General features: G+C 43.5%; 1 protein-coding gene and 1 long non-coding RNA gene across 4 annotated transcripts; one reads left to right on the forward strand and one right to left on the reverse strand.

Moving 5' to 3' along the window:
- Window positions 1-13,862: 13,862 nt before the first annotated feature.
- On the reverse strand, window positions 13,863-74,267 carry LOC132209878 (ral guanine nucleotide dissociation stimulator-like 1). The gene is made up of 23 exons (XM_059647703.1): window positions 73,516-74,267; window positions 65,614-66,292; window positions 65,296-65,381; window positions 64,463-64,521; window positions 63,030-63,103; window positions 58,994-59,193; window positions 55,502-55,564; window positions 54,011-54,091; window positions 51,597-51,674; window positions 40,890-40,967; window positions 37,500-37,577; window positions 36,589-36,669; window positions 35,449-35,535; window positions 34,714-34,791; window positions 29,394-29,587; window positions 28,640-28,767; window positions 26,281-26,496; window positions 24,198-24,301; window positions 23,332-23,410; window positions 20,791-20,877; window positions 20,197-20,229; window positions 16,409-16,468; window positions 13,863-13,925 (listed from the first exon to the last, which is right to left on the reverse strand). The coding sequence occupies exons 5-22, from the start codon at window positions 63,030-63,032 to the stop codon at window positions 16,460-16,462; spliced, it is 1,677 nt and encodes a 558-aa protein (XP_059503686.1). The 5' UTR covers window positions 63,033-63,103; window positions 64,463-64,521; window positions 65,296-65,381; window positions 65,614-66,292; window positions 73,516-74,267; the 3' UTR covers window positions 13,863-13,925; window positions 16,409-16,459.
- On the forward strand, window positions 73,856-97,167 carry LOC132209879 (uncharacterized). Of its 3 annotated transcripts, none has more exons than XR_009446018.1 (5): window positions 73,856-74,058; window positions 77,696-77,781; window positions 83,537-83,637; window positions 89,216-93,730; window positions 96,901-97,167. It is a non-coding gene; the product is annotated as an uncharacterized LOC132209879 (long non-coding RNA). The 3 variants fall into 3 exon arrangements; XR_009446016.1 differs by having other exon boundaries at window positions 77,696-77,737; XR_009446017.1 differs by lacking the exon at window positions 73,856-74,058 and having other exon boundaries at window positions 77,734-77,849.
- Window positions 97,168-144,179: the final 47,012 nt, after the last annotated feature.

Genomic DNA, 144,179 nt, shown 5'->3' on the forward strand with positions numbered 1-144,179 from the left:
AATAAACAGTGATGTCCTGAAAACAGTCCATATTACAGAGGAAGTGCCGGAGGTTTTAAAATGTATAAAGGTGGATAAGTCCCTGGGACCTATCAAGTGTAACCCAGAGCATTGTGGGAAGCTCGGGTAAATTACTGGGCCCTTTGCTGAGGTATTCATATCATCAAAAACCATGTGCGAGTTGCCAGCAGACTGGAGGTTGGCTAACGCAGTGCCATTATTTCAGACAGGTGGTAAGAAAAAGCCAGGGAACTATAGACCGGTGAGCCTGACTCCAGTGGTGGAAGTGGGTACAATGACAGTTAAAAGGAATGCGGATGGGTATATAAATAGGAAGGGTTTGGAGGGATATGGGCCAAATGCTGACAAATCGGACTAGATCAGTTTAGGATATTTGGTTGGCAGGGACAATTGGACCAGACGGTCTGTTTCTGTGCTATAGAGCTCAATGACTCCATGAGTACCAGAGACTCTTAAGTCTCAGAACAAATTCCTCCTCGCCTCAGTCTTAGGCTGAGGAGTAGGACCTGTCAACTCTGGCCATTTCTTTTCTGTTTTGTTTTCCCTATTTTGGCTTCTTTCTTCTCGGTGATGCCCTGAATGTCCAGCCTCAGTGTAGGCCCAGCAAGGTGATCCATTGGCTGACATGCCTTAGCATGGACTTCTGGCCTTGAGGTGATTCCAGAGCAGTCTCCCGGCCTCGAGAGGCTCAAAGTGAAGCCTGGCATGGTCAGGAGTTTAGGCTCAGACTGGAGGCTCGGTGCCAGCGTGAACTGAGTTAAAAGGACTGACATTCTGAACTTCTTACTGATATTTTAAAATTTATTCCTGTGAACTATCACGGTGAATTTCTTGCTTATTGTTCTCCCTTATTACTCTGATCAATAATCCTGAAACTTTTCTTTCTTTATTTTTCTAATTGTCAATCTGACCAAGAATTTGTACTTAAGAATCTTAACCTGGGTACCTCTGTACCTGAAATGGCCCGATCTGTGACATTTGAGTATATGTGACAATAAAGCTACTTCTCAGATTCAATTCTAACGTGGCACCTTTTATTTGGGGACTATACCTTCTGGACATATAGTCTCCCATGAAGGAAACATCCTTTCCACATTTACCCTGTCAGGCCTCTTAAGAATCCTGTACGATTCACTGAAATCACATCCTCATTTTTTAAAAAGTTCCGGACAGTAGAGTCCCAATCTGATTAGCCTTTGCTCATAAGGTCATCCCAACACATTGGAGATCATCTAGTGAACCTTCTTTGAGCTGCCTCCAGTAAAATGATATCTTTTAAATAAGGGAGGAAAAACTGCTGACATAGTCCAAATGTATCCCACCAGCACAACTCCCTCATTTTAAGTGGTTGGAATGTAAGACAAGGGCCAATATTCGATTCGTCTTCGTGTTTATCTGCTGCATCTGTGTGCCAACTTCCTGTGTTTTGTGCACAAGGACCTCAACTGCCTTTATTGCAGATTTCTGCTTTTTTTTCTCCATTTGAATAAAACAACTCTTTTGTTCTTCCTTCCAAAATTAACAACTTTGCATTTTCCCACATTATACTGCATTTGCTTTTTGTCTATTCAGATATCAATATTTCAATGTGAAATGTGTGTACATCTCTCACAACCCACTTTTCTACTTTTTTTTTACATTTTCTGCAAATTCGGCCCAGGTACTTACACTTCATTACCCCAAGTTATTTATATTTGTTGTAAACAGTTGCCGTCCAAGTACTGATCCCTGTGAAACTCCACTGGTCGCAGGTCACCAAGTTGGAAAAGAACCTCTAATCCCTGCTCACTGCTTCCTGGCTGTTAGCCAATTCTCCATCCATGTCAACTTATCACCTCCAACACCATGGTTTTTACTGTAAGGCTTAACCTTTTGTGAGGTACCTTGATGAACGCCTGCTCGAATTCCAAATATAACACATGTACTGGTTCCCCCCTAACTGCTCTGGTTCAGCATTCTTCAAAAAACTAATAGTCAGACATGATTTCTCTTTCATGGAGTCATGATGACTCTGTTTAATTAGATTATTGCTTTCCAAATGCACTGTTATTATTTCCTTAATGATTGATCCCAACACCTTTTCAACATTAAATGTTTGGCCTAAAGTTACCTGCCTTTTGCCTCCCTCTCTTTTTGAATAGGGGTGTCACATTGGCAGTTTTCCAGATACTTCCCCAGAATCCAAAGATGAGGAAAACTACAACAGTACAGCCACTATTCCTGGAGCTAACTCTTTTATCTGTCCCACCAATGCTTGTGCCAGCACGAGTTGCCCCACAGCGCTGATGTGACAGTCACTGCAAACACCATTATTCAACAGTCTTGCACAGAAATTCTTTGAAAGTGCATCAAGACCAATGTGGCCTTTGCACTGAGGCTTGCATTTTACAAATGGCATGGGGTCAGTGATGCAAGTGAGTAGACGGATGTCAGAGGCCATTTTTAATGGAGGCACCTTTCCCACGTATTGCAAACAAACTGTTCCAATCCTGGCAGAGCCATTATTTGTTCAACCAGTTTGTCCATCAGCTGCCCCCCCAATAGAGATTTCCTGTGTGATGCCAAGGTACCTGCCTTGCTCTCTAGGATTATGACTATCAATTGCCCCAGATACATGGTTCGTGGAGGTGAGCTCTCAACACAAATTGCTGATAGGAGGTTATATTTAGTGAAGCAGCACTAATTAGAGATGAAGTATACTCCCTCAGCCTAGAATTTGTCTTCTACTTCAAAAGAATGAAACAAAAAATTGCAATTTAAGTTTTTTAATTTAAAACAAATGTAAGAACATTGAAAACATTTACTGAACACTATTTTTAGAAACAAACTTAGACAAAGAACTCAGATGATTTTCTCTTCTACCTGTGGCTGGTATTGTTGGCATAGCCTCGACGGTGAACCATTTTAATTTTAAAGTGGTTATGTGTAAATGTCTAATTAGTGAATCCTATGTCGAGCACCAAGCGATTTACAGGAGGAGAAGGAAATAAAATACATATGACCTCTCAAAAATCAGGGCAGTGAGCTCTCTAAAGCCCTTCCTCACCAGAGCTCATTGATTCACATTGGGAAGGAGGCTCGAACATTGCCTGTGGAAGAAAGGAATGCCAGAAATGTTAAAGTGCTTGTTGTTCCTGGTGTTAATTTATACATCGTGCAAATGTGAATTTGACAGAGACTCAAATACTGTTAAAAATTCCTGATATTTTGCTACTTTGAATGGATTTTTGTTTTGGATCCATTTGAAAAGTGAATATACATAACCAACGCTGTCCTGCACGTGAGATGTGATTGCATGAAGATGAAAAGGTCAATGAATGAGTTTCAAATTGGCTGTTAACCAATGAGACCCACTTGAAACAATGACAGGTCTGAGTAATGGAACATGAGCAGATAAACTAGGAACAACAAGTGTCTTACAGTATTCATGTCTGAGGTGATCTGGTCCCCTGTACATCTTTTAAATACCTTTTATCCCCAAAATGGTTTGCACTTTACAAATATATATTCTCTTACACACGCACGCACATCTCACAATATAACCATTCAAAATAAATTCATTATAAAGCTGAGCATTAATTAAAGTCTCAAACAAGTGCAATACCACTGGCAATAATAAACAGTGCTGTTATTTCTTGCAGTTGCAGTGAGTTAAAAAACATCAATGGGTTTTTAATGCAGAATTAGTTAAAGCCTCTGGAAACAAAAGGTTGGCTGGAGACTTTAAAGGCCGAGCCAAACAAACCAGCTGAAGTACTCATCATCCCACCTAATGGTCTGGATAAATGGTTAGTTTGTTAGTTTTTTTTTCCCCTGAGATGGCTTGCACTTTACTCTCATATATCCTCTCATACACACACTCCCTCACTCTTACACTCTGACAGTTTCATTCGCAGTCTCACACTTACACACACAATTTCTCACTCAGCCTGTTATAGTCGCTCACACACACACTCAGTCAGTCTGACTCACACTTCACGCAGCCTCACTCACACTCAGTTTCACTCACAAGTATGGACTCATTCACACACATGGACTGACTCCCTTCCCTCACACTCTCAAACAGTCTCATTCACACTCAGTCTCACACAGTATCACAAGCACAATCTCAAGGGTGGCATGGTGTCTCAGTGTTTAGCACTGCAGCCTCACAGCGCCAGGGACCCGGGTTCGATTCCAGCCTCCGGTGAGTGTCTGTGTGGAGTTTGTACATTCTTCCCGTGTCTGCGTGGGTTTCCTCTGGGTGCTCCGGTTTCCTCCCACAGTCCAAAGATGTGCAGGTGAGGTGGATCGGCCACGCTAAATTGCCCGTAGTGTTTGGGAGTGTGTGGGTTGTAGGGGGATGGGTCTGGGTGGGATGCTTCAAGGGGCAGTGTGGACTTGTGGGGTCAAAGGTCCTGTTTCCACACTGTAGGGAATCCAATCTAATCTCACACGCTCTCACTCATACAGTATCACGCTGACTTTGCAGCTTCAGTCACACGCATACACAGTCTCACTCTGACTTTTTCACTCACACACATGGTCTCAGTCTCACACATACAGTCTCATTCTCACTTCACACAGTCTCACACATGTAATTTGACTCCCTCCCACACAGACACTCACATTGTGTCACATGCACAAACTCAGGCTCAATAACACACATGCCCAATTTTGACTCTCACGCACCAACTCAGTCTCACTCACACAGGCTGTCTCTGACACTCTTAGCCAGTCTCATTTGAGTGCACAGTCTCACCCACACAGAGACTCACTCACACAGAGTCTCACCTGCGCACAGTCTCACTCGCACGCAGTCTCACCCGTACATAGTCTCACACACACAGTCTCACTCATAACGCTGTCTCACTCGCATGCAGTCTCACCCGTACATAGACTCACTCGCACACAGTCTCACCCTCACACGGTCTTACTTGGAGGTTCAAACACACAGTATCACTCTGACTTCCCACGATTTCACTCTCACACACCTTGCCTCTCACACTCACACAGTCTCACTCATACACAATCTCACTCTGAGTTCACAGTCTCAATCACACATGGTCTTGTTCAAACTCACTCAATTACACATGCTCTCTCACTCATACATTCTCACACAATCTTATTCAGTCTGACTAATATTCAGTCTCACACTCAATCATACATTCTCAATTAATCTCACTGTGTCACTCAAACTCTCACTCACAGTCACACTCACATCGGATCACTCGCAGTCTCACTAACACAGTCTCACTCACACACAGTCTCTCTCAGACTCTCTCACACACACATTCTTATTCACACACATGGCCTCACTCTCACAAATGCACGGTCTCATTCACATACAAATTCCTACTCTTTCTCTCTCAGTCTCACTCTGACTCACTCACACACGGGCCCACTCACACACGGGCCCACTCACACACGGGCCCACTCAGACTCTTTCACTCACACACATGTTCTTAGTCACACACATGTTTTCACTCTCACAAATGCATGGTCTCATTCACATACAAATTCCTACTCTCTCTCTCTCAGTCTCACTCTGACTCACTGACACACAGACTCACTCACTCACCCACAGACCCACTCACACACAGTCCCACTCAGACTCTCTCACTCACACATGTTCTTAGTCACACATATGGTCTCACTCTCACAAATGCACGGTTTCATTCACATACAAATCCCTAGTCTCTCTCTCTCTCTCTCAATCTAACTCTGACTCTCTCTCTCACAGTCTCACTCGCACACATGCTCTCACTCACAGTCTCACTCTGACTTCATACAGTCCCACTCTCTCACACCCACTCACACAGAAACTCTCAGTATCACTCACACAGTCTCACACTGACTGTCATTCAGTCTCACTCACACGTACAGTCTTACTCTAACTTCACAGTCTCACTCTTACACACACTCACAGTCTCACTCACACATCGCTTACTCTGACTCTCACTCACACAGTCTCACTCATATGTCCCACTATGACACAATAATTTTATGTTAAATTGTTGTAAAATTGAACATTAAGTAAAAACAGTTAAGGTCTCAAACAAGTGCAATATGACTGGCAGTAATAAACAACTCTATTATTTCTGGTAGTTACCCTTTGTTGAAGGCATGTCAATGGCATTCTGTCCAAATTAGTTTAAACCACTGGAGAAATAAAAATATTGAAGGCAGGAATGGAGTGCTGAAGAGTTTAAAGGCCAAACCAAACACTTCAGTTGAAGTATTCATCATCCTGCCATTGGCTGAACAAATGGCTGGTTTGCTTTTTAACCAAACAACCATTGAGGAACCCAAGCAAATTCAATCACAATTGGTCAACAAGATTGATACGTAAACGATTCTTTTTCTCATCCAACCAATTGATACATGACTGTGATGTTCATAGAAGACCGGTGGCAGGGTTCAATTCTCCAGCATTCCAGAAAAAATAGCTGATGTGCAAGATGTTTGAAAAGGACAAACAAGCACTGGACTCAAAAGTTAATGTTAAGCAATTGTCTGAAGTCAAGTCACTCTCTCCAAATTGTCCAATAATTTAAAGTAGAACACTGCCAAAGTAATTTATTCATATATTGCAGGGTTTTTGGTACTGAGCAGAGATTTTAGATCCAACAGAGTCCCATGAAACATTATGTTCCTTACAGCTAAAACTTGCATAGACATGAAGATCTTCTTTCAGTGAATCTCAGGATGAAGTCATGATTCACTTTCTTGTTCATTGCATAATACAGGATGGCATCGGCCGGAAGTATGAGCACTGAAAAAGCAGAGGGAAAGCACATTATTATTCACACGTGTTTTCATCATATTAATTGTGCACAGGTCCAACTGCTTCCTGGATACGGAAATATCAATGGCTGGGAGGAACAGAACAAATGTACTGCAAGGATTCAGAACGTATTACAAAACACAAGAGAAAATCTTGGAGTTATACCAAATTAGGTAAACTCAATAACTGAAAACCATTATATCTGAGACCCATTCTCAGGATGAGCATTGTTGGTCAAGACTAAAATCCATTTCAAACCTCTCACTGTCCGATGGCACATGCCTTCTTCATGACAGTTTGTACAATTGAGTGGCTTTATTAGGCCACATATGAGGCTGTGAAGAGTCAGCATACAGTAGCCCAGGTAAAGATGTCAGATTTTCCTTACTACAGAACAACGCAAAACCCCAATTGATTCACGAATGACCCAGCAGCTACATGGTCACTTCTGCTGATACCAGCATCAAACACAAAAAGGTGCAGTGTGATCAATGCGAAAACACTGAGAAAAGCTATCCTCTCCTTCAGCATTGTGTTGGAATCATGAAACTAACACCACTGAGGGCACCTAAATCAAACACGAGTTAGTGATCCAGTGAATGGCCATTTTCTGAGGGCTATGATGGATGCAGAATAAATTCCAGCTTTGTCAGTGAGACTTACGTCCAGGGAACTGATTTTTCTTTTCTGTGAAATCTGACAGGGATAGCATGCTGCAAAGGCATTGGGACCTTTCATTTTCATAAGGCATTCTGCTTAACACAGCCTGGATGGCAAGTTTTACACCACAGCAGAATTAAACCCATGAGACCTCGTTTCTACTTTTCACCAGGAAATGGTTGGGGGAGGGTTGCGACAGATTAGCAACTTGACAGCAGTGACCCCAACCATGTTTCTGGTCTCTCAGCCACGGGCCAAAAAGAGGGGAAGAACAGATTAATTTCAGCAACAGGAAACATTTATTTTGGAATAACCAGTTAAAATAAGAATGAACAAAGCAGAACAATGTGCTAACAATGCGAATAATTCAGGATTTAATGCCACACCCAAATCCCGATGTACATCCTTCACTCAATATGGCTTTAGGTAGTTTTACAAAAGGGCTACTGGACTCTAAACACTACCCCTGACTTCTCTCTACATGTGCTGCTACTGCTGCTGTTCTTTTCCAGCAGTTTCTGATTTCCAGCATTTGTGGTTCTTTGTTCTGATTTGGCTTTAGGGCAATCTGATGAAATAATTTGCTTTTATTAGGTGCAGGTATTAGTTGTTTATTGGCTTTACATTCCTCAGAGTTGAATCCTGCTGAACATGCTTGGGTATGTTCAATGATACAAATTTAGATATCTGCAGCTTTTTGGTGAAATCAAAAGAAAATATCAATTCCCTTGCAGTGGTTATGCTGTTCAGAAATAGATTTAACTTAAATTGAAGCAATTTCCACTGCTCACCTTTATTTGATTCAATGATCTGTGCTAGATCAAATTCCTGAGGACGCTCGGGTTCAAATTTGAGCGCGGTCATGGCTTTGTTGACAACTTCAGATACACGATCTTGATTAGTCACCTAATTAAAACAACATTCACTTTTCATTAATGCATTAGACACACACACCAAATGAAATATATAATGCCTCAATTTCCAAAGGGCTTATAAATATTGCTGCTTTCACCCAGAAAACTAATTGGGACATTACACTGTAAGCTGTAAAAGTTACATTAATGAAATAATATCTGGTAGGACAGTTATTGTAAAATCTGCATTCGATGCTCCATAACACAGTTACTGTGAACAGTAAAGGTTGGAATTTGAATGGAAACAGAGCCCAGTGATCAAGTTTACCTATACACACAGTTTGAAACAAGTAACTAATGACGAAATTCATAATTTAAATAATCCACTTCCATCCCCTCCCACCCAAAACCCCCATACCATTTGACATAATGGGAACTGCAGATGCTGGAGAGTCCAAGATAACAAAATGTGGAGCTGGATGAACACAGCAGGCCAAGCAGCATCTCAGGAGCACAAAAGCTGATGTTTCGGGCACAGATCCTTCAACAGAAAAGCTTTGTTTCAAGGCTGAAGAGATTACAAGAGAGTTGCAGTGGGAGAAAGATCCACTGAGGTTTTTCCGGAGAGAGGAGGGTAACTTCTTCAGGTTAGGTATCCCTGGAAGAGGCTTCACAATGAGGTTAAAATTGTATCAGAGATAATGGGAACTGCAGATGCTGGAGAATCCAAGATAACAAAGTGTGGAGCTGGATGAACACAGCAGGTCAAGAAGCATCTTTGGAGCACAAAAGCTGATGTTTCAGGCCTAGACCCTTCATCAGAAAAGGGTCTAGGCCTGAAAGGCCAGACTGTGTGCTCCTGAGATGCTCTGCTGCTTGGCCTGCTGTGTTCATCCAGCTTCCCACTTTGTTACCCCCATACAATTTGCCTGCTTTTAACATTTATTGTCATTACAGCAAATGGCTCAATGTTGTTTGTGAAGTCTGACATTTCCTAATGTTATGCTTATTCATATAAATTATTCATAAAATTGCTTTAACAGTTTGAAACAGTTAGCAATTTGTGATTTGAAGACAGTGCAAATATTTAATCATAATGTGACTGTACAGGAATAATATTTGATAGGCAGGATATTGAGAAGACCAGTTTTTTGGGCAATTGTCTGCTTTTGTTTAATTCTCTGTTATATTTGGAGAATGCTTTTCTCAGCTCAAGTTTGAGCAATGACCTGGAAGATGAAATGCACCAGTAAATTTTCTGTTTCTTCTGGAGAACTGCAATGTTTTCTGGTTGAGTAAACTCACACTTAATTCTACTTTAATTTTGCTATAGTTCATGGCTAAAAAAACTACTTTTGCCACCCAGTCAAAAGCAAAGATCATATTAAATATATTAATGGATAGCAAATCTGAAAAATCCAAAAAATGTAGTGGAATTAAATTCCTGAGCAAGTGGCAGATGTAGACACAATTACAATGTTTAAAAGACATTTGAATAAGTACATAAATAGGAAAGGTTTGGGGGGATATTTTGTTCGGTACGTCTCGACAATTCTATAAGTGGTAGAGTCAAATATTACACAACTAGAGATTAGATGAACTACATTATCTTTCTAAGGAAGGGTCTAGGCCCGAAACGTCAGCCTTCCTGCTCCTCTGATGCTGCTTGGCTTGCTCTGTTCATCCAGCTCGACACCTTGTTATTTTACATTAACTAACATCCCCAAAAGTGATCTTTTTTGAATAACCAATACCTTTTCCACTCTGTATGCTCAGACTTTAAATGATTAATCACTAATTTTAGTGATTCATTGGTGATAAATTGGATTTTCTAAATTATGTTCGAAGAAGTGCCACACAAGTGTGCAAGCAAAATTGAAGCCTGTGGAATGAAATGGGCAGTGGCGGTATAGACTCAAAATTGGGTAAGGATTAGAACATAGAATCATGAAGAACAGTCATTTGCTCAGGCTAACTAAAGTAAATGAGGGAAACTGTTTACTGGTCCTTCTGACACTATGTACCAAGGTCAAAATCTAAGGTCATTGGTGGGGAGAAAAAGCAAAAACAAAAAAGAATCCTGCTTTTTCCAAACCGCAATGTACGAATAGGTGGTTAAAGCAGATTAAATAACTTTCTAAAGACAACTGAATAATTGCATGGAGCAAAATTTGCAGGGCAGGGCTAAAAAGGGCAATGGTGGTTGTGGTGGGGGAGGTGGGTGGCGAATTAGGCTACTTCTCACTGAGATTTAACACAGACACAATAAGTCAAGTTTTTGTTTTGCTTTGTGATAACATTCCACGATTTTCTAGTTGGCCTCTCATGACTGTATTAGTTGGCAACAATTTGTTGCACATTCAGCAGGAGACATTTTCGTCATTTTGGTTGAGAATTTTGTTTTCTGTGTTTCATAGATGTTCAATTTAAACAAGCTGTTTGCCATTTGCTTATCCAAATTCTGCCTCAGATCTTAGGCTGGTTCTGCCCCATCTCCAACTCACTGACAAGCTAACAAATGTTCTCTTCACCAGAGTAAAGAGGCGCTGTTTGTTAACAATATTTAAACACTAGAAGCAATTTCCACACATCACACTGACCTCTGTGGAGGCACAATCAGAGTACGACTGATCCTGTCAAGGAAAATGCATGATCAAACAAAACAACCTATGTGCCTTCTAATTTGGCCAATATTCCTTCGACTTCCCTGAACTAGCCAATAGGCAATTATTCTGTTTTGGATTGCACTCTTGCTATTGGAACGCTTTGCCTGCAACGGTAGTAGATTCACCAACTTTAGGTACATTTAAGTCGTCATTGGACAAGCATATGGACGTACATGGAATAGTGTAGGTTAGATTGGCTTCAGATTGGTATGACAGGTCGGCACAACATCGAAGGCCGAAGGGCCTGTACTGTGCTGTAATGTTCTATGTTCTTCTCCAACCCATTTTTGATGTGCTTTCTTCCATGCACCAGCCTTTTAAATTTCACATGAGCCAAAGCCAGGAAAGAAATATTCAATATCTCTGTTAGTATTACTCGATTGGCTTACAGATGGACCAAAGTGCCTGTGGTCAGCTAACTGAAGATCTGGTACCTCCTTGCTGATTTATTGTACAGTTAATGGTGCGTGTTAATTTGTGATATTTCCTCTTCAATAGTTATCAGCCAGTCCCCAAAATGGGGCAACAGAGCGCTGCACCTTGCCATGTACACTTAAAGGAGAAATGCAAGGAAAATGTGTTCAGGCCTAAAACCTAAACATTGCTACTGCATTACAAAACAGGATCAAAATGATGGTCAAAGCACTCTCATAGAGCAAAAAAGGCTTCAGCAATGTGGAAAATACACACTGAATATGACTGCATCGCAACAAATAATTGGGATAAAAATTCCTCTTGCGATACTGGCAGGGAGCAATGGCAATTATTTGGACCGAGCATGACGAGAGCAACCAGTCCAGGGACTTACCAAAATAGTTTTGAATTCTTGTGCTCTGTCCTCCTCTAATCGGACTCGGATGAGGCAGCTTTTCTCATTCTGGTGGTTGTCCCTCCGACGTGTTGCACACCAGCAGCTGCCCAAACCCGCACGCCTACCAGACTTGGCTTTGTCATAATTTGATTTTGCTGGTGCACCACTGTTGGATAAACCTCCACAGGAGGCAGTATCCACGGATTTTAATGACTGTGGAATAATTATTTTATTTAAGAAAACGTTTGTCAATTGTTGCATATTAGATACTTCCCCCTTTCCAGTTATATTTATTATGACACAAAATATGCTCTCCTGCTGCCCATAAAGGTGAAGGCATTCTGTGCAGGACAGCTTAATTGTAAGAACATGAAGTTGCACATGAATTCTTGGTTGTTGCTGTCTTGTGAAATATTTAACTTGCAGTTCTTTCCTCTACCAGTAAAGATCACTTCTGAGGAATTATACTCCCGCTTGTGTTTACTAGCTGTTCAGTCAACATCAACAATTCAGTACTTAGCATGCCCATAAATTACTAATTAGTTTCCCTCAGCACAATAACATTGTGGTCATTTCACTTGACCATGTAAACTGGTGCTTCAATTCTAAGTTTGTCAGATAAACCCTTTGGGGTTTCAGTTTGCACTCAGTATGTGAACATGCTTACATAAATATTTATTTGCCCACTTCACCCTGCTACGCACCAAAATCTTGAATACAACTACACTGTTTGAAGTTAAAACACACATTTATGAAGTGCGGGTGACTGCGAATGGGCCAACCAGTGCATTGTGCAGGTCAGAATGTGTGCGGCACAGCACCACTGGCAGAAAGAAAGACAGACAGCAACAGCAAACCATACAGCAGAGAACTAAAGAAACCAGAAGTGAAATCATCCAAGTCACTGCAGCTCTCAGTTTATGATTAACATACAGGGAGTCACAACACTAAACAGGAGAATCCATAAAAAGGAAGAGGGTATTTTGAAACAAAGAAATACCACTCCAAAACACCTAAATGGGACCTAATAATACTTAGCCCAATTCTTAGGGGAATACATTATGAAAATATCCCTGGGACAAGTCCTAGACATATTCTGTAAACAATAACCATAACACAACTTTGATAATCTCCCAAGATACAATGGTCTTCAGCAGAGAATGCACTAATCATCAGCTCAAAGCCCAAATATTGAAGAAAAACAAAACGTGCAGTCACGAGGACTCCATGCAGAGAGCTACATTACTTTGTTGCAATTGCTGGATCAAGACCTATCCAACATACTCCAAATACTGTTTTTGTGGGCAGTGCGCTTCAAGCTGCGACAGATGTACCCCATGCACTAAAATTTACTGTGTAGAAATTAAACATGCTGTGAATAATTAAAGACGAAATATTTTGGCTATTAGTATAAAATCATATAAAATATCTAAGCAAAACAAAGCCAACAGCACAACTCAAAAAAAAACCAAATAAAATCAGCTCTCACTTCGTGAGCGAATAATACCTTTTCTGGAATCAAATGCTTCAGTAACCAGCACAAAGGTTGAATTTTGCTGGGAATTGCACAGCTGTCTTGCCTTCGTTCTGAAAGCAAGTAACCCAACTTTGGCAAGTGGGACCTGGGATGGAAAATTGCTGGCTGCAGCCAGTTATGAAGATGCTTGGTGGAACGGCATTCACATTAAGGATTTCAGTCTGGCTGAAACATCAAAATGGCTATTCGGCTAATAGCTCTTAAAAGAAAGGCGAAGGAGATTGGCTAGGCAGCCATCTAGCTCCAGTGGCTGGGACGGTATCACTGAGTACCCTTGTATCCTCTTGACTGCCAAAGTGTAGTCAGGATAATAGACGGCAGGAAGGCAGAAGAAAGGAAGGAAAGAAAGAAGAAAAAAAGGGTCTCGACATTATTAGACAAACCAGAGTCTCCAAGAACAACATATTTTACGTGATGAGTGCCTCACTGTCTCACCTTTTCCGGCGCTTTTTGCGAAGTGCTCGGCTCTTCCATTTCCAAGTGGCTGGAATCGGATAAAATGCTGGCTGCGGTAATGCTGTCGTCTGAATCCTCATTCTGAAGGGATGCTCGCTGCTCAGAGCTTTTAGTTTGAGTGTTGTGTATTTTAACACCTCTCTTTGAAAACAGGCTGCACAAGGGAAAGGGGACACAACAAACATGAAAATGTCATTGCATTCTAGAGAAACTGTTTAAAAAAATTAAACTAGAATGAAGGTATATTGATGATGTGAGTACCAGGAGTTTGATGTTCGCCACATTTGACCTGTGAGAAGTTAATAGTGGCACACTCATACCAAGAGCTCGCATTACTAGTATTGAACACCGTTACATTGTCTAATAGTTAGGGAGTATATGAATAGGTTACAATGTTTGCATATTCCAATGGCACAAGAATCTGGGCTTTTTGCAGTGTTTGTTCAACCTACTACCAACCTCAATCTCATGAAAGGCAAAATGTGGATTTGAATACCCACAGGGTGGAAAATTTCCCCCAACCTGGCCACATGCTAATGTGTATGTAATTTCATCCTGAAAGCCGCAGTTTATTAAAAATAAAACGTAAAACAAAGTAACACCATTGATAATTGATAGAAAACTGTATACAACACTTAGTAAGGTAGGACAGTGTACTCTGAATTTGGCCTTCAGTATATTGGTACTGCAAACGTTAGGATTTCTATTCAGCAATTTGCATTTATATTGCATGATTAACATCGAAAATTTTCCAAAACTCCCAAAAGAAGTACAGCAGATGGCATGATAAAAAAATTCCCACACAGAAAATCCCGATTGTTGGTATATTAGGCATTAAATAGTACAGGGAGCAAGAGCAGATGGCTGCTGAAATGTGAGATTGCACAATAATGCCGCAATGTTGATTGCCTGCACTTCGAGAATCACAATTAAGCCACGGAAGCCTAAATCACATCCATGTAACATCCACACTCATGTAAAGAGAAGATATCCTAGGAAGTGAATAAGTGTTTCCCTTCTCTTTCTTGGTTTCTATATAACAATAGTCACATGTCACAGTCCAGATCACTGCAAGGCACAACACAGCAACAAGGCATGTTTTTGCTTCTCTGAAACTCGACATGGGGAGGTGGTGGAAAATCTGACTTTGCTGAGTTCTGGTCAGTCCTTACCTATTGAACAGAAATATAAGATAATATCCCCAACTCAGGAAAATTATCAAAAACAATAACTTTGAAGTCTTTACACATGTATGCACAACAACACAAACACATACTTTCATGTCACCTACATGGAAAGAGATTTGAGTTTTATAGACAATAGACAATAGGTGCTGGAGTAGGCCATTCAGCCCTTCGAGCCAGCACCACCATTCATTATGATCATGGCTGATCATCCACAATCAGTATCCTGTTCCTGCCTTATCCCCATAACCCTTGATTCCACTATCTTTAAGAGCTCTGTTTATCTCTTTCTTGAAAGCATCCAGAGAGTTGGCCTCCACTGCCTTCTGGGGCAGAGCATTCCATATATCCACCACTCTCTGGGTGAAGAAGTTTTTCCTCAACTCTGTTCTAAAGGGCCTTCCCCTCATTTTTAAACTGTGTCCTCTGGTCCTGGACTCACCCATCAGCGGAAACATGCTCCCTGCCTCCAGAGTGTCCAATCCCTTAATAATCTTTTACGTCTCAATCAGATCCCCTCTCATCCTTCTAAACTCAAGTCTCCAAGTCCAGTCGCTCCAATCTTTCAACATATGATGGTCCCGCCATTCTGGGAATTGACCTTGTGAACCTATGCTGCACTCCCTCAATAGCAAGAATGTCCTTCGTCAAATTGGGAGACCAAAACTGCACACAATACTCCAGGTGCGGTCTCACCAGGACCCTCTACAGCTGCAGAAGGACCTCTTTGCTCCTACACTCAATTCCTCTTGTTATGAAGGCCAGCATGCTATTAGCTTTCTTCACTACCTGCTGTACCTGCATGCTTGCTTTCATTGACTGATGTACAAGAACGCCTAGATCTCATGTGCTTTTCCTTTACCTAACTTGACTCCATTGAGATAGTAATTTTGAGGTGGAGCTTCAAATGTGAGAAGCATGGCTGATAATTTTTCAACAGAAGATATTTCTGCTGCCTGCTGACCCACAAAGTAGAACACAAATCTGATTTTTCACTCAAAATTGTTAAACATTGCTAGTTTTCATTATACAGGCCCACAAATATGCCAATTTAATTCACTGTAAGACCTTTTTTGCTTACTTGTCTCTCATAAACAAATTTATTCCGGTGAAATTTAGCCATGGTGCAGAAACTTCTCTGAATAAATGAGAATCGCTAGGCAATACCAAGCTCATCACAGGTCCACATTCTACACTCATGGTCATAGCAAAGAATCTCTATCAATCAGTCTACACTAGACACATGCACGAGGTGAGAATAACAGCACCACTCCTTGCATCATCTCAAATTACTCGAACAGTTATTAAAAAATCTCACTCCAATGAAGCAATAATGACCACACATCAAATGTCTCTATGTGTCAAGGAACAGATGTAATTACCTTTCTGTCCATTCATCCCAATAATAAAGGAAATAATGAGATATTTGCGGTGCTTAACATGGGATACTTACCAGCTGAGGTGTTTAAACACACTCTTTTTGGGCTTTGGCGGTTTCTCGAGTTCAGAGGAGCTGCAGGGTGGCAAATAAACATTTTCAGACAAGATTCATTCAAAAAGAATCAGATGCTTTTGTTCAATATTCTTATTTTTTGTGGCAAAATCAATCATTTACATAGATTTGAAATTGCAGAATGATAATTTTGTTTGCAAAAGGCACGTGTTTTCAGGCAGGAGGACACTGAACATTACTTAGAGTAATGAGCGACAAAAGTTTTCACTGTAGGCACATCGATCTTTTCTGCTTTATGAACAGCAGATCAAGACAATAAGAGTTCTGAAGAAATGTCATCAGACCCGCAAGATAACTCTGCTTTCTTTCCACAGATGCTGCCAGACCTGCTGATTGTTTACAGCAATTTCTCTTTGTGTTTTTGATTCCCAGCATCTGCAGTTCCTTTGCGTAATTTTTTACCAAGACGATAACCCCCTCAGTCTTTTTGCAGAACACGTGGAATTGAACAAAATACTTGAACTTCTACAGCAGGTACAGAAAAAATTAACGAGGACTGGGCTTGAAAAAAGTTAACTGGAAAACATGAGAATCAAACTTCCAGTGCCGAAGGTGATACAATAGGTTGTAAAGTTATACAGGAGTTTCTCTGGGCCTCATCCACACTGTCATGTGAATGTACAGACAATGTCAAGCAATGAAAGTTAGTCATGAATCAGTCACTTCCGGTGACTAAAACACCACATGCCACATCTTGGAGGTAGTAAAATTACGAGTATATCTCTTGACCAGACTTTCTGTTGCTGATATTTTCAGACAAACTGTCCGAAAATCAACCAAACTATCCGAGAGATCCAAAAGAACTTTAAATATAACTTATGATCCATGCAAAGTGAATTTCGGTAACATTTTGTAATTACTGTTATAAATAAATACCAGGTTTGAAGTTGGCCCAATACTGACTGTGCCACTGATGGAATTGACGATAATGCCAGGTGCTTGCTGCACATGGTCATCCATAGCCTGAGGATGGGCTTAATAGTGAGCTTTGATTTTCAAAGCAGGAATGTAAATTGCTACATCAGGTACATTTTAAATAATAACTTCTGCCCACCAATTTATGAAGAAGCAAACTGTTTTCAAACAATGTAATTATTACAAAGCCTGCTCTGTCAAAACTAAAAAATAGTTTCAGTGATATATAATCTGGTTCTTTAATCAACTCTGGTCCAGGAATGGCAAAGTGTTTTGTTTTTCAGTTGGAGATTATTTTTGGTTGCATTATTAAAAATATACTGTGGCTATTTCGAGATGAGGGAATGATGTTTTTAGGCAGCCATTGAAAGATACTTTAAAATGCTGACCAATTGTGTAGGGTTATTGTTTATTTTATGTTAGTAATAGGATTATGTATTTGAAAAGAAATTGGAAGGAAAAGAAACATTTCTCAAAACTGGTACAATTTACATCTGGATTTGTAGGTGCACCCAGAACAGGAGCTCTTGGACATGTTGCTAAAATTGGTCACTCATCAAGTTTTTTGCATTTTCCTGCAATCATTGGCTTAGTGGTAGTATATTCTGCACTATTATATACCTTTGAAACGCATTTTGATGCACTACAACAGAATTGATTCATTGAGCAACTGGCTTTATCCTCATAGGTCAGAATTCATTGTCAAAACTTTGAAACCAAGGAAAAGGAAGACAGTAAGTAAACTGGCAGCTCACTAGCATTAAACAGCAATTATAACTAGAGAAGATTTCACACACAACCCTTAACTGTTTTACCTGCACACTCCTACAATACCAGTTACGTACTCGCTATCCTCACTTAAGTATTGTTGCATAAAGAACAAGTCTAGAAAATTCTCGTTTGGACGAAGGGTGTAAGATGAGCAAGCAAACTGCAGGGATTTGATACTCAAAATTATTTCATATTCCTGAAAGAACACAAATAAATAATGAGCTGTTAAGGCAAGTTTAAACTGCTATAATTGCTCCTGCTAAATCCGAGTCCGTGGTATTTTGAACAGCATCGATAACTTTATTCAAAGTGCACAGTACATCATGTCACAAAAATATTTCTGCTTTGGAAATAAATGACACAAATGTGACTTTTCAAGGATAAATTTCTGTACAGATTATCCAGGATGGTTTCAGGACACTAATTCCCAAAACAGCGCTTCAAAGATGGATTATTTTTAAAAAATGATTCACTTAAGAACCATAAGCTGATTTAGGGTGAAGACAAGAAATGTTATGAAAGATCGTTCATCCAAGCAAAAGGAAGTCTGCCAAGTACAAAATAAGTGGCTGATCTATAGTAACTGATACCAAGACAGACGGTGAAAATGTTCAGTTAATTTTTCAAATTTGCACCACCATGAAATTGAATGGACCATGAGCAGCTCGAAGTTACTGGACTATTTTCTTTCAACCACAGTGGCTTCTTGGTTGAATCTTGTCACAATTTCACATGTAAAAAGGGGCAGACCTTTCTAAGTCAAACTCTGACAACATGTTACTGCCAACTTGTAAAGTGCGTGCCAGTTGTCAACAGGTCAGTGAAAAGAAACACTTCACTACATCCACATCAGCTACTACAAATGGCGGGCCATTTGACAGATTACATTCCGAGCTGGTGAATTGGAGTCACACAGCGTTGGATGCCTATTTTAACACCCAGCTGATTTTACATCACATGGCCCAGTTTGGCAAATTCAGCATCAGCTGCTTCTGATCGGAACTTATTCTATTCATAGGGACCTCAAGTTACAGCTCTGGAAGCAAAATTTCATTGTTTGCCATAAGGTCAAATTCCACTCAAATTAATATTCTCAGGTTGCCTGCTGAATGTTGCAGTACAAGGTGAAAATACAATCTGAGTGGGTTTCCTTGGGGTGCTCTGGTTTCCTCCCAAGGTCCAAAGATGTGCAAGATAGGTGGATTGCCCATGCTAAATTGCCCGTAGTGCCCAGGGATATTTTGGGGTTCAGTGATTTAGACATGGGGAATGGGTCTGGGTGGGACCCTCTTCAGAGTGGCCCTATGAACTTGTTGGGCCGCAGGGCCTGTTTCCACACTATAGGGATTTGATGACACCCTCAACAGTAGCCGTGACAACAGGGATGTTTGAGAATTTGGTATTACCAAATTCAGAAATATGGAGTAAAAAATAGTGCCCAGTCAGTGAGAATCCAAACAGTTGTACTCCCTCAATTTCTGGCATCCCATGACGAAATGATGCCTCTCATCTAAAGGAAAATACTGACTAATATGGAGAGATTGTTTACCCAGTGTCTTCAATAATGAAATAGCTTCCATGGCACTGAGATTAATTGAACAACATCCTCATTCACATAACACCTGGCATATCCTGTACGTGGCTGTGACTGCTCAAAGGCAAATTGCAGCACATTAGCAGGGCAAAAACAGGCCATTTGGCTGAACTGCTCCATGCTGATCTTTACACCTCTCCCACCTTGCTTCAAACTCTAAATATGCCGTTGTGTCCTTTCTGACATCTAACTTTCTCTCAAATACATCTGTGCTCATCCTCTCAACGAGTCCTGGTAGCAGCAGCTTCTGCAATCTGGCTGCTCTGAGCCACAAAGCATCTCCTGAATTCTTTATTGGATTTATTAGTGACCATATACATTTAGGATGCAGTTGTAGACCCCCGCTACACCCGCATCAAGCAAATAAAGCAGCACAAGATTGAAAGGCATGCTTCTCCCCTTTCATACAATTCCAAACATTTTGCACAGTGCAATTTTCAGTACTAACTTTTTGTCTCTTGTCAAAGTTGATCAAGCCATTCTGTAAGAGATAGACAAGGACAAAGAAAATTAGTTCAAATGTACAAAGGTCAAACAGTCCTACAAGATCATGAAATTTAAAAGATCAGAAGTGAAATACAAGCTCTGTAAACTTGGTTCCATTTTAGTAAATCGTCAAAGGCCAATCACAAATGATCTATCATACCACCAGGTCATATCTTGGACACTACATAGAGCCCTTTGCTCCAGTCAAGTAGATCAGTACCAAGCTGAAGACATTCTCAGCTGTTCAACTGCTCAATAGGCAGTGACATCCAGGTAACCAATTTACCTGTACAGAATAAAAATGATGTGCAATTTATCCAACCTTTTGGAAAACTAAACCCATATTCAATTAACTGCAAAGTGATTTGCATGTTCCATTGTTTACAAATTGTTTGATTCACAGTACAAAGGATCAAATTATTCTGGTTGGGATTATTAATCAAACTCATTTGTTTTTTTATTGCTTTGGTTCTCATCTACAAGCAGCTTGCAATGAAACCATAATAATAGCACTCATCAGCAAATAAGGAATCCAAATCTTGTAAGAGAGACTTACTGAATGGCAATTCGGGAAAGCCGAATCCAGCGCTGAAAATTCTGTTAAGAAAGTTCCCAGGGACGGCACAATTCCCTGAACGATATCCTAGAAAAAGAGAGTGAATTTGTTTAATCCATTGTGAACTCATTGTCCTATTTCTCAAAATTACTACTCCATGTCTTATTTATTCCCTTGATCATACAACTAAATCTATTTAGAATCAAAATTTAGGACTCAAAATTTTAGACAGTTACACAGTGGAATGCATAGTTAGATCTATAAAGGCCAGGCAAGTTCAACGTTTGATCCCTGATCTGTGAACTGGAAACCAAACTTGTGTAACCTCATCATTTGGAGATTGGAAATTTTCTACGTAATGTGCAATTTCGCTTGAAGATAAAAACAATTTACCTCACCAGATCTCCAAAACTTTGTCTCAACAAGTTTAAACGTCATTTTTTTCTAAACTCAAGAATATAATTCTTCTCAATGTCTTTTCATAGACACCTCTCTTACCCAAAGAAAAAATTTAATGGTCTCAGACGGTGGGTTGGTTAAGAACCTAACAGCCTAGGAGATCTATCGGAATTGGCAAATTGGAACCAATATTGGGTTTGTGGCAGGAAGTAAATGCGATTTTTGAGGGGCTTTTCGGCAACTTGATGCTTTCATCCAGCAGCATGCCAGAGGGTACAGTAATATTTCTTACTGTGCGTACATTAATGTTGAAGACACGAAAGCTCCAAGTATGAACAGCCGGTTCACAGATGACACAAGAATTGGACGGTTGTAAACAGCAAAAAGCCTTAGTCTCTCGGGTTACACATATGGGCTGGTTAGTAGGCTTGAACAGAGGCAAATAGAATTCAATCCAGAAAAGTGTGAGGTGAAGCATTTTGGGAGTCTAATAAGTCAGGACAATATATGTTCAATGAGATAATAAGATGTGGAGCTGGATGAACACAGCAGGCCAGGCAGCATCAGAGGAGCAGGGAAGTTGATGTTTTGGGTCTGGATGACAGAGGATCAGAAGGACCTTGGTGTGTGCATAAACATATTCTTGAAAGCAGGAGGACCTGTGGATAAGTTGATAAAACATTGGATACTTGCCTGAATATGAGAGCAAAGAAGTAATGACGGAACTGTAAATAACATTAGTTGAGCCACAGCTGGAACAATGTGTGCAGAGAAACTAAGGCATTTTGCTACTGACTACCGCTCCAATTCTTGTGTCATCTGTGAACCTGCTGTTCATAGTTGGAGCTTTTGTGTCTTGAACATTAATGTACTCACAGCAAGAACTATTGCGGTGCCCTGCACCATTGCCAAAGCACATTTGTGTAAGATGCTGCAAGATTAGCAAACCATGCACTGTCATTCACCGCATAATCTGGGAGAAAGCTTTATGGAAGTTATACAACTGTCCAATCATGAACTCACATTTTCCCCTGTATACTTACAGAATTTTGCACCACAAAAACAATCATCATGCAGAGCACACATTTTTGATTACAAAAGCAAACCTACTTTTAGATTCAATCTAGATCAGAAAAATATGTTGAAATTCTGCACAGTGCACCAATCACAACACACAATAAACAAAGTGTGACAGCAGGGCAGTAGAAATTCTGGGGCAAACATCTGGAAAGCAATGTAAAAAGATAGTTCACTGCAACTGGAACATTGAGCAGTTTGAAACATGGAGTGTCTGTCAAACTGACAACATGCGAGCATGATTACTGCATTTCTCCCTCTTCAAATACCAGCTTAAAAATGCTTCAATTCCATCTAAGAATGATTTAGAGAATAAGAAAACTTTGAATATTTTCTGAGCTGGACAACTAGTTTGGTATAGTGGCACCAAAATATTTATATCTGACCAATTATTTTGTTCTTTTATCAAATTCAGGAGCAAAATGAGTGGACAAAGAGCATGATAAAAGGAGTGAGGAGGAATGGCTAGAAACTTGTCAGTTTTCGTCCACGCTAGTAAAACTAGATAGTTGATGTCTGAAATACTGAACGAACAAAGAGATATGAATATCTCTCCATTCCTACGCAGCAAATAGTTCTTACTGCGGAGAACAATAAAAGGAAGACATGGTAATTGAGTAAAAACACTTATGAGAACCAGTTAAATCTCTTAATGTTTTGCCTTGGCTTTTATTAATTACAAGGCCCTTGAAGTGTACAAAGCAAATGAAAAAGAAATTGGCAGATATCGCACTTTAGACATTGCTTCAGTTCAAATTTCCAAGATAATGAACACAGAGAAAGATAATCTATGAAGGCTGCATCACTGCAGCATAACCACATTAGATGTTGATTAAAACGTTAACTGCAATATCATCAGCAATTGTAAGAATCATGGCAAAACAATCTTGGAAGACTTGAGCCAAGCCAGACCACCTGGACTGCAATACACATATTCCTGTTGCAGTATTGATTGACAGAATCTGTAAGCATTCAGTCACCAACTGAGTTCATTGCAGATATTTTACTGGAAACTATTGATCATGCCCTGAATATAGTCACACTGCGCCAAGTGCAACACCTTACCTCCATTAGCAGCTCTCTACTTGCTATAAAGTTATCTTCTTCATTATTTGAAAGGTCTTCAAATGTTGTCTTACTGCTCCTAGTCAAGGGAATGAGACACATTACTCTTGACAGAATAGAGTCAAGATAACAAACAGCTGATAAGGAACCTGACAAATAAGCAAGTAATACAGACAGTGAATGGCAGTGAAGCATTTTTACAATAAGTATAGTTATTTTAGCCAAATTGTTCAGAAATGTTTTGGCAATCTCTGGGGCAGGTAGAACTTGAACCCTGATTGTTTAAACCCAGGGATGGGGATACTGCCATTGTGCCGCAAAAGCTCTTGAGTGCAGTCGTTTTGGTGAATCTCATTGCAGCAAGAGAGATTTCATTCCCAAGCTGCCTACAAAAAACAACCATGATCAAATGGTCTGAGGCACACGAACATAAACTACAGGTGTGCACTTCAAAGTGTTATAGAGTGCTTTCTTGGGAGATTAAAATAATTGTTGTCTTTGTATTTTCGTATCCCACACAAACCTCCGGCTTATATCACCCCATCACAGCATATCCACAGGAAACTGTGTTACGTTCCATCCAACAGCAGATCAGTTTTTGAACACGATAGTTAAATATTTCGAGTTGCCAAACAGTTTTCTTTTTCCACTTAAACAAATTAACTCTTCGCTCCTTCGTGAAAGAATGAAAGATTCTGCCAATTAGCCAATTGTTACGATTGCACTGTAGCGCCTCTGGTAATCCTGTTAATGCACCGAGCGTGTGAAGATCACTTGGGCAAGTAAACCTGGAGGTCAAACCTGCAATTTCCTACCTCATATTTGTTAAATAAAAATTACATGGCTCTTTCTGAACAATGACTTACTTTGACACGGCTGCCCAAGTCTTCTTCAAATTGAACACACTATTCAATTGCAATGCCGTAGTAATTGCATGCACTGACGAGAAATTCTGCAAAATCCTACATTCCTGTCAGAGAAAAAAAGCCGTGAGTTCTGTGGAAAAATCAGTGACTCCCCATTACCCAACACCTCAGACTTTTTAAAAAGGTTCTATCAGAAAAATGTTAGCTGAGAAAATAACAGCATTAACAAACAAACTTTTTGAGGGAAAGAATTCCATGATTCTTGGCAACTCAAACCTTGATATTCGTTTTGTATCCCTCTGAGACAACCTCTTCAGTTGCCTTGCTGCCAGCCTGTGACTGGTTAGATATGATTACTGACAGCAAAGGAGAGCTTAAAATGAGTAGGATTGAGACAGGGACATCTGAGTGGTAGAAGTCGCGAAGGTAGGGGGGTGGAGGCGGGGTAATCATCTTTGTTATATCCATCACATTTCGCTCATAAATGAATGATAGGTTGTATTATCTGACAGAATAGGAGGGCAGGACCAGTCACGTGAGATACTCATTCGAGGGAAAACAGACAAATCAGGAAATTGGGTCTACTTTTATGAGTCACTACGTTATTGATACTGAGTTAACTAATCTTACATAGATTAGCAGCTGAATGTCCTTCATCTGTTTGCCACCACCCCCCCAACCTGTTGGAGGCAGGGAGAAAACTGGATCAAATCAAACCTCCCAAATGTGTACTTTGGGGTGTGGTGGAGACGAGGAGGAAGCCTGCAAGTGTTTGTTATCAGGTCTCAAAGCCACTTCTGCTTGGGGAGGAAGGCCAGGGAGGGGCAGGGTGATCACACCATTTGGGATTTCTTTGGAGGTGCGTCAATTGGCATAATCATAAGTGCCTTATCTGATTAAGGCCAGCAGGTAGGTTCTCAAGCCCAGAGTCTTCCGGCTTCAGGGAAATAAAGCTGCTGCAGTAAAATGGAAGTAACGGAGGGCACTTCAACATGGAAGCCACTCCTTGTCAACTATTGTAAAAACTCAAAATCAGAACTAGAAAAGTCAGCCAAGTGATCAAGTGATTCCTCTTCAGAATAGCCTTTCATCCATGTCTACGACTGGGTGTCAGCCTACATTCGGTTGAACTGCTCCATATTGTAAAACTGGAGACAGACTTTCAAATCCCCATCAAGGTCCCATTAATGCCTCAAGACTCTTAACGAGTCAAAACTGATGCAGGCAGTGTTGCCAAGACCCAAACCAGACTTCTCTAAATTAGCTGGCAACAGAATTATTGTGAACTTTCATTCCAAACCTTAGTAATCAATGAATATTTTGTTGTCACGTGTATACGGGAAAATACATTGAAAGTACAGTTTTGTTGCAAAATCCAGTGCAATTTAGGATTACAAAATCAGTAAGAATCAATTACTTCCTTTACTTAATTAGTTAATTACTCGGTTCCTATCCTGATCCTTTCCAAATGTACGAGTGGGAATGCCACATGTTGGCGACAAGTACAAACCTGGTATCAGATCTGACAGCCCATCCTCACTCTTTTACCGATTGCTGACTAACATGCTGAGACAAATTCCTTTGGCAAACACATAAGAAACAGACAACCAGGCAAGTTACTGAAGTGCCGTCATGTAGGCATACAGAATGCAGAACATTGGGAATAAAATGTACACTGTTTCGTAGACTGATTACAGCTTGGAAGGGAGGCAAATAACACTATGTAATGCCCAATAACTAACTTCATTTTTGAAGGGCCAGTAAAAATCTGAAATAAGTTTGCCTTTTTTATCCACATAAATATTTTTGATGAGAAAAAAATACATTAATACTTCAATGCAACTGTAAACTGAGGCAAGAACTATTAGCAGCCAGCACTACAGAAATTATGAATGCTAGGATTTTCCATGAAGCATTCAACTCTTATTCAGAAAAGTATTCTGCTTGCCAGTTCAAGAGGCTTTCAAACCTTGGACATATCAACACATAGTGTTAATGGCTTGCTCTCTTCCACCATGGTTGTTTCATGCACTGTGGACTTTAACATGTCACAAAGGCTAAAAACCAATAAAGAATAGTGTACCTGGGCAACATCAATCCATTTCTCAATGATTTTAGCCCTCTGCCGTGGTTTCAGCTGTTGAGGTCTTAATATGGTGCTGGTGACACATTTTGTAACATTATTGAACTGTGTAATGGTGGCCTGGACGGTTGATACCAGATGCTGTTTTTCTTCCTTCCCTCGTTGAGACCAGATGGACCCTAAACATTGGCTGGGCACAAGTTTCCGAAAAAGATCCTGATCAAAAATAAAAAGGAAACAAAGGGTAAAGGTATCAGTCGTGCCATGTTTTTAGCAATGAACGACAAACAAGATTTGTCCGTCCATGGGTACATTCGTCCTGCTAGTTTGCAATTGTACATTAAAACTGCGTGCTATATTGTCAACGACTGGCTACATAAAACTCACATTGATACACAAGCGCACATTGGCTATTCAGACAGATCAAAACCCTCGAATTTTCAGTCATCTGCTTCCTATTTGTAGGTTAGATTTAAAATCACTGGTTATCTCCACCCAACTCTGACTGGGCTCCACGCACACCATCATGCATGGCTCTGCTGGCAATAGTCACTGCTACAGATGCTCAGCCCTGGTGGCCCACAGGCTAGACAGGCTGGGCATCAGTATAGCAGCCCTGCATCATGTCTACTTCTCGCACCAAGGCAGGTTGACAGAACACAATGGCAGCCTGGCCCTCTGTTGGTTCAACAGATCTCAATGTCAACACTTCCCCACTGTTGGTTTCATGCTGAACACGAATATTGCCAAACGTCCAAGCTTGTCAACTGGCCATTCAGATTGCATAATGTCCTTCTGTCTCCCTCTTCAAGATGAGCAACTCCCATCAACAATTATGCCCCAACAGTGAAAGTTAACACAGCTGGCAAATAGTTCCTTCAGATCCCCGTAAACTCATTCAGAATGGAGAAATTTGTCAGTCTCGTCACTTTCAAAGCCAGAGTTGGCTGTGACAGGTTGGAATAGAATGGAATGCTCAGAAACCATCGAGTGGGAAACTGTTGCATGTTTATGCAAGCATGGTGGGCTCTCACTTTTAACAGTCTGATCACGTCACAATGATGTCATCGATCATTTCTGGCAAGGAATAGCTTAGGGTAACCCTGCTGCCTCGACAGCAAACTACATAATAAAACTCCTGCTGTTTAATGCTTCAGCCCCCTGGACCTGTGCGGTAAAGGAAAAAAAAAAGAACTGGCAATGAGGATCAAAAAAAACCGCTTTGAGATTCATCAGGTCAAACCACTGATTTGAAAAAAGACTCTCAGCCCTCACTGCAGATCTCTATGATTCAACAAAAGAAAAGCAGCTACATTCCTCGACAGACACCCAACGAGGTTGCTGCCCACCAAAAATGGCTGCTGTCATCATTATGTCACATGATTAGACTCTAAATGCCAGTCGGTATATACATACACATATGCAACAGAAACTGCAGTGAAAACAGACTGTTACCTTTGGAACTCTGTGCAGAAAAGCAGCTGCCCCTTAACAAACTGAGATAACAAAGTGTGGAGTTGGAGGAACACAGCAGGCCAAGCAGCATCTTAGGAGCAACTGTGCTCACCCAGCTCTGCACTTTGTTATCTCGGGTTCTTCAGCATCTGCAGTTCCCATTATCTCTTATCCCATAACCAAAACCAACTTTTGACAAAGTGGTCACTTCCAGATGAGATCGCTGCACCCCTGTTCTGAACACTAACATATGCTTGGGATTTTTGAGACCTAGAGGACTACTTACATTCTAGAGTCACACCCAATGCTGACACACAGACCACTGAACTTCCACTTCAAGCCTAAGCCTATGACCAGACTTTGACATAACTCAAATTTTGATTCAGCAACTACGAGTCTCATTTTTTAGAGGTAGACATCAAGCCACCTTGCAGACGAGACTGGAATACCCTGTGGCTGATTCCACTCCAGAAGATTCTGGGAAAACAACAAAATTGCCATCCTGGATACTTCAAACAAAATCACTGGACTCTTGAAGAAACAGTGACTGTTATGATGAAACAATTAAACTTTTACCCTGAAATACTATTCATTTTGTAAAGGTTCAACACTAAGTTACAAAGGATTTTCAGTGCTCTCTCAGGTCACTTATTTCACATGACGTTCATTCAAAACAAATGACAAGTGCTGAAGTATTAGTTGGCAGGTATTTCAAGCGAGATACTGAAGTTACACGTCAAACAACACATTTTAACATCTTGGAAGACTGCATTTTGAAGGGAATTCAGTTATAACGACTGGTGGAGCAGTAATAGCATTAAACAACACAGAGAGATTCAGATGCCTACTGCTGACTGAAATATCTTATTCAGAATGACTGGGCCCCAGATTCCTGTTTACTCACAGCATCCATAAAAGTCAGCTGCTCTGCAATGAAGCGTGATGGGTAGGACAGGAGCTTTTCGTCAACTTGTTCGATGGTTTGGTCGTGTTCTTCTCCAATATAGAATCTAACTCTTCTACGGTAGCCTTCTGTGCAAGTGAAGATAGACATTTATTTTGTGCCCAAAGTTCACACTGCTCTAAAATATCTCACAAACTTGTGAATAGAAGTCATGCATTGGTTTACAATAGTTATCTAATATTCATACTTCGAAATCTAGATTTGGTGAAATTAATATGATATTGCACTGAAATCCTCTTGTTGGGAGCATCTCAATTGCAAAAGAAATTGTATTTAATGACAGATTCCCATCCCAATTTCTAGCTTTAGGAAATCTTCCGAATCACAATCTATTGTTTCACAATAACTTGCAAACTTATTACATCAGATTATAAAATAAAATGTCATTGACGGCAACAGTTCAAAAGGAAATTGTCCAGAAAGTCGTATTACATGCTGCTGGGTCTTAGCGGACCATATTAGAGTATCAAATCTATGCAGAATTTGGTCTTGTACATCATGTAGTACAGGGGTAATCATTCAGCAATAATTTTAATTAACTTCGTTTACCCAAAAATTTGGAAGTAATTTTGAAGCTTGTCAAAGGAAACCAAAATGAACTAAATCCTGAGACAGAGGGGCAAGCCGCACACAAACTTGTAGGGAGGCACCCTGAATTAAAACCACATTTTTGCAACATAATTATAAATCTTACTGAACATCTCTTTCTCCGCTGTTTCCTCCGCCAAAAACCGACTCAGGAGTTTCTGGGCCCGATGTTCAGCATCTGACCCCGGCACTGTCTGGTTCAAGTAGCAAAGTACCTTCCGGAGACAAGAGTAAGTTGGAACTTGACGAAAGTCTTCGGCAGACTCCTCCAGCCAGATTTCAAGAATTTCAGGTATAGCACTGGAAATAAAGTCAGAGTTTATATCTGTTTATCGGGGAAGCAAAACGTGTGGGAAAAAAGCTTCTAATTCTACAAATGTAAATGCAATAGATTAAAGTTGGAATATGGGGTCATCGTGCTCACACAGGAGATATGAGCTGCCATCTTGAGCTGCTGCAGTGCACATGGCAATGGTGATCCTGCTGTGCCATCAGAGGGGGGCTGTGTGGCACTTTGACCCAATGATGAAGAAATAACTGTCCAAGTTCGAATTACGCTGGCCATGGATGGAAACTGCAAGTTGGCCATGTTTCCAAGTTTTCTTCTAGGTAGATTGCACAAGTAAGCTTAAGGCTCACGTATAAAGTGATTTCACATGTGTCTGAGGTTACTTATTACACCAGCAGGACCTCTTGGTGTTTAGAGTTTGCTAGTAAAGAGAAAGTGAGCTTTAACAAAAAATCTTCTTTATAAAAGTCAAATGGGACAAATCAGATGAACAAAGAAAAACACAAGGATAATGATGATTTGTTTGGCTTTGTTCTGGGAGTTGCATTGCCAGCAGTTGGATACCTCGGTAACATGGATAAATTGGGTCCAGCTGAGGATGAATAATGAAATACTCCAACATAGTCAGCTTTCAATTCACTTATTTTAACTGCCTGCCTGGCTAATACTGAGAGGCCACGTAGCATTATTTCACAGGTAAATCAATGGTTACTTTTTTGCAACAAGACGTCAGCGGCACAGAGAAGTCATCACACCACTGAAATCGAACCCTTTGCACAGAAAAACTCCCCAGGGCACTTCACAGCAGATTAACCATTCAAAAACTGACAAAGGAGGAGATATTCAAACAGGTGTCCAAACATTTGGTCATAGTGACTCTTCATGAGTTTCTTAAAGGCGAGAGATGGTGATGTCTAGAGGAAGAAACTATACATCTGCAGGAAGAAGCACTAACGGTGGTGGGCTGATGAAAAAAATAAGAAGTACACAGCACACTGGACGTGGCAGAACAGAAATGTACCAAGCAAAGTTTGGGACTTAAAATAATTCCAGACAAAAGCAAAATAAGAACGTGAAAGGATGTGAACACAAGAATTGAAAGTTTTTTTCGAAAAAAAATCTAAAGTTCAGACATTGGTCAACCGAGAGACAACGTGGGCCAGCATGGACTGAGTTGCAGCTATGGTCTATGATGCAATAGGCAGAAGAAACCTTTGATGTTCCAAAGACTCCAAAAAGTAAACATTTGTTTGATTGGCATCCCCAATTTACATGGAATATTTTACACTGAAAGTGCTGTTCTAGTTTTTAATTTGGAATTTCCTTATCTGCAGCCCTACACTGAAACAGATGATCACTTATTTGAGTCCGTTCATAATAGATCATTACAGCACAGAAATTATATGATGTGAAACATTACACACAGACATTGGGGCTTCACTCAGACTTTAACAGCTCCACTCCTGTTAAACAGTGGTTGGTGTAGGAAGTGCTAGGCAGCCATAGTGCCATATGCAGCAATAGCCTCTTGTTGTTTGAGAAAGATATACGACTTAGAAATAGTTTACACTGGAGGGACTATTTTGACTTCATCTGCTTTCAGGTCAGTTGGCATAGGTCGTACTCTTTTGCAATGATTCAAAAACACAGCTGGCCCACACTGCTAAGATGCTGAATGATATTAACTAGTGAACATGGCAAATTATGAAATGAAGTGACTCATTTTTGGAAATGTCAAGAGATTGTTTTTCAGTGAGGTCAGAAGAATTATGAAAAGCTTGATAAAAGGTGAAGTTTTTAATCAGCTTTTTAAAAAATGGAGAAAAGCATACTGTGCATTTCAGATTTTAGAGTCTAAACAGCTGAAGCCATGGCTGGTAACAACAGGACAAACATAATCTGGGATAGGCAAAAAAGTGAAACTGGACAGGAAAAAAGAGAAACGTCTGAAGTAGACACAAGGAAATTGCAGAGATGGAGGGACAAGGCTGTGGAAATGTTATTTGTTATGTTACCTCTCGGAAACAGTGACTAACTGAAACACACTGGAAATGTGACTTAAGGAAGTTGCCTGGGCTCATTTGGTCCTGAATCTTTCAGAAATGCTTCGATCACATTACAAACACTCGAACAGTAACCCTCCAAAAATATATAGAAAGAAAAATCAATTCAAAAGATCACAAAACCAAAAAATTCCATATCCTACTGAAAGCCTTCGTGGCTGGGAAATAGGTTGCTGAGCTAAAGAGCCCTTACCCTGCTGACAATATGGTAGAACTTAATTAGTACTGTGCAGAGTCCAAAATTTGACCCAAAACACTTTTCTGTCGTCCCACTAGAATTAAAGTCTCTGTTTCCAATAGATTCATTAACAAGTTACTACATCCCTCCTGAGTAATCTGAAGCCTCTAATCAGCTGCAGTGTACAACATCATTTCATTTAATTACTCATTATCATCCTTCCACCACCTAAAAGGATCATTTCCTAAAGCGAGCACAACATAAACTTAGATTGCAATGGCACTGGAGAGAAGTGTATTCTTAAAGTATTAGAGTCTTCCAGAATTGAAATAATTATGTACAGGTGCACTTTTGTCTTTCTTTTCAATTCTGGCCACTTGCGCATCTGAGATTAATTGTTTCATCGATGACAACTTCACTGGATATGTTCCTGCCACTTCTGCTCTCACTCAAGATGTTCCTTTAAAACCATGTTTTGACCATGCTTTTACTCAACCCCCAAAATATCTGTGTTTTCTTCAATGTCAAACTGACAGGTTGTAAGCTACTATTCTGTAGAAAACAAAAATGATATTTTTCTACATTACTCAACCCAAAAAACTTGAATTCAAAAGGAGATTAACATACCAAATAACATGCCAAACCAGCACATTACTTTCATGAGGATTACACTGTCCTCAATCGGGGATCAGGATAATTTAGGTTCCTTCATACACTTCATCCCTATATGTCTCTTGAGACATTAGTACAGGAATATTGTGAAATTAATCAGGACCAATTTGGTATCCACAATTAGCTGTGTTCATCCAGACATGAATAGCTAGGTGTTGGAGAAAAATGTCCAGATAACCACCAAGCCCTGTGGCTTAGATTTCTAAAACTTTGTTTCATTTACCCAAAAAGCCAACTGGGTGGGTTAGAGTGAATAGCAATGCACAAGGCATCCCAACTGTGTTCTGAGTTAGTAGGTACTGCTGATGCTGGAGTCTGAGATAACAAGGTGTGGAACTGGATGAACACAGCAGGCTAGCAGGCTAGGGGCTCAGGAAAGCTGGCATTTCAGGTCTGGACCATTCTTCAGAAAATTTCTGGTGGAGGGCCCAGACCCGAAACATCAGTTTTCCTGCTCCTCTGATGCTGCCTGGCCAACTGTGTCCTATTTGTTTGATTAACAAGAGGGATTTTTCCTTTGCTGCATTTTTCATAAATTGTTTGAGCTTTCTTTCAAACTTCAGTGCAGCCCAGTTGTGAACGCTTGCTATTGCATCTGAAGTAAAAATATTCCCTGAAAATCCTCACTCCCTCAAATTGACCATTTTTCTCAATGCAATACTGCAAAAATTTGCCTTTGTATTTGCTCACAAGTAATTTATCTGTGCTGGGCCCTTCAGGCATTGGCTTTCTTGATTATAAAAATGACAAACAATATCAACTCAAGAAAACAAAATAAATGAATAAACAAACCATGCACAAAAGAAAATAAATCACTGTATATATAAAGATAAGAATTTCAAACTTTAAAGTCCCCAAGTCCAGTCCAGCACTCAAATCTATTGGATAAGTGTTCTTTTGTCTTAATCAAAAAACACAGAGTTTAATCGAACGGCCAGACAAACCAGAATAATCCCATCTTTAATCCCATGCTGCCAAAGTGTCATGCAGGGCAGCATGGTGGCTCAGTGGTTAGCACTGCCACCTCACAGCTCCAGGGTCCCGGGTTTGATTCCAGCCTTGGGCGACTGTCTGTGAGGAGTTTGCACATTCTCCCCATGTCTGAGTGAGTTTCCTCCAAGTGATCCAGTTTCCTCCCACAGTCCAAAGATGTGCAGGCTGGGTGGATCAGCCGTGTGCTAAATTGCCCTTCGTGTTCGGGGAATGGGTCTGAGTGGGATGCTTCAAGGGACAGTGTGGACCTGTTGGGCCGAAGGGCCTGTTTACACACTGTAGGTAATCTAATCTTATTCAGAGCAGTAAAACAACCTCAGCAATCTGGTATAGCTCAAAAACAACTAGAATTCCAGCTAGAGATGCATTTGTGCGATGCTTTCTACAGTCAAATATCTTTGAAAGCACTTCGTTGACAAACTTCAAACATGAAAAATGATTTCACGAGATTATTTGGATTTCATAGATTCAGGAAGTATTAATTCAAGATCGATTATGTGCAAAACGTACAACAGCAGCATGGAGTCGGAGGGCTACCAAAGTCAGGACACCACAAACAAACCACTTGCCAAGTATCTGACTGCTCTAGATAGCGGTATCATTTGGTTTCAACTATTCACAGGAAGTTTGCAGGATAACTTCTAATAAAGTGGTGTGAAGAGGAAAACCATTCCTGCAATAATGCATCATTATCACAAACTAGACTAATGACAATCTGAGATAAACAACCCCAAAAGCGTGATAATGTACGACAAACAATTCCAAAAGACAAAGAATTTTGGATGATTTACACTGAAAAATATTAACAAGCCAATCTCTAGGAATAATGCAATCATTGGACATGCAAGGCAAGCAGCTTCTTTAATGCAAAAACAGAGTTAATATTTTGGGTCCAGCGACCCTCCCTCTGAACTGGAAGGGTCACACAGACCTGAAACATTAACTCCGTTCTTACCTTCACAGATGTTGCCAGAAATGCTGAGCTTTTCCAACAACTTTGTTTTTGTCCCTGAGTTGCAGTGTCCGTGATTCTTTCAGTTATTATTTAGCTTCTTGAATGTGATTGTTATGGGTTGGAGTGCCGTTTGCCATCCTGTTCTGGGTGCCTTATATCTTCATGACAAAGGCTCTACATTATTTTACAGGTCTTTCTGGCTCTCCAGCAATTCTTCTCACATTCTTAAATTTCACATTGAAAATACAATTTCACTACATGTCAAATCAAACTTACATTTTCATTAGTGTTTCCTTTTCTGCAGGACTGAAATTATATTCTTCCAGAAAGCTTGATCTGTTGAAGTCTATGCTTCTGCAATTGATCATAAACCACAAAAGAAAAAGCAAATTGAAATGGTGTTTAGGTCTACAATTGGTTGCCAGACGTAAAATAAAAAAATGAAGTCTCAAAATTCAGCATCCCAAACTGTGATCAGCTAACTTTATGAAACAAGGTCACACTCTAAATGTAAAACTGCATAAAATAGTGAATACGTTCTTTAAATTTCCTCAGGAAGTTTACCAGAAATGCCCTTGAGGGCCAAAGCAGCTCACCAGCAGTGGTGGCGGCTGGTGGTAACAGGGGAAAGGAGCAGGTGCAAGGAGTGAAGCCACTTCTTCAATAGCTTACATTTGCTACTAGTCCAGAAATTTCAGTCTGAGATAAACTCAACACCTTCACACGCAACTGCTGCTTGTGCTTTGTATTGCTTGTTCCTCAGAATTAGGGAGAGAATAGGCAAAGAACTCAGAAGCTGTTTCTTCATCAATGTGCCATGATCTGGAATGATATCCGTGTTTTTGTTTCTGTGGTATGTGTTACAGAGTCATACAGCATGGAAACATCTCTGCCTTCATGAAGAGATTTCTGATTATCCAACCTATGGCCACCAGCTCTCCAGCCATTCCCTTTATACACTACTGTATTGCAAATGAAGCATAACATGGTCACATTTTGGATCAAACTCACTTCTTGACTGTCGCTCCCTTTTCTGGTGAACTTAAATTCTGAATTTCATCAGAATTCGGACAGTGTTCAGACTCAATGCTTTCACAGCTGCAAATGAACATGAAGAACAATTTAAAACACCTCAAGCAAACCCTTTCATCTTCAGTTAAATCCAGTAAAATACCCATGAAAATTGAAGATTCAGAATTACAAGCCTCCATCAGATGGTTTTATTAAACAGGTTACACACCAGATGGTGAAGATTTCTGAGTCAGCATAAAATGTTAGCCCATATGCTCCCCAAGTATTCTTGCTTGAGACTGGGATTACAGTTCCTGTGATGCTGTCCCACCAATAAGATGAATCTAGTTGCTGGATTTATCCACACACTTTTGAACATAAACATAGTACATGTTGTAATCCTCCAGTCCTCTGATACCACCCCTGCATTCAAACAGCATTAGGTTGTTGTGCAAAGTGCCACTGCAGCCTCAAGCTATTTTTTTCTTTCTCAGTATCCTCAGTTGTCTACAATTCACTTCCTTCTGAGTTACCAACACCAGGGACAACCAGCCGTTCTAATCAAAGCAGAAATTGCTGTAAAAGCTCAGTGGTTCAAATTACTCAAAAATGTTAACTCTGCTTTCTCGCCACAGATGCTGCCAGACCTGCTTAGCTTTTCCAGCAATTTCCATTTTCGTTTCAGTTTTCCAGCATCTGCAGTTGTTTTATTTTCACATTTCTAAAATGCTGTCCAACCTCAGCTCATCCTTGTCTCAACTATTTACTTTTCATCGTGAATTGGACATCAACTTCTTCTGAATAGTATCTCAGCCAGGCCCTTACCTCTGTGAAGATTAAACAGTGGATTTATGACCATTAGCCCCACTTTTGCGACCCTTTCACTGCTCACAATGGAGGACGACATTCGGATTCCCTGTTAACATTAGCTGCCAGCATCATTTAGTTCAACACTTCCCTTCTGAACTACTTATAATTAACTCGGTACACATTGGGGTCATCAATAACCCTCATCATTTGTACCATTTGACACTATTTCCTGCTTGTGGAAACATTCTGACACTGTCACTAAACAACCTCCTTCTGTAAGACAGACTGCTGTTTCATTGCAGTTTACCCTGAACTTGTGTTCAACCTTACTTGCTGCAAACGCCTTCTTGCTCCTTTTGAAGTTGGACCTCCTCCAAATCAAAATTATTCTGGATTGTTCCTTCCTCTTTTCTGTAGCCAAAATAAATATCTTATGATATGGTGCTTCCTGAAATGATCCATGTCTGATATTTGATCGATAGTGTGTGTGTATGTGTGTGCACAATAATTATAGAAGTGGTAGTGCAGGTTGAAGATATCATCAGGATTCTGAACTTTAAAAATTGGAGCATTGTATGAAAAACAAATATGTTCTGACTAATCATTATAAAAAAAACTCCTGATATGCCCTCAACTCTGGTATTTACCAACCACACTTCAGGAAGGGATTTGAGAGAGTGCACAAAACATTCACAAAAAATATTACCAGAGATGACAAACTAGACAGCCCTGTGGAGAGGCTGAAGGAGCTTGGGCTGCTCTTGGACAAGACTAAGAAGTGATTTTAAAAGTGTTCAAAATTATAAGGGATTTGGTTGGAATGGATAAGAACAATCGGTTCCTTGTGACAGAAGGCTTAAGAAGAAAAGGACACTGATTTAAGATGATCAGCAAAAAGAACCAATGGTGACAAGGATTTTTTTTAAAAATAGCATCATTAGAAACTGGAAAGCTCTGCCTAATAGTGTGGTGGATGCAGCTTCAATTGAGGTCTTCAAAAGTGAGCTACAATTTTCGAAAGGAGAGGTTTCGCAGTATTACACAGTAAAAGGACTTAGGAGTGAACGTAGGCAAGTCCCTCTTTGAGAGCTGGTACAAACATTATCAAATCATTGTCTCTGGGCTATTACCATTTGATGGCTGTACAACATTGCACAAACTGCTAGCTCCCCAGCTATTTCCTACCGCTTTGTCATATTCTGAATAATGACTCACTTTGTCATGCATGCAGTTAAACTTACTTAGCAATTATTTCGCTGGATCCTGAAGAACCACAACTTCCATTTTCCTCACCATTTGCACTGTCAACATTTCCAAAACTGCAATTGATCAAAGAGGACAAATTAAGTCATTTAGAATAGGCAAACTCATCCAGAATTAAATCCAACTCAATTCAACACAAAAAAATCACAGTCTTGAGAGCAGGTTCTTTTGACTTCCACAGGATGCCCACAGGTCTTCATATTGAGGCAGTGCTGTGGTGGGGGTTGGAAGAGACAGAGCAGGGCAATAAGGAGAGAAAACCATTTCTTCAGTATTTCACCCTTGTTGAAAGCCGTTCCTGCGCTGTGCAAGAACTTGATACTGAAAGACAAGGAAAATTCAATCTACCATTGAAAAGCTTTGAAAGCTTTATGCTAATTCAACATTATCCCATCTCTCAAAGTAAGCCAAACATTGCAGAAGCAGTCAAGCAGTTGCTTCATGTGATTGCTATTGTCTGGATTGGTGCTCACTGCACTGCCAATTGGGGTATCTTCCTGAGGCAACCCTGACATAATCTTACAGCAAATCCCAACAGTTTCCTTTCACAGTATTAGATCCCAAATACCATACAACAGGATTAATCTGACGTCACATCAAATTTACTTGTCAATTACTCCTTCAGTTTCTGACAAACTTAGGTTTCTACCCACCACACAGTGTGACATGTCAACATTTTCACAGCTGCAACTGGTCACAAAACACCAAATAAATCATTTTACTTGTGCATATTATCATAATGTTAATTTCTGGCACTCTTATCAACACTGGGATTTTTGGCTGAGAGGGGGAATGAGTCAGTAGATGAGGTGTAAAGATGTCAAATAAAGAACCTCTGCACTGGGACAGACAATAAACATCCCAAAAGAGAGGATTTAAGTTTAACTTCCTCATCTCTGAAAAAGAAACACAAGCTCTTTACAGACTATTGACAATTCAACTCTCACAAGCACAGCTTGTAACTCAAAGTTTGATTCGGAGCACTGATGTAGGAATTTGTCATTGCTCAAATTCACTGAAGCTTAAGGTCAGATTAGTCACCAGTGGCTGTTTTGCTGAAAAAAAAATCATTTTTCTACCCTGCTCCTTTAACAGTTCTGAGTTTAGTTAAAGATCTGGACAGAATAAGCTCAGGATTAATTCCAGGTCTCTGACTTGGGAAAGTGCCTGACTCCATGAATACACATGGCAAATGGCCAAATTAGATAATTAAAAATGCAAACTATTCAATGGCAATATTGTATGGGAGAAATATCAAGGCTCGGACACGGGGAGCAGGTCACATTCTTAATCGACGACATATTTCTTCAAATGTTACGGACATTTGGAGGACACTTCAATGAACTTGGAGGAAGTTTGTGGGGAGGGTGCAGCTGAAGCAGGAAGGAGGAACACAGAGAAGTGCTGAGGTGGGGTAGAGGAGATTAACTCATTTCTTGAGCAATTTTACCAGAGCCACATTGTCCAGAAATATAACCTCAATATTGATCTGAAAACAATTTCCCATCTAAGTGTTTTGGATGCTTCAATGGTGATGCTATTATTTTAGACAACTGTCTCTGTTATAAATTTTCCAGGGAGGCAGCCCAGCAGACACTTTATTGTGAGAGAGATAATGGGAACTGCAGATGCTGGAGATTCCAAGACAACAAAATGTGAGGCTGGATGAACACAGCAGGCCAAGCAGCATCTCAGGTGCACAAAAGCTGACGTTTCGGGCCTAGACCCTTCATCAGAGAGGGGGATGGGGGGAGGGAACTGGAATAAATAGGGAGAGAGGGGGAGGCGGACCGAAGATGGAGAGTAAAGAAGATAGGTGGAGAGGGTGTAGGTGGGGAGGTAGGGAGGGGATAGGTCAGTCCAGGGAAGACGGACAGGTCAAGGAGGTGGGATGAGGTTAGTAGGTAGCTGGGGGTGCGGCTTGGGGTGGGAGGAAGGGATGGGTGAGAGGAAGAACCGGTTAGGGAGGCAGAGACAGGTTGGACTGGTTTTGGGATGCAGTGGGTGGGGGGGAAGAGCTGGGCTGGTTGTGTGGTGCAGTGGGGGGAGGGGATGAACTGGGCTGGTTTAGGGATGCAGTAGGGGAAGGGGAGATTTTGAAACTGGTGAAGTCCACATTGATACCATATGGCTGCAGGGTTCCCAGGCGGAATATGAGTTGCTGTTCCTGCAACCTTCGGGTGGCATCATTGTGGCAGTGCAGGAGGCCCATGATGGACATGTCATCAAGAGAATGGGAGGGGGAGTGGAAATGGTTTGCGACTGGGAGGTGCAGTTGTTTGTTGCGAACCTAGCGGAGGTGTTCTGCAAAGCGGTCCCCAAGCCTCCGCTTGGTTTCCCCAATGTAGAGGAAGCCGCACCGGGTACAGTGGATGCAGTATACCACATTGGCAGATGTGCAGGTGAACCTCTGCTTAATGTGGAATGTCATCTTGGGGCCTGTGATAGGGGTGAGGGAGGAGGTGTGGGGACAAGTGTAGCATTTCCTGCGGTTGCAGGGGAAGGTGCCGGGTGTGGTGGGGTTGGAGGGCAGTGTGGAGCGAACAAGGGAGTCACGGAGAGAGTGGTCTCTCCGGAAAGCAGACAGGGGAGGGGATGGAAAAATGTCTTGGGTGGTGGGGTCGGATTGTAATTTGTGACTGCTCTCGTCTGGAGTGGCACTCATCACATTGCACTAAAAATTTTGAAGAAATCAATGGTTCCCCATCATTCTCTTTTCACACTGCTGCATTCCAAATGAAGCAGAATTAAAACACATCAAAATTATTTCCGATCAACCTTGCTTCCTCATGGTTACACAGATGCCTGGCAAACTTTGATTCCCACCCACCCGACAATCTATACGGCCAAAATATCTGCAGCTGCAAGTGCTCATGAAGCACAAATTAAGAAAAGGATTTGCATCTACAACTGATTTATAAACACTGAAAATAAATTTTGAAGCCCAAAATGCTCAGTATTTCAAGTCCTCATTCGGTTAAAGTCCAGATGAATGACTACACTGGATGGTTTGCTTTCCAAATTTTCAGAGAAACTATGTCGGTCACTCCAGTTACATAGGCTGGTGCATTTGAGGGGAGGTGGGAGGTTTCGCAGTTTAGCATTGTTGCAAGTTAGACCACCAAGGTCTGGATGTTGAGGGCCAATCAAATTTTCACTGAACATTTTTGAATGTTTTCTATAGATCAAAGGCTGAAATGTGTCATTGATTTAATTACTGGCAATGGCCTCGGAGGGAATAAAGCTGTTTCTTTAATGTGATTTTTATCGTCTCGAATGGCGACATAATCTTTCAAGAGCTACTATATTCACAGCAATTTCTTTTCATGGTATGTATTACGAATGAAGCACAGAAGGAAGAAACTTACTTTGAATTTTCTGCAGTCGCTTTCGGTGAACTTGGTTCTTCAACTTTATCAGAGTTTGGGCTGTCAAAGGTTTTGGACCTGCAATTCATTAAGACCATAAGACCATCAGACATTGGAGCAGAAATTAGGCCATTCGGCCCATTGAGTCAGTTCTGCCATTCAGTCATGTGTGATAAGTTCCTCAACACCATTCTCCTGCTTTCTCCCCATAACCCTTAATCCCCTCGATAATCTGTCTCAGTTTATATGTACTCAATGACCTGGCCCCCACAGCCTTCTGTGGCAGTGACTTTCACAAATTCAACACTCTCTGGCTGAAAAAGTTTCTCCAAATCTCCATTTGAAAAGATCTCCTCTTTATTCTAAATGTGGGCCCTTGGGTCCTAGTCTCTCCTACCAATGAAAGCATCTTCCCAACATCCACTCTGTCCAGGCCATTCAGTATTCTGAAAGTTTCAATTAGATACCCCTCATCCATCTAATCTCCAATGAGTGTAGTCTCACAGTCCTCAAATGTTCCTCATATTTTAAGCTTTCCATTCCCTGGACCTTTCTCATGAACCTCCTCTGAACCCGTTCCAGGTACAGTGCATACTTCCTGAGATACGGGGCCCAAGTCTGTACACAGTACTCCAAGTATGGCCTGACCAGAGCCTCATAAAGCCTCAGAGGTACAGCCCTGCTGTTACATTCAAGTCCTTTCAAAATAAATGCCAACATTACATTTGCCTTCCTGACTATATAAGGCAAAAATTAAAGACATTGTAAACAAGCACTTGCACCCAGAAATGGCTTCCTTACAAAACGAACATTGAAAAATTTCATGTGGAATCCATAAGGCCATAAGTTTTGGGGGCAGGAATAGCTCATTCGGCCTACTGAGTCTGTTTTGCCATTTGATTCTGGCTGAGATCTTTCTCAAGCCCAATTTCCAGCCTTCTTCTCGAAACCTTGATCCTCTTATTAATCAAGAATGCTTCTCTCTCTCTATCTTAAATAGACCTAATGACTTGGCCTCCATGGCTTCCTGCAATGTTTTCCTCAGATTAGCCACTCCTTGACTGAAGAAATTCTTTCTGACCTGAGTTCTAATGGTTGGTCTCTTCACTCCACGACTGTGCCCGCATGTCCTAATCTCTCCTACTCGTGGAAGCATCTTCTCCGTTCCACGTGCAATCCTTCCAGGCCTCTCAGTATGCTGTAAGTTTCAACGAAATTCCAACCCATCCTTCTAAACTCCATCCTGTACAGAACCAAAACCCTCAACCACTCTTCAAATGAGAAGCCCTCTCAAGTTTTCAAGTACTTATCAACTGGATTTGTTAAACAGGCAACATTTCTGATGTGTATAACTACAATAGATCGTGATTTGTTTTCCCCCTCCAAGTTTTAACTGGTGGTATACAAGTGATTGTGACTGAGTCTGGAAGAGTAGCTGGGGGGAAGCTGCAAGGAAGAAGGAATTTCACCTTTCACACAAGTTTTCAGAACACCACGGTCTGTTTATTTTTGGGCAATGGGGGGAGGTGGGGCATGTAATAACACTGGAAAGCAGAGAGTTAGAGAGTCAAGTTTTTCAATACGTTTACCTGCATGGCATAGTCCAATGTTTGGAAAAGAAACATTCCATTAAAGATCGTGTGTAATGCATGCCCAATTATTCACTGGCAATTAAATTGGAAGTGAGAGGATTAGGATAATGGCAGGGAGGGGGTTTGCCACCAACACATTGCAAAGCTATATTGACATGGGCCCGTTCTCTTTGACACCTGGACTCTCCTTGACTTCTAAGGACTGCCTCCCTCATTTCCCTGATGGCGCCCACCTACACAACCTCAGTGACAATCAGCATTAACAGTTGGGCTGAGAAAGATGCTGATCTGCCATCCCTTTCTCTGGACCAGCAGCTGTCAAAACTGAGCCAAACCGTCAACTGGTGAGTAACGCCGGCAGCAATCTCTGTATTGGTTACCGTTGGAATCGGCCAAGGCCTCCAGGTTTCAGATCCAGCAGAAGGCCTGCAGCATGAACCACAAGCTTCCATCTAAAATTTCTTTTTACAACACTAGGAACAGAGCAAATATTAGAACAACAGCCAACTGTTTCTTTAATGTAAAAGAACAAACTACGGACGCAGACAATCTGAAAGAAAGGCAGACGTTGCTGGAGAAACTCTACAGGTTTTGCAGCATCTGCAGACAGAAAACAGAGTTCAAGTTGAGCCAAGCGACACTTCTTCAGAGATGCAAAGTTCTGAACAGGGGAACCTCAACTCAAAGCGCCCACTCTGCTTTCTCTCCACAGATGCTGCTCAGTTTCGGGAGATAGCCTCTACGTAATGTTCCTGAAAATGCCAGACCTCCAGCAGTTGCCCTTCACATAGTTGTATTCTGATTAAAGCATCATTTCCTCACACATTGGATCAATACTTACTTTCTGATCTCAGCAACTGTCTCTGGAGGAATTGGATTTTCAACCTCCTCACAGCTCGGAATGTTAGCATTGTTCCCGCTGCTGAAATTAGTTGTGAAGAATGTCATTTTAAATAAATCCTTGTACCCAGTAATTCTCAGCTCATCGGCAGTTTCCTTTGTATTCCTTGTACTCTGAATAAAGCAAAACCTTAACCACTTTTTGTATTCAAATTTACTCTTTCATGACAGATTTTAGAGTGCACGGTCTCCCATCTACCTTGTAGTTTGCACTGTCAGGTGATCTGCAAATGGTCCTAAAAGTGTTATCAAGTAAATTTGAGCAAACATCCACATCAACAAGAAAATTATCTTCATACACCTGAAAGACATTGAGTCGGCATTTCGTGCCATTGACAGCTAATTTTCTAACAACGGGTCAAGACGCAACTACAGAATATGGTGATTGGTCTCCCCAAAACCCTCAACGATAGTTTGCAGGATAAGACCGTGAGACTGGAGTGTGGAAGTAAAGGGAGAGAGAGAGAGAGAAGGATGCAACAAATCCATTTCTTCAACATTTTATATTTGTTGCAAAGTCTACAAATATCTCAAACAAAGAGCTCCAGGCCCAAATATAGAAAGGCAACCAACTTTCCAGTGAAGAACTTCAGACAGCGTCTCTACATACAGGGCTTAATGTCCCAAGTCAACTGGCCTTGGCCTGAGACATGACATTCTTGGCAAAGTGGAGGGGAATTCAGGAGGAAAACTGAACTCTCTTTTGCACCATTATACTGTATTGTCAGCGGTGGGCAAAGTAGCTGGTTTAATGACTCACTGGGCATGAATCACGTCACCAGCTGACAGCCACTTGTGTCTGTCTGTCTCTCTGGTAAATATTAGAGTTCCTCAGCTCCTGCAGTGGACATTGGCCTGCAAATCTCTTTTGTATAAGCTCGGCAATGCCAACTGTAATGACAGCAAAGAAAAGATTGCAGCTCTGCCTCTATTTCATCCTTTTGTCAACTGTTTTTATGAAAAAGATCACCCTCCAGGTTTAGTGTGTTCATGGACAGCAGTAGGTTTTTCTTCAAAACCTTCACAGGAGATTTGAAAGACAGCACAGGCAGACTGAGGGGAGGGGAGGAGGTCGGAACCTCAATTCTTCGACGTGTTGTATCCTTAATTTAGAGTTCAGCTATCTAAATGTTTGGCGACAAATGGAGATCTGAATAGTGAATGGATAAGCAATTTTTCACTGAACACTTCTGGATCTTTTCTGTTGATACAACTTTTCTTTTTAAACAAACAAAATCTGTGTAGATTTTTGATACAATCAAACAACTTTGTTCATGTGACTGCTGCTGTCTAGTGTTTGCTGCATTGCTGTGGGAGGAAGGCCCTCCACAGATCTTACAGGAAGTGCCAGCAGGTTTTTTAACATTGTTGTATTTTGGATGAAACTTAATTAAGTCACACATTAGACTAAAGCTTACTTTGTGCTCACTGAATCGATTACTGGAATCTCTTCTGCCTCTGAGGTGTCAAAGCTTCCATATCTGCAATTGGTCAGACAGCACAAACTAAGTGATTTTAAACAAGCTTGAATCTGCAATTTGCATTCAGCCACTGAAAAACATCTGAACGTTCAGGGTTTCGGCATTTGAAGCCTTGATTACCAAGTTTGTTAAAACTTTGCATTGAAACTCCAATTTGGCATTTTACAGCATACCTGCCTCATCCCCTGCCACAGAGAAGAGTAAAACATTCAATGTGGTTTTGTCTCATCTGATCGTAATTTCAAATCTACATTCCTGCCTCTCCTAATGACCTTTCACCCCTTCTCTCTCAACAAGTATCTGTTTATCTTTGCATTTACAATATTCCAGTGCTCTGCTTTTACCATCATTACAGGAAGAAAACTTAAAAGAATATCCACATTTTGAGATTTTTTAAAAATCACTGTTTTAATTTGACAACCACTGAATTTTAGACACTCACCCTTCATTCTAGGCTCTTCTGTAAAAGGAAACATTGTCTCCATATCTACCCTGTACAAATGCTCAGGTTTTTTTCTTTCAATCACATTGTACCTTCCTCCCTAAACATCGACTGATGCAAGACTTGCCTATGCAAATTTTCCTTGTGAGGCAAGTCACTTAGTCTCTTTATTATTCTGATAAACCTGCTCTGAACTGCCTCTCATATATTTACGTCCGTCCTTAAAAAAGACTGACCAATACAAAGAATATCATTCACGATATGGGCTCACCAGTGATCCCTACTTTAGTGCTTAAATTCCTTCATGATAACATGAAAACATTTATTTGCTTTCCTGATTACTTAATGTATCTGTACATAAGCAATTTGTGATTCATGCATGAGGATACCCAGAATCCACTCTAAATCAGAGCTATGCAATCTCCTTCAATAATAAAAACTGCTATTCTTCCTACCAAAATGGACTTCAAATTTACCCATGTACTATTGTCTTTTGTCAGATCTTTGACTACTTGCTCAACCTCTCTTTCTCTGCAGTATTCCAACCTTCTCTGAGGTTATTTTTTTAATGCATCTTTGTCTCTTCAGCAAATCTGTCAGTCATAAATTCATTCCTTCGTAAGTCATCGACTGTTCGTCAATACTTGGAAAACTTGGGCAGAAACAGATTATTAAAATTATATTGAAATTATGTGATCCAAACAATTTTGAGCTCCAGTTAATTCGCTGTCTCAAATAAACACCTCAGTAAATGAGAACACTCATGCAAAAAGGGATGAATTCCTTGGATCGAATTACAGAAAACCAAAATAACTGTAGCATTGAGTCAGCCTGTTTCTCCCTTTCACTACGGATATAGGAAAATCCTGAAATGTGGGATGTGTGTAAGGTGAATGGATACTATTAGCATCCATTGAATTATGATGATCTTTTAGCCGAATTAAAATGGTTGACTCAAACACTAATCTTAAACACAACATCTGTCCAATTGGTAAAATGGATTTGAACTTTCGAATGGCATGGAAGCCATTTTGTTCTCGACTTTTTAAAAACTCCAAGAATCTCCCTGCAGATGGAGACTTTCACCAAAAGACAATGGACAAGTTAGAGATCTAAGCAGCCAAAGTAATAAACAGCTACACTGTGAAAGGAGGAGTTAGTAAATATAACAGATGATTGTCTTAACCAGAGCTATCTCACAGTTTAATGAGAACCAACCTCCTCAAATTTCAACAAACCACATTTTGCTGAGATTCCTTGGTTTTACAAATTTTTCACTTGACCTTTAAAAGAATACCATCATCAAAGATGACTACAGGCATAGCACAAAAGCAAATAAGAAAGTAATAACCTGCAAAGAATCTTTATGCACTATTGAACCTCTGAGAGATAATGTGAGACACATGAGTGAGCTGTCATGTTTAAAATTCGAGGGCAAGTATGGGTCATCTTTTTCTTTAAAACTCAAAAGCTTATTGGTGGAATTATTCTGCTGGAACATTTATTTACTTGGGCAAAGAAAGAGAATATTTTGGCCACAGGCAAAAAGAGAAACCCAAATTCCCTTTTGAAAGGTCCAGCTGGATCGATTTCTGCAATCCACTGGGTTCATGAAAGCCAGCTCATTAGCTTACTGCTTTGAAGAAAAATCTAATCACCGCTGGTTATTTGCTGATCTTCTCAAATTTTATAAGCATAGCGCATTTGTGAAACTTTTCATCCCTGGAGTGTCCCTGTAATGTCAGAGGCACATCAATAGAAGGTCAGCAGTGGTGAGAATCGCTTTGTCCCCGAACTAAGTTTTGATCAGTTACCCCAAAAAAAATTTGTGAATTGCATAAACTGTTAAATACTCACCAACATTTAGAAAAATAATGTATTAAAAAAAACTGAGGTGACAAGAGGTGACATCACTAATGCCATTTGAAAAACATTTCACCCACTATTACAGAATTGCGGTACTCCTGCATATTTCAGTTGTAAACAGACATTCATTTGACCAACATTTCAGTTTTGCAAAAAGGCTCCTCATACTGCATTCAGCTTCCAAACTTTGATTGTTATGCCCAACACAGACTGACAGAAATTGACAGACTTTTTTCAATGACAATAACAATTTTCCATTCACTGCATGCAGTAACTTATACATCCCAAACATTGTTTCAGGAAGCTCCAAACTACATAAAAAGTATGGAAGGAAGTCAACATCACTGTTTATCTTTAATACCAAAGTCTAGTCGTCATCCTAACTCATTCACCGCATTTTTTAAACTTTGTGTTGTACTGGATCAAAATCACTTCATTATTGCGAAAAATTAATCAGAAATACGTGGCCACCGGCTTCTGCATGATGTTTTGTGAGTCTGTTTTATTCACTTCTGTCCCAAACCACTAGCGGGGTGCTTAATCATGATTTGTGCCACCATTTGGGATCAGGGATATTGGAAGGGGATAGGGGCACAAAACAGGAGAACCGAAGGATTGCTTTGCCTTGTCGTAAACAAACAAGTTCATCACAGGATGTTGTCAAGGATTCCTGCAGGAAATGGGGGGGCTCAAAATAGTTAGAAGTTCATCTTCGAGAAAATAAAATCTAATGTAAATGTCGGGGAAGCAGAATGAATGTCACACACTGGGATTTCCACAACTCTTTTTTTCATTTTGAAAATTAGAACAGTTGTGTATTGCCCGTGAAATCATTCTGACTGCATTAATATGGCACATTTTTTTGTGGGAACTTTAAATCTCTTACACATGCAAATCCACATTTAGCAAGAGATTACTGAATGCTGCAAGGCACCTGAAAATGTTTGCCAGTCTCCTTTCCTTCTACACTTCCCTTCTGAAGTACCTATATTTCACTCTGTACATATTGGGGTCATCAATAATCCTCATCATTTGTACCATTTGCTACTCTCTCCTGCTTGTGGGAACATTCTGAGACTGTCACTAAACAACCTCCTGCTGTAAGACAGACTGCTGTTTCATGTCAGTAAATGCCTGAACTTGTGTTCAAATTTACTTGCAGCAAACACCTTCTTGCTCCTTTTGAAGTTGGACCTCCTCCAAATCAAAATTATTCTGGATTGTTCCTTCCTCTCTTCTGGAGCCAAAATAAATATCTTATGATATGGTGCTTCCTGAAATGATCCATGTCTGATATTTGATCGATAGTGTGTGTATGTGTGTGCACAATAATTATAGAAGTGGTAGTGCAGGTTGAAGATATCATCAGGATTCTGAACTTTAAAAATTGGAGCATTGTATGAAAAACAAATATGTTCTGACAAATGTTTATTTAAAAATACTCCTGATTTGCCTTCAACTCTGGTATTTACCAACCACACCTCAGGAAGGGATTTGAGAGGGTGCACAAAACATTCACAAAAAATATTACCAGAGATGAAAACTAGACAGCCCTGTGGAGAGGCTGAAGAAGCTCCGGCTGCTCTTGGAGAAGACTAAAAAGTGGTTTTAAAAGTGTCCAAAATCATGACGGATTTGGTTAGAATGGATAAGAACAATCGGTTCCTTGTGACAGAAGGCTTAAGAAGAAAAGGACACTGATTTAAGATGATCAGCAAGAAGAACCAATGGTGACAAGGATTTTTTATTAAATAGCCTATTTAGGAACTGAAAAGCTCGACCTAATAGTGTGGTGGATGCAGCTTCAAATGGGGTCTTCAAAAGTGAGCTACAATTTTCGAAAGGAGATGTTTCGCAGTGTTACACAGTAAAGGGATTTAGGACTGAACATCGGCAAGTCCCTCTTTGAGAGCTGGTACAAACATTATCAAATCATTGTCTCTGGGCTATTACCATTTGATGGCTGTACAACATTGCACAAACTGCTAGCTCCCCAGCCATTTCCTACCGCTTGGTCATATTCTGAATAATGATTCACTTTGTCATGCATGCAGTTAAACTTACTTAGCAATTATTTCGCTGGATCCTAAAGAACCACAACTTCCATTTTCCTCACCATTTGCACTGTCAACATTTCCAAAACTGCAATTGATCAAAGAGGACAAATTAAGTCATTTAGAACAGGCAAACTCGTCCAGAATTAAATCCAACCCAATTCAACACAAAAAAATCACAGTCTTGAGAGATGGATTGTTTTGACTTCCACAGGATGCCCACAGGTCTTCATATTGAGGCAGTCCTGGGGTGGGGCTTGGAAGAGACAGAGCAGGGCAAAAAGGAGAGAAAGCCATTTCTTCAGTATTTCACCCTTGTTGAAAGTTGTTTCTGGGCTATGCAAGAACTAAATACTGAAAGACAAGCAAAATTCAATCTACCACTGAAAAGCTTTGAAAGCCTTATGCTAATTCAACATTATCTCACCTCCCAAAATAAGCCAAACATTGCAGAAGCAGTCAAGCAGTTGCTTCATGTGATTGCTATTGTCTGGACTGGTGCTCACTGCACTGCCAATTGGGGTATCTTCCTGAAGCAACCCTGACATAATCTTACAGCAAATCCCAACAGTTTCCTTTCACAGTATTAGATCCCAAATACTGTACAACAGGTTTAATCTGACGTCACATCAAATTTACTTGTCAATTACTCTTTCAGTTTCTGACAAACTTAGGATTCCACCCACTACACAGTGTGACATGTCAACATTTTCACAGCTGCAACTGGTCACAAAACACCAAATAAATCATTTTAATTGTGCATGTGATCACAATTTTAATTTTTGGCACTCTTATCAACATTGGGATTTTTGGCTGTGAGGGGGAGCCAGTGGGTAGATGAGATGTAAAGATGTCAAATAAAGAACCTCTGCACTGGGACAGACAATAAATATCCCAAAAGAGACGATTTAAGTTTAACTTCCTCATCTCTGACAAAGAAACTCAAGCTCTTTACAGACTATTGACAATTCAACCCTCACAAGCACAGCTTGTAACTCAAAGTTTGATTCGGAGCCCTGATGTAGGAATTTGTCATTGCTCAAATTCACTGAAGCTTAATGTCAGATTAGTCACCAGTGGCTGTTTTGCTGAAAAATTAATTTTATTCATTTTTCTTTCCTGCTCCTTTAATAGTTCTGAGTTTAGTTAAAGATTTGGACAAAATAAGGTCAGGATTATTTCCAGGTCTCTGACTTGGGAAAGTGCCTGACTTCATGGATGCACATGGCAGATGGCCAGATTAGATAATTAAAAACGCAAACTATTCAATGGCAATATTGTATGGGAGAAATACCAAGGCTCGGACACGGGGAGCAGGTCACTTCTTAATTGTAGGAATATTTATTCAAATGTCACGGAAGTTTGGAGGACACTTCAATGAACTTGGAGGAAGTTTGTAGGGAGGGTGCAGCTGAAGCAGGAAAGAGGAACAAAGAGAAGTGCTGAGGTGGGGTAGAGGAGATTAACCCATTTCTTTCATATTTTTTACCAGAGCCACATTGTCCAGAAATATAACCTCAATATTGATCTGAAAACAATTTCCCATCTCAGTGTTTTGGATGCTTCAATGGTGATGCTATCATTTAAGGCAAATGTCTCTGTTATAAATTTTCCAGGGAGGCAGTCCAGCAGCCACTTTAATGTGATTGCTATAGTCTGGAGTGGCATTCATTACATTGCAACAAAAAATTTGAAATCAATGATTCTCCATCATTCCTTTTTCACACTGCTGCATTCCAAATGAAGCAGAATTAAAACACATCAAAATTATTTCCGATCAACCTTGCTTCCTCATGGTTACACAGATGCCTGGCAAACTTTGGTTCCCACCCACCCGACAATCTATACGGCCAAAATATCTGCAGCTGCAAGTGCTCATGAAGCACAAATTAAGGAAAGGATCTGCATCTACAACTGACTTATAAACATTGAAAATAAATACTGAATCCCAAAATGCTCTGTATTTCAAGTCCCCAATTGGTCAAAGTCCAGACGAATGACTACACTAGATGGTTTGCTTTCCAAATTTTCAGAGAAAATATGTAGGTCACTCCAGTTACGTAGGCTGGTGCATTTGAGGGGAGGTGGGAGGTTTCGCAGTTTAGCATTGTTGCAAGTTAGACCACCAAGGTCTGGATGTTGAGGGCCAATCAAATTTTCACTGAACATTTTTGAATGTTTTCTATAGATCAAAGGCTGAAATGTGTCATTGATTTAATTACTGGCAATGGCCTCGGAGGGAGTAAAGCTGTTTCTTTAATGTGATTTTTATCATCTCGAATGGTGACATAATCTTTCAGGAGCTACTATATTCACAGCAATTTCTTTTCATATTATGTATTATGAATGAAGCACAGAAGGATGAAACTTACTTTGAGATTTCTGCAGTCGCTTTTGGTGAACTTGGTTCTTCATCTTTCTCAGAGTTTGGGCTGTCAAAGGTTTTGGACCTGCAATTCATTAAGACCATAAGACCATCAGACATAGGAGCAGAAATTAGGCCATTCAGCCCATTGAATCTGTTCTGCCATTCAGTCATGGGTGATAAGTTCCTCAACATCATTCTCCTGCTTTCTCCCCATAGCCCTTGATCCCCTTGATAAACAGGAACCTATCTGTCTCAGTTTTAAATGTCCTGGCCTCCACAGCCTTCTGTGGCAGTGAATTTCATAGATTCAACACTCTCTGGCTGAAGATGTTTCTCCAAATCTTCAATTGAAAAGGTCTCCTCTTTATTCTAAGACCGTCCCCTCGGGTCCTCGTCTCTCCTATCAATGGACGCATCTTCCCAACATCCACTCTGTCCAGGCCATTCAGTATTCTGAAAGTTTCAATTAGATCACCCCTCATCCTTCTAAACTCCAATGAATATAGTTCTGGATTCCTCAAACGTTCCCTATATGTTTCGCTTTCCATTCCTGGGATAACTGTCGTGAATCTCCTCTGAACCCATTCCAGGGACAGTACATCCTTCCTGAGATATAGGACACAAATCTGCACGCAGCTCTCCAAGTACGACCTGACCAGAGCCTTACAAAGCCTCAGAGATACAGCCCTGTTTTTACATTCAAAATAAATGCCAACATTGCATTTGCCTTCCTGAATATATAAGGCAAAAATTAAAGACATTGTAAATAAGCACTTGCACCCAGAAATGGCTTACTCACAAAACGAACATTGAAGTATTTAGTGTGGATCCATAAGACTATGAGATATAGGGGCAGAATTAGCTCATTCGACCTGCTGAGTCTGCGTTGCCATTCAATTCTGACTGTGATGTTTCTCAAGCCCAATTGCCAGCCTTCTTCTGGTACCCTTGATCCTCTTATTAATCAAGAACCCTTCTCTCTATATATCTTAAATAGACCGAATGACTTGGCCTCGATGGCTTTCTGCAATGTTTTCCACAGATGAGCAACTCCCTGACTGAAGAAATTCTTTCTTACCTTAGTTCTAAAGGTTGGTCTCTTCACTGTGCGACTGCGCCGGCATGTCCTAATCTCTCCTACTAGTGGAAACATCTTCTCCATTCCATGTGCAATCCTTCCAGGTCTCTCAGTATTCTGAAAGTTTCAATGACATTCCCTCCCATCCTTCTAAACTGCATCCTGAACAGAACCAAAACCCTCAACCACTCGTCAGATGACAAGCTCCCCCAAGTTTTCAAGTGCTTATCAACCGGGTTTGTTAAACAGGCAACATTTCTGATGTATGTAACTACAATAGATCGAGATTTGTTTTTCACCTCCAAGCATTAAAAGGTGGTTTGCAAGTGACAGGAGTTGAGTCTGGAAGAGAAGCTGGGGAAGTTGCAAGAAAGAAGGAATTTCAACTTTCACACGTTTTCAAAACACCACGGTCTTCTTTTTTGGGCAACGGGGGGAGGTGGGGCATGTAATAACATTGGAAATAGAGTTAGAGAGTCAAATTTTTCAATGTATTTACCAGCAGTGCACAGTCCAATGTTTGGAAAAGAAACATTCCATTAAAGATCGTGTGTAATGCATGCCCAATCATTCACTGGCAATTAAATGGGAGGCGGGAGGATTAGGAAAATGGCAGGGAGGGGGTTTGCCACCTATACATTGCAAAGCTATGTGACATGGGCCAGTTCTCTTTGACACCTGGACTCTCCTTGACTTCTAAGGACTGCCTCCCTCATTTCCCTGATGGCGCCCACCTACACAACCTCAGTGACAATCAGCATTAACAGTTGGGCTGAGAAAGATGCTGATCTGCCATCCCTTTCTCTGGACCAGCAGCTGTCAAAACTGAGCCAAACCGTCAACTGGTGAGTAACGCCGACAGCAATCTCTGTATTGGTTACCGCTGGAATCGGCCAAGGCCTCCAGGTTTCAGATCCAGCAGAAGGCCTGCAGCATGAACCACAAGCTTCCATCTAAAATTTCTTTTTACAACACTAAGAACAGAGCAAATATTAGAACAACAGCCAACTGTTTCTTTAATCTAAAAAAAAACTACGGACGCAGACAATCTGAAAGAAAAGCAGATGTTTCTGGAGAAACTCTACAGGTTTTGCAGCATCTGCAGACAGAAAACAGAGTTCAAGTTGAGCCAAGCGACACTTCTTCAGAGATGCAAAGTTCTGAACAGGGGAACCTCAACTCAAAGCGCCCACTCTGCTTTCTCTCCACAGATGCTGCTCAGTTTCAGGAGAAAGTCTCAAAATAATGTTCCTGAAAATGGTGGCCCTCCAGCAGCTGCCCTTCACATAGTTGTATTCTGATTAAAGCATTATTTCCTCACACATTGGATCAATACTTACTTTCTGATCTCTGTAACTGTCTCTGCAGGCACTGGATTTGCAAGCTCCTCACAGCTCGGAATGTTATCACTGTTTCCGCTGCTGAAATTAGTTGTGAAGAATGTCATTTTAAACAAACACTTGCAGCCAGTAATTGTTCGCACATCGGCAGTTTCCTTTGTATTCCTTGTACTCTGAATAAAGCAAAACCTTAACCGCTTGTTGTATTCAAACTTATTCCTTCATGGTAGATTTTAGAGTGCATGGTTTCCCATCTACCTTGTTGTTTGCACTGTCAGGTATTCTGCAAATGGTCATAAAAGCGCTATCAAGTAAATTTAAGCGAACATCTACATCCACAATAAAATTATCGTCATACACCTGAAAGACATTGAGTCCGTAATTTGAGCCATTGACAGCTAATTTTGTAACAACAGGTCTAGACGCAACTACAGAATATGGTGATTTGTCTCCACAAAGCCCTTGACTGCAGTTTGCAGGATAGGACCGTGAGACTGGGGTGTGGCAGTAAAGAAAGAGAGAGAGAGAGAGAGAGAGAGGGAAGGAGAGAGAGAGAGAGACGGATGTATCAGATCCATTTCTTCATCATTTTATATTTGTTGCAAAGTCGAATAATATCTTAAACAAAGAGCTCCAGGCCCAAATATAGAAAGGCAACCAACTGTCCGATGAAATACTTCAGATAGTGTCTCGACATACAGGGCTGAATGTCCCAAGTCAACTGGCCTTGGCCTGAGACATGACATTCTTGGTAAAGTGAAGGGGAGTTCATGAGGAAAGCTGAATTCTCTTCTGCACCATTATACTGTATTGTCAGCGGTGGGCAAAGTAGCTGGTTTCATGACTCACTGGGCATGAAGTAAGTCACCAGCTGAAAGCCACTTGTGCCTGTCTGTCTTGCAAATATGAGAGTTCCACAACTCCCACAGTGGACATTGGCCTGCAAATCTCTTTTGTGTAAGCTCAGCAATACCAACCTTCATAACAGCAAAGAAAAGATTGCAGCTCTGCCTCTATTTCATTCTTTGGTCAACAGTTTTTATAAAATAGATCACCCTCCAGATGTACTGGGAGTAGGTTTTTCTTCAAAACCTTCACAGGAGATTTGAAAGACAGCACAGGCAGACTGCGGGGAGGGGAGGAGGTAGGAACCTCAATTCTTCAACATGTTGTATCCTTAATTCAGAGTTCAGCTATCTAAATGTTTGGCGACAAATGGAGATCTGAATAGTGAATAGATGAGCAATTTTTCACTGAACACTTTTGGATCTTTTCTGTTGATACAACTTTTCTTTTTAAACAAACAAAATCTGTGTAGATTTTTGATACAATCAAACAACTTTGTTCATGTGACTGCTGCTGTCTAGTGTTTGCTGCATTGCTGTGGGAGGAAGGCCCTCCACAGATCTTACAGGAAGTGCCAGCAGGTTTTTTAACATTGTTGTATTTTGGATGAAATTTAATTAAGTCACACATTAGACTAAAGCTTACTTTGTGCTCACTGAATCGATAACTGGAATCTCTTCTGCCTCTGAGGTGCCAAAGCTTCCATATCTGCAATTGGTCAGACAGCACAAACTAAGTGATTTTAAACAAGCTTGAATCTACAATTTGCATTCAGCCACTGAAAAACATCTGAAGGTTCAGGATTTTGGCATTTGAAGCCTTGATTACCAAGTTTGTTAATACTTTGCATTGAAACTCCAATTTGGCACTTTACAGCATACCTGCCTCATCCCCTGCCACAGAGAAGAGTAAAGCATTCAATGTGGTTCAATGTTTTTTTAAAAAATCACTGTTTTAAATTGACAACCACTGCCCTTTAGACACTCGCCCTTCATTCTAGTCTCTTCTACAGGAGGAAACATTGTCTCCATGTCTACCCTGTCCAAATCGTCAGGTTTTTTTTGTTTCAAACACGTTGCCTCTTCCTTCCCTAAACACCAACTGATGCAAGCCTTGCCTGTGCAAATTTTCCTTGTAAGACAAGTCACTTAGTCTTGGTGTTATTCTGGTAAACCTGCTCTGAACTGCGTCTAATATATTTACTTCCATCCTTGAAATACACTGACAAATACAAAGAAAATCATTCAAGATATTGGATAACCCTAATTTTGTGCTTAAATTCCCTCATGATAAAATGAAAACATTTAATTGCTTTCCAAATTACTTAATGTGTCTGTACATGATCATTTTGTGATTCATGCACGAGGATACCCAGATTCCACTCTATCTCAGAGCAATGCAATCTCCCTCAATAAAAACAAAACTGCTATTCTTTCTGCCAAAATGGACTTCAAATTTACCCATGTACAACTCTATTTGTCATATCGTTGACTACTTGCTAAACCTATATTTCTCTGCAGTATTCCGAAGTCCTCTAAGGTTAATTTTTTAGCGCATCTTTGTCACATCACCAAATCTGTCAGTCATAAATTCATTCCTTCAGAAGTCATGGACTGGTCGTCAACACTTGGAAAACTTGGGCAGGAACAGATTTTTTAAATTATACTCATACTATACGATCCTAACCATTTTGAACTCAAGTTAATTCTCACGTATAAAAGCACACGTAAAAAGGGATGAATTCCCTGGATCTAATTACAGAACACCAAAATAACTGTAGCAACTCGTCAGACTGTTTCTCCCTTTCACCATGGATAAAGGAAAATTTTGAAATGTAGGGTGCCTGTAAGGTGAACGGATGCTATAAACATCCGTTGAATTATGATGATCTTTTAGCCGAATTAAAATGGTTGGCTCAAACACTAATCTGAAACACAAAATCTGACCAATTGGTAAAATGGGTTTGAACTTTTGAATGGCATGGAAGCCACTTTGTTGTTGACTTTTTAAAAACTCCAAGAATCTCCCTGCAGATGGAGACTTTCACCAAAAGACAATGGACAAGTTAGAGATCTAAGCAGCCAAAGTCATAAACAGTTACACTGTGAAAGGAGGAGACAGTAAATATAACAGATGATTGTCTTAACCACAGCTACCTTAGAGTTTAATGAGAACCAAACTCCTCAAATTTCAACAAACCACAGTTTGCTGAGATTCCTTGGTTTTACGAAATTTTCGCTTTACCTTTAAAAGAATATCATCATCTAAGATGACCACCGGCCTAACACAAAAGCAAATAAGAAAGTAATAACCTGCGAAGAATCGTTGTCCACTATCTCACCTCTGAGAGATAACGTGAGACACATGCGTGAGCTGTGATGTTTCAAATTCTACGGCAAGTATGGGTCATCTTTTTTTAAAAACTCAGAAGCTTCTGGTTGGAATTATTCTGCTGGAACATTTATTTACTTGGGCAAAGAAAGAGAATATTTTGGCAACAGGCAAAAAGAGAAACCCAAATTCCCTTTTGAAAGGTCCAGCTGGATCGATTTCTGCAACCTATTGGGTTCATGAAAGCCTGCTCATTAGCTTAGTGCTTTGAAGAAAAATCTAATAATCTCTGGTTATTTGCTGATTTTCTCCAATTTTTTAACCATAGCACATTTGGGAGACTTTTCCTACCCAGGGATATCCCTCTAATGTCAGAGGTACATCAATTGAAGGTCAGCAGTGGTGAGAATCGCTTTGTCCCCGAACTGAGTTTTTATAAGTTACCCCAAAGCACCATTTGTGAAGTACATAAACTGTTCAATGCTCACCCAATATGCAAAAAAACTAATGTATGAAAACTGAGGTGACAAGAGAAACCATCACTGATGTCATTTGAAAAACATTTCACCCATTATTACAGAACTGCGGTATTCCTGCATATTTCAGTTGGAAGCAGACATTCATTTGACCAACATTTCAGTTTTGCAATGAAGGTTCCTCACCCTGAACTCAGCTTCCAAACTTTGATTGTTATGCCCAACACAGACTTACAGACAATTGATCAGAGATAATGGGAACTGCAGATGCTGGAGAATCCGAGATTACAAAGTGTGGAGCTGGATGAACACAGCAGGCCAAGCAACAAGTTCGGAGCACAAAAGCTGGGTCTAGGCCTGACATGTCAGCGTGTGTGCTCCTAAGATGCTGCTTAGCCTGCTGTGTTCATCCAGCTCCACACTTTGTTATTACAGACAATTGATAGGCTTCTTTCAATTAAAATAACATTTTTCCATTCACTACATGCAGAAACTTAAACATTCCAAACATAGTTGTAGGAAGCTCCAAACTACATAAAAAGCATTGAAGGAAGTCAACGTCACTGTTTATCTTTAATACCAAGGTCCAGACATTGTCCTAATACATTCACCACACTTTTTAATCGTTGTATTGTACTGGTTCTCGATCGCTTCATTATTGCGAAAAAATAATCAAAAATACATTGGCAGCTGTCTCAGCATTATGTTTTGTGAGTATGTTTTATTCACTTCTGTCCCAAATCACTAGCCGGGTGCTTAAACATGATTTGTGCCACCATTTGGGATCAGGGATATTGGAAGGCGATGGGGGCACAAAACAGGAGAACTGAAGGACTGCTTTGCCTTGTTGTAAACAAACAAGCTCATCAGTCCCACTGCAGTCTCTCTTTATGAAGGACTTCAAGTCTAATTACTTTTAATCAAGTTATTCAAACTTATTATGACACATGACATAGGAGATAGAAGTTGAATCCGGACCTTTTAGGCAGAAGGTGGAAGATAAAACCATCTGTGTGGAGGATAAAATCCTCCAGAATACTTTAAAAAATGTGGACTTTTCTGATGAAACTGGATGAAAGTTAAAGCCCAAATTTGCAGAGCTTAATGTCCAAGGGATTGGGGTGCAGGTAAGTTTGTGTCTTCAATGAACAAAAAATAGTCTCCCTAACTGAGGGTTGGATGGAGATTCTCAGTTTACTGAGAGTTGTTTCCATATGGCTAGTTTCAGCGATTCATTGCCAGAAGGATTAATAACAAAAATTACTCGACAGAACATACTTTTCTATCATTACCATTAAACAAAGGAGATGCTCATCAGATTTATGCTCACTTGTCCAGGAGGATGTACAACACACTTTCAGCAGTGGTATATGCTTTGTATGTCGAAAAGAATGTGCGGATGTAGAAACGCTCCTTGTTCATGAGAGCGATTACAAAATTTTCGACAAGTCTTTTTGAGGTCTCAGAGTGAAGAATTTGAACGTTGGAGGTATCGACAGTGAGATGGGATGGAAGCTCATCTCCTGATGCCTACAGAGAATACAAATTTAAAAAGTAAATGTGATGCAGGAACAATGTTTATTTGTATAGATCTCTGACATGGTAGAAATATTTCAAAATGCTTCACATTTACATAATCATTTAAAAATCGCTCCAAGATTCATGAAGCTAAAACTAGGGCAGGTCACCAAAAGCTTGGTCAGAAAGATTGGTTTTGAGGACAAAGAGGAGATGTTTTGGAACAGTGTCCCAGAACTGGGTAGCTGAACACACCAATGACAAGTTAAAGAAGATCAAGCATGCAGGCAAGATCAAAGTGGCCGGAATTAGAAGTGCAAAGATATGAGCATTGAAGGGTTGGAGGGGAATACCATTGATGAGGAGATACAATATGTTCAATCCAATGATAAAGCAGCTGGTCACTTCATGTATTGCTTGAACCATTAAAAAAAACACAAAGTTAAAGTCAAAACATCACAGAAACATGGCCAGCTAGATTCATACAAAACAGAAATTTGAGCCTTAGAGTTATTTTGTATCGATCTCAAGAATATTAAACCATCATTTTAAGTAAATAAACATTTAATATTAAATCCCTTCAGCTGACTACCCACTATTTCTCAATTTCTACTTTAATCCAGTCATCAGACGGGCCAGAAATTTTCCACAACAGAGAAAATGTGGAATTATGTGCAGCAACTTCTGTCTACAGCTCGAGGCCACAGCCAGCAACAGGAAACATGACAGTCTGGCTTCAATCCTGTTTGAATTCTCTGCTAACAATATCACTGACTTCACATTTCTGAACAATATTGTTTTGAGGAATCTGATTACTCTTGAAAGCAAGCTTACATAACTGGAAGGAAAGCAGAGAGGTGTAAAATGTTTGCTGACTTGGCGGAAAATAGAAGGAGGGAGAAACTGAAGAAAAAGGAAACCTCTGTTTTTTTTTTGTTCCACAACTCGTGCCATGCAAGGTCTCTTCCAATGTGCTGCCGAAGGGTTATCATACTTGATACTGTGGAGTGTGCAAAAGAAATTAAGAACTCTCACAAAGAACTTCATAGTTCAAATCACATCAAGCACCCCTATATCAAATTCAGTTTCCTTCATGTCAGCAGATGAATATACCTTTGGGATTGGGCAGGGGTCAGGGTGGAGCATGTCAGCAAAGGAGGGAATTGGAGCACTCTTGAAGAAGCCTGATTTGAAATTTGAAATCCAATGCGAACCTCTCAACTTTGCCAGAGTAGCTGACCGGTTCTGTCAGAATTATGAATCGTCTGTATTCACAGGAAATGTATTTCCAAGACTTGTTCCAAGTAATAGAAAATTGTACAAAATGTGTTTCAATTAAATGAAGTTGCCGTTTTAAGAACTTTACCCCACACAAGTATAAAAAAGCATGACTGCAGAAAAGCATAACCTCCAAACAAAGATAACAAAGTGTGGAGCTGGATGAACACAGCAGGCCAGGCAGCATCTTTGGAGCACAAAAGCTGACGTTTCGGGCCTAGACCCTCCATCAGAAAAGGGGGAGGGGGAGAGGGTTCTGAAATAAATGGGGAGAGAGGGGGAGGCGGACCGAAGATGGGTAGAGGAGAATATAGGTGGAGAGGAGACAGACAAATTTCGAGGCAGGAATGGAGCCAGTAGAGGTGATTGTAGGTAGGGAGGTAGGGAGGGGATAGGTCAGGCTGGGGAGGTCGAATAGGTCAAGTGGGTGGGATGAGGTTAGACAGAAGGAAATGGGTGTGTTGCTTGGGGTGGGAGGAGGGGATAGGTGAGAGGAAGAACAGGTTAGGGAGGCGGGGACGAGGTGGGCTGGTATTGGGATGCGGTAGGGGAAGGGGAGATTTTGAAGCTCAATTTGTTTATGTGTCATCATATTTTGATCCAGTAAGACAAATAACATTAAAAATAAATTGATGTTTTATGACGATGATGACAATCTCAGTGAGAGAAATTATGTAATGTCCATCTTTAAACATTAAAAGAGCAAAACTATTGAATGTTTGCAATACATTACTAAAATAAAGGCTACCAGCTGCCAATACATTGCCTTCAACATTTTTAATGGTGAAATCTCTGTTCCTTTCTCTCTCACCCTACTACTCATTCCTTCCATCTGTTCTGCTGTTGTGGTAAAAGGTTATCAGCTCCCCTACTCAAATTTACTTCATAATCATTCTTCCCGCTCCTTTCCTTCCCATTCATTGCACGGTGTAACAGAAGAAAGGGCAGGATATCCATGGAAGGATGTGCCCTCCAGTGTTCTAAGTTTTCACAATTCCAGCAAAAAGGATAAAAAAATACTATCGAGCGCAGTAAATCACGGTCCCTCAACGCACAGTTTTTGCGGCGATAAATCAAAACTGGTGTGTTTTCTCAGTATATTGTTCACATGCAGTCAGTAAGCAATCAACAGGCATGGAGGAAATCTCTCAAGCAGATATTAATATGTCAATAAAAGCAGGATGGAAGAGTTGAAGTCAATTATGCAGCGGAGAGAATCAACTGAAGTGTGCACATTCAGGTTTCAAATATTAAGTAGAGTTCCGCATGAACATTGTTTTATTTCCCTCTCGTCGTCAAAATGCCACAACACACTAGCTTGCCTGACAGATGACATGTTCTTTTCTTGTTTCGAATTCAGGAACTGGTTTGCAAATCCGGTTCAAATTTGGACTTTGTTCACTGAAGGTTGCCAGGCACAGCATGTGGCAGAGCAGTGGAAAGTGGCCAGTGATTGAAACACCATCTAATGCCCACTCTTAACCCCTATTAACACACTCCAGTTTGTGGCTATAAGTTAGTTCTAGTCATGATGATTGTCAAAAATTTATGAAAAACATGAGTTATTTTCACCACCCCCACTACACGACATCAAGGGACACAATTCCTCTTCATGATTATATCGTTGCTCTATGTTCATCATGAATGTAAATTGGGTGACTCTTCTATCTCAGTCTTAAATTGAAAAGAAGAATTTGCACATGTCGCTTACTTAATTAATAACAATTAGAAAAGTTTGAACAGATCTCTATCCTAGTACACAGCATACTTTTGTTACTCCATTTGTCTTACAGTTTGCTTGCTGAATATCTCAGAACTTAAACTATATTTTTTGAATTCATAGGAATAAGGTCTCTTGAGCTTGCTCCATTGTATCACATCATGATGCATTTCTCTCTTAACTCCATTTATCCATTTACTGTGAATACACTAGCATAACATAAATGGCAGTCTTGAAGTTCTGAATGAACCCAACAGACTTCAACTTCAGAACCTCCAATGGACGACATTTTTTGGAAAAACGTCTGTCGCCAGATTTCACACCCATCGGACGTAGCTTGGATTTGAAAAGTGCAGCAATAGATATTTCCTGACATAAACAGTCAGTGATTATCACAAAAAAACCTAGCTTGTCTGTTCCAAAGTGACCCACCTTCGAAAAAAAAGTCACCATTACCACACCACATCATAGGGCTGTGCTCACATGAGTGAGAGAGAGAGAGACAGCTGGTGATTGTTTAACCAGCATGTCAGGCACGGGGAGAAGTCGATAAGGACAAACCCTCATGGTCAACACAAATGTTTATTTACTCTTTCAATATCACCTTGCTCTTCCTTAGAACAATTGAAACTTTAAAAGGCCAAGTGAGCAGATGAGAGCATCAGCCTTCAAACATTTCAGCTCCCTCAAAATGAAACGGGACAAACCTGTGACCAAATATATAAAACATCTTGCACATCGTGGAAGAATGTGCGAGTGAGAGAGTGTTGGATGGTGTATAGGAATATGAAGAATAAGTAATCAGGGGATTGGAATTTGTTGTGTGTGAAAAAGCAAGGATAGTACATACCATTTTTATTCTGAGTAGTATGACGGAAATCTGACTGCTTCGGCAAGCTGACTGACCGGAAACAACAGTCAAATCTATAAGATAAGTGAAAACATCATGAGAGACAAAGCCAAATTCAACATGTAAAGAGAAAGACTGCCATAAAAAAATTAAATACTGGACCAAAAAAGATAAAATGCTGACTTCAGTGTAGTTACATGTGTCCATGATCTGTTTGCTCTTCTGATATCATGTTGCTCTTGTTCAGAAAACACAACTTTAAAATCCTAACTGAGCCAACACGGACGTCAGGATTCAGACTTTTTAGGCCACTCAAAATAAAAATCAACAAAGCTTTCACATCAATATATGAATAAAAATCACTCTACACACCCTGGAAGCACTGTCTCAGAATCTAAAGGGAGTAACCCAGAGTCAAAGCAAGGGAGGCTGCCTTCATGCAGGATAGGTTCACCAAGAGCAGTCTCTGGCATTAATACAGGGTAATGGGCTCTGCCAGATGGACACCTGAGGCAGTCAGCTTCTCAGAATCCACACCTCTGCAGTCCAGTGAGTGGGACACAGTCAGCCCAGTGGGAGACCGAACCCGGTGTGGGGAGTGGGGAGAAAACAGCTGGGAAACTGTAGAGACATCAGTTAGATGTCGGGTCACCTATTGCTCAGTCTGTCAAGGTCGCAAAAGGGGGCTGCCACATCAGTCCTCATTGTGCTCAAAGATATTACACTGAGAACTGTCTGACTCCAGGGTCAGGCTGCTGTCATTGATGCAAGGCTGACAACTACTACTTTTCACAGGTGTCATGGACCGCTGCTGTTTTAATCTCGTCGGATACGGGAGGCACGGTGGCTCAGTGATTAGCACTGCAGCCTCACAGTGCCAGGAACCCGGGCTCGATTCCAGGCTCAGGCTGACTGTGTGGAGTTTGCATATTCTCCCCGTGTCTGCATGGGTTTCCCCTGGGTGCTCCCACAGTCCAAAGATGTGTCGGCTAGGTGGATTGGCCATGCTAATTTGCCCGTAGTGTTGAGGGGTGTGTGGGTGAAAGGAAGGTGGGTCTGGGTGGGATGCTTCAAGGGGCGGTTTGGACTTGTTGGGCTGAAGGGCCTGTTTCCACACCGTAGGGAATCTAATCTAATTTAATATGTCACAGATGAGTATGAGCAAATGGAACAAAGGAGCAGGAATATTTCCAAGATAACAAAGTGTGGGGCTGGATGAACACAGCAGGCCAAGCAGCTGCAGTTCCCTGCTGTGTTCATCCAGCTCCACACTTTGTTATCTTGGATTCTCCAGCATCTGCAGTTCCCATTGTCTCTAAAGGCAAATTTCCATGTGAGGTCTGGAATAAGTGAGTCGATGCCTGACTGAACACAGGGAGACAAGGAACTGGATTGAAGCTTGTGCTTTGTGAAAAATTAATGATAACTCATACCTTTCAGAATCAAAGTGGGTTGGAGTCTGAGGAATGAGAAAGGTGAAGTATCGTCAAACCTAAAAGACAAATGAAAACACCATAAAAGTAAAAGCCAAATTCAACATGAAAAGAGAAAGAGTACGATCACACTTACTTACTAGACCAAAAAATATGCTGACTTCAGCCTCATTACATATGTCAAATATTCATTTGCGCCTTCACTTGGTCTTCCTTCAACAATTTAACATTTTAACTTGTCAACTGAGCAGCCAGGACATCACCCTTCAGATACTTCAGTTCAAAATGAAACTCAACAAAGCTTTGCTCTAATCCAACACCTTGAACATCTGGAATGATTTCCCAAGGGGCCTTTTCCATCTAAATACTATTTTTTGGCTGCTGTAATGTAGGAAAGGCACTGGTTAATGTGCAGAAAGCACGTTTTCATGAATAACAATTGGTAATGATTAGCTTTTCCATTGAAATAACATTCACTGAGGGATAAATAGTAGATGATTTATACGGGAGAATTCCATTCTTGTTTTTTTTGCGAATTGTTGTGATAATGGGATCTTGTGGTCATCCGAGATGAACATTTTTCCTGCTAATATCACCTTCAGCAAAGACCAGAAGAAACATTTTGCTCCATCAAAGAGTGGACACAAAAATGTGGCCAGTATAATTTTGGTTTTGGCAAGTACTGGAACCATTGCGACCCACAACATACACGCATTAATTCAATCGGGTTACCCCAAATTCACATCATTTTTCCAGTTTTCCCGTCTTTGAAATTCGTACTAAAATCCAATTTCTTTACAAATAGTGTCCAGTATATATTGAATTCAAATTACCTCAAAACTCTTCTCACAACCAAGAGTGATACCACGAAGGTATTGCTCCTTTCCCTCCGCTTCAATTCGTGTTAGTTCTAATTACACTGATGAGGGAGAGAAAAGAAATAAGCGATTCGCACTTGAAACTGCAGAGCTACAAGTCTGCAATGTTCACCTCACGTTGTCTCAACATGAAGTGAAGACACACAGCAGTTATTGTTTATTCTTGTTTGTGTTTATGACATCACAGGCAAACCATTGTGACGTCACTGGGCTTATTCTTTTTTGAAAGAAAACCTTCCTGAGAAAGAACACAAAACCTGTTCGAGCAGTTACCTGCTGTTTTCCACTTCATCTCCGTGTACGCGGTTGTCATGTGGGGAGGGCTTGTTTGTAAACGTGGGCATCATGTCATGGATGCAGTTTCCCATCTTCACCATCTTCCCTGAACAGCCTTCCTGGTATATTGCCCATGGAGGTGAAGGCACCAGGAGGCCTGCCCACATGTGACCAATACATCTATTAATTTATTTGGTGGCCAGACTGGCTGGTCAGCTGTCAAGAGGATGGATGGTCTCATCTGTCCTGAAAGTCCATTAAAAACATCCCTGAGGTTAATTTAACCTTTATATTCACCTTCGAATCCTTTGCACTCCTCTCATCACAGTCACAACAACACTTCCTGTTATGTCCTGCATGTTCACCAACTCTCTATTCATGCTCATACATTACCTTCAGTTCCAGAGCCCTTCTCTTATCTATTAGCCACCAGTGTGACACCCTACAAAATGCCTCTTGGGAATCCAGGTGTTATGCAGCTGTTGGTTTCCTCTTTGCGACCTCACTTGTTTGACTATCAAAAAGGAATGAAATTGTCAAACATGCCTGGCCCCAGGGTGACCTTGAACTTACCTGCAACTGCCCTGTCTCCATCATGGAATGTCTTCTTCTGGATTGACCACGTTGATTTAATCAGATGATACGATTTTTGTTTTAAGTGCATTGCTGAAACATACTTAATGAAGAGACATTATTAAGCACTTTCCCAACTGATTGAAATCATGTTAACTGGCTTTATTCCTTATTTTTGCTCCTCCTTCTTTCTTACATAGCAGTTTTACAACTGCTAATTTCTACTGAACTCAGATTTTTCCAGAATCCAGGATGTTTTGGTAAATCAGAAACCAAAATATCTACAATGTCTGAAGCTGGGCTCCAGGCATATTCAGTTTCTTGGAAGGACTGACAAGAAGGAGGAGGTAGGTTAGCATTACTGGCTACGGAATAAAATTAATATGGTAATGACAATGGATATTAGTTCTGGTGAAATGGAGTCTGGGTACAGTTTAGAAACATCAAGGGACAGAAATTGACAGTGGTCGATGTATATACACCCCAGTTAACTCGTGTGGGAATTTTAGCAGAAGGCACTAAAAAGGAAATTGAAGACACCAGCAGAAAGGGAGAGCTCTAATTATGATAAAAGGTCACTGACTTCAAGAGTCCAGTGACTTCAGTCTGCATAAAGATTGGGCAAAGCAAATCAGTTATCATTGCATACAGGAGGAATTCCTGACGTACTTTTTAAATTCATTCACGGGATGAGGGCATCACTGGCTAGGGTAACATTTATTACACATTCCTAAATGTCCAGAGAGCAGTTAAGAGTCAACCACATTGCTGTGGGTCAGGAGTTACATGTAAGCAAGAATGCCAATTTACTTCCCTTAAAGGACAACAGATTCATGCTCATCATTAGACGCTTAATTCCAGGTTTGTATTGAATTCAAATTCCGCCGTCTGCTGCAACTGGATTCAAACACAAGTCCCCAAAGTACTATCTGGGTCTCTGGATTAACTGTCCAGTGATAACAACCTCAGGCCATTGTCTCCCCAATGAAGTGTGTGCTGTGCGGGTTTCTGGGTCAACACTTTGAGGAATCAACAAGCAAAACTGAAGTTTGAGGTGTGAAGACTGTGCTCATGCCCCCTCGGGGAAGTGAACCTCATTTTCACCCACAGAAGGAAACTAACAAGGACACCTTCCACCGAGAGTGCCAGAGGCTTTCGGAGAGAGCAACCCCCAGAAAGCAGAACTTCACTCACTTGGCTCTATTGTCCCACTCCAGACTCCAAAACTAGAACCTATTTACAGCAACAAATGGAAGTATTTGATGGATGCCCTGGGTTTGTGCTCCTCCCCCATTGCTCACCTACAGTTTTCCTGCTTCACCTTGTACTTCCAGCCAAACATCACTGATGCCAGCTGCTTCCTGCCATTCCAAATGCTCCTCCTCAAGTGGAAGGACAAACAGCAATGTGGAAATTCACACATATTTCTGGTCTGTGGAGGAAATGATACTGTTATAATTTCAGATAATTTTTAAAGGGCTCTTTTTGCCCTTTGAAGCAGGGGATGCACAAACACTATCACAGGCTCGAACTCACAACCACTTGTTTCTGAGAACAGTGCTCTGACCACTGAGCTGTGCAGCCAGGCACAAGACATGGAAAGAGGGTCTCATGTATTGGAAATAACAAAAGAATAGATAACTGGAGACTATTATATATCAAGACGTAACAAAACCGCAACAGAGCAGAGGGGCATCATGTGCAGAAGGTTGGGAGAATGCAAGGCCGAATCAGACAGTGTCCTGAGTGCCATAAACTGATCTTTCCTGCTGGTCCAGAGATTACGATTCAGTGCCTTCACTGTCGTAGCCTGTTCATGGTTATCATTTAAAGTAATAAATCTGAAATATTGACTGATCTTGAGAAGCAGAATTATGTCATTGATCAGTCAAAATCAATTCACTCCATGTTACAGTTCCACAGCAGCAATGCCAGCTGAAACTGCCTGAAGTGCAATCAGTTTAAAACAAGAATAGAGGGGAGGTCAGGAAAAGTGAAGGGCAATGGTAGTTTGTGAGAGGTGACTGGAGGCCAAGTGGAGCCAGGTTCAATGTGGGTGTTGAAGACCAGTCTTCACTGTTACCCTGGCATACAGATCACATTGGATCAATCACACAAGGATCCTCCTTTGTGTGTTGTCCTTTGCACATCACAACTCGGGTCAGTGCCTTGAGGGGCTCGGATATTTTTAATTTGGCAACTAACTCAGGTCAGTGGAACACAAACTAAGCTGTGTTGGGACACTATTTAAATGGGTCACCACTCATTGCAATGACCCAGAACTATGCAGAAAGAGGAAGAACACCAATACAAAATCTTCGCTTTGAATGGCTATCCCTGCAATTTCATCCACAGGTACTGACTAAACAGCAACACGAAGAGGACACATTATGCCCGAACACACTGGACACACTGCCACACATCAAGAACATATCAGAACTGACAACTCCTATGACCACTAGGAATTACGGTAGCACACAAGCCCAAAGCCATGCTACGACAAACATTCTCAAGGATTAAAGACACCATACCCACGACATGCAGAACTGACAGTGTTTACAAAATACTGTGCAACGATTGCCACAAACATTATATCAGACAGACAGGAAGGAAACTAGCCGTCAGTGTACATGAACATCAGCCGGCAGCAAAATGACATGACAAACTTTCCCTAATATCAGTACACCCGGATAATGAAGGCCATCAGTTTAACTGGGACAACATAACCGTAGTAGTGCAATCCAAACATAGCCACACATGGGAATTCCTAGAGGCATGGTTCTCAATCCATAATGCAGTCGGCAAACATAAAGAATTGGACCCCATATACAACCCATACAGAACAGAATGCGAAATGACAGAAGTTGCCAGAACAGACCGGGCAGGATAAATTTCAAGTGGAGGAGAACAACATCGCTTCTTCGGAAGTCTCACTCATGACGTTACCTTGCGTGGTGACGAAAAGTCTGAACGAAAACAAGCCAGCTGGGCGAGCAAGTTTCCAACTTTACTTGTTATCTTTACCGTTTAATGTGTGGCTCAGTGTCAGTCTTATACACACAGTGTTCTACCCGCTTCTCCTGCTGTACACAAGGTTTCCCAGCAAAAGGCAGCTTTGTGTGGAACACATGCAGTTTCTCCTGACAATGGGTACTGTTGCCATGAGCTGGGATATGAAATATACAATGAGCTGAAGTAGCCCCACACTCAAGTTACTCATTTACCTTTTAATTTCAATTTTCAATTTCCAAAACCCAGCAATCCATTCACTTAAGCTGCTGGGAACCTGACAAAAACAGCGTTGGCCAGACATTCCTCTTCGGGAGTGTCTGTCAATTTGCAAGGGTAGAAAAGCTGTCAACTTCACTCGAGTGAGAGAGGATACAATATTCCAAACTTCCAATTCAAAATCAGATGCCGTATCAATTACACCACTGGCTCCACACGTCTTGCTGCAGCTTTCATCCTGTCGATTGCGATGTAATCAGGGATACTGGCGGAAAAACCATTTGCAAGGTGAATATCCTGCAAAATAATCACCGTCGCTGCTGTACTTCAACGTTCTCCACTTTGTGAAGCGGTGAATGTCACTTGCAAACGAAACACATTAGCCCTCACATGCCTGGCTGTCACCTGTTTCTTTGCCACCTGTTTCTCTGCTGGAACTTGCCATTGCTTTGTTCACAGTCACTGCAAAGTTCTGCCTTGCATTTTTTTTAATTAAATTATCTCCTCCCAACTTAAAAACATTCCCTAGTCTTGAAATCTCCCATCCTTGGGAAATGACGACCACAATTCATACTATCTACATGTCTCATTATTTTATGAACTTCTAACAGGCCGCCTCTCAACCTCCTAAGCACCAGCAAGAAAAGTCAAAGTCTATCCAACCTTTCTTTATAAATCAAAGCTTCCATACCAGGCAACATCCTGGTAAACCTCTTCTTAACGCTCGCCAGCTTCATGATATGCCTCCTGTAATTGTGTGACAGAAACCGCACATTGTATTCCAGAAGAGGTCTCATCAACATCCTGTGCAACCTCAATATGACTTCCCAACTCCGAAACTGAAACAATTGAGCAATGAAGGCTGCCGTGCCAAAAGACTGTTTAACCACTGTTTAAATGGGATGGAAACTTCAAATAATCATGTACCTGGATCCCCTAAGTCCATGAGTAGGCACCTTAACAGTGAGAGAAAGTCTGTGGGAGGATGAGGAATAGTTTAGAATTTCTTTGACCTCACATCTGAAGAAATTTATTGGACACATGCAGCTGAATAAGTTCAACAATTCATACTCCGTGAAGAACTATAAATGAACCTGAAGATTTTTCAATTAAAAAGTAAAGTTAGACCCTCTCGAGTCAGAAGGAAGCCATCGCTGTTCTGTTTCTGAACTTCTCCTACCCAACAGGTTCTGCAACATGTCCATATGAAGATGGATAAGGGAGAACCAGTGGATGTAGTGTACCTGGACTTTCAGAAAGCCTTTGATAAAGTCCCACATAGGAGATTGGTGAATAAAATTAGGGCACATGGTACTGGGGGCAAAATGCTGAGTTGGATTGAAAATTGGCTGGCTGACAGGAAGCAAAATGTAGTGATAAACGGGTCCCTTTCAGAATGGCAGGCAGTGGCCAGTGGGGTACCACAAGGTTCAGTGCTGGGACCGCAGCTGTTTACGATATATATTAATGATATAGACGAAGGCATTAGAAGTAATATTAGCAAATTTGCTGATGACACAAAATTGGGTGGCAGTGTGAAATGTGAGGAGGATGTTATGAGAATACAGGGTGAGTTGGACAAGCTAGGTGAGTGGACGGATACGTGGCAGATGCAGTTTAATGTGGATAAATGTGTGGTTATACACTTTGGTGGCAAGAACAGGAAGGCAGATTACTATCTCAATGCAGTCAAGTTCGGTAAAAGGGAAGTACAACGAGATCTAGGTGTTCTTGTACATCAGTCAATGAAAGCAAGCATGCACGTACAGCAAGCAGTGAAGAAAGCTAATAGCATGCTGGCCTCATAACAAGAGGAATTGAGTACAGGAGCAAAGAGGACCTTCTGCAGCTGTACAGGGCCCTGGTGAGACCGCACCTGGAGTATTGTGTGCTGCTTTGGTCTCCAAATTTGAGGAAGGACATTCTGGCTATTCAGGGAGTGCAGCGTAGGTTCACGAGCTCAATTCCTGGAATGGCGTCCGGGACTATCATATGTTGAAAGATTGGAGCGACTGGGCTTGTATACACTTGAGTTTACAAGGATGAGAGGGGATCTGATTGAGGCGTATAAGATTATTAAGGGATTGGACACTCTGGAGGCAGGAAGCATGTTTCCGCTGATGGGTGAGTCCAGAACAGAAGACACAGTTTAAAAATAAGGGGTAGGCCATTTAGAGCAGAGTCGAGGAAAAACTTCTTCACCCAGAGAGCGATGGATATATGGAATGCACTGCCCCAGAAGGCAGTGGAGGCCAACTCTCTGGATACTTTCAAGAAAGAGATAGATAGAGCACTTAAAGATAGTGGAATCAAGGGTTATGAGAATAAGGCAGGAACAGGATACTGATTGTGGATGATCAGCCATGATCGTAATGAATGGTGGTGCTGGCTCGAAGGGTCGAACGGCCTACTCCAGCACCTATTGTCTATTCATTCACCATATCCAGATACATGAACGTTGGATCACTCTCCAAAGGTATCAGTAACTATTGCCAATCCTCAGTTACATCTGGAGAACTTGATGTTTGACCTTTCTGAACCAGTGCAGGTCATGTGGTGAAGTCGCACTTGCAATGATATTAGGTAACGAGTTCCCAAATGATCGTGAAGGATTAGTGATGTTTTCCAAAAGAACAATTTAAATGTTTTCACATTTTTGATTCAATCCAATGATCTGACATATTACACAAGGTTGTCACAAAACAATATTTGATACCAGGTACTTATTAGGACAAGTGACCCAAAACTGGCCAAAGAAGTAGGTTTCAAGGAATATCCTGAACAAACAAGGGGACTTTGAAAACCACGGATGTTTAGGGAGTAAATTCAAGAGCTTATGGCCTTAGGAACTGAAAACATGAAAAAGGTGGGAGTTAAAACCAGAAATCCACAGGAGGTTGGAAGTCAGGGAGAACAAATGTCTTGAAGGAAAAAGCAAAATGACAGTAGATGCTTGAAAGTTGTAACACAAGCAGAAATTGATGTAAAACTCAGCTTATCTGGCAGTGCTTGTGGAGAGAGAGAGCAGCATTACTGTTTTGTGTCCAGTGACCCTTCTTCAGATAAATCTCAGAGGGGTTTGCAGCTGGAGGGACTATCAAACGAAAGTGGTGTGATGCCAAAATTTCAAAATAAGGATATGAATTTCAAAACCTTGGTGCTTTGCCACTGAGAAAATGTTTATGTTAGTGAGCACAGAATGACAAAACTTGAAGATGTTAAAATCGGTGAGAATAAACACATGGGCAGCAGATTTTTGGATCAGTTCAAGATTTCAGGGAAGTAGTATTAAGAAGCCGGCCGGGAGTGTGTTTGGGGAGTTAAGTCGAGAGGTAGCAAAGGAATGGATGAGAGTTTCAGCAGCAGATGACCTGAGATGCTGTTGAGGTTGAAATTGTATGTGGTCTTTGTGATAATGAGTGTGGGGGTGAGTAATGTGGTTAGAAGCTCATCTTGGGGTGAAATATTGCACCCTGACTGTGACCAGTGTGTTACCTGCCAGTTACCTGGGGCAGGGATGGAGTCAGTGGCGAGGGAGTAGAATTTTGCTCCCAGCCTGGATTGACATTTTTCATTGTCTATTTAAATGTGATCTATACCCCTTTTCAAACAAGAACGGACTTGGCAGCAGAACTAATTGGTGAACCAACTGTCAGCTTTATTGAGACAAAGTGTGGAGTTTATCTGTTATGAAGTAAACTACAGTGACAAACTCAGACAGCTACTTAGAGTTGAATGTGGATTATACTGCTTAAGTCAATAACTAGGCAGTAGAGCAGTGAAACAACTTATTGGAGTTTCTGCAGCCACGGTCTTCAAACTTTTTCTTGTGTTGGGCTTTTATCTTCTGATTCTCGTTGCTTTCCATTGCACAGACCTTTCTTGAGAATCTCTTTTCTGCTTGTTCTTTTTTGATTAACCTCCCTCTCTGCCCAATCACAGTTCATATGAACAACACTCACCTCACTTCACCACGTGATGTTCTTCATATTCATAATTATTCCCTTTACATCTTACCTGAGGACTGCTAGACCTGTATTTATTACCCTTATTTCACCGCTATTTCTCTATTGGCTGACAGAGCGGTATCAAGAGTACCTTTAGCTTTGAGCTGCAGGAAGCCTTTTCAATCGCGACTTATTAAAAAATAACAAAAGAACTGGGATGTTGTCAATCAGGAACAAAAACAAAGTTGCTGGAAAAGCTCAGCAGGTCTGGCAGCATCTGTGAAGGTAAAAAGACAGATCCGGTTTTCAGTCTCATTCGTCTCAAAATGCAACATTGCGACGACGTTCATTTGCTTCCAACAATAACACAAAGCACTGCGCATGCTCCAGCTCACGGTGAAGTCTGGCTGATTGATGTCAGTGCGCGACCAATAGGAGCACAGGTGTGCCGTGCATGACCGGACGGATATCGCCCAATCGGAATGAAGGGAGGGCGGGATCAGTGAAAACCACGTGATCATCCACGAGTGCGGTGCAGAGTCGCTGAGATAACCGGAACTGCAGATGCTGGAGAATCCGAGATAACACGGTGTGCAGCTGGATGTGCACAGCAGGTCAAGCAGCATCAGAGGAGCAGGAAAGCTGACGTTTCGGGCCTAGATCCTTCGCTGAGACCAAGATTTGTGCAATTGAGGTAAGAGCAGGCCACAGTAAAGAAAGCAAAACGGTAGAAAGCTGGAGGGAAGTGATATTCGTATGGGTTTGGAAGTTTTACAAACAGTTAGTGCACGTCGGAAAACACACCCATTTGAAACTCCCAGACTCACGTTTGCAGAAAACAAATCAACGCCTCAGATGGCGATCGGCCCGTGTGACCGTCACCATCTTTATTGGGGGCAGTGATCCGCGGGGCGCATGCGCGACAGCTTTGAAACTTTAAAAGGGCCGGGGGTGAAGCTGGAGGAACACAACAGGACAGGCAGCATCAGAGAAACAGGAAAACTGACGTATTCGGGCCCACACCCTTCAGAAATGGGGGAGGGGAAGGGGATGCTGAAACAAACAGGGAGAGAGTGGGAGACAAGTGGAGAGGAGACAGACAAGTTAAAGAGGTGGGGATGGAGCAGGTAAAGGTGAGTGTAGGTGGGGAGGGGATGGGTCAGTCTATGGAGGACCAACAAGTCAAAGGGGTGGGATGAGGTTAGCAAGTAGGAAATGGGGGTGTGGCTTGAGATGGGAGGAGGGGATAGGTGAGAGGAAGAGTAGGTTAGGGAGGTGGGGATGAGCAATTGTTTATTGCGAACTGAGTGTAGGTGTTCTGTAAAGTGGTCCCCAAGCCTCTGCTTGGTTTCCCTGATATAGAGGAGGCCAGAACGGGTGCAGCGGTGCAGTATACCACATTAGCACCTGCATACCCCATACAGATGGCCTCAAAGCCCTACGCTATTTCCTGTCCTGCAGGTCTGACCAGTTCCCCTCCACTGACCCCATTATGTGCTTCGGTGAACTCGTCCCACTGCCTACAGACAAAGGGGGTGGCCATGGGTACCTGCATGGGCCCAAGCTTTGCCTGTCTCTTTGTTGGAACAATCCCTCTTCCGTACCTCTTCCTCCAGTACATGGATGACTGTATCGGCGCTGCCTCGTGCTCCTATGAGGAGCTCGAACAGTTTGCCCACTTCACCAACACCTTCCACCCCAACCTTAAGTTCACCTGGACCATCTCTAACCACCTCTCTCACCTTCCTGGTCCTCTATTTCCATCTTGGGGAACATTCTCAAAACCGATATATATTTCAAGCTCACTGACTCCCACAGCTACCTAGAATACACCTCCTCCCACCTGTCAAGTTTGTTTTCGGAGACCCTCACGGACGTGCTGCAATAACAAGACACTGACCTGTTTAGAAAAACACAAATCATTTTCTTACCAAGCAAGTACAAGCTGTGAAGAATCACTGTACTCAACCCGGCACACAGTGCAAAGTCTCACAAGGAGTTCTCCCCGGACAGTCCCTGCTTTTTATACTTTACAAAAGACATGATACAGAAAACGATTTCACAACCTCCAATGACATGATACATAAAACAATTACTACAACAGACAAAAACAGGATACCAAGCAATTATTACATGGACAACATAAAAGACCAGGATATAGTATCGATTGCTTGTGAAGTAGCTGCTCATGGCAGGAGGTGATTTTGAGTTGTTGTCCGGGACAGATTGTGATTTCAAGTTGCCAGTGTGTCTGGCTAGGACAAAGTCAGTGCCCTGGCCCCTTAGTCAGCGACAGAAGTTACATGCTTTAGAGGTTTCACACCTTTACAAAATTTCCCCACCTAACCCTATTTGATACAGATTGATTCTAATTTCAGTTCAGTCAGGAAACGTAAGACAGTGTCTGCATGCCGATGTGTGAGAAGATGAGTTACAAAAGCTTTACACTGAATTCCTAGCTGGGCAGGAAGCTTCAGGGCAGTGTCTGCATACCGATGTGAGTAGATAAAAGACTTTACTTCTATAAGTCAAAGTCTCTGTATAGGAATCAAATGCAGATGAAAGACTCTGATTTCTATACTTCTTTAAATTAATGGGATGTTATCACATTAACATCTCACACCCACCCACCGTCCTGCAAAAGTGCCATCTCCTATTCCCAATTGCTTCACCTCTGCCGCATCTGCTCCCAGGATTCCACTCCCGTACATCTATGATGTCCTTGTTTTTCAAGGACCGCAACTCCACTCCCCACCTCCCCACCGGAGTGGTCAAGAACACCCTTGACCGTGTCTCCTGCATTTTTCTACAACTCCTCCCTCGCACCCTATCCCTGCAATAACAACTGAAAAAGAATCCCCCTCATCCTCACATACCACTCCACCAATCTCCGGATCGAACACGTCATCCTCTGACACTTCCGCCATCAGCAATCCGACCTCACCATCAAAGACATTTTTCCCTCCCCACCCTTGCTTGCCTGCCGGAGAGACCAGTCTCTCCGTGACTCCCTTGTCCGCTCCACGCTGCCCTCCAACCCCACTACTCCCAGCACCTTCCCCTGCAACCAAAGGAAGTGCTACACTTGCCTCCACACCTCCTCCCTCTTCTCTTTTTCCCCCCCCCCATCCCAGGCCCCAAGAAGACTTTCTACATCGAGCAGATGTTCACCTGCACATCTGCCAATGTGGTATACTGCATCCCCTGTACCCGTTGTGGCCTCCTCTACATTGCGGAAACCAAGCGGAGGCTTGGGGACTGCTTTGCAGAACACCTACGCTCAGTTCGCAAGAAACAACTGCACCTCCCAGTTGCGAACCATTTCAACTCCCCATCCCATTCCTCAGATGACATGTCCATCCTGGGCCACCTGCAGTGCCACAATGATGCCACCCAAGGGTTGCAGGAATAGCAACACATATTCTGCCTGGGAACCCTGCAGCCCAATGGTGTCCATGTGGATTTCAGAAGCCTCAAAATCTCCCCTCCCCCAACTGCCTCCCAAAACTAGCCCAGCTTGTCCCTGCCTCCCTAACCTGTTCTTCCTCTCTCCTATCGCCTCCTCCCACCTCAAGCTGCACCCCTATTTCCTGCTTACTAACTTCATCCCACCCCCTTGACCTGTCTGTCCTCCCTGGACTGACCTATCACCTCCCTACCTCCCCACCTCTCCTCATCTTTACCTGCTCCATGCCCGCCTCTTTAACTTGTCTGTCTCCTCTCCAAATATCTTTTCTCTCCATCTTTGATCTGTCTCCCCCCTCTCCCTATTTCGTTCAGAATCCTCTTCCCCTCCCCCATTTCTGAAGTGGTGTCCAGGCCCAAAACGTCAGCTTTCCTGCTCCGAAGATGCTCCTTGGCCTGCTGTGTTCATCCAGCTCCACACCTTGTTATCTTGGATTCTCCAGCATCTGCAGTTCCTATTATCTCTTATCCAAGAGAAATGTTTGTTTCTTATGGATTTTTTTTCCCAGACTGTTGGATCATAGCAGCTCACACTGCTCTTGCTCACTTCTGTGCTCCCTGATCACCTTTGTCGGTGTCTAATCTCTTCAGTCTCTAATGATGGATAGATTTGATCTCTGTAGTATTTTACTGTAATTTCCTTGTACCTTTTTTGTAAATAAATTTTCCACTGCTGCCCACCCCCTGACCATGTGCTGCTCTCTTACCAGATTAATTTTTGAATGGTATCTTTCACAGTCAGGAAATATTTTCCCAGAAAGAGAGTGTATTTTTCTTCCATTTCAGACCACCAAATTCTACAGCGTTTTTATCTGTCATTCATTTTGCACTTCTGCAACATTTACTGTGTGTTTCTCCTTCCACAGATACCAGCGATCGTTGCCAAAGCCCTGTTCCCTGTGGAGAAGGTGATGTTTAACTTTCGTGTGCTGCTTCAGTTTGTATGATAAAGGTGCTCTCACAATGCTCCATTTGAGAAGTTACAGATCATTCATCTAGCGATACTGAAGAGCTAATGGTGTATGTCCAAATCAACAAACTATTTGTATTTTTATCATGTTTTATAATTTCACAAAAATATTATCAACAAACTTTTGACGTAAGGCCATATTAGGTCAGGTGACCAAAAAGTTACCATATCTACAGGTTTTCCTGACTCTCTCAAGGAAAGCAAACCTAAGAGGTTTATCAGGGGAATTCCAGATCACGTTTTCTGGCAACTGTAGAAACAGCCTCCAATAGTGAAGGGATGATTAAACACATTGTTGGAGTCTGGAACTAAATGAGTTATCGAACTCTTGAAGGTTGTGTGTGCAGGGAGATAGGGCTCGTCACAGCCAGGAATTAAATCACGGGTGAGAATTTTAAATTAGTATCAGAGATAATGGGAACTGCAGATGCTGGAGATTCCAAGATAATAAAATGTGAGGCTGGATGAACACAGCAGGCCAAGCAGCATCTCAGGAGCACAAAAGCTCACAGCAGGCCAAGCAGCATCTCAGGAGCACAAAAGCTCACAGCAGGCCAAGCAGCATCTCAGGAGCACAAAAGCTCACAGCAGGCCAAGCAGCATCTCAGGAGCACAAAAGCTCACAGCAGGCCAAGCAGCATCTCAGGAGCACAAAAGCTCACAGCAGGCCAAGCAGCATCTCAGGAGCACAAAAGCTCACAGCAGGCCAAGCAGCATCTCAGGAGCACAAAAGCTCACAGCAGGCCAAGCAGCATCTCAGGAGCACAAAAGCTCACAGCAGGCCAAGCAGCATCTCAGGAGCACAAAAGCTCACAGCAGGCCAAGCAGCATCTCAGGAGCACAAAAGCTCACAGCAGGCCAAGCAGCATCTCAGGAGCACAAAAGCTCACAGCAGGCCAAGCAGCATCTCAGGAGCACAAAAGCTCACAGCAGGCCAAGCAGCATCTCAGGAGCACAAAAGCTCACAGCAGGCCAAGCAGCATCTCAGGAGCACAAAAGCTTCACAGCAGGCCAATGTGCTCCTGAGATGCTGCTTGGCCTGCTGTGTTCATCCAGCCTCACATTTTATTATCTGAGAATTTTAAATTGTTGCTTATAAACAGGAGCCTTTGTGGGTCAGGGAGCACAGCAGTGATGGGTGAACAGGTCTTGGTACAAATGTACTTGTGTGCAGCAGAACTTTAGGTATTCTTGAGGTTACAGGGACATTGAATGTGGGAGGCCGACTGGCAGTGAGTTTGGATAGTTAAGCCTAGAGGTAACACAGGAATAGATGAGAGGTTCAGCAGATGAGCTGAAACTAAGGTGTCACTGTCAGTCATTGTCACTGAAGTGGAAGTACGTGGTTTTTGTGCAGGGCTCTGCTGTTTACCCTCACCTCACCTCAGGAATTCAGCTGTTTGTGAATTTGCGGATCAAGTCTGTAATAAGATCAGGAACTGAGTGCCCACCATGGCCCATGCTGGGTGTCACTGAGCAGGTTACTGCTGAGTAAGTGCTGTTTAATACTGCTGTTGACAACACCTTCCAGTACTTTACTGATGATAGAGAGTAGATTGCTTGAGGGGAAATTGGTCGGGTTGGATTTTCAATGTTTTTGTGCTGAACAGACCTGGGCAGTTTTCCAAATTGTTAGGAGATGCCAGCGCCGTAGCAGGACTGAAATAGTTTGGCTTGGATGCTAGCAAGCTCTAGAGCACTAGTCATCGCTACTATTGTCAGAGTGTTGCCAGGGCCCATAACCTTTGCACTGTTCATTCATTTCTTTAATATTATGTGAAATGAATCAAATTGGATGAAAACTCACATCTCTGATGTTGGGGACCTCTGGAGAAGGCTGAGATGGATCATCCAGTTGGCACTTCTGGCTGAAGATTGCTGCAGACTTGTCTTTTGCAAGGAGAGGTTGGGCTCCTGTGTCGGGTAAAGATGGGGATTTTTGGCATTCTTCCTCCAGTGAGTTGTTTAATTGTCCATCACTGTTCACGACTGGGTGTGGTAGAACTGCAGAGCTTGCATCTGATCTATTGGTTATGGGGTGGCTTAGCTCTAACTCTTGCTGCTTATGCTATTTTGCATGCAGATAGTCCTGTTTGGTGGTTTTACCAGGTTGGCACCTTATTTTTAGGTATGCCTGGTGCTGCCCTTGGCATGCCCTCCAATACTCTCCGTTCAAGCAGTGTTGGTCCCCTGGATCAATGGCAATGGGTGTCTCTAGGATATGCTGGGCCATGAGGTTACAGATTGTGCTGGAGAAGGTCTGCTACTGTTGCAGTCTCTCTCAAAGCCTCATAGATATCTGGTTTTGAGCTCCTGTGTCTGTTCCAAGTCTGTCCCTTTTAGCCGAAGTTAGTGCCACCCAATGCAATGGGGGGTATTCTCAAGTTTAAGATGAGGCTTTGTCTCCACAGGACTGTGCGGTGGTTGCTGTTAACAATCCTGTCATGGACAGATGCCTCTGCAGCTGGGAAATTGGTGATGATGAGATCAGCTATATTTTCCCCCTTTGGTGCGTCAGCACCTGCTGCAGTCCCAGCCAAGCAGCTTTGTCCTTCAGGACCCGACCAGCCTGATTGGTAATCCTCCTGCAAACTACTCCTGATGTGGACATTGAGTACATTTAGTGCTATTCACACTCGCAGTGCTTCCTCCAAGTGCTGTTCAACATGATGGAGTTTTTTGTTTCTTAAAATTCACTCTTGGGATGTGGAAATCGCTGGCTGGACCAGCGTTTATTACCTGGAAGGCAGTTAAGAGTCAAGCACATCACTATGGGTTTGGAGTCACATGTCATCCAGACCAGGTAAGGATGGCACATTTCCGGAAAGGGCATAAGTGAACCAGATGGGTCTTTCCTGATAATTGGCAATGGTTTCATGGTCATCATGAGAATCTTAGTTCCAGATCATTATTTAATTCATGTTTCACCATCTGCCATGGCAGGATGCGAACCCAGGTCCCCAGAATGTTATCTGGGTCTCTGGATTAATAATCTAGCGATAATACTACTGCTGATTTATCAACCAAGGGAGGATGGTACATGGTAATCAGCAGGAGCCATGAGACTTCCAGGCGTCAGAGTCAATGTTGAGTACTCCCAGGTCAAATAATCTGGTCAGAATAGCACTGTGCTGTCACGTCTGCTGGGACAGGGCTTCACTAAGGACAATGATAGTGGTGTGTGTCATTGTTTGCCAGGTATGTTTCCATGAGTCTGACACTGTTCCTTGACTCGTCTTTGAAGCGGCTCTCCAAATTTTGCCACTAGCCCCCAGATATTATTAAGCAGGAGTTTGGGGGGCCGATAGGGCTGATTCTGCAGTTGTCTTTCCTAGTTCCCTGGTGGATGCCAAATGGGCCACCCAGCTTCATTCCTTTGTTGAAACTTTGCAGTGATTTGCAACTGAGTGGCTTGCTGAGGTTGGCAAATTTCTTTCCCCGAAGGACATTAGATTTTTTTTTCACTCTGTCATCAGCAATTGTTGCCATGGCAACCAGTTGATTCCTCCAGTTTTTTTTTATTGAATTCAAATTCCACCATCTGCTGAGATAGGATTTGAACCTGGACTTCTGTTGTACATTTTAACATTCTGGATAAAAGTTAGTCATCAGGTTTGTTCACTCATTTTTAAATATCACTAACACAGGCATTGTTTCTTTGCAAAACACTGTCCATCATCCTGTCTCCTCCATCCTCCGCTCCAACAGCAAGTGAAGGAGACACATGCAGTTTCTATGTCACTAAGATTGAGACAATCCAATCAGCTGCCTCTGCTGCTTCCCTCTCTTCCACAAGCCCACCAAACCAAATTGCTTAGCATGTTGCTCCTCGTTTTAGGCTTAAACTTGCATCTTTGTCCAGTTTCATGTCAAGCCTTATCAGAGCTCATCTTAACACTTTGCCCTATTCTCACTAAACTACAAATATTCCAACTCTTATTTCTCCTCCTCCTCCTCCTCCCTGCCTCTTCCCCCATGCCAATTCACAGATATTGTTACTTGTTCTGTCTGTTTCTCTTTTCCGGTTATGTCCTTCTCACCCATTCTGTTTAAAACCAATGTTCGACCTCACCGTCATTGGAAAATCCCACTCCATCTCTCTTTCCTGTCTGAAATCCATGTCGTAAATGTCCCTCCAGGATCTATCCTTGGCCCATGCTGTTTCTCACCAACATACTTCCAGGAGGTGAGATCTTCCACAAGCACTGTGTTAACTTTCACATGTATTCTACAATGTTCAGATCGAACTCGTCTCCATCACTTTGCTCCACTGTTACTCAGTTATAAAACTGCTTATCATGCTTCCACTACTTGATTAGTTGAAATTTCCTCCAATAACACTTTGTGATAGTAAAACACATTGCCTTCAGTTATTATTACAAATTATTTTTCCTTACTATTGTACTGAATCCATCCCTCTCATTGGGAACTGTCTGAGGCTGAACTGCACCCTTCTCAATAATGCTGTCATATCTGGTCTCAAGATGAACATCTTACCGTACATTTCAATCACAAATGCCAGAAATTTCAATCTCTAAAATGCTCCTTCTCTCCACCTCACTCCAGCTCATTCGCGACTGAAACCCCTTACCCATGTCTGTGTTGCCTTAAGCTTGACAATTCCAAAAGAGAACCCTCTCTTCTCTGCCTTATCGAGAATCTGCTCCCACGATGAGAAATATTTCCTCAGCATTTATCCTGTCAACTCCCTTGAGAATCCTCTATTTTTAATTAGAACATCTCTCATTCTTCAAAAAAATCTAGTTAGTATATTCCAGACCTGTTTCGTCTTAGCTTAAAACATAATCCCTCCAAACCAATGATCATCTTAGTTCATCTTCTTTGAAATGCCTCCAGTGAAGTTATATACTTGCTCAAATAAGTGGACCAAAAAAGCTGCTCACATTCTTCCAGATGTGGTCTTGCCAGCAAGTTGTACATTTGTCCTAAGACATGTATTCCAAACTCTTCTACTGCAAACACCTTGACATAAGGATAACATCCCATGACCCTTCCCGATTACCTGTTGCAACTGTATGCTCGCTTCATGCTTCCTGCACAATTATTCCTGAATCCCTTTTGTGTTGCAGTTTTCCACAGTTTTTACATTTTTAAATAACACTGTTCTTTGGTCATCTCCTCAAAAATTAGCAACTTCACGTTTTCCCAAATTATACTCCATTTGCCGACTTGTCGCCCATTTATCAATATCTCTCCATAAACTCTAACCCTCATGGAACTTGACTGTTATCCCTTTTTATGAGATCCTTCCTCATTCTTCTCATCTTTTTGTTGGGAGCACTGGGCAACATGACACATACGTAATTGCTGCCTTTTTAAGGGGTGTTTTTTCAAATGACTGGGAGAAGCTTACTGCCCATTTCTCAGAATCGAGACAACTTGTTCATCAAGTTGCATTGGGCCGGAAAAGCTGATGTCTCATTGTGGCAGTGCAGCAGCACAGAAGGAAAGAAAAGGAAGCAAATCCTGCTGCCTGCATCTCACTAAATCTTGGCCATTCTTTGCCTTGTGTCAAACACCTGTTGTTCTGTTCAGTGACATGAAGCCCCAATGTGGAAATTCCTAGAAACCCAAATAGAAATCCCTCGAATCAGCTGCTGACTCCCACAAGGAATAATGTGCAGCAGGAACAATGCACAGTTACCCTCGGCCAGGAGGAGGGGATGTTGTGGATTCCTACTCTGACAGTGATGGATTTTATGAATTTGTGTTACAGGATATTACAAGTGGACTTTCAGGTAGGAAGCTCAATAATTGTAACACCAAACTCTGACAGAATTACTCAATTCAATCAGGACCTGGATATTCGCATTGTGTGTGAGTATTGTGTTCCTGCTCATTCCCATTTGCCATGTAAAATTTCTTTCTTATTACCCCATTCTCTCAATAGATCTTTCCTACGACTTTTAATATATGTCCTGTAGCCCTTTTTTATGGCCAGTTGAGTGTACATTTTGCCGTCCTAATGTTTATCTTTTGTAAACACCTCCTATCAAAGGTCCCCTCAAAATCCTTTGTTACAAGGAGATCAATCTTAGTTTCCCCAAGCACCTGATTACCCAATGACAGTTTGTTTCCTGTGTGTAAGGCACTCATCCGGATTGTGTTGGAACATTTTCCACTTCCCTGCATGAGTACAGCCCCAACAATATTAAAGAAAGGTAACATCCTCCAGATGAAGCAGTGTCAGAGTGGTGTCCCATCCACCACATGCAACATTCCCCTCTACACCACCGAGGCACAGTGGCATCACTATGCCTAAGGTAAAGTCACCATTGTCCTACCTGACCATAGGGCTGGTTTAACCTGAAGATTACTGCACCCCAGGCGAGGAGAGAGATTGAGAGGAAGTCCATCTATTGTAGATGGATATTCTCAATATGTACCAGAAATGTCTAAGTCACACAAAATTATAATAAAAACAGCCCTAACCATGCAACTAAAAACCCTCTCCCTACAAACCATTCTGTTAAATCTCCTCTGCCTCCGATCAGGCACCCTCCCGTCTTTCACAGTGTGTGGGGGATCTTTGGTTTGCACAGACTCAGCTCGTCTCTTTTCCTGTCTGTAATGTCATCATGCTGTGACAATGGCACTGAACCTCACTGTCTGTGAGGGTGGTAGGCACAGAGATCCTCATAGCGTTTAAGATATATATAGATGCACACTTGTGATGCCAATGCAGAGTCTATGGGCCAAGTTCTGGAAAATTAGATTAGAATAGTTAGGTGGTGGTTTTTAACTGGCACAGGCTGGATGGGCCACAAAGACTTTTTCTGTGCTGTAGACCTCCGAGACTCTTCACATAGGAGGATACCCAGCAATATGTCAAGTCATTTCAGAATATGAGATATTAGAACAAATGACTCATGATTGGTCAGTATTTTCGGGAGAAAAGTGAGGTATAGACGTAATGCGGTTTACCTCGAAATTCAGGGGCCTGAAGCCCAGGAAATTGAAAGTACCGCCATCAAGTGGATGTATAAAAATAAGGATTGTATTAGAGGAAAGAAATATCATTCTTGTATCATCCATTTGTGAGGCTGGACGATATTAGAGACAGGAAGGGTTCTGAGACCGGAGAAGATTCCAAAAATAGGGAAAAGTGAGCTTGGATGAGATTACAGAAATGGGGAAGATTGTGAGGCTGGAGGAGACCTCAGACAAAGGGAGGTTTGTGAGGCTGAAGACAATTATAGAGCTAAAGAAGTTTGTGGGCTGGAGGAGATTAGAGATGAGGTGGTTTGTGAGACTGGAGGAATCTGAATAGATGGTGTGAGTTATGTGGCTAGTGGGGGATTCCAACGATAGGCAGGTAGTGAGGCTGGAGAGGGATTCCAGAGATGTGAAGCGTGTTGAGGCTCGATGGTAATGCCTGCAGTAATGCAGGTAGTGAGGCTCGAGGGCATGATCAGGTGGGTAGTGAAGTTTGAGGTATGATTCCTGCAATCGGGAGGGTAGTGAGGCTCCAGGGTGGATTATCATCATAACAACACAGTGGTGTACTTACAGCACATGGAGTGCAGCAGTCATAGAAAGTACCACTTTCTCCAAATCCAATAAAAATGGGCAATCAATATTAGTTTGTGCAGGAAAGACCACATCCCATAAGTCAATTAAAATTATGGTGGGTCTCTGGCTTGGAGAGAGCTAACAGAAGCCGAGATAATTCTCCATTGTAGCAATGTTTGGTAACCGTAGAATACAACATTCAGCTAATTGGCAAATAATGCAGGGTGAAAATGTGAAGATTGTTTGTTTGACTCAGCAAGTTCCCAGGATCTGGAACAGTCTGAATGGTAGCTGGATGCAGATTTAGCAGTTATTCTCAGAAGAGAGTTGGGATTTAACTTTTCAAGGAATGATGGACAAATAGCGGGGGAATTGGGTCAGATTTGCAGCACCTCCCAGAGTGAGAGTGAAGCCTTTGACCGGGTTCCACGTGGTAGACTAATGAGTAAAGTTAGATCACACGTGATTCAGGAAGAGCTCGCTTATTGGAAGCGGAATTGGCTTAGTTGTCGGAGAGAATGTGGTGTTGGGGATTTTTCAGAGTGGAGTTCTGTGACCAGTGTGTTCCACAGCAATCTGTGCAGGGGCCACTTTTGTTTCTCATTTATATTAATGATTTGGATGCGAATTTAAGGGACAAGATTAGTAAGTTTGCAGACGATACGAGAATTAGTGGTTAGTGAAGGTTATCTAAGATGACAGTGAGATCTTGATCAATTATGTCAATGGGTTGAGAAGTGGAGGATGAAGTTCAATTTGAATAAATGTGAGATATTGTATTTTGGTAAAATGAACAGGGTAGGACCAACAATTGATGGTTGCACCCAGGGTAGAGTTGTGAAACAGAGAAATGCTGAGATTCAGGTACATAATTCTTTGAAGTTTATGTAGACAAGTAGTCAGGGTGGTTAATATGTTGTTTAGCACACTTGCTTTCATTGCTCAGACCTCTGAGTCTCAGAGTTGGGATGTTATGTTGAGGTTGTATAGGACATTGAGGCTTCATTTGAGGTATTGTGTGCAGCTCTGGTTGCCCTGTTACAGGAAGGACATTATTATTGAACTGGAGACAGTTCAGAACAGACTTGCTGGGATGTTGCCAGGATTGGAGAGCTTGATTATCAAATAGACAGACAAAGCTAGGACTTTTCTCACTGGAGTATAATGGGTTAAGGAGTGACCTTAGAGGTTGATAAAATCATGAGGGCACAGATTATGCGAATAGCAAGGGTTTATTCCCAAGGTTGGGTGATTTCAAGACAAGGGGACATGTATGTAAGGTGAGAGGAGAAATACATATTTAAAAAGACATGGATTTTTTTATTTTTACGAACTTGTCCACGTGTGGAACAAACTCAGAGGAAGTGGCAGATACAGGTACAGTCACATTGTTTAAAAGACACTTGAATAGGGACATAGATAAGAGAGCTTTAGAGGAGTATATGCCAGATGCAGGCAGATGTGATCAGTTTACATATAAAACTTATACATTTCAAAATTCTAAATATGCATTAAATTGAAGTAAGGCCAACTTTGACATTATTGGGCAAGAACTTCCAAAAGATGATCGGGAGAGGTAATATGTAGGTCAAGGAATGCTTGGAAAGTGGGAGGCCCTCAAAACTAAAATAAGGAGAGCCAGGCACATGTTCCTGTTCACGTGAAGGGCAAGGCTGGTAAATGTAGGGGATACTGGCTGACTGGAGAAATTGAGGCTCTGGTCAAGAAAAAGAAGGCAGCACATGTTGGGTACTGACATCAGGATTTGGGTCAATCCTTCAAAGTATAGGGGCAGTAGGAGTATACTTGAGGGAAATCAGGACGGCAAAAAGGAGACATGAGCTATCTTTGGCAAATTGAGTTAAGGGGAATCCCAAGAGATTCTGAAACTTCATTTGGGACATAAAAACAACAAGGGAAAAAATAGGGGCCCCTTTAAAGATCAACAAGGCTGTCTGTGTGGAACTGCAGGCTGAGATAGTGAATGAGTATTCGCATTAGTATTTACTGCAGAGAAGGATATGGCAGTGAGAGAGCTTGGAATCATAAATAATGAGTCGTGAGAAGTGTCTATATTACAGAGATCTAGGTGCTGGATGTCTTAAAATGCATAAAGGTGGATAGGTTCCTGGCACCTGATCAGGTGTTACCCACAAACTCTGGGAGAAGCTGGGGAAGTAATTGCTGGCCCCTTGCTGAGGTATTTGTATCACTGACACTAGTGAAGTGCCAGAAGGCCGGGTGGCTAATGTGGTGCCATTCTTTAAGGAAAAGCCAGAGGACCATCGACCGTTGAGCCTGATGTCAGTGGTGGGTAAATTGCTGGAGGGGATTCTGAGGGACAGGATTTGCATGTGGTTAGAGAAGCAAAGACTGATTAGGGATGGTAGACATGGCTTTGTGAGTAGGAAATCTTGTCTCACTAACTTGATTGAGTTTTTTGAAGAAGTGACAAAGAAGATTGAAGAAGGCAAAGCAGTGGACACTGTCTATTATGGACTTCAGCAAGGCATTCACCAAAGCTCCACATGACAGACTGGTTAGCAAGATTAGATCAAATGGAACCCAGGGAGAGTTAGCTATTTGAAACAAAATTGGCTTGAAGGTAGGAAACAGGATCATGGTGGGGGGCGGGGAGCGGGTTCAGTCTGGAAGACTATGAACAGCAGTGTGCTGCAAGGATTGGTGCTGGGTCCACTGCTTTTTTTATCATTGATGCAAATCATGTGGAATGAATATTGGAGGAATGGTTAGTAAGTTTGCAGATGACACTAAAATTATTGTTGTTGTAGTAGACAGCAAAGGAGTTTACTTCCCAAGTACAATGGGAACGTAATCAATGGGTTGATGGGCCAAGGAGTGATAGAAATACACTTAGTTCAGATAAATGTGAGCGATTTGCATTATGGCAATGACAAATCAGGGCAGGACTTAAACAGTTACTGATGAGGCCCTCGGGGCTGTTATGCAACAGAGACTCCTTGGGGTGCAGGTGCACAGTTCCTTGAAGGTGGATTGCAGGTACAGAAGGTAGTGAAGATGATATTTGCTGTGCTGGCATTTATTGGTCAGTGCATTGAGTGTAGGAGTTGGGAGGTCATGTTATAGGCTGAACAAGACATTGATTATGCTGCTTTTGGAATATTGTGTTCAGTTCTGGTCTCCCTGCTATAGGAATGATGCTGTTAAACTTGGCAGGGTGCAGAAAAGATTTATAAGGATGTTGCAGGAGGTGGAAGTTTTGAGATGTAGGGAGAGGTTGAATATGCTGGGGCTATTTTACCTGGAGCATTGAAGGCTGAGGGGTGACCTTATAGAGGTTAATAAAATTATGGTGGGTGTAGGGTGAATGGCCAAGATTGTTTTCCCAGGTTAGGGAAGAACTAACCTGAATTAGAGACTAGAACTAATAACATTGGCTTAAGCTGAGAGGGAAAGTCTTTAAAAGGGAGCCAAAAGAACTGCAGATGCTGTAAATCTGAAAAGAAAACAAAGTTGCTGGAAAAGCTCAGCAGGTTTGGCAGCATCTGTGGAGGAGAGAAGAGTTTCGGGTTCTGAGGAAGGGTCACCGGTCCCGAAATGTTAACTTTTTTCCCCCTCCTCCACAGATGCCACCAGGCCTGCTGAGCTTTTCCAGCAAATTTCCTTTTTTTTAAAGGGAAAGTGGGTGGTGCCTGTGCAGAATGAGGTGCCAGAGGAAGCTGGTACAGTTACAACATTTAAAAGGTATGTGAATAGGAAGCGTGTAGCAGAATATAGGTCAAATGCTTGCAAATGGGATTAGATTAATTTGGGATATCTGGTCAGCGTGGACAACTGGGACCAAAGGGATTGTTTTGTGCTGTACAACGCTGATGAAGCATTTTTTTTGTTTTCATTTCAGATTTCCACAATTTTACTTCTGCACTGCTCTTACTCTTTCAGAGGGATTGAAAGGTGGAGTTACAGATCTATACAATGACTGTCCTTCCTCGCTGGCTCTCCCAATTCTCTCTTTTGGTAGTTTGATGCAAACACTGACTGGATCCCTTACCTGGAGGATATTTATGAATGAATTTGTTCTAATGGTGATCCAGCATATTCCCCAAGTGTTGCTGTACACATGTCCAGAGAATTTCTCAGTTTCACAATCTGTGTCCTTCTGGTTTCTTACTTACTTTCTCTTTGAAAGTATAGTCTGCAGTTGGAGAATTTAAACAGGCCCACATCCAGGTCTGACGGTCACTTTGTTTATCACAACCCAATTTTCTCAGGATTTTGAACATTGAAGGAAAAAGCAGCACTCACATTGGGGAGAAATGCACATGGTGTGTGTGTTGAAGAGTCTGTGAAGATTCATCTGAAATGTCCAAACACCAGTGCAGTGACACTGGGAGACAGTGTGGAAATGTGCAGATTGCAGGAAGGAATTTCTTCATCCATCCCAGCTAGAAACTGACCACCAGAGTCACACTGGAGAGAGACCATTGACCTGTTCTGCGTGAGGGAAAGGCTTTGCTGACTCGAATTCCCCGCTGATACACCAGCGAGTTCACTCTGGGGAGAGACCTTTCATGAGCTCTGTGTGGGAAGGGATTCATTGTCATCCAAACTGTTAACACACCAGCGAGTTCGCAGACAACCACAGTTGAAGAACATTGCTGTCACTCTCACTATCAAATAAACCATGGTGTTGGGCTGTTTGTACAGATGTTACCGATACCTGCTCAATTAAAGGTGCTGGTATTGTGAATAAAATGTCACACTAACAGTTGTGTAAGGTAGAGCTTGGAAATAGTCACGTTGTCACAACACATCGACACATTCACACTGACTAAAGCCTATCCACCTGCATGATATGTGAAAAGGGATTTCCTGGTACATTCCTGGTTCCTGGTTAACGACCAGCAAATTTCTGAATAAGTTGATTGGTTTGAATATAGCTAACAGTAGAATCAAAAATAGTATCAGTGATAATGGGAACTGCAGATGCTGGAGAATCCAAGATAACAAAAAGTGTGGAGCTGGATGAACATAGCAGGCCAAGCAGCATCTCAGGAGCACAAAAGCTGACTTTTCGGGCCTAGAGAAGGGTCAAGGCCTGAAACGTCAGCTTTTGTGCTCCTGAGATGCTGCTTGGCCTGCTGTGTTCATCCAGCTCCACACTTTGTTATAGTCGATTCAAAAACCATGTGTTTTGGGCTTGTTTCTGGAGATCATAGAATCCCTCCACTGTGGGAGCAGACCACTTAGCCCATCAAGTCCGCACTGACCTGACGAAGATTGTCTTACCCAGACACTGTCTGCGTGAGTTTCCTCCAGATGCTCTGGTTTCCTCCCACAGTCCAAAAATGTGCAAATTATGTAGATTCACTATGCTAAATTGCCCATAGTATCTTGTGTGCAAAATGCAGGGATAGGGTAGGGTGTGAGACTGGTTGGGATGCTCTTTGCAGGGTTGATATTGACTGAATGGCCATCTTCCACACTGTAGGAATTCTGTGATGATCTCGATGGCCCTTTATTTGTTAGATAGGTCTGCACACCTTTACAATGACAGATTCTGTTGCTCTCCCACAGACATTTGTTTATTGGAAACAATGTAATCTTTCAGTTTGTGGATAAAAATCAAAGGAATGTTTTAAATCCAAACATAGGATTGGGTTGAGTCATGTCCTATAATCCCTGATTTGCATTTTCCCCGTCGGCTATGAAACCTGGTGACCGCTGTGACTCTGCCTGGGAGCATTGCAGTCTCGTCAGCTCTTTACCTGGTGTCCATAGCAGTGATGGATCTCATGACGGAAACATAAACCAAAACATTGTGTGATTTCTAGTACATATTTTCTATTTAGTCTTCTGTCCATCACTTCCCTAGAGGCTGAGATACTGGTCTGGGGACCTAGGTGTGAATCCATCTGGAAATAAGAATGTGATGATGACTGTCAATCCATTGCCTTTGTTGGAAAAACCCATCTGTTCACCGATGGCCTACAGGGAAGGAAACTGCCATTCTTATCCAGTGATGTGATCATCCCATGAATGAATTTTTTTAAAAAATTAAAAACTCCTGCAAATACGTTAAACTGTCTTAATTTATTTGACAGCTGACAGTTCAAACTGCTTGATGGTCACTTTCTCTTTTGATCAAGTTGTGGCCATTTCATAGTTGAAACCATAGTTATTCTCGTACAAACAGTGCATGCTCTGACATGCCACTTATGAACCAGACATCCACGTTGACCATATCCTGATGCTGTGTACCACGAAAGCAAAATTCTTCACCATCTTATCTACTTGTGTTGCAATTTCAGAGAGCTATGGACTTGAACCTCCCAAACTCCCGAACACTTTTTGAGAATTTCATCAAACTGACCTCCAATGGCAGGAATGGACAGGGTCAGCTTGGATTGATGATCATAATTCAGGCTCAACAAATCTACTGGAGCATTTTGAAGATGTAACTGGTGACCATCTGCTGACTCGCCCTTGACTGACTGCTGGTAATAACAGTGATAAGCTGCATGGCTTATGCCTGCAGTAAACAGCCAGGCAAGACAGGAGCACTGTGAGACATTAGGTTCTAGTTGAGACATCAAAGTGCTAAAATGCCAGGGAAAGGCAGAGATATTGTGGCAGGCCCTAAGCAGAACATGCCTCAGGTGCTGAAAAGCATGTAGAGTTCTGACAGCAAGAATGTACTTTGTGGACAGGCAATTCTGCATCTTGATGTAACATTTTTATTTCACTCTGGCTCATTTTGCTAGATCTGCAAATATCTATTGGTCTGGCTAATTTGAGAATTGGCTTTCGGTGTAATGTGCTGATTCATTTCTGGAGAAACTCAGCAGGTCTAGATGCATCTTTGGAGACAGAGAAACAGAGTTAAGGCTTTAAGTCCAGCGAGGCCCTTCTTCAGAACTGAACAGGTTCAGAAAATGGCCTTTTTAATACCTTACCAGAGGTGGAGGAGGGCTAACAGAAAACAGAGGGTGTTGGGATGCGGTGCAAAATACAAATGGGCTTTTAATTGTGTTGAAAGAGAAGCAGATGTACAATGAGAGTAAATAAAGTTGTGAATGGGGGAGATGGGTTCCCTCCACTGAATGCAATGTTAACAAGACACAAACAAGACAAGGTCACATCGTCTGTGCCATATTGTGTTCATCATATCTCCAATAATAACCCTGAATGTGTTGAGCATATGTGAACAATCTTATATGTCTACACACATACGCTGATTAAACAGTGTATATAAAATCATTTCTCCTCCGTTCCGTTGCAACCTATCGTGTTTTTTTCACCTGTCAGTCGCCATTCCTTCAGCCAAATTTATTCTGTCTCTTTCTCTGCATTTTATTTTATTCCATCTATGAAGAAGAAATTGCCTAATGGGCGATATCATGTTAGTCCTGTCCAGTCTGCACAGCCACTGTCCCCTCTTCCTTACTGTTCCTTAATCACTCACATAGATATTGTCTCTGACCCTTTACTCCCAATAAGCAAAGCAATTGGAAATGTAATGTTTAGTTTTGGGCTCAGGCTAAAAAATTGGTCAGGAAAGGCTGTATAAACTGCAAAAAATTTGTTTGCAACTTTAGAAGCAAATTATTGAAAATATTGTGTTAAGGATAAAATGTTCATTTATTAGTGCAGTGAGAGGAAAGTTCAGCAAAACCCACATTTCCTGCCTTTCTCCAGGCAGTTGTGGCCAGAGATGTGTTTGGATTGGCAGTTGTTGTGGTGGAGGAGACTTCGGTGAAATAACAACCTCTCATTTGGCTCTGAGGAAAATGGTTACATACGTCATCACATGTGGATAACACAGCAGAATCATCGAGCCTGTGCAGAGAAAGTATCAACTTTCTCCTCTGTCTCTATCATTGTGAGATGAATTGGAGATGGGCATTGAGACCAATAGCAGGCAATGTCACCCAAACCAGGTATTGTTGTTACATTAAAAGTGTCAGAGTGAAAGGGGTTAACGGGAGCTGTTTGTTCAGTGACTCGAATTAATGTCAGTCTCCATGGATACTAACTGTGTCACTGGAGGGTTTCCCTCTTCTATTAATAAGGGGTTTCTCCCAATGCGTTATCCCACAGTATCTGTGGCTGTGGCATATTCAACACAATTGGGATCAGCAGCTCCAGAGATGTGGAGAGATCAGAATCTGTGACCAGCAGATTGGGATGTTCCAAATGATGGATCAGAATCTCAGAACCACAGCCGGGAATGTGACAACAATGTATAAGAAACTGAGAGGAATAGATTGGAATGTTCCAACAATGGACAGGGGTTTATCCTCTGGCCTTTACTATCTTTCTATCAATTGGTTACCATTAACATTGTGGATACAAGCTGTACTGATGGTTATTCAGGCGGGTTACTATCCCATCCTCGCTATTGTTGGTGTTCCCGGTAAGTCTCTCTATCTCTGCCCATTCATTTATTCTGTGACCAGCGACTCAATTTCTAAGCTCTGTATTTGGCAACGAAGGAAACTATTGTATTCACTTTCAGTGACAAACTCAACTCTTATTCCAGGGTTTTTTTCACCTTCACTTACAAACACCCGAGGAGGAAGAAAAGTGTTCATAACCACCATTGGCCCATTTTGTCCTGATCTGATTTATATCACAATATTCCCTTTATCACTAATAATATCCTCAGTTTTCACTTCCGCTTCAGTGCTGTTTCTGATTAAATCATAATCTGCTCCTTTCCAGTTGCAGCTCTCTTCTGGCCACACTTGCAGTTACTAATATTTTGATTGTATTCTTATTTTTATCTCTACCTCGACCTATGCCAGTTGCAAAGTGTGAAGCCAGTTTGATTCTAAAATGAGGAGGTTACAGCTTTGTGTCAGTGGTTTCAGCATAACCCGTCGATGGCCATCAAATGACAGTTCATTGAACTGTTTAGATTCTAGAACTTTCCAAGTAGCAGTGGTGCCATGTCCATTATCTCCTAAGTGCAGTGTTCCGATGTGTTCACTTGTTGACAGAGGCCGTGTCTCTTCACCCCAACCCCCACTGACCCACTGCTGAGTGGGATACATTACTCTGTCTCCACAGAATAAGATATAGGAAATCTTCCAGAAATTCTACAGGACTGTGACTGTGAAAATGAGAAACTGTGGGAGATTAGAATTAATAAAGCGGAACTGCTCAAAACTAATTGAACTGAAGTTTGGTACTTTGCTCTGGTATGTCCCAGAGATTACATGGAGGTGGGAATAGAGCTTGTGAAAGAGTTACAGGGTCAGACAGCTCTTCAGTCCAACCAGTCCATGTCAAACATAATCCCAAACTATCCCAGTCCCACCTGCCTGGGCTTGGCCCATATCTCTCCAACTGTTTCCTGTTCATGAACTTGTCCAAATGTCATTTAAAACTTGTAACTACGAGAAAGAATTATTGATTACCATTCAGAATTCTTCAGATTCAGGAATTGCCAGTTCCTGCAGAATGGAAGTAGCTGTTGTAACGCACATTAAAAAAAAACTGGAGTGAGAGGGAAATCAAAATAAAAATAAATTTTGGACAACTTGATATCTGTTATGAGAAAAATATGGAACCTTTTTTGAGGGCTGTAAAAACTAGACACTTGGGAAATCATGATATGACTTGGCAGAGTCAACTTCGATTCAGGAAAGGGAAGTTATCTTTGGTAAACCTGTGCAGTTTATGTTAATTGAAACATCCAAAAATTTCAGATGTGTGTCCAAATTATCCCCAGAAATGTCTTCCATTGCTACTCCACCATCTTCCCTAAGATTCTATTCCTAATAACTCCAGCCCGTTCCTTCCTCATGATGTTTTTTTAGTTTCATCACTCAGTTGTAATTGTGTCACATCCAAATGCAAACAATACATTTAAACTGAAAGAGGGAGCTTTGAGAGATAAAACATGGAGAAAGATTGGAGTATTCATTAACTTGATTTATGTCATGTATGTATGAGATAGAGAGAGAGAGAATATGGGTGATGAGATGTGAAAATAGAGAAAACTGCATTATCGACTGAAGTTGATGTACTTTCCAACTTGTTTTGGCAATTCCTGTGTGTTGTGATCCTTTGCCCAGTGCATGTACGACTGAATAATATGTATATAATAGTTGAAGTATCCACACATGAGAACCAGTGAGAGCGGTGTATTTGAATTTACAGAGTACTTTTGATATGGTTGCACACAGGTGAGTGAATAAAATTAGAGTTGAGAGGTAAGGTGGAATATACTACATGGATTGAGAATTGTTTAGTTGACGCAATACAGAGAGTGGAGCCCTTTTCCAGGCTGAATGCTGCTCGTTATGGGGTATCACATGAATCAGTGTTTGGACCACAGTAATTTAAAAGGCATACAAACTATTTGGATGTGGCCAGCAACAGCATACATCTCATTTTGTAATGATTAAATGATGTGAGGTTGGGAAGTGTTGTGGTCACAAAAGGGCCTGCATGTCCTTGATCATAGGTCACCAAAATTAGTACATGCAGCGCTATCAGTCATGTGGGAAGTAAATGGTATGTTGTCCTTCATTGTAAGATGATTCATGTACATGAATAAAACCATATGTCTGCACATGTACAGCCTTGATGAAAGACTATTTATGGGCACTGTGCATAGGCTTGATCCCTTTTGTAATGAAAGAACTCCTTGCCACAGACACGGTACAAATGGTCATCACCAGTCTAATCCCTGAGATGATGGTACCATGAGGAGCGAGTGAAGAAAGTGAGTGTTTAATATGTTGTGCTGTGAGAGAATCAGAGATTACTGCATTAAAATTACAAAGTTGGTGATGAACTCTTTTATCCACAAAAGAAATTGATAGGGTGAGAAATCCCATACGTGACCCATGTAAATACATGTGGATTTTACATATAAAATGACATAGAGCCCCACAGTGATTCAGAGAGAAGCACAGGCTCTGAATGAACTCTCCCCACATTAATCTGTGACCTTACACTGAACCCGATGTTGTTCACAATCCTGACAGCAGCCCAAATACCCTCTTTGTGACATTAGCCAGACCAACCAGATTCTGATCTCCATAGAGAACGGAAGCATGTATTTTCAGAGGATGCCACTTGTGATTTTGCACAAAACATTAGTCTTCCCACCACACTACTGTAAAACTGCATTAAAGTACTGCATGTGTACCATGAACAATGGAGGCATGTTGACCAGCGTGAAGCAGACTATCTGTACAGCCTAGCTCCATTTGCTTGTCATGTTACCTAAGTCTGTTTACATGTAAGTGACTGTAGGGTCTCAATGGCCTTCTCCTTTTCATATGTAGGGACGCAAGGGGCTGTACAGCAGGGCCAAATGCTGAATTGATCCACCCTGGGCTCCTGAGGAACAGTTCGATGTGTTCATGTGACATTGCTGTAACTGTAAGATATTATTTTATTTTGGTTTCTTTTAAGAGAAGGATTGAACGAGAGGCACAAAGCTGTCTAGTTAAGACCATTGAGTAAACAGTCTTGAGAGGGTTCGGGTTTTTTTTAAATGCAGCCTGAATGAGTGCGACGAGCTCTCACAGATCAGAATTTCTGAGTTTTGCTTTTCTGTTGCATCAGAAGCTATTGGTGTCTCAATGGAGTTGGAAGCTTCAGTGAATGTCTCCTGACTGCAGAATTTTCTTTGGATGATTATTTTCTCCTCCTGAATTGGAGAACCGCATGTGAGAACCTTCTCTGAATTTTATTTCTGACCAAAGTGTCTGTTTATGGGCTGCTACTATGCTGGAACAGTTAATTAGTAATATTTGCTATAGCTATTATACTATAAGTTTATCCACCAGAGCGAGGTTATTCTAAATTCCTTTTTTTTGGTTCTACTTTGACTACAGTGTTTAAATAAATTGTGTTTTGTTTAACATCTGTCAACTATTTCATTAATGTATCTCTGAATAAATGTCAACACAAAGGCAGCACAGACCTCTAGGGAAGAGAATTCCCACTCCAAATGCCCTTTTCAAATTTCTTCTCATCTACCTGATGGAATCAGAAAGTCACACAACGCAGAAACAGATTATTTGCCCCCACTGACTTGATATGTAATCTGATCTATTCCCATTTGCCAATATTTGGTCCATATCCCCCTCAACTTTTCCTATTCTTGTACCAATCCAGATACTTTTTTAGCTGTGTAATTGCACACACCTTCACCACTTCTGACAGCACTTTCTGATCACACACCTCTCTCTGCGTGAAAATGTTGCCCGAAGTTTCCTTCTAAGTCGCTCCCCTCTCACCTTCAACATCAGCACTTTACTTTTGGCCTCCCCTCTCCTGGGAAACCGACCTTGGCTATTCAGGCTATTCATGCCCCTCATGATCTTATAAACATCTGTCATGTCACCCCTCAGCCTCCACACTCCGGGGAAAACACTTCAAATTGTTCAGCCTCTCCCTACAGTTCAGACCCTCCTGTCCTTGAACATCCTTGTAAATCTGTTTTTTTCTGCACCTCTCAAGGTTAACAACATCTTTCCTTTAGCAGAGCCAACCGATGTGTGCGCAGTATTCTTAAAGTGGCCTCATCAATGTCCTGTACAGAAGCAACATGCCATCCCAACCCCTATACCCAATGCTCTGACTGATTAGGGCAACCATGACAAATGTGAGACATTTTTCCATCCCCATCCCTGTCTGCTTTCCGGAGAGACCACTCTCTCTGTGACTCCCTTGTTTGCTCCACACTGCCCTCCAACCCCACAACACCCAGCACCTTCCCCTTAAACAGCAGGAAATGCTACACTTGCCCCCACACCTCCTCCCTCACCCCTATCCGAGGCCCCAGGATGACTTTCCATACTAAGCAGAGGTTCACCTGCACATGTGCCAATGTGGTATACTGCATCCACTGTACCCGGTGTGGCTTCCTCTACATTGGGGAAACCAAGCGGAGGCTTGGGGACCGCTTTGCAGAACACCTCCAATCGGTTTGCAACAAACAACTGCACCTCCCACTCGCGAACCATTTCCACTCCCCCTCCCATTCTTTAGATGACATGTCCATCATGGGCCTCCTGCAGTGCCACAATGATGCCACCCGAAGATTGCAGGAACAGCAACGCATATTCCGCTTGGGAACCCTGCAGCGCAATGGTATCAATGTGGACTTGACCAGCTTCAAAATCTCCTCTTCCCCCACCGCATCCCAAAACCAGCCCAGTTCGTCCCCTCCCCACACTGCACCACACAACCAGCCCAGCTCTTCCCCTCCACCCACTGCATCCCAAAACCAGTCCAACCTGTCTCTGCCTCCCTAACCTGTTCTTCCTCTCACCCATCCCTTCCTCCCACCCCAAGCCGCACCCCCATCTCCTACCTACTAACCTCATCCCACCTCCTTGACCTGTCCGTCTTCCCTGGACTGACCTATCCCCTCCCTACCTCCACACCTATACTCTCCTCTCCACCTATCTTCTTTACTCTCCATCTTTGGTCCGCCTCCCCCCTCTCCCTATTTATTCCAGAACCCTCACCCCATCCCCCTCTCTGATGAAGGGTCTAGGCCCGAAACGTCAGCTATTGTGCTCCTGAGATGCTGCTGGGCCTGCTGTGGTCGTCCAGCCTCACATTTTATTATCTTGGATTCTCCAGCATCTGCAGTTCCCACTATCACTGTCCTTCCCTACCCTGTCTCACATGCTACTCCACCTTCAAGGAACTATGTGTGTGCACTAAAGGTCTCTTTATTCAGTAACAGTCCCCAGGGCTGTCTAAGTCCTGCCCAGCATCACCTTACCAAATGCAAAGCCTCTCATTTATCTAAATTAAACTCCATCCGCCATTCCTTGGCCCATTGGCCCATTTGATCAATGTCCCATTGCACTCTGAGATAATCTTCACCACTGTCCACTGCATCACATTTTAATATCATCTGTAAACTTACTAACCATGCCTCTGATATTCACACCCAAACCCTTTATATTAATGATGGACAGCAGTGAACTCAGCACTGATACTTGCAGCACGCCGCTGGTCACTGGTCTCCAGTCTGTAAAACAATCCTCTGCCTTCAAGCCAATTTTGAATTCAATTGGCTATCTCCCCCCGGATCCCATGTGATTACCCATTACTAATCTGTCTACCATTCGGAACGTTACCGAACACCTTCCTGAAGCCCATATAGAAAATGTCTGCCACACTGCCTTCATCAAACTTCTTTATCACCTCTTCAAAATAATCAAGTTAGTGAGACACGATTTTCACTGCGCAAAGCAATGTTTACTATCCCGAATCAATACTTGCCTTTCCAAATGCATGTAAATCCTATCCCTCAGAATCCCCTCCAACAACTTACCCAGCTCTCATGTCAGCCTCACTGGTCTATGGTTCACTGGCTTGGCTGATCATTGTTTCCTTTTCGAGTCCCACTCCTCCACTGGTCACAGCAAATTTTAAATGCAACCAGGTTGGTGATGTGGCCGATGATATAGGGCTCAGACTGTGTCAGCATCAGTGTAAGGAGCAAGTCAGGCAGTTTACTTTGATCTGCGAAAACAACATGTTTATGATCAAAACAAATTTACTCAAACTATGATGGAATGAAGAATGACACATGCAGTTCACAAACACACACACACGCACACACACACACACACACAAAGAAATGTGATCAATTCTCACAAATGTTATTCTGGTGCAAAATTTATTCTGTTCGCACAAGTTGTTGGCAATGGGATTACTTCCTGCAGCCCTTAGATTTGGCTGAATTCCCTTTGCTACAGCTGGTGGGAGATTACAATTAATCCTCATCATGAATCCTCCATGAGTGGTAAAGATGATTGGTGCATTTTCAGCTCTCATACATTGATGTGATGAGGAACAAGGAAATAGAGACGGAGCAACAGGCTGTTGCTTTCGAGGCAGGTTACTTTTTTTTCCTCTGAGTTGAATCGCACAATAACACTATCCAACCCACAAACTGGAACATGTGAGGTCTCCTTGAACATTGTCTCCATTATATGCGTACATCACATTCCCTGCTCCACGTAGATGTATCATTGCTGCTGTAATACACAGAGCCACATATGACCGCACTCGTTATAAAGGTATGTTTATATGTGCCTGCATAATATAAAAATAACATGTTTAATATATGTTTAATACATATATAATCTGTGTTAACAAGAATGTGTCTTATTCCTAAAGAAATACAAAAATTACTGGAAAAGCTCAGCAGCCTGGCGGCATCCATGAAGAGAAATGAGAATTAATGTTTCAGGTTCAGTGATCCTTCCTCAGAAACTGTTTTATTTTTAAAATTATTTCCCCAGTTTTATTCTCCCATACAAGAGGAAATATCAGTCAGGTCTTCACCATTAACACTCACCTCAAGCTCTTACATAGTCAAGAACATTTCTCGTTCTCAGGCCTAAACTGTTAATCCTCCAGGAACTGAATGCCTTCATCACAGGACGGTATATACAAGTTAGCAAGGAAGGAGCTGAAGGAAGGGCTTAGGAGAGCTATAAAGGGGCATGAGAAACCCTTGGTGGATAGCATCAAGGAAAACCCCAAGGCTTTTTGCACGTATGTGCAGAACAAGAGAATGAACAGAGGAATGGTAGGGCCGATCAAGAATTGTAAAGGGAATTTGTGCACAGAGCCGAAAGAGATAGGAGGGGTCCTTAATGAATACTTTTCTTCAGTATTCACAACTGAGAGGGACCTCATTGTAGAGGAGGACATTGTGAAACAGGTAGGCTAGAGGACGTGGATGTTCGTAAAGAAGATGTACTATGAATTCTGAGGAAGTTGAAGGTAGATATGTCATGCAGCCCTGATGGGATTTATCCAAGGATTCTGTGGGAAGTGAAGGACAAGATCACAGGGCCTGTGGCAATGATCTTTTCATCCTCACTGTCCATGGTTATATTGCTGGAAGATTGGAAAGAGGCAAACATCATTCCCTTGTTCATAAAAGGGAACAGGGATAACCCCAGAAATTACAGAACACTTAGTCTTACTTCAGTGCTGGGCAAGTTATTGGAAAGGGCTCTGAGAGATAGAGTTTATGATCACTTGGACAGGCACAGTTTGATTCGTGATATGCAGCATGGACTTGTAAGGGTTAGATCATGCCTCACAAACCTTACTGAATTCTTTGAAGTGGTGACCAAACACATGGATGAAGGTGGAGCAGTGGATGTGGTATCTGCGGATTTGACCCAGGCCTTTGATAAGGTTCCCCAGGGTAGGCTTATGCAGAAGGTAAGGAGACATGGGATATGGGGAAATGTGGCAGATTGGCTGACCCTTATAGGACAAAGGGTGGTAATGGATGGGAAATATTCAACATGGTGCTCTGTCACAAGTGGTGTACTACAAGGATCTGTTCTGGGTGTTCTTCTGTTTGTGACGTTTGTAAATGATTTGGATGAAGGGGTGGAATGATGGATTAGTAAGTTTGTGGATGATATAAAGGTGGGTAACTGTGGACAGTGTGGACGGCTGCTGTAGGTTACAAAGCGACATTGATAGGATGCAGAGCTGGGCTGAGAAGTGGCAAATGGATTATAACCCTGAAAAGTGTGACGTGATTCATTTCTGAAGGACAAATTTGAAAGCAGAATACAGGGTTAACGGAAAGATTCTTGGCAGTGTGGAGGAGTAGGGGGATCTTGGGCTTCATGTCCACAGTTCCCTGAAAGATGCCACCCAGGTGGATAGAGTTGTTAAGAAGGCACATGGTGTGTTAGCTTTCATTAATAGAGGGATTATGTTCAAGTGCCATGAAGTTTATGCTCCAGCTGTACAAAAGCTTGGTTCTGCCACATCTGGAGTAATGTGTTCAGTTCTGATCACCTCATTACAGGGAAGATCTGGAAGCATTGTAAAAAGGTGCAGAGGAGATTTTCCAGGATGTCGCCTGGAATGGAGGGAAGGTCTTCTGAGGAACGGTTGAGAGAGCTAGGGCTTTCCTCCCTAGAATGACAAAGGATGAGAGGTGACTTGATAGAAGTGTACAAAATGATCGGAGGTGTAGATAGAGTGGAGAGCCAGAGACTTTTCCTAGGGTGGAGGTAGCTTTTATGAGGGGACATAGTTTTAATGTGAGTGGAAGTAGATATAGTGGAGACGTCAGAGGTAGGTTCTTTACTCAGAGAGTGGTAGGGGCTTGGAATGCATTGCCAGAGAGGGTAGTGGAGTCAGCCTCATTAGGGGCATTTAAGTGGCTATTAGACATGTAAAAATGTGATAGTATAAGGTGGGGGTGGAGGTTAGATAGACCTTAGGTTTAGGGTAAAGGTCTGGCACAACATTGTGGGCCGAAAACCCTACACTGTGCTGCACTGTTCTGTTCTATATAGAGACCCTTCTTTGAAAAGTTTCAAAGGCCATCATTTTTTATTAGTTTAGGGCATGATACCTACAGACAGTGCATTGGGTAGAATCTCAGCAATGTCCTGTAGAAATGCAGGGAAATATGCCTAAGATCATACCCAGCACCCTTTGCAGGAAACAGCACCATTCCATTTCCTTTCCAAATCACTTGTGACATCTTCAGATTAACTTTATCTGATTTATGTACCAGGACCCACAACTCCCTCTTTCGCACGCAAACTCTGTGTTCTCCCTCCAGTTAAATAATTTACTGCCGTTTTACCCTTTCCCCAAAACACAAACTTCCCATAACCCACACTGTACTGTTTTATTTGCAATGCTGAAAGTTCGCTCATTATCATCCCCTGTCTACAGCCCGTTATAGATGCTCCGCCTCCACTTGACATCTTATTGAATGACTGTACTGGTGTACTAGCAAATTGAGCTCCAATCTTGTCAGACCTTCGTCCAAATCGTTAATCTAGATTGTGAACTGTTGATGACCTCGCACTCATCCCCAAGGAATTCCAGTCGCTGCAGCTTTTCAAACTGAAAATAAATAATTATCTCTACTCTGCATTTCCTGTTAGCGAACCAGGGCTTGCTGTGTAGCAGCCAAGAAAGGTTGCAGGGCCTCTACTGCAGTGTGTAACTCGTAGACGAGGTGTATTTGAGCTCAGCAACACACCATTAGGGCTATTTGTTGTCAGATCATCAGGTAGAGGTTGTATTGTCAATGATTCCGATCCTTGAGCATTTAAAAAATCAAGCATAGAATATAGACTGACATTTGAGTAGAATGCTGTACGGTCAAAAATGCTGTCTTTTAGATGCAGCAATAAATCTAGTCTACCCTCTCAATCAGGTGCTCAATTTTCCCTGGACACATATTGAGGAGGAGCGGAGATTTCCTATCAGCCTGGTTAACATTCGCCCCTTTACAAACACCACAAATACAGATAATCTTCTTAATTAATTTCATTTCTGGCTGTAGGTGCTGTGTGGAAAATTTCCCATAACAAAATAGAACAAAGTCTTTGACGAGTGACCTTGCAGACGTTTGCAAAGTCATAAGGGGCACAGATGTGCAAAGAGCCAAGGTCTTTTCCCTGGGGTGGGGGAGTACAAACCGAGAGGGCACAGCTTTAAGGAGAGAGGGGAAAGGTTTAAAAGGGACTTAAGGGACAACATTTTCATGCAGAGGGTGATGTGTTTATGGAATGAGCTGCCAGAGGAAGTGGTGGAGGCTGGTCCAATTACAACATTTAAAATTATCAGGATGAGTATATGTTTCGGAACAGTTTAAAGATGTATGAACCAAGTGCTGCCAAATGGGCCTAGATTTATTTGGGATATCTGTATGGCATGGACGAGTTGGACCGAAGGGTCTGTTTGGATGCTGTCTATCTCGATGTCTCTCTGAATCCATGTTTGACTGCTCCATTTGTGTAACTCCTGAGAGGGGAAGAATGATCCCCTATCTCATTATAACTTCCTTTCCCTTTGTAACAGCTTTGAGGGGTGGAGTGAGAGAACAACACACAGGATAGGAACTGCAGTTGGCCATTCAGACCCTCGAGCCTGCTGCTCAACTTAGAAAGATCATGGCTGATCTGTTTGTGGCTGAACACCCGTTTCCTGTTTATTCCCAATAATGGACTCTCTTGTCCATTAAAGGTCAGTTGATCTCTGCATTGAATATCTTCACTAACCCAGTCTTCACTGTTCCCTGCGGATGAAAACACCACAGACAGCACAATATTAAAGAGAAAGATAAATTCTTATCTCAATCTTAATTGGGCAACTCCTTAAAGTGGGTTACCCTCACAGCAAGTTACCTCCTCTTTAAAGAGCACAACAAATAGGAGCAGATGTAGGCCATTCATTCCCTCAAACCTATTCCATATTCCGATTGGCTCTGTTCAGTAAAGTATTTATCAATCTCAGCCATCACTGCTCTCTTGGGAAAACATTCCCGATACCTTCAGACCAGACAGCAGAAGAAGTTCGAGCAGAATTAGCCATTTGGCCCGTCAGGTCTGCTCTACTGTTCGATCCTGCTTGCCAAGTTTCTCAAAATAATTCTCTTGCCTTCTCACCATAACCCTCAATCTGCTCATTGATCAAAACGTATCTATCTTTATCTTAAAGACGCGAGTGTGTCTGTGTCTCTGTGTGTGTGTGTGTGTGTGTGTGTGTGTGTGTGTGTGTGTGTCTGTCTGTGTGTCTGTGTATTTCTGCTTTATGGCAGGAAATATCATGGTCATGTGGGATTGTCCATCAGACTGGAAGCCTGTGATTCGCTGTGATCCACAGGGATTGGTGCTGGATTTATTTTTGGTTGTCATTTCAATAAATGATTTAGATGAAAATGATAGAAGGCATGGGTAGCAAGTTTACATATAACACTGAGATTATTTCAACTGTCAACAGGGAAGGCTTTCCAAGATTACAAAGTGAACTTGATTAATTGAATGAATGAATCATAAAGATGTACAGTATGGGAACAAATCCTTTGGCCCAACATGTCCATGCTGACCAGGTATCTGAAATTAATCTAGTCCCATTTTCCAGTGTTTGGCCTATATTCCTCTGAACCATTCCAATTCATATACCTATCCAGATACCTTTAAAATGGTGTTTCAACAAGCCTCTAGCATGTCATCTGGCAGTTCAATCAAATGTTTTTAAAATCTTTCCCCTCGCACCTTAAACCTGTGCCTTCTAATGTTTGACTCCCCATACTCTGGGAAAAAGACCCTGACTATTCACCCTATCCATGCCCTTCATGATTTTATAAACATATATAAGGTGCACATTTTACTCCAGTCCACACGAATGGCTGTGCTTTCTGTTATCCCGGGCCTGAATTCTGTAATTCAACACTGATCCTTCTCAATCAAGTCACAATTCTGGAAAAAAGTTGAACCAATTTGTTCAGACATTTTATGAAACACTGCTGTGGGAATTGAACCCAGACCTTTGGGCCCAAAGGTGGAGACACTGCCACCACACTGCAAAGGCCCCTGAATCTGCAACATTACTCTCCTGTAAATTTGCTCATCAGCCTGTTCTGACAGGCTGTGACACACCTCTGTGACTGGCAGCACTTGAATCCAGAACTTTTGCTCCGGGGCTAGTGACATTGCCACAGGTTCAAGGACGGAAATCGAATCCAGAGCTGTAGCACAGAGGCATTGGCACTACCCATTACACAAGGCCTAAGTCATGTTCAGATTTTGAGTCACATTTTGCCTGCCAGCTGTCAACTGAGTTTTGGTTTATCAAATCCTGGTTAACTTTTCTGAAGTACACAGGGAAGATTTTTCAGTGTTGACCAAATGCAAGGTACTTGCCTCAACTATTAGCATGTTGAGTGCATTTCTGTGCCATTGAGATCAACTAATAACATCTTGAATTGCTTGGCTATGATTTCCAACTTTCATGGTTATTATCTGAAACCCTCCCTCCACTGACCCCTTCTCTCTCTCCTCCTGGACACCACCCCAAGGCCTCTTACTCTCCCTTGACCTCTTCATTTCCAACTGCCATTGAGACATCAAACACCTCAACCTCTCCAGCCTCTCACCCACTCCAACGTCTCCCCCACAGAGCATTCAGCCCTTTGCACCCTCCGCTCCAATCCTAACCTCAGTATAAAACCCACGGACAAGGGAGGTGCCGTTGTAATATGGCGCACTGACCTCTCCATCACCGAGGCCAGGACCAGCTCTCTGAAATCTCCTCCTACCGCCCCCTGGATCATGACGCCACCCCCGACCACCAAAACATCATCCCCCAGACCATCCACAACCTCATCGCTTCAGGTGGCCTCCCACCCACAGCCTCCAACTTCATGGTTCCCCAACCCCGCACCACCCGCTTCTATCTCCTTCCCAAAATCCACAAACCGGACTGACCTAGTCGACCAATTGTCTCTGCCTGCTCCAGCCCCACCGACGTTGTCTCCACCCTTGTAGACTCAACTTTCTCCCCCTTGGTCTGGGAACTCCCTACCAACGTCTGTGACACCACCCACGCCTTCCACTGCCTCCAAAACTTCCAACTCCCTGGTCCCCAACACCTCATCTTCAGAATGGACGCCCGATTCCTACATACTTGCAGTCCCCATGCAGACGGCCTGCAGACCCTCTGCTCCTTCATGTCCCGCAGGCCCGACCAGTCCCCCTCCACTGACAGCCTTGTCTGTTTAGCTGAACTCATCCTCAACCTTAACAACTTCTCTTTCAATTTCTCCCACTTCCTACAGACAAAGGGGGTGGCCATGGGTAGCCGCATGGGCCCCAGCTATGCCTGCCTCTGTGTAGGGTACGTGGAACAGTCCCTCTTCTGAAGCTACACCGGCCCTATCCCCCACCTCTTCCTCCGGTACATTGATGACTGTATCGGTGCCGCCTCATGCTCCCACGAGGAACTCGAACAGTTCATCCACTTCAACAACTCCTTCCACTCCAACCTTAAAATTATCTGGACCACCTCTGACACCTCTCTCTCCATCCAGGACCTCTCTGTTTCCATCTCTGGCAACCACCTGGAAACCAATATCCATTTCAAGCCTACTGACTCCCACAGCTACCTAGAATACACCTCCTCCCACCCACCTTCCTTGCAAAAATGCCATCCCCTATTCCCAATTCCTTCGCCTCCGCCGCATCTGCTCCCGAGATGAGGCATTCCACTCCCGTACATCTCAGATGTCCTCGTTTTTCAAGGGCTGCAACTTCCCCTCCAAGTGGTCAAAAACCCTGTCGACCGGACCTCCTGTGTTTCCCACAACTCATCCCTCACACCCCCTCCACGCAATAACAACAAAAACAGAATCCCCCTTCTCCTCACGTACCACACCACGAACATCCGGACCCATTGCATCATCCTCCGGCACTTCCGCCACCTGCAATCGGACCCCACTACCAAATCTGCTTTCCAGAGGGACCACTCTTCCCCCTGACTCCCTTGTCCGCTCCACACTCCCCACCAGCCCCACCATCCCCGGCACTTTTCCCTGCAACCGCAAGAAGTGCAACAGCTGCCCCCACACCTCCTCCCTCACCCCCATCCCAGGCCTCATGGAAACCTTCCACATCAAATAGATGATCACCTGCACATCTGCTAATGTGGTATATTGTATCCCCTGTTCCTGATGGGGCATCCTCTACGTTGGGAAACCAAGCGGAGGCTTGGAGACCACTTTGTGGATCACCTACGCTTGGTCTGCAACAAACAATTACACCTCCCAGTTGCAAACCACTTCAACTTACCCTCCCACTCTTTGGACGACATGTCCATCATGGGCCTCCTCCAGTGCCACACGATGCCATCTGAAGGCTGCAGGAACAGCACCTCATATTTCGCTTGGGAACCCTGCAGCCTAATGGCATCAATGTGGACTTCACAAGCTTCAAAATCTCCCCTCACGCTACTGCATCCCAAAACCAGCCCAGCTTGTCCCTGCCCCTGTAACCTGTCTGCTCTTTCTCCCACCCATCCACTCCTCCCACCTCAACTCCTACCCCCACCTCATACCTACCGGCCTCATCACTGTCTCCTTGAGCTGTCCTTCTCCTCTGCATCTATCTGATCCTTTATCCATCTTCCATGTGACTTCCCCTCTCTCTCTATTTATTCTAGAATCCCGTTCCCCTCTCCCATTTCTGAAGAAGGGCCCAGACCTGAAACGTCAGCTTTCCTGCTCCTCTGATGCTGCTTGGCCTGCTGTGTCCATCCGGCTCTAAACCTTATTATCTCCGATTCTCCAGCATTGGCAGTTCCGACTCTGTCTGTAAACTTCAATGTTAGCGAAACAAACTCTGCAGACATATTCTGCACTATAGAGAATCTCGATTAGACATTACTGAACACCAGACATGACCAAAGAGCATAATTTCCAACCCCGAAAGAGCATATTGCAGATCACGATTTCCTGTCTCTAATGTGTGGCTGCCCTACCCTAAAACCATTAAATGTTACAAGGCAACAAACTATATTCGAGGAACAAAAGCAAAGTTGCTGGAAAAGCTCAGCAGGTCTGGCAGCATCTGTGAAGGCCAAAGAAAACAGAGCTAATGTTTGGGGTCCAGTGACCCTTCCCCAGAAGTTATGGCTGCTGGGAAAATGTCAGTTTGTCTGCCGAAAATAGGGAGGTGGGTCGGGTAGGGAGTAAACAATAGGATAGGGCGCAAAGAGCGAGAAAGAAGTTGGACAGACAAAGGAGTTAATAACGATCAGGCTGGGAGGGTGAGTAGTTGCTAATAGGGACTGTTAGTGACTGACAACAGGGAGTGTGTAATGGCAGGGTATGTGGTAACAAGGCCTGGTGTGTGCAGTGGGGTGTGGGACATGGGAGAGTTTAGGCCCTAAAATTATTGAACTCAATACTGAGTCCGGAGGGCTGCAGGGTCCCCAAGTGGAAAATGAGGTGTTGTTCCTCCAGCTTGCATTGGACTTTGCTGGAACAGTGCAGCAAGCCAGAGACAGAGATGTTGGCCAGGGAGCTGGATGGTGCATTGATGTGGCAGGCAACAGGTAATTCAGGGATAATAAAATGTGAGGCTGGATGAACACAGCAGGCCAAGCAGCATCTCAGGAGCACAAAAGCTGACGTTTCGGGCCTAGACCCTTCATCAGAGATCTCTGATGAAGGGTCTAGGCCCGAAACGTCAGCTTTTGTGCTCCTGAGATGCTGCTTGGCCTGCTGTGTTCACCCAGCCTCACATTTTATTATCTTGGAATTCTCCAGCATCTGCAGTTCCCATTATCTCAGGTAATTCAGGGACTTTTCTTGGGAGCAAAATGTAGATGTTCTACAAAGCAGTCTCCAAGTCTACACTTTGTTTCCCCAGTGTAGAGGAGACCACATTGTGAGCAGCAAATGCAGTAGACACGATTCTGGGAAGTGCAAGTGAAGTGTTGCTTCACCTGGAAGGTATGTTTGTGTCCTTGGATACTGGGGAGGGAGGGGGTAAATGGGCAGGTGTTGCACCTTCACCGGTTACAGCGGAAGGTGCCGTAGGGCTGTGGGGAGGTTGGCGGTTTGGACCAGGGTGTCCCAGAGGGAATGGCCCTGTAGAAGGCAGACAAGGAAAGGGAGGGGGATCTGAGTTTGATGCTGGCAGCTCGCAGAAAGTGGCGGAAATGGTTTCTGACGATCTTCTGGATGTGGATGCTGGTGGGATGGTCGTTGAGAATAAGGGAAACTCTATCGCTGTTGCGGGAGGGAAGAGAAGGGATGAGGGCAGAAGTGTGGGAGATGGGTCAGACCTGGCTGAGGGCCCTGTCGACAACGGAGCTGGGGAATCCTCGATTGAGGAAGGAGGTGGACATGTCAGACGATCCCTTTTTGAAGTTGGCTTCATCTGAACATATGCGACCGAGACGGGGGCACTGACAGCATGGGATGGAGTCTTTACAGGAAGTGGGATTGAGGAGGTATAGTCCAGGTAGCTGTGGGAGTCTGTGGGTTTGTAATGGACGTTAGTGGCCAATCTCTCCCCAGGAATGGAAACAGAAATGTTAAAGAAGGGAAAGGAGGGGTCAGAGATAGACCAGGTGAAAGTGAGGGCAGGGTGGAAATTGGAAGCAAAATATCTGAAGTTTTCTAATTCCAGATGAGAGAGAGAAGCAGTACCGATGATATCATTGATGCATTGGAGAAAGATTAGTGGGTGGAGGCTAGAATAGGACTGGAAAACGGAATGTTCCACGTACCCCATGAAGAGACAGGCAAAACTTGGGCCCATCCAGGTACCCATGGCAACCCCTCTTTCCTGAAGAAAATTAGTCTCCTCATTTGGTCAGCAATCCACCCTCCACCCATCTCCTCCTGCCCACACAAGGCAAACCAAGCTCAGGGTCTTTGGGAAAATGCAGACTGGAGTTTGTAGAGATTCTGGAGATGGGAGGGTCTTTCAAAACATGTCAGTGTTGTGTGGGGGTGGTGGTGGGAATATCACTCACTGGGCTTTGGTGGGGCAGATTGTGTTTAATTTGCATAAATGCGAGACATTGTTTTTGGTGAAACAAACAAGGGCAGGACTGATACAATTTAAATTAGGGCCTTTGGTAGTGTTGCAGAACAGAGACTAGACTGTCAGGTATAATTCTGTGAAGTCTTTGTCACATATAGACAGGCTGGTTAAGAAGGTGCTCAGTTTACTGTCTTCATCGCTCAGGCCTTTGAGTTTGGGAGTTGGGATGCCATTTTCAGATTGTACAGTACGTTGGTGAGGCATCTTCTGAAGAACTGTGTCCACTTCTGGTCGCACTGTTATAGGAAGGATAGTATTAATCTGGAGAGAGAACAGCAGAGATTTACCAGGATGTCGGTGGGAATTGATGGTTTGAGTTATAAAGAGAGGCTGGACAGGCTGGGACTTTTCTCAGTTGTGCTTTGGAGATTGCGGAGAGACCTGATTGAGGTTTACAAAGCTTGAGGGGCACAGATAAGTTGAAAGTTAGTCATCTTTTCTTGGGGGTGGAGGATTTCAAGATGATGGGGATATTTAATTTTTTGAGGAACAAATATCTGAAAAGACATGAGGAACAATTATTTTACAGAGTTGTTCGTGTATGGAACAAACTTCCAGACAAAATGGTGAAAGTGCCGACAGTTACCATGTTTAAAAGACATTTAGATAAGTACATGAGGAAGAAATCAGTTTGGATGGTGTTGTGAGCTGCTGCCTTCCCAGGCCCTCTCTGAATAAATCCCAGATGGTCCTCATCCTCTGCTGCTGCCTGTGCAGTGGCGTGTGGAGACCAGCAGAGGGTGGCATTGCATCACACCAAACAGCACAGAGACTGTCAGACCTGACCCACACAGAGACACACAGATACGTACACAAATACACCGATACTTACACAAATAAGGGGAGACTATCAGAATTTCTCTGGCTCTGTGGTTTGTCAATATTTCATTCATTCCATCTGGTGTGTGTCAGGATTCCTGTTATTCCGTGGACAGCATTTCATTATTTGAGTCACTCCATGAGAGTACATCAGTATTTGCTCTCTCCAGTGAGTGTGACAGTCTTTCAGTTGTTCCATGGGGACTGTGACTCTGTGAGATTTTCAATGCTTGATTATTGAAGATGTAGGGACAAGTTGGGAGACTAGTAAATATTACAGGTTAGATTCAGTATCTGACCTGTCTGAAGGAGGAGGTGTAGGAGGGAGACTCCGTGCTCCCTTCCTGGGAGCTGGTGGAGACGATGTGTTGTGAGCCCACCCTCCTGCCCACCGAGACCGTGGGGATTCCATTTATACCGGCTCGATATAAAAGGGAGATGGCATCAGGGACACAGTTTCTAAGCTGTGCCAGGTGGAAATGGAACTGACAGTGGGGTTAAAGTGAGAATTACCCTTCACTGAACATTGCTGCTTACTCGGTCGGTGGGACATGTATATTTTGGAATCTCCACACGGGTCGTCCTGGTTCTCTCCAGCTCATTCCAGGGTCCACCCCATGCGGCGGGGGAAGGTGGGTGAGGGAACTGATGTGGGGAACACCACCGCCCTGCTTGGCCTTTTCTGTCCTATCCCAGGCTGTTCCTCCTGGAATGAGGGAAAGGGAGGGTTGGAATGAAGGTGAATGTGCATGGCCCTGCTGTTAGTGATGGTGTAGGTGAGGGGGAATTGGTGAGGTGTCCGGATTGAATCAGTTGACAATGTTGATTCCATGCAATGTTTTCAGTGTAGGGGAGTAGCGGAGGTGGTGTGTGTGTGTGTGAGAGAGACAGAGAGAGAGAGTGAGAGAGACACAGAGGCAGAGAGAGAGAGAGAAGGAGAGATGGAGCAGTGAGAATACAGTGTTGTTTATCCTGACGGAGCGGGGAAGGCTATTGTTGCCCTGTGTTGCTGGACATTTCTTCAGACTGCAGGTACTGCACTGGGCTGTGTGGTGAGCTCAGGCCATACTCGGTGGGTCTGGTGGTGTGGTTTCCTCTGCTAAAAGAATGGTCCTCCTTTGTACTCGCCCATGCACCAGGATCTCCGTGTCCCTTTCGATCAATCTTGGTGCAATTGCTCCTGATCTGCCAGGCTCGGGGTAAACCGTGTAGGCTGGCACCAAACTAAGAAAGTTCTAATGTGTGCCCATTGGCCTTTTAAAGAATGGCACCTGCACCAGGGATGGAATACCTGGGCCATCCAGGCGATGGGAACTATTACCAGCCATGATGGGTGGGAGAGTCAGGCTGGCATTGAATGAGAGGAATGGCATGTGCTGGGTGAGGGAGAAAATGAGGGGAGTTTGATAACATAGCATCAAAAAACTAGCTCGGCCTCCTGCAGACTATCCTTCTGTCAAACTCAATTGAAATGTCACTGAGACAAATTATTGTTAGATTCAGCCCAATGAGTCAAAAACTGTGCTCACCACACTGTCTGTCACAAATGCAGAACAAATGCTCATTCAAAACTCTCCATCATCTGAACTCACAGCAATATCCTATTCACACATCATTCCTGAAACACTGACCCATGTTGCAAGATGCTATCAAAATGTCTACATGTCAGTATTCTAAAACTTGTGAGCACATCCTTCCATGACACAGTCTCTCAATCTCCCCGTCTCTGTCTAGAAATCCAATCCATCCCATTTGTTCGTATTTAAACTGATTCCCCACCATCTCTCTCTGGCAGTGATTTTCACACCCATGGCACCCCTTGTCATGGCACATTGGAGATATGGAGCTGTAAATGGATGGGAGCAGCACATCCTGTCACTTCCAGCATGGGCTGCAAGTTTCCCCAAACTGGGCAGCGATTTAACGCAGCGTTAACCGAGCACCGCACTGGAGTGGTCTGTACAGATCTACACGCTGGGAGGGTAACTGCTCCGGGTTTAGAGATCAGTTCAGTGGTGTTCACTTCACAGCCCCCCGTGCTGGAGAGGTACCTGATCCAGGGTTATAGATCGATGCACTGGTGTGGTCTGCACAGCTCCCCGTGCTGGACTGATATCTATGTGACTGGTGAGGCCTGCACAGTGTCCCACTCTGGGCAAATTGCCGGGTTGCATTGAGCAGGACACTAGCCTGGTCTGCACAGTGCTCCATGCTGAACAGATATTCCATCTGGGTTTGTGGTGTCTGGGCTGGTTCCGTGAGGTGAATTGAGAATGTGAGATAACTGACCACTTCAGCTGATCTGGCAATGCCTTCAGTTTGTGTTTGCCAGTTGTGTTGAGTTTGGGGAGAGATTTCCACCGCGAGGCTGTGTTTCTCAACAAAACTGATGGACAGAAGGGCCTTTGTGATGTGGATCTTTATGACTCCATCACATTCTGTAACCGACATTCCCCGGAACATTCTGTCACCGACTTTCCCCGGAACATTCTGTAACCGAATTTATTTGTGAATGTTTGGATGTCAGTTAATTGAACAAAAGATAAGATCCTGAGGGAAATGATCCCTTTCCAGGGAGAAGGAGATACTGTTTCAAAATTTCCTCAGGGAGTTAAAGGGGTGAATACATTTTCCCTGTGTTCATGTTTCTTCACATCTGAAAATTGACCACAATTTAGACAAACAGACAGAATTTTTTATACTCTGTTTGTCTTCAAGGAACTGGGAAAGAATCCTTCAGGAATGCAATGTCTTCACCCTCTGTATCAGGAACTGTGAAGAAGTGACCTGTGACTGTGCAGGTGGGAATGTTCCAGAAAACATCCGTTCTTATGGATGTGTGTCTGTGTGTTTCGGGTGGGAGTGCTTCTTGTGTTTCATGTTGCGTTTTTCACAAACAAAATTGAGAAATTACTATTTGTTATATCAGCTTTTTTTCCCCGCAATAAATCAGCGACACATTTGAAAATGTCACTCGGTCCTCAATCAGACTGGTAACTTTGCTTCCAGGCTGGTTTATGATTTGTTTGTTTTCCTTCCTCACAGTTAACGTAGTGACAATCTACGTCCTGCTTTATAAAGATTGTGGATTGTCTCCATGTGTCAGACGTTACCTGGGGGCTATGGCAGTGGCGGATCTACTGGTCATTATCCTCGATCTGATATTGAGACACATTCCCATTGTTTATTGGACACAATTTGATTTCGTGCAGTACATCCTCGTGTGTAATATCCACGCCGTCCTGCTTTATGCAGCCACTGACTGTTCTGTCTGGTTAACCGTCACTTTCACCTTTGATCGATTTGTGGCCATTTGTTGCCAGAAGCTGAAAAGTAAATATTGCAGTGAGAAAACGGCGGCTGTGGTTCTGGGAACAGTGACTGTGCTGAGCTGTTTAAAGAACATTTTCTGGTATTTTATGCTCACAGCTCGCTATTCGCTGGCGAACGACCCCTGGTTTTGTGTGGGAACAACGACTGTTTATGCCTCTCGCGCCTGGACCACAATCGAGTTCCTCCACCACATTCTAACCCCGACTCTCCCATTTCTCCTGATTCTGCTGCTCAATGTTTTCACCGTCAGATACATTTTAGTGACCAGCAGAGCCCGCAGGAGACTCCGGGCTCACACCAATGGGGACGGTCAGTGTGACACAGAAATGAGAAATCGAAAAAAATCCATCATTTTACTGTTTGTGATCTCGGCCAATTTCATCCTGTTATGGTCAATGTTAATGGTGTTTTCTATATGGTCCCGGATGTGGATGATTGGGTATGACTCTGTGTATCTAGGTCGCTTTGTGCAGGAATTGGGCTTCATGCTGCAGCTCCTCAGTTGCTGCACAAACACCGCGATTTATGCCGTGACCCAGACTCAGTTCAGGCAGCAGCTGAAGAATGTGCTGAAATATCCCTTTACCCAAATTCATCAATCAATCAAATTCACTCATTAATCAATCCATCCAGGATTTTCTCATTTCAGTTCAATGTTTCAGCAATGAAGCAGCCTGTCGCTATGGTAACAGACTGGAGGTAGCGCTGGTCCAAACTCATCTTGCAGGGGGTTACAGGGAAACATTTCGATGATTGTCTCAACTCAGTGGGCCAGTGAGAAAAGGCACCATCCCACTGACTGTAACTATTACTTCAATTTGTAATTGATAAATATGTACATTAAAGAGAGCCAAGCAGCAGAGTGAACTGTATTATTGTTGCTGTTCCTCCAGTTTCCAGGTGCCATCAATGTGACACTGGAGGAGGCCCAGGATGGGCATGTCGTTCAAGGAGTGGGAGGGAATGTTGAACTCGTTCGCTACTGGGACGTGCAGTCGTTTGTCACAAACCAAGCGTAGGTGTTCCACAAAAAGCGGTCTCTGTGCCTCCGTTTGGTTTCCCTGACATTGAGGAGCCCACATCGGGAACAGCGGATAAAATCAACCACATTTGGGGATGTGCAGGTGAACATCTGTTTAACGTGGACGGTATTTTGGGGCCTGGGATGGGGGTGAGGAGGGAGGTGCATGGGCAGGTGTAGCACCTCCTGCGGTTGCAGGGAAAGATGCCGGAGTTGGTGGGGTTAATGGGGGGTGTGGAGCGCACGAAGGAATCGCGGAGACAGCAGTTCCTCAAAAGGCAGATGGGGTGGAGAGGGAAGTATAACCCTCATATCCTCCACACTCCCCACTAGTTCTCATCCCAAGACCAGCATCAACCCCCAATCCCTGTCTCCTTGACCGGTCCATCTTCCCTCCCACATATCCGCTCCTCTCACCTACCCGCTCCTCACACCTATCCACTCCCTCCACCTCACTGACCATCCCCACCAACCACACTCACCTCCCCGGCTTCATCCACGCCTCTTTGACCTGTCCGTCTTCTCTCCCACCGTATCCCTCCACTATGTACCTTCTATCACCGCCGCCCCTCTATTTATTTTTCAGCCTAATTCCCCCTCCCCCATTTCTGGAGAAGGCTCCTGACCCGAAGCATCAGCTTTCCTGCTCCTCTGATGCTGCCGGCCAGCTGTGTCCCTCTTGCTCCACACTGTGTTATCTCAGACTCCAGCATCAGCAGTTCCTACTGCCTCTGAGTGAGTTATCTTCAATGTTCAGTGAAGTGATGGAAGGGAAGCGGACAGGGCTCTCAGGCATCACATTCTCAACAATAAGCTGCTCACAGACACTCAATATCTTCTAATGTTCGCTGTCTTAGTTTGTCCATCGTCCCATTTTGCTTCTCACATGAGATTTATCACCTTCCTTCCGTTCACTCACCATCACATCAAACATGAGCTTTCCTCATGGTGGGCCAAACTCGAAGGATCAGACAGAGAGAGAGAGAGGCAGAGAGAAAGGGAGGGAGGAGAGAGATGGAGTGAGCGAGCAGGAGAGGCAGAGAGAGGGGGGGCAAAGACAGAATGAGGTGGGGGATATATATATATATATATAGAGAGAGAGAGAGAGAGAGAGAGAGGGATCTATGTCTCACTCCCGATTGCTCCAGAATCTGCAGTTCCCATGATCTCTGATACAATGTTAACCTCACTGTGAAGCCTTTTCTAACCTGAAGAAGTTACCCTCCTCCCTCCGGACCAACCTCAGGTGATCTCTCTCCCACTGCAAACCATCTTCGGTCCGCCTCCCCCCTCTCCCTATTTATTCCAGAACCCTCTCCCCATCCCACTTTTCTGATGAAGGGTCTAGGCCCGAAACGTCAGCTTTTGTGCTCCTGAGATGCTGCTTGTCCTGCTGTGTCCATCCAGCTCCACACTTTGTTATCTCCGATCCCGATTGCTCCCTTGTGTTTAAAGTGAAACAATATCCCCCTCTGCTGGCCTCCTCACGCCACTGCACAAGGATGATCGATGGTGAAAGCCAGCAGGGGCTCAGTCAAAGAGAGAGAGAGCAGCACACAGCAGCGTCAATACACACAGGCACAGACACACACACACACACACACACACACACACACACACACAGAGACACAAACACACACACATATAGGCACAGACATGGAGACACACAGATACATTTTTACACACATATGTACATGCAGACCCAGTCATGCAAAGACAGAAGCACACAGATAGACACAGCCACACACAAACGCAGAAGCACACACCACAAACACACAGAAACACAGACACAAAGAAACAAAATGACACATACAGATTCCATGTGCAGTCGCAGGCACAGCCCTGACATTAACCAGCTTTAAGACAGTTCTTGTCAATCAGGTAATTCCCAGCTTTTACAAATGAAATGCCGATGAGAAAGTGGGACAGTGCTGTGATGCCCCTTGGCTACTGTCAGGGAGAAGGTGAATGTGTTTAAGAAACACATGATCATTTGTGCAATGTACATACGCCCAATGGTGCAACAGATCCATGGCATCACTTGATGTCCATCTGTGAAACTGATTGATGTTCATTCTCAGAAAATCATTAAAAGTAAACTCGCCAACTGTACTGGTTCAGTTCAATCCCACTCACATCTTGTGTTTGAGTGAAAGTATTGTGTTCCCCTGTGGGATAAATGTGGGTTCCCTGGCTGCAGAAAACTCTGTTCCCTTTTCAGAATGAAAGGGTGTTGTAGCTAGTTTTAAACTGCAGTTTTGTATCTGTGTGGATTTCAGGCCTGGTGTGTGTGTGTGTGTGTGTGTGTGTGTGTGTGTGTGTGTGAGAGAGAAAGAGAGAGAGAGAGAGAGAGAGTGTGAAGGAGTGTGAGAGAAAGGGAGTGACTGTTTAAGGGGGAGAAGGGAGAGACAGACAGGAGCCACTGGACAGAACTTTTGAGTTGTTGCTTTTTCTCACACCACCTCACATCCTGCTTTAATCTCACAAAGAAGCCTCTTACTCTGCTCTGTACCTGAGGGAGGTGTATGTCAGGTAGGGAGAGCTGGGAACTGACTGGAAGAACTGGGATCTGGGAGGACAGAAGGGATTGAGGCACGGGCCTGGGACAGAGACAGAGAGGGAGTAGAGAGCAAAAGAAACCAGCGAGAGAGACAAGACAAAACCCAAGGAAAGGAGCAGAGAGAGAACAATAAAGCCACGGGGTGAGAGAGAGAAGAGAGAGAAATGCCATTCAGAGCAAGGAAAAGGGCAGAGAGGTGGGAGTGGGGAATAAATCCAGCATACAGAGAGAAGGACTGACAGAGAGAGGGAGAGAAATCCCAGGGAGAGAACGAGAAAGGACAGGTACAGAGAGAAATCAAAGGAGAGGAGAGCAAATAGATACCATGGAGAGTGAGTGATGGAGATACAGAGTGGGGTGGTCACAGATAGGATGACCATCAGGCGGAGAGAAAGGTGTCGAGAGAGGTGGACTGGGAAGTTCAGAAATGGGAAAAGCTGGACGTTAAAACAGTTCCTGCAAAATCTGGGGAAAGGGGTGAGAGAGTTGCGGGAGAGACTTGAGGTGGGGTATTGGTGAACGGGGAGATGTGAAGGATGTGGGGGAGACAGAGATTTATAGAAAGCAGTGGGAGGTACAGGAAGCTGAGATTTGGAGGCAGAGAGAGAGGGAGGCAGTGAAATCTGTGGGATCAGACTGTGCAGCAGCCCCACATCATCTGGGGTTTCAGCTCCCAAGTCAAATCTCCTCGGGGGCAGGTGTGGAAAGACAGAGAAATGAAAATTGAATAAATAAATTATAGCATCTAAAGCACAGCAAGATCCCATTGCTGCTTGGACTTCACAACCTGACAGCTTCCCATTCCCCCAGCAGAGCCCCTGATGTTAAACTGAGAGAACGCCAAACAGGAAGGTGTCTCAACCTGTCTCAGGCCTGTCCCAGTGTTTCTGTTTGAGGGGAGGGGGGCAGGAGAAATGTTTACTCCAGAGGCTGGGATTCACACACCCATCCCCACTCCCAGACTCTGTTTGTCTCCCTCTGTCTGTGCCCAAGTTTCAGTCTCTCAGAAATCCCCCAGGGAGAGAGAGAGATGGAAATTGATCACATCAAAGCCAATATATTTTGAAACAAAATAACGAGGATCAAAACGAGGTCCCATCACTGACTGACTTCCAAAATCAACCCAATTTCTCAGCACTTTCCCCTGACTTTTAAATCCAGAGAATGGGAACAGATTTCATCTGGATTCGAGGGGCAAATGCTTTCTGACTGCCCCCAGGGTTTAATTTCTGACAGGCTGGGCAATGACTCAGTGGTAGGAGTGACACCACAGGGCCTGTGTCTCTCCCTCCCTCCGTGTTTAACCTGCCCCCTCAAGCTGGTTCTCTGACATTATGGGGTGGGGGATGTTGAAAAACAAAACCAGTGCCCTCCTCCCCCCGGTCCACTCCCATTCACCGGGCTCAGCCCCCGTGTCCATTCTGTCTGGGATTGGTTCTGATTCTACATTAAATATTAGACGTGGATCTTCCACTGGTGCAGTCACCTCTCTCTCTCTTTCTTTCCTTTCCACCCCTTCCCCTTTCTCCCTCTCTCTCTGTCCCTATCAATGTCTTCATCTCTGTTGAGCTTTCTCTTGCCCGATAATGGCTCAATGCCTCACTCTCTCTCTCTCTTCCCTCTCCATTTGACAGCAGTGCCCTCTCCTGCCTCACATTTGCCACGTGTTCCCTTCTCCCCACTGTGTCTGGGAGGCATGACACTGTCACATTTTGGTGGGTGAGGGGGTGACGAGAGGTGGTGGAGAGGGGCGTGTCTGACTGGGGTGGGGGGGCGCACAGCAAAAGGGAGGGATTTTACACCCCACCCACTATCAGACTGTCAGAAAACTCAGCCTGGGTCCCTTCAGACAGCCTGAGGGTGACATGCTGCCAAAGGGGATACACAGCGAGATCCCACAGACTACAGTATGCAGGACCTCCAATGGATTCCCTTAACGACCTGTTGGAGCCCATCCTCCCACCCCCACAGCGCCCCCACAAGGAGAGGAGCTGACATAGGAATGAAGGACATTCTGCACAGCAGGATCCCACCTGCTGTCCCCTGCAATGCCCTTACCCCACACTGAAGAAGCCTGAACGTTTCTGCATCATTTCCACCCACTTTCGGAAGCCCTCCCTCCTCACCCGCCCCACCACATCTGAATTTGGAAAGTGTAGCCTCGCTACTGTAAAGGGAACGGCTACAGGCTGTCCCCACACAGCAAGATCCCACAGGCTGCAAATTGCAAAAAGGGGCCTCCCCACCAGCAAACACTGAACTCTCCCATTTCAACTTGGAGCTGGGCTCGGCCTGAACACTGGAGTAACCTCCTCTCCCCTATCCCCCCCACCCCAGATCCTGTACCTATCACCCCCCCCCCCCACCACACCCACCTCTCCCTCTTTCAGCTGTCTCCCTTTTTCCCTCCTGCATCACCATCCACCCCTTACCCTACTCAGCTCGGTGAGATCCCACAAGTAGCTCCCATCACATATACATAGAACATAGCACAGTCCAGGCCCTTCGGCCCATGATGTTGTGCCAAACGTTTACCCTAAATCCAAGGCCTATCTAACCTCCACCCCCACCTGAGATTGTCATCCACATGCCGATCTAATAGCCACTCAAATGCCCCTAATGAGGCCGACTCCACTATCTGCTCCAGCAATGCATTCCACTCCCCAACCACTCTCTGAGTAAAGAACCTACCTCTGACGTCTCCCCTATATCTACTGCCACTCACTTTAAAACTATGCCCCGTTATAATAGCTACCTCCTCCCTAGGAACAAGTCTCTGGCTGTCCACTCTATCTATATCGCTCATCATTTTGTACACCTCTATCAAGTCACCTCTCATTCTCCTTCGTTCTAAAGAGAAAAGCCCTGGCTCTCTCAACCTTTGCTCGCAAGACCTTCCTTCTGTTCCAGGCAACATCCTGGTAAATCTCCTCTAAATCTTTTCCAATGATTCCACATCTTTCCTGTAATGAGGCAAGCAAAACTGGACACAATACTCCAGATGTGGCCGAACCATGCTTTTGTACAGCTGGAGCATAAATTCACAGCTCTTGAACGCAATCCCTCTATTAATGAAAGCTAACACACCAAGTGCCTTCTTAACAACTCTATCCACCTGGGTGGCAGCTCTCAGGGAACTGTGGACATGCACCCCAAGATCCCTCTGCTCCTCCACACTGCCAAGTATCTTTCCGTTAACCCTGTACTCTGCTTTCAAATTTGTCCTTCCAAAATAAATCACCTCACACTTTTCAGGATTATACTCCATCTGCCATTTCTCTGCCCAGCTCTGCATCCCTTTGTAACCTAGAACAGCCCTCCACACTATCCACAACTCGACCCACCTTCATATCGCCTGCGAACTTAATAATCCACCCTTCCACTCCTTCATCCAAACCATTCACAACAATCACAAATAGAAGAGGACCCAGAACAGATCCTTGAGGTACACCACTTGTAACTGAGCACCATGTTGAATATTTTCCATCCACTACCACCCTTTGTCTTCTAAGAGTCAGCCAATTCTGAATCCAATCTGCAACATTTCCCCCCATCCCATGTCCCCTTACTTTCGGCATGAGACTACCATGGGGAACCTTATCAAATGCCTTCCTTAAATGTATGCTTCCCAATGTGCTCCCCTGAAATGACCCCTGCCAAAATGAGCCCTAGAATTTTGTGGCATGCAATTTTGAGCCATTTTCTGCCTCCTGCCCAAATCTTCTGTCCAGCATGTTTCACTGTCTCCACGTTTCGCCCCTTTTTACCTCCCCAGAAATGTGTCCTCCACTTTTTCCCGACCATCACAATATTGTACCCCATCTCCAAATCCTGTGCCTCCCCAAAACAATATTGCACCCCCCCATAAGTAATTTGACCCTCCCTGTCAAATATTTTTCCCTTATATTGCTGCTTCCCCAATTTCAGTTACTCTCCACAATATTGCCCCCAAAGCTTGCCCTCCTTCCCCATTTTGGGACTCCCCCACTTTGCATTTCCCCTGATATTGCCCCCTCAATAAATGTTTGCAACACCTTTCAAAATTCCCCAACTTGAGTTTTACCACACAAATATTTTGTCCCTCACAAAAAGTTTCAACTCTCAGTTTATAATTACCACCCCCCCCACATAGAGCTCCTCTCCCCTCCCAGTTCCTCCGTGACCGCAACTCCACTGTATATAAATGGCCCTCTGCATTTCCTTCTGTGGACAATCCCCCCTCCACCTCACCAAGTCATTGCCTCACCCTGGGGGCAGAGGTCACAGGGCATAGGGCGAGAGACTCAGAGGTCTTTTCACTGACTGCCTGACATAACAGCAAGACCCTGGTCCCCAGGCAGACCCTGCCCCCCTCAATGAGACAGGTAACCCCCCACCCCCCTTTCAGTTTAGAGAGAGCAGGCAAGGGTGAAACTCAGGTGGGGCAGGGGCTCAGGGAGGGTGAGGCAAGCAATGGGGAGAGAGAGTCATAGACAGAGAGGGAGGGAGAGAACCCACGAGGAGAAAAGAGGCACAGACATGCCAAGGGATAGACAAGCTATGGGGAGTAAGAAGTGGAAACACACAGAAGGAGGGAGAGGGGTGAGAGAGAGAGAGAAAGAAAATCCAACAGGAGAAAAGAGGTATAGAGAGACAGAAGAATAGTGAAGTGATGTGGAGAGGGGAACAGATAAAGAGAGAGGGACAGACAAAGAAAGAGAGGGAGAGAAGAAAACAGGGGCGATCTCACTCCAATAAATATACACCCCTCTCCACTCTGGCACAAAGCCCAAACCCACTCTAGGGAGAGAGACAGAGAGATACAGGCAGACAGAGTGACACAGCCCCAGGGAGGGAGAGAGAGCAATGGGCAGGCAGGCAGATAATCCCAGGGAGGGAGGGAAAGTGAGAGGGGGGAGAGGGGGAAGGAGAGAGAGACAGAGAAAGATCCCAGGGAGTGAAAAGGTGTAGGACAGAGACAGAGGGAGATGAAAAGATAGGGAGAGAGAAACAGAGGGTCAGATAGAAAGGGACAGAAAGACCCCAGAGAGCGATAGAAGGATAGACAAGCGAGAGAGACACACGGACCGAGAGAGTGTGAAACTTGAGGCTGGAAAACAGACGATAGACAGAGAAAGATTGAGGAGAGAGACAGAGAAACAGAAAGGGAGAGAGGCAGAGGGAGGGGAGAGAGAATGATCTCAGCAAGAGAGACATAATGAGGAAACCCAGAGGCAGAGGCGGAGCAAAAGAGTACCACTGGGAGAGTCAGAAGGGCAGACAGACAGGGCAGAGAGAAATCCCATTGAGAACAAGAAAAAGGGCAGATAGAAAGAGTGGGAAAGAGGGGGAAAATAAACTGAGGTTAATGTAAACTCAGCAGGACATAACACCAGCGCTTCGTCGGAGGCTCACTGATGGTGTTACCTAGAATGGTGATGAAACGTCTGAAAATGAACCTTCCAGCTCAGCGAGCAAACTTACATCCAGAAACTCAACCTGAGCTACAAATTTTCTCAAAACCCGCTATAAACTCAGGTAGAGAAACAGAAAGCAACTTAGAGTGAGAGCAAACCCAGGGATAGAATGGAAAAGGACAGGTAGAGAGGGAGAAATCCGAGGGAGAGAACACGAAAGGACAGAGAGAGAGAGAGAGAGAAATCCCAGGGAGAAAATAGGAAAGGATAGAGAGAGAGAGAGACAGAGAGAAATCGAGTGAAAGAAGAGCAGACAGAGAGATACCATCGAGAGTAGGGAATAGGGAGACAGTGAGGGAGCATGCAGATAGAATGACTGTCAGGCAGGAACAGCAAGATCCCACAGGACAGTGAGAGAGTGAAAGTGCAGAGAGAGGTGAATGGGGAAGGCCAGATTTCAGAAAGATTGTACGCTGGAACAGTTCCTGAAAATCCCAGGAAGGGAGCCAAGTGATTCGAAGGAAGGATATCAGAGGATCAGGGGAGAGTGGATGGGGGAGATTTGGGGATGTGGGGGAGATGGAGACTTATGGAAAGCTGTGAGAGAGACAAGAAGCTGGGAATATGGAGTCAGAGGAAGGCAGTGAAATCTGTGGGATCAGACTGTGCAGCAGCCCCATTTTTCCCCTTCGTCTCCCCCAAGCCCCAGCCCAGGTCTCACGCCCTTGTGGTCCAAACTCCAGAGACTGCCTGAGCCCCATAATTCATTTTTCCTGTGAGCATGTGAGTGTGGAATTGAACGACAAGGACACTGGATGGTTTATTGTGATTCTCTCTGTCTCGCTCTCTCTGGTCCCAGCTCCTGTCTGACGATTCCTCACTGCAGAATGATTTGATTCTCTCTGACTCTGCATCATCCCGAGTTTCAGCTCCCGAATAAAATCTCCTTGGGGGTGGAGGTAAGACAGAGAGAAATGAAAATGGATTTTTTTTTTAAAAAGCACCGAAAGCTCAGCAAAATCTCACCGCTTGCTGCCTTCAGCAATCTGAGACATTCCCCACCCAGCACAGCAAGATCCCACTGCTGAACATGCCTGAGTATCCACAATCTCACACTCTCCTCACCCCACCCCACCCCGCCCTCCACCCAAACACCAGCACAGCTCCTGATTTTAAACACAGAGAGTGGGGAACAGGAAGATATCTCAAACTGCCTCACTGTCCCAGTGTTTCTGTTTGAGGGGAAGGGCAGGAGAGATATTTACTCCAGAGCTGGGATTCACACCCCCCTCACACATCCCACACCCCCACTCCCAGAATCTGTGTGTCTCACTGTCTACAAGCTTCAGTGTCAGATATCTCCCCCCCTGCCCCAGCACAGAGAGAGAGAGACAGAGAATGAGATGGTGGGGTGAGGGGTGAGCGGGGGAAACAGAGAGAGAGAGAGAGAGAGAAAGAGAGAGAAAATAAACAGACAGAAATTGACCAAATCAAAGCCAGGATATTTTGAAGAAAAAATAAACAGAAACAAAGGCAATCCTGCCACTGACTGACCTCCAACATTTCCCCATTTTATCAGCACTTTCCCCTGGTTTTGAACCCAGAGAAATGGAAGAGATTTCAACAGGGATCAAGGGGCAGATGCTTTCTGACTGTCCCCAGGGTTTAGAACATAGAACATAGAACAGTACAGCACAGAACAGGCCCTTCAGCGCACAATGTTGTGCCGACCATTGATCCTCATGTATGCACCCTCAAATTTCTGTGACCATATACATGTCCAGCAGTCTCTTAAATGACCCCAATGACCTTGCTTCCACAACTGCTGCTGGCAATGCATTCCATGCTCTCACAACTCTCTGCGTAAAGAACCTGCCTCTGACATCCCCTCTATACTTTCCACCAACGAGCTTAAAACTATGACCCCTCGTGCTAGCCATTTCTGCCCTGGGAAATAGTCTCTGGCTATCAACTCTATCTATGCCTCTCATTATCTTGTATACCTCAATTAGGTCCCCTCTCCTCCTCCTTTTCTACAATGAAAAGAGACCAAGCTCAGTCAACCTCTCTTCATAAGATAAGCCCTCCAGTCCAGGCAGCATCCTGGTAAACCTCCTCTGAACTCTCTCCAAAGCATCCACATCTTTCCTATAATAGGGCGCCCAGAACTGGACGCAGTATTCCAAGTGCGGTCTAACCAAAGTTTTATAGAGCTGCAACAAGATCTCACAACTCTTCAACTCAATCCCCCTGTTAATGAAAGCCAAAACACCATATGCTTTCTTAACAACCCTGTCCACTTGGGTGGCCATTTTAAGGGATCTATGTATCTGCACACCAAGATCCCTCTGTTCCTCCACGCTGCCAAGAATCTTATCCTTAATCCTGTACTCAGCTTTCAAATTCGACCTTCCAAAATGCATCACCTCGCATTTATCCAGGTTGAACTCCATCTGCCACCTCTCAGCCCATCTCTGCATCCTGTCAATGTCCCGCTGCAGCCTACAACAGCCCTCTACACTGTCAACGACACCTCCGACCTTTGTGTCGTCTGCAAACTTGCTGACCCATCTTTCAATTCCCTCGTCCAAGTCATTAATAAAAATTACAAACAGTGGAGGCCCAAGGACAGAGCCCTGTGGAACTCCACTCACCACTGACTTCCAGGCAGAATATTTTCCTTCTACTACCACTCGCTGTCTTCTGTTGGCCAGCCAATTCTGTATCCAAGCAGCTAAGTTCCCCTGTATCCCATTCCTCCTGACCTTCTGAATGAGCCTACCATGGGGAACCTTATCAAATGCCTTACTGAAGTCCATATACACCACATCCACAGCTCGACCCTCATCAACTTTTCTAGTCACATCCTCAAAAAACTCGATAAGGTTTGTAAGGCATGACCTACCCCTCACAAAGCCGTGTTGACTGTATTTGATCAAGCCATGCTCTTCCAGATGGTCATAAATCTTATCCCTCAGAATCCTTTCTAACACCTTGCAGACGACAGACGTGAGACTTACCGGTCTATAATTGCCAGGGATTTCCCTATTTCCTTTCTTGAAGAGAGGAATTACATTTGCCTCTCTCCAGTCCTCAAGTACGACTCCAGTGGAGAGCGAGGATGCAAAGATCTTCGCAAGTGGCGAAGCAATTGCATTTCTCGCTTCCCAAAGCAGCCGAGGACAAATCTGATCCGGGCCTGGCGACTTGTCAATCTTAATGTTTGACAAAATTTTCAGCACATCAGCTTCGTCTATCTCTATCCATTCCAGCATGCACACCTGCTCTTCAAAGGTTTCATTCACTACAAAGTTGGTTTCTTTCGTAAAGACAGAAGCAAAAAACTCATTTAGGGCTTCCCCTACCTCCTCAGGCTCCACACACAAGTTCCCTATGCTATCCCTGATCGGCCCTACTCTTTCTTTGACCATTCTCTTATTCCTCACGTAAGTGTAAAATGCCTTTGCGTTTTCCCCGATTCCTTCTGCCAAGCCTTTCTCGTGCCCCCTCCTGGCTCTCCTCAGACCATTTTTGAGCTCCTTCCTTGCCTGCATGTAATCCTCTCTAGCTGAACTTGACCCTAGCTTCCTCCACCTTATGTAAGCTACCTTCTTCCTTTTCACAAGAAGCTCCACCGCTCTCGTCATCCAAGGTTCCTTAATCTTATCCCTTCTTGCCTGTCTCAGAGGGACATATTTACTCATCACTCCCAACAACTGTTCCTTAAACCGTCTCCACATGTCTATAGTTCCCTTACCATGGAACAACTGCTCCCAGTCCATGCTTCCTAACTCATGTCTAATCGCATCATAGTTTCCTCTTCCCCAATTAAATATCCTCCCATATTGCCTAATCCTCTCCTTCTCCATAGCTATGTGGAATGTGAGGCAGTTATGGTCACTATCACCAAAATGCTCTCCCACCACAAGATCTGATACCTGCCCCGGCTCGTTTCCGAGCACCAAGTCAAGAATGGCCTCTCCCTTCGTCGGCCTGTCAATGTACTGCGTTAGGAAACCCTCCTGAACACACCTTACAAAAACAGCTGCATTCAAATCTTCTGCTCGAAGGAGGTTCCAATCAATATTAGGAAAGTTAAAGTCACCCATTACAACAACCCTACTGCGTGCACACTTTTCCAAAATCTGTCGACCTATGCTTTCTTCAATCTCCCTGCTGCTATTGGGGGGCCTGTAGTAAACCCCTAACGAGGTGACTACTCCCTTGCTGTTCCTAATTTCCACCCATACTGACTCGGTAGGCGGATCTTCCTCGACAATGGAAGCTTCTGTAGCTGTGATACCCTCTCTGATTAGTAGTGCTACACCCCCTCCTCTTTTTCCCCTTCCCTATTCTTTTTAAATGTTCTAAACCCTGGAACATCCAGCAACCATTCCTGCCCCTGAGAAACCCATGTCTCTGTTATGGCCACAACATCATAGCACCAGGTACTGATCCATGCTCGAAGTTCATCACTTTTATTCCTGATACTCCTTGCATTAAAGCAAACACACTTTAACCGATCCCTTGGTTCCTTCCCAGGAAAATCCTTCCCACTAGCTGGTCTACCTCTTGCTACTGCCTCACCTGCATCAACGCTCACCTCTGGTATACAGCTCAGGTTCCCACCCCCCTGCCATACTAGTTTAAACCCTCTCGAACTACTCGAGCAAACCTTCTACCCAGGACATTGGACCCCTTCCAGTTCAGATGCAACCCGTCCTTCTTGTACAGGTCCCACCTTCCCCAGAAGGCATCCCAATTATCAACATATCTGAAGCCCTCCCTCCTACACCAGCTGCGTAGCCACGTGTTCAGCTGCGCCCGCTCCCTGTTCCTCACCTCGCTATCTCGTGGCACCGGTAGTAAACCAGAGAACACTACTCTGTTCGTCCTGCTCTGCAGCTTCCATCCTAACTCCCTGAAATCACTTTTTATACCCTCAAACCTATTTCTGGCTATATCATTTGTGCCAATATGTAACACGATTTCTGGCTGGTCGCCCTCCCCTTTTAGCACTTTATACACCCGATCGGAGACGTCCCGGACCCTGGCACCAGGGAGGCAACTTACCTTCCGGGAATCCCGATCTTGCCCACAAAATCTCCTGTCGATTCCCCTAACTATCGAGTCCCCTACCACGAGTACTTTTCTATTCTGCCCCCTTCCCTTCTTTGCCACAGTGTCAGGCTCAGTGCCAGAGAACTGACTACTATGGCTTTCCTCTGGTAGGTCATCCCCCCCAGCAGTATCCAAAACGGTATACTTATTGCTGAGGGGAATGCCCACAGGGGATCTCTGCACTGTCTGTCTGTCCCCTTTCCTCCCCCTAACTGTAACCCATCTATCCTCGCCCTGAGCCTTAGGAGTGACCAACTCCCGATAACTCCTCTCAATTACCCCCTCTGCCTCCCGAATGATCCGTAGTTCATCCAGCTCCAGCTCCATTTCCCTAACACGGTTTTCAAGGAGCTGTAGCTGGGTGCACTTCCCGCAGATGTAGCCAGTGGAGACGTGTGCCACATCTCCCAACTGCCACATTCTGCAGGAGGAACAAGCAACTGCCCTAGCGTCCATACCCCACTTATCTGAACACCCACTCAATACTAAAGTAGAAAGCTTACGTCAAATAATAATAACAAATTAATAACAAACTTATATTCAATAGAGAAAGTTTAGAATGAACCTTACCTTACTAACTAGGTTAGAGGAGGAGGGCGGGTGGGAGACTCTACAGTTGTAGAGTCTCGGGTTTAGCCGCCTTGCTGATATATATGGTCACTGCTTTCCTTCCCGGCTGCCCCTCTGGTCCTCGTCACTTCCTCCGCTGCTCCCGCTCCTTCTCTGAAAGAGGAAAAACACTGCTGCCCGCTACCGGTAAGTAATTTTAAAAATAAACTGCTTTACCTTAGCTGCAGTCTTCCGGGTCCGTCTTGCCTCCGCTGCTGCTCGCACTCAAAATGGCCGTTGGCGTCGAAGGGTGAGTATTTATACTCACTGCTTTCCTTCCCGGCTGCCCCTCTGGTCCTCGTCACTTCCTCCGCTGCTCCCGCTCCTTCTCTGAAAGAGGAAAAACACCGCTGCCCGCTACTGGTAAGTAATTTTAAAAATAAACTGCTTTACCTTAGCTGCGGTCTTCCGGGTCCGTCTTGCCTCCGCTGCTGCTCGCACTCAAAAAAGGTTTATTTCCTGAGAGGCTGGGCAGTGACTCAGTGGTGGAGAGTCACCCAACAGGGCCTGTGTCTCTGTCCCTCTCCATCTCCCCACTCAGTGTTTAACCTGTCCCCCCCACAGCTTGTTCTCTGTCACTCTGGCGATGCGGTTAAAAAAACACAAAGAAATGACCAATGTTCCCCTCTGCCCACTCCCATTCACCAGGCACAAACCTCTTGCCCACTCCACCTGGGATTGGTGCTGTTTCTACATGAAATATTAATGATGAACCTTTCAAAGTGTCCAGTCGCCTGTCTCTCTCCCTCCCCATCTCTGTCTCTGCCCCTATCCATGGATCGATCTCTGTTGACTTTCTCCTGCTCGAGAATCGATCAATGTCCCTCACTCTCTCCATTTCCTTCAAGTTTCAATAGCAATGCCCTCTTCTGCCTCACGTTTGCCATGTGTTCCCATCTCCCCGCTGTGTCTCGTGGACATTTGCAACATCATTGTCGCATTTTGGAGGTTGCAGGGGTGAGGGAATGTGGGGTGGTTCTGGGCTGCGGTAGGGTTGGGGAAAGAAGGGGTGACATACAACTCAGTGCACGCACTATCAGGCCATCAGCAGTCTCAGCCCAGGGCCCTGCAGACAGCCTCATGTCGACGTGAGGGTGACCTGCAGGCTGCATTGGTGCACAGTAAGATCCCACCGGCAGCTGTGTGCGGTACTGCTGAGGGATTCCCTCAACACCTTGTCGGAGCCTGGCCCACCCCCTCTACAGGCTGCAATGTGAAAACAGGCCTCTCCCCCACTGAACCCGCCTGCAAATATTACACTCCCCCATTTCAACTTTTGAGCAGAGTCGGACTGAACACGTGAGTTAGCCTCTCACCACCACCTCCCAAGATTCTGTACCTAGCCTCGCTAAACGTGTCCACCTCTACCTGTTTCAGCTGTATTCCTTTTCCCCCCAACACTCCCATCTTCACCCCAACCCCACCTCCACTCTCCGCGCTGTGTGTGGTTGCATAAACAGCAAAATGTGAAAATGGCCACACGTTGATGGAGAATCTTAACTCATCCTGAACACTGGCGTAGAGGGAGTGGGGGGTGGGTGTGATGTCAGTCCCTGCAGTTTCTGCCCCTTTGTAATACTGAGCCCCTCCCCGTTCCAGATCCTGCACTGACACCCCCACTCCCTCACCCACAGCCCTCCCAGAGATCAGAATAAGGTCCCAGTCAATGGGAACAATTCCCTCCATTCACCCCAAAACCTCACAGACAGGCCAAGAGGGGCCAAGAGGTGGCATTGGGACATGGGGTGGTGGGGGGAGGAGGAGGGATTGTAGTCTTCCTTTCCCAGATCCTGGCAACCCATCCTACCCACCTACCTCTCCATTAAAATGACAATAAGTCCCAGCGGAATTTCTCCCAGATATTCCAAGATGAAATGCAGGAGAGAAAACAGTTTGATGGATCGACAGGAGTATCCAGCTCACCCCTCCCTTCCAATCTCCTATGGCCTTCAGCTCGCCAATACACTTCATTCGGGTGGTGCCTGTGAGATGTTATTGGGATAACATCCCATTGATGTCTATACTTCTATAAATTAAAGTCTTTTATTTACCTACACATCGGTATGCAGGCACTACCCTGAAGCTTCCTGCCCAGCTAGGAATTCAGTGTAAAACTTTTGTAACTCCTTATCTTCCCACTCATCATTATGCAAACACTGTCTTCAGCTTCCTGACTGAATAAAACAAGAATCAAACTGTTTCAAATAAGGTTAAGTAAGGAACATTTGTAAAGGTGTGAGACCTCTGAAGCATGTAACTTCTGTCGCTGACAAAGGGGCCAGGGCACTGACTTTGTTCCAGCCAGAAACACTGGCAACTTGAAATCAGAATCTGTCCTGGACAACAACTCGAAATCGCCTCCTGCCATTAGCAGCTACTTCACTGGCAATCGATACTATATCCTGGTCTTTTATGTTGTTGATGTAATCATTGTTTGGTATCCTGTTTTTGTCTGTTGTAGTAATTGTTTCATGCATCATGTCATTGTAAAATGTGAAACTGTTTTATGTATCAGGGTAACAAAGTGTGAAGCTGGATGAACACAGCAGGCCAAGCAGCTCCCATTACATCTGTTTTATGTATCATGTCTTTGTAAAGTATAAAAAGCGGGGACTGTCCACTGCTCGGGGAGAATTACTTGTGAGACTCTGCGCTCTGTGCCGTGTTGAGTACAATAATTCTCCACAGCTTGTACTTGCTTGGTTATAAAAGGATTTGTGTTTTTCTAAACAGGTCAGTGTCTTGTTATTGCAGCAAGTCCATGAGGGTCTCCGAAAACGAACCTGACACCTGCATCTTCCATTGATTGCTTGCTGCCATGTGGCCCCATCTGAAACACAGATATGACTTCCAAAGCTTCACATATGGTTAGGATTCCTGATCTCCCCCAACTCTCCCCTCTCCCCGTCCCATATACAACACCCAGAAGGGGCTAAATTTTGAATAAACAAACAACTGCACAGCAAGATCCCAATGACTACTGATCCCCCACCACAGCCCTTGTATCTATTCCCCGCCTCCCATACATCCCCACCTCCCCACTCCCACAGCCCTCCGATCTCACTCCCATCCCCGCCTTTCTAAGCTTTTCCTCTCTGTCTCCATCTCCCTTTCCCCCCAACACTGTCTCTGAATTATACCTCTGTGACTGAAATGTTGTCACCCCTGCCATTTAGTAACCCTGACCTGTCACACTGCGGCATTGACTGTCTAAAACGGTGGGACGGTCTGGAGAGAGTGGTGGGAGTGGGGAAGGCCTAAACTGAGGAATGGCAATGGAGAGAGGGAAATGGGGAAGAGATAAAGTAAGAGAGAAAGAAAGAGCCAGAGTATGGTCAGAGAGAAAGTGAGGAAGATCCCAGTCTGAGGAAGGTGCGTGGAGAAGGAGATGGACAGAGTGAGACAGAGAGACAAAGAAAATGTAATATCAAAGGCTCTGTAAACAACATTTGGACACTGGGCATCTTGTTGCAATGTAGGCCACACTGCAGGTAATTTGACACACAGCAAGATCCCACAAGCAACAGTGTGACTGCAGATAGATTGTGGGTTTCACTGATGCTGGTTAAGGGCTCAATTCTGGCTCCAGGCTGACAGAGAGGGACCAATCCTGCTGCTTGCGAAATTCAAAATACTTCCTTCTCTCCCCTTCACCTCTGATATGTCACTCTCTCTTTTCCAGGCTCTCTCTCTTTCCCTTCTAAATCTCTAATCTTTCGATCTTTCTTCCTCTCTCACTTGTTCCCTCCCCACCTCCCCATTTCTGATTTTTTTTCTCTCTCTCTCCCAGATTAAATCCTGTGCATTGTAATCGTTATCATTTAAAAAGACTGTGACATTGATGTTGGAGGATATTCTGTTTGATAAGCCAGGGCACTGTTTCCCAGCATTCTGTGCCAGTAATGCTGCAGGTCATTGATACACATTGCGATCCTACAGGTCGCCCCTTCCTGCTCCAAAATGTGTTGAAATCACAATTTCCATTCAGGGAAGAGGCTATCAGTTTCTTTGGGACAAAAAACACCCCCTCCATCCCAGGATTTGAGTTGGTGGGTGGCACTTTCTAGAACAAAGTGATTGGAGTTGGGCAGTGAAGAGATATTGGAGACCCCAGTTCTCTCACCAACAATATGCCACCTCCCCCAGATCCTGTCTCCCTTTCCCAGCACAGATACAAAGACATATCTTGTCCCTTTATCCCTCACACCCTCCCACTCACACTTTTTGTCTACATCTGTTTTTTTTTGGTAAAAAAACTTTGTATTGCAAACTATTTCTAACTCCCCCTCTGTTTCTGTTTGAAAAAAAAAGTGAAAGGAAGCTGGAGAGGGTTCAGGAGAGGAGACAGAGTGAGAAAGACAGAGATGCCCTCGCAGTTACTCAGGGGATTGAAGTAAAATGGCCAAAAAATATTTTATTTATGTGATTATCAATTTTTTTTCATCCTGGCCTGCACATGTCACACATTACACTGAAGTGAGAATGAGTCTTTGAAGAGAGTTTCACATTTATGGTTTTAATTTCCTCCGTGGGGAGTCCTGTCTGTCAGACACTCACTGGGAGGAGAATTAACATGTTTGTGTCAAATCCCAAAGCCCTGGTTACTTTAACCCCAGACTTCAAACCTGTTCTTAAAAGTTACCTGGAGGCTCCTAAAAGAAAACCAGGGTACACCAGAGGAATTCAAATCTTGAGGTAATAATCAAATACAACTGACATGGGCCCCGCAGTCTGCAGCCTTTTGAACAGGCCTCAGGCCAATGCCTGAACCCCACCCCTCCTCGCTCTGAAGGAAACTTGTGTCCAAGGGAAGGATTTCTTATCCCCTTGTAGTTTCAAAATAAATAGACAGAGAAAGGGAGGAAAGTTATTGGAACTGGAAAGGAAGGACATTGTTAAAGAAATCGCCCAGCAAGAGGCTAGGGTTTGATGTCTCCCCTTCACACAAGCCATCCCTCATCAATGCCAGGCTCTGATTGAATTGGGGAAAACTTTGGGAAATTTCAATCCCAGACCCATCAGGCAAGGTTAAAAGGAGGAGATTATCGAGACAGTCGCATTGCTGCAGGACAATGAGGCACAGCAAGATCCCACTGCCAGCAATGTGTCAGGAACAAGATAAACCCAATGTTGGTTAAATGGTAAATATTTTCTGTATTCCCCAGGCACTATCGTGACAGATACTTAAGAATCTCAAATGCCTCTCACTCCGTCCCTCTCCATTTTCTTCTGCCTCTCTCCATGTTGCAAGTCTGTCTCTCAATCCCAATGTCGACTTCACATTCTCACATTATTACTCTGACTTCAGAACATGTCTTTTGTGAGATTTCACATTTACAATTTTGATTTCCTCCTTGGGGAGTCCTGACACATGTTTGTGCCAAATCCCATGGCCCCGATTACTTTAACCCCAAGCTTCAAACCCTGGGGTGCAGCCTGTCCAATAAGTCTCAGGATGATATCCCCCTTCGGAGAAAGCCGTTGTTCTATGCGTAGTGGGCCCCAAAAACCTCCCCTTTGGTTCTTCAAAAAATAACTGATCCCTTTGGAGAAAAAAAAGAGACAGCATTAGTTGAAAGGCAAAGCAGAGACAGTGCAGCAAGATCCTGGGATTTCCTCTCTGTCACATGGACAATCTCTTGGCAACATCTGAACACAAACATATCGGGTGGTGCGTTTAGTTTCCATGCCAGTCCCTTCGTAAAGCTTTGAAATGATGGGTGAGCTGATTAAAACAGTCACAGCCTGTAACAATGGCACTGGGACAATTAATACACAGCAAGATCCCACATGCAGCAGTGTCCCAGCAGCCAGATAATCTGATTTTTTTCCCCATCTGTGATGCTGGCTCAGTTTAATTATTTCCTGTGACCCCAGAATCTGACATTACAGTTAATTCACAATCTCAAATACTCTCTCTGGCTCTCCTGTTTGTCCTGCTCTCTCAGTTCTTCAAATCTTTCTCTCACTGTCACATCTAATCACACTGCCCTCCTCCATAACCCATATAAACTTCAGGGTCAGAAAGAGAGAGGACTCATATGGGCCCCTCATGGTATGCAGTGGGAACAGGCATCAGGCCAATATTGTCCCCCTCTGGAAGTTTTTTTTTCAAAGCTTTCCTGGCCCCAGACATTTTGGATCTTCACATTGTCACTTTCCAAACCAGAAATTTCAGGGGATAAAACAGAAAAGATTACTTGAAAGGGGGAGCTACAGCATTTTGCAGCAAAATTACACAACAAGAGGTCAGTCTTATGTGCACTACACCACCTCCACAGCATTACAAAACATCATAGCAACATCAAACTACCAAATAAATCATAAGCTGGCAATATAACAGAGGTTTAAAATAATAATAAACACACATACTCACACACCATCTCAATCAAACAGGGAGAGCTGCTCACTACGCATTATGTCAGGATAAATCTGACACATTTCTCAGTGAGTGGTTTGCAGACTCCACCTCTGACACATTGCAATGTCCCTCAGTCTGCTCATTAAGGAGGCCTCTGTGTGATAGAGATGGTAATTCCCAGGATTGGAGTCTTTTGTTGGATTTTCCTGGCCATTGAAATGTTAATTCTCTCGCAGCAAAGATTTACCATTCCTTGTTCTTTGAAACCTTTTTAAAGCCATGTTATCTCTGTCAGTGCAGCTTGAAAATATTTAACATTGGTCTCATAATAGCACCTAAGAGCCGGACTGCAGATGCCCCAAGAGACAGGAATAGAAAGATAATGGGGATATTTGCTGAGGATCTGTCGGGATTTTCCTGCTGTCAGTGTGGCTCCCAGAATCAAACTCCTGAGATGCTGCTTGGCCTGCTGAGCTCATCCAGCTTCACACTTTGTTATCTCTTTCTCACTCTCTCTCTCTCTCTCTTCTGCCCCTGTCTCTACCTGGTCTGCACAACATACAGCCATTTCAAACTTGACATTCAAAACTTTGTTTCTTCTCCTCCTCCTGAAAATGTCAGTAGAGTTTGAGAATTTAAAGCATTGATCATATCACTGCCCCTCAAACACCCACATTTCCCCATCTCCGCTCCCACTTTGCTCCCAGCACAGGACTGTGGAGAACATGGGAGCACTTTATACAGGTTTTATCAGGGGCTGTAATCAGTGAGGCTCTGAGCTCAAGGGGTCAGCGTGTGTGTGTGTGTGTGTGTATGTGTGTGTGTGTGTGTGTGTGTGTGTGTGTATGTGTGTGTGAGCATGCAAGTATGTGCATGTACGTGTGAGTGTGTGTTTGTGTGAGTGTGCACGTATGTGCATGTACCTGTGTGCATGTGCATGTGTGTGTTTGTGTGCATGTGTGAGCGCGCATGTGGGTGCGTGTGTGTGTGCATGTGTTTGAGAGCGCACGCATTTGTGTATGAGCACATGTGTGTGTGTGTGTAAGTGTGTGTGTGAGCATGCACATTTGTGTGTGTGTGAGCGCACATATGTGTGTGAGTGCGCGTGCATGTGTGTGTGTGTGAGTGCATGTATGTGTGTGTGTGTATGTGAGTATGTGCATGTGCATGTGTGTGAGTGTTTGCATGTGTGAGCATGTGCGTTTGTGTCAGCGTGTGTATGTGTGAGTGTGTGTGTGTGTGTGTGTGTGAGTGTGTGTGTGTGAGCGTGTGTGTGTGTGTGAGCATGTGTGTGTGTGTGTGTGTGTGTGTGTGTGTGTGTGTGAGTGTGTGCATGTGCATGTGCGTATCTGCATGTCATACAGTCCGACAGCACAACAACAGATTCTTCGGTCCAACTAGTGCATGCCGAACATAATCCCAAACTAAACTAGTCTGACCTGCCTGCTCCTGGCCCAAATGTATTTTAAGTGATGTAATTGTACTCACACACACCTCTTACTCAGGATATTTATTCCACACACTTACCACCCTCTGTGTAAATACTTTGCCCCTTATGCCTTCTCTGAATCTTTCTCCTTTCACCTTTAAAATTGTGTACCCTAGTCTTGAAATGTCCCATCCTAGGGAAATGACAGCTACCATTACCTCTATCTATACCCCTCATTATTTTATAAACTCCTTATCAGGTCACCTTTAAACCTCCTACGCTTCAGTGAAAAATATTCCAATATATCCGGCCTTTCTTTGTATCTCAAATCGACCATAATCAGCAACATCCAGGTAAAGAGCATGTGCATGTGCATGTGTGTCTCCGTGTGTATGCGCACGCGTGTGTCTGCGCGTGTGTGTCTGTGTGTGTCTCTGTGTACCTGCGCGCGTGTGTGTCTCTGTGCATCTGTGTGTCTGCACGCACGTGTCTCCGTGTGTTTGCGCATGTGAGAGAGAGAGAGAGACCCAAAGAGAGGCTCTGTGTGTGTGCGTGCATCAGAAAGAAAGACCATGCATGTGAGTGTGTCCATTGGACTGCAAAGTTTGTGTCAATGATTCCATCCTGTAATTTCATTATGTGGCTGTCTATAAATCATGTGTTTCTTCCCCTGCCCCAGTAAAGGGTCTCAAACATACTCAGTCCCTTACTCTCAATCACACACTCTCTCGTGTGTGCAGACGCTCTCACATACAGTCTTGTACATACACACACTCACATTTATTCACAGGGACAAAAAGAAAGAGAGAGACACACACAGAAAGACACAGAGATGGAGAGAGAGAGAATGATTACACTTGTAAGTGTATCAGCAATTCGACAATTTATACAGTGAGGTTGGGAGAGACACAGATTTTCACAGGTTTTGAGGGAGACAGAGAGAGAGGATGACACAGATAGGTGCAATGACAGAGAGAATCACAAATAGACACAGTGACAGGGCAGAGAGAATAACTGATAGACGCATGGAGAGAGGGAGAGAGAGAGAGAAAGAAAGACAGAAAGAGAAAGAGAGAGAGGGGAGAGAACCATCGACAGACACAGACTCAGAAAGAGCGAGAGAAACAGATAGAGACAGGGTCAGAGAGATAGATAGATAGGCACCATGGCTCAGTGGCTAGCACTGCTGCCTCACAGCAGCAGGGACCCAAGTTGTCTCCCATCCTTGAGTGACTGTGTGAAGTTTGCACATGGTCTCCAAGTCTGTGTGACTTTCCTCCGGGTGCTCAGTTTTCCTTCCACGGTCCAAAGGTGTACAGGCTAAGTGGATTGACCATGCTAACTTGTTCAGCAATGTGTATAACAAGTGGGTTATGGGGTTGTGGTGGGAGGCTCTGAAGGATAGTATAGCCTTATTGGGCCGAATGGCCTGTTTCCACACTGTAGGGAATCCATGAATGAAAGAAACAGATATTCACAGGGACATAGAGAGATTGCTGATATATATAGGGACACAAACAGAACCACAGATAGACACATGGAGCAGAGAGAGATTATCACACTTATGAACTGATCACAGAGACATCGCAGCTACATTCAGCAACATGGAGTGAGATTCACAGAAACAGAGACAGACAAACAGATTCACAAAGAAATGGCATGAGACAGATAGAGAAAGAGACAAAGCTAAGATGAAAACGATGACACTGTTATCACAAGGAGAAATGGAGAATGAGACAGACACTCTCTCCCCTTTACTATGAGTACAGTGGCACAGAGTTGTACATCATCTAAAGGTCCCTGCAGGGATCACTCAGGATTATTCAGCAAAAATGATCTTCCACAACAGCACCCACTATTCCAGGATTGACTGCTTTCATCCTTTTGGGAACATCCCCATCCCCATTCTCTGCTCCCAGACACAGTGCACACTGACTCCGAACGATATTCCCATTGCAATGCTGTCAGTGGGTCTGAATCCATGAAGTGCCACCCTCACAACACTGTGGGTGAGCTACATCTCATGGACTGTGAAGCATTCACACCCTGACTGATTGTCACTCATATCCCATGAAGGAAGTAGAAGAACATTGGAAGCTGGAGAAGGACAATAGACAATAGACAATTGACAACAGGTGCTGGAGTAGGCCATTCGGCCCTTCAAGCCAGCACCACCATTCATTATGATCATGGCTGAGCATCCACAATCAGTATCCTGTTCCTGCCTTCTCCCCATAACCTTTGATTCCACTATCTTTAAGAGCTCTGTGCATCTCTTTCTTGAAAGTATCCAGAGAGTTGGCCTCCACTGCCTTCTGGGGCAGACCATTCCATATATCCACCACTCTCTGGGTGAAGAAGTTTCTCCTCAACTCTGTTCTAAATGGCCGACCCCTTATTTAGACACAAAGACAAGGAGACACAGATGCCGAAACCTTACCAATGACTCACTGCTACGCCATCTGAGTGCATCTCCCCCACAGTCTCACTGTGCCCAGTTCCCACTTTTCAGGAATGCTGGGGAATAGTCAGAATAGCAAGTGCAGCCTCATTCCAGTGAAAGAGCTCATTTACTGCAATCCTGGATAATCGTAGGGGAACTCTCAGCACCCAGTCTCCAGCAGATCCTTCAACACAATCACAACATTATAATCACAGGGACAGAGACAGTCACAGAAACACACAGGTACATAAGAGGCAAACCATGAAATCCGAAAGGACAGAGAAATAGGCCTCATCGTATTATCAATGCCACTAACACACAAACTCAGCCCAAGTCCAGGGGCACCCAGGTTCAAATCCAGCTACGACTGAGGGTGGAATTTAAGTTCAATAAAGAATTCAGAGCTGAGAATGCAACAATGATGTTGAACCCATTGTCACTGTTTGGGAAAAAGAAAACACTTGATTCAGTAATGCTCGTTGTCTGGTTTGGCCTGTCATGGAGTCCAGGCCCACAGCTCTCTGCACAGTCAGTGATGGGCAAGAAATGCAGGCCTGGCCAGAAATGTTTCCATCCCAGATGTGATTAAAATAAATAAACACCGGGGCAGAGAGAATCAGAGACACGGTAGTGAGAGAGACAAGAGAAATATATACATGGGGATAGAAAGAGAGAAACACAGTACAGGCCATGTCAGAAACTGAGGATCACAAATGCACACAAGGACAGAGAGAGACACAGCTCTACTTAGGAAGAGAGAGAGAGAGCTAGAGATGGACATGCACACATAGAAAGGCACACAGAGATCAACACAGGGATGAGAGAGACCTAGAGGTAGACACAGGCAGAGAGAAAGAGACACAAATAGATCAACACAGGGATGACAGAGATAGTCATAGATAGACACCATGACACACAGCGAGAGAGAGAGAGAGGGAGAGAGAGGGAGAGAGAGACTGGCACAGTGAGAGAGACTCACATTTAGACACGGGGGAGACAGAGTGTGACAGATAGACACGGGGCTGAGAAATTATTACGGATATGAAATGAGACACAGCTACATTCTGGGCCACAGAGAGAGATTTACAGGAATACACAGGGACAGAGAGTTACGGAGAGATTCACAAAGAACACGGAGTGACAGAGAGAGAGAGCACAAGAAACAAATAGGGGCTCACAAACGTAAGATGAAGACAATGACAGCTCTACTCAGGGGAAGATGGAGAATAAGAGAGAGAGTATGTAAAACCTTAATTACTCTAGCCCTTTACCATCAGTTCAGACGGACAGACCTATGCATCATTTGCAACAGCCTCTGCAAGTATCATTCAGGGTTATTCAGCACCTCCTTCCAAAAATGACCTCCCCAAACAGCAACCACTATCCCCAAATGGACAACAGCAATCCATGCCTGGAACATCCCCATGTCCAATCTCTGCTTCCAGGCACAGAGCGCAATGAACTCAAATGATATCCCCATTCTGACCCTGTCACTGGGCTCGAATCCCATCTTCACAACACTGTGTGTGAGCTACACCGCATGGATTGCAGAGGGATCACTCACCGACCGATAGACACTCATATCCTATGAAGAAACTGGAAGAAGGAGAGAAATAGAAGCATGCAGGAACAAAGGGAGGCTCAAAGATACACCCAGAGACAGAGCAGGGAAATTAGCACAGATTTGGTCTGAAGTTGCTCTGTGGGATCTGAGGGATACTCGATGGGCCAGCTGTAATTCCCCTTCACTACCTGCCCTCACAAAGGTGATGGTGATTGGTTTCGCTGACCCAAAGCAATCCATCTGGTTTAGGGAAGGCCAGAGTGTGATTTAGGAGGGAGTTCCTGGGTGAGACACAGTGCCAGGGAAGGAGCAACCATCTTGATCACAGCCAGGACATTGTGCCTCTTGCAGGGACACATGCAGGTGGGTGGCAGATGAACTCCAAGTGCTTCTGTCACCCTGGTCATTCTCAGTGGTGAGGGGTCATATAGTTGCTGTGAACGAGTGTTGGAATGTTGCTTCCATTGTTGTTGCTGTGGGACACATGCCTGACCCTCTGCATTGAAGGAGAGAGAGAGAGGATGAATATACTTGTAAATGTCACATCAGTTAGAGAGTTTATGTAGTGAAGGAGGGAGAGATAGTTGTAGATGTTTGGGGGGGGGGGGTGTGGTGAGAGAGAGAGATAGGGACAGAAAGAGAGAAACACACACACACACACACACACACACACACACACACACACATACGCAAAACGATTGAGTGAGAGACAGAGAGATATTGATAGACACAGTGACAGAGAGAGATCATCACACATGAACTGAGACAGAGACAGATTCACAGCTGCATTCAGGGATATGGAGAGAAATGTACAGGAACACACAGGGACAGAGAGAGACCAAAAAGATTCACAGAGAACACAGAGGGACAGAGAAAGAGAGCACAAGGTAGAAAGCAAGAGTCACAAATGTAAGATGAAGAGAATGACAGATTTACACAGGGACAAATGGAGAATGAGAGCAATACCCTTCACCATCAATTCAGAGGGACAGAGCTGTGCTTCATTTCCAAGGACCTACAGAGATCACTTTGGATTATTCAGCATCCCCTTCCAGAAATGGTCCTCCAAAACAGCACCCACTATTCCTGAGTGGACAAGAGCAGTCCATGCCTGGAACATGACCATCTCCAATCTCTGCTCCCAGACACAGTGCACACTGGCCCGAATAATATTCCCATTCTGACACTGTCACTTGTCTGAGTCCAGGAAGTGCCACCCTCTAAATGCTGTGGGTGAGCTACACTGCATGGGCTGCAAAGGGTTCAATCACTGGCTTATGGCCACTCACATCCCATGAAGGAACTGGAAGAATATTAGACACTGGAAGAGGGGGAGAGAGACATAGAGAGGGAGAGACAAATACACAAAGTCAAGGGGAGGTTCAAAGATACACACAGAGACGGAGAGCGCGAGCGAGGGAGCGAAGGACAGAATGGGTCTGAAGTTGCTCCATGGGATCTAAGAGACACTCGATGAGCCAGCTATCATTTCCCTTTCCCACCTGCCCTCGAGAAGGTGATGACACTCTGCTTTGCTGAGCCAGTGCAGTCCATCTATTTGAGGGAATGCCACAGTGTGATTTAGGAGGTAGTTCCTGGAAGGGTCACAGTGCCAGGAAAGGAGCGATCCATCTTGCTCACAGGTAGCATGTTGTGCCTCTTGCGGGGCACATTTAGTTGTGAGGTGGGTCCGATCTCTGCGCTCCTGTTGCCCTGGTCATTCTCGGGGTGTGTAGGGCGGGCAGGGCAGGGTCACATTGTTGCTGGGAATGAGTTTTGTAGAGTGGCTTCCATTGTTGTTGCTGTGGGACACATGTCTGACCCTCTGCTCTGAAGGAAGAGAGAGAGAAAGAGAGGATGATTACACTTGTAAATGTCACATCAATGAGGCCGTTTATGTAGTGACGGAGGGAGAGACACACACAGATAGTCACAGGGTGAGAGGAAGACTCAGACCCAGGGATAGAGATAGAGATACACACATAGCAAATGGGAGAAACACAGAGAGAGAGAGAGGCAGATAGTCAGACAGACAGACACATGCAGAATCACAAGTAGACAAAGAGAGACAGAGACACACATAGGCACAGGGACAGAGACAGACAGTCACAGATTAACATCAGGACCAACACAGACACAGGGCCGGGAGTGTGGGGGGAGATATCGTCACATGGAGACAGGCAAAGAGTGACAGATAAACACAGGTACAGAAACAGAGAGAGATAGAGTCTCAGATGGACACAACAATCAAGATAGAGACAGATACACATAGAGACAGAGAGAGAAAGAGACAGACACTGTCTGTGTGGAGTTGGCATGTTCTCCCTGTGGCTGCGTGGGTTTCCTCCGGGTGCTCTTGTTTCCTCCCATGTGCTGGCTGGGTGGATGGGACAAGATAAGTTGCCCATAGTGTTCAGGGATGTGTAGATTAGGTGGGTTGCAGGGAGATGTGTCTGGGTGAGGTGCTCTGAGGGTCGGAGTGGCGTTCTTGGGCCGAAGGCCCTGTTTCCATACTGTAGGAATACTCTGAATTCTATGAAAACAGTGCTGAGTGATCTCTGATGGGAATATTGGAAACAATGCACGGCTCTGTCCCTCTGAACAGATGGTGGAGGGGTGGAGTTATAAAGGTGTTACACACAGTGTTAGTCTTATTCTCCATTTCTCCCTGTCGAAGGCTGTCATTGTGTTCATCCTACATTTGTGACACTGTCTCTATCTCTTGTTCTTGCGCTGTCCTTCTGTATTCTCTGTGCACCCGCCCGTGCTCTCTGTCGCCGTGTGTTCCTGTGTATGCGTCTCCATAATCCCTAAATGC

The sequence above is a fragment of the Stegostoma tigrinum genome, chromosome 8 (genome assembly GCF_030684315.1).
Source record: "Stegostoma tigrinum isolate sSteTig4 chromosome 8, sSteTig4.hap1, whole genome shotgun sequence".
NCBI lineage: Eukaryota > Metazoa > Chordata > Chondrichthyes > Orectolobiformes > Stegostomatidae > Stegostoma > Stegostoma tigrinum.

What these genes read in the sequence shown, in the direction of transcription:
- LOC132209878 (XM_059647703.1), bottom strand. An exon ending in AAGGGAGCGACAGTCAAGAA is followed by an intron (nt 34,792 to 35,448) that starts GTGAGTTTGATC and finishes GATCAATTGCAG; the next exon opens with AAGCATAGACTTCAACAGAT. An exon ending in ACTTGGGCAGCCGTGTCAAA is followed by an intron (nt 23,411 to 24,197) that starts GTAAGTCATTGT and finishes TCCCTTGACTAG; the next exon opens with GAGCAGTAAGACAACATTTG.